Source organism: Ranitomeya variabilis, chromosome 1, assembly GCF_051348905.1.
Source record: "Ranitomeya variabilis isolate aRanVar5 chromosome 1, aRanVar5.hap1, whole genome shotgun sequence".
Classification (NCBI taxonomy): Eukaryota; Metazoa; Chordata; class Amphibia; order Anura; family Dendrobatidae; genus Ranitomeya; species Ranitomeya variabilis.
Window position 1 is genome coordinate 672,049,398 of NC_135232.1, and position 121,896 is coordinate 672,171,293.

At 44.9% G+C, this 121,896-nt stretch overlaps 1 protein-coding gene across 1 annotated transcript; it reads right to left on the reverse strand.

Moving 5' to 3' along the window:
• Positions 1-21,002: 21,002 nt before the first annotated feature.
• On the reverse strand, positions 21,003-120,445 carry LOC143775707 (transmembrane protein 151B). Its single transcript, XM_077264169.1, has 2 exons — positions 119,858-120,445; positions 21,003-31,040 (listed from the first exon to the last, which is right to left on the reverse strand). The coding sequence occupies exons 1-2, from the start codon at positions 119,954-119,956 to the stop codon at positions 29,607-29,609; spliced, it is 1,533 nt and encodes a 510-aa protein (XP_077120284.1). The 5' UTR covers positions 119,957-120,445; the 3' UTR covers positions 21,003-29,606.
• Between the last annotated feature and the right edge of the window lie 1,451 nt (positions 120,446-121,896).

Here is a 121,896-nt window from a genome sequence, read left to right on the forward strand (position 1 = left end):
TCCTGAAGCCGAGATGCGAAACTCTGCTTCAGGAAGATGGCCGCCCCCACCGATCACCAGGGGAATAGCTCAGATCGCGCTCTTTTCCCTCCCCTGTGCAGTGGATTCTGGACTTGGGCATGCGCAAACCACTACGCCACCAACGGAAAAATAAGCAAGATCTGGGGGAAGACACCACGCCCATCTGACCAGACCAGCCTGATTGACAGGCGAAAACGGCTACTTTGGTAACGTATTTCGGCAGCATAGGTGGGGAATCGGGGTCCACAAAATACACTATTGTAATGCACAGCTCAGGCCCTATTTAACAGTATTTTTTATCTCATACGGAAAAAACGGGGTGACAGGTTCCCTTTAAACCACATCGTGGTGGAGACCTCAAGAGGCGCCTCCTTACTAGGGAGGCTTTCTGGATATACAATCTGGAGACTAGATATCTGAAAGGATTAAATAAGAGAAATGAGATTTTGTATCATTATTGCTAATCATTTTAATTTTTACAATATATGTGTGTTTTTTTGTATTATGTGTAAAGAAATGTTTTGCATGATGTTTAATATGAACTAGGACCTGTGTCAGGATCATGTGATCATTCAAATTGATGTGATAGGATGACGGATACTAGATTAGGTCTTTTGGTATGAGACGGAGTTAAGCTGTGACAAAGATCTGTATAGATCGAAACGCGTTGCTTAGTTCTCTTTTCTGATTTGCTTGCATTTCATTTACAAGGATTTTTCACCAATACTACTAAGTTTTAATAGATCAATAAAACCTGTATATTTTAAGGAGCTGGAACAACCTCTTTTTTTTCATTTTCTCAACACTGCACGTCTAGTCAAGACGGAGTTCCGCGCACCTGTGGTGGTCGGTGAGCTGGCTGAGGCTGTTGCCTCTTATTTTATTTCTTTGTGATTATTTATATGGTATTACCTATATTGAAGCCACCTTTTCTTGTGGTTTTTGGGTCAGTAGATGTGTACATCTTGGTGTTTGGGCATGGATACTTTCAGTGTTTAGTATGCGTAGTGCAACGCCCCAGAGTCCTGGTCGTTGCAGTACTGTGGCTCCGCCACTATGGGGAGCTATGGTGCGTCCGATGGCACTGAGGGAGTTCATCTGATCAGGTATCACGGACACCAATACATTTCACAGCCGGGCCTCCGGGGGGAGCTAAGGGTGCTATTCATTAGGCCACTCCCCACCATAGTGGGTAAACTGGGGGTCAGGCAGGAAGTTAGATCAGAAAGCTGACTGGGTTGGAACCAGGCAACACCTTGTGGCAGAGGGTGTTGTAGGGGAAGATACAGTAGGGTCTCTGTCAGGGGTGGGATCCTGACAGAGGCTTGGCAACGAGAACGAACGTAACGGGACCGTGCCTGCTCTGGGTAGCGGCGGTGCCCAAGAAAGGATTAGAAGAGAGATAGATTGTGCTGAGTGAGAAACGGGATCACGCAAAGGAGAAATACCAGTAGGAGTCGTGCTGTAAGACCGAAGCAACATCCTACTGAGGCGCACTACCGGTGGCCGGAACGCCGAGGGAGTAGAATAACATTCAGCTTCAAGCAATACTCCAAACAGCGGCAGGACAGTCAGTCTAAGGCGGGCTGTCTAACTCAAATCACCTATGAAGTCTTGGGAGGCAATTGTGGGAGAGGGGCGTCTCTAGGGTCCCGGAAGAACTCCAGGCCTACCCGTCAAACGGGTGCCGTTCCTACCCGAACCTCAGGGAGGGACGGAGGATTAGCAGAACATCATCTAGTCGAGTTGTGAGGGAACATCAGAAACAGACACAACAGTTGTGGGGTACTTTCCGTAAGCACAGCAGGGAAGGACTACAACACATAGCGCTAGGGGGAAGGCACAGATTTCCTCCTGTGAAGAGAACTCTGGAAGTGTCATTGGACCGGCCGGACTTGCGCAGCCTGGTGAGCCGTATTCTGGATTGAGGACCCAGAGATCTTCAGTAAAGAGGTAAAGAGACTGCAACCTGGTGTCCTCATTATTTACCGCGACCTGCACCCCACAACTGCACCGTTACAACACCACTTATTCCACCGGACGTCCCCCACTGACAGACAGGGCCACGGACCGGGTCTAGCCACCGTGACAACCCCAGAAATGAGACTCAGAGGCCCGGCTCCGGGTACCCCTCGGCCCTGCGGCGGTGTGGGGGCGCTCCACGTATTACTGTGCAAGCTTCAAAAATAACAAACACGTCACTCCTGATATCTTCTAATTAGGTGACCAAGTAGGATTCTGTCCCTTAATATGCAATGCAAAAAATTAGTACTCAAGCAAATTATGCAATTTATATGTTTTTGTGTGCAAGCAATCCAAAGTAAATATAAAACATTTTGCTCTCATCTGTCCTTCATCAATATTATAGATTGCATTAGAGTAAGGATTAAAAAAGAAACATCGCTTTGGTGCCAAAATGCAGTGTGAAAGCAACCTTAGTCTGGCCATACACCTTAGATGGCTGTCGGCCAAACGTTGCTTTTACTGATTGTGCGGCTAGCAGCAATCTCAGCTGACTCTCCTATACACAGGAGCACTCGCTTAGCCGAGCGCTTCTGTGATCTCTATTAGAAAAACACTGACAGACGCGTTGGCTGGGTGGCTTATCTCCAGGAGCACAATGCTATTGGCAGTCCAAAATCGACATTTCTCCCATCAGTTGGCCAGCAACCCCATACACATTAGACCGTTGGCCAAACCCGTAGACATTGGCAGGTTCAGCAGACATTAACCCCTTATTAAAACCCCATGTAATTATTTATTTCATTAAAATATTTTATTCAAAATGTGTGTGTGTGTTTATTTAACCCTTTATTACTATTGGATTAATAATGGATAGGTGTCTTATTGACATCTCTCCATTATTAACCTGACTTAATGTCACCTTACATTAGCAAGGTGACATTAACCCTTTATTACACCATATCCCATCGCTACAAGGGAGTTGGAAGAGTGAGGCTAAGTGCCGGAATAGGTGCATCTTCCAGATGTGCCTTTTCTGGGGTGGCTGGGAGCAGATGTTTTTAGCCGGGGGGGGGGGGGGGGCAGTAACCATGGTCCCTGTCTAGGCTATTAATATCTGCCCTCAGTCACTGGCTTTCCCACTCTGGCGGAGAAAATTTGCGCGGGAGCCCAAGCCAGTTTTTTCCGTGATTTAACCCTTTATTTTAACACTTAGAGCTCCCAAATTTTGCACACAGACGCTTCTAACATTATTAGTGAGGAATATGTAAAACATATAAGGGATATGAAATGGTTTACTGTATGTGATCCATGTCTCATATCCTGTCGGGTTTGATAAGGAGATAGCAAAAGCTGGCAATTGAATTACCGGCTTTTCTGCTATCTAGCGCTGTATTAAATATAAATATACATATATATATATATGTGTCTCCCTGACCTATATATACAGTATATACCGTATTTTACGCTTTGTAAGACGCACTTTATTTCCCCCAAATTTGGGGGGGGAAATGTGGGTGCGTCTAACAAAGTGGATATACCGCTTACCATTACAGGCTGGGATGAGGGGGTGTCCGCCGCCGCTACCGCCCGCCGCCGCTGTCGTCCGCCGCCGCTGCCGGGATTGTCCGCTGCTGCCCCGGGTGATGCTGGAGGCTCCAGTGCTGCGGGGGGCTCTGGCGACATTTTGTGAAAGACCAGAGCCCCCCGGCAGTTCGTCCATGCGTTCCAGTATGACTAATTCCAGGAAAATGGCCGCCGGAATCTCGGGAGATGAGATTTCAGCGCTGAGATCTCATCTCTCGAGATTCCGGCAGCCATTTTCCCGGAGTTAGTTCCAGTATGACTGACTCCGGGAAAATGGCCGCCGGAATCTCGGGAGATGAGATTTCAGCGCTGAGATCTCATCTCTCGAGATTCCGGCGGCCATTTTCCCGGAGTCAGTCATACAGGAACGCATGGACGAACTGCCGGGGGCTCTGGCCTTTCACAAAATGTCGCCAGAGCCCCCCGCAGCACCGGAGACAGCCCTGCAGCATCGGAGACAGCCCTGCAGCACAGGAGCCCCCTGCAGACCCCTCATCCCAGCTTGCAGCACAGGAGCCCCCTTGCAGACCCCTCATCCCAGCCTGCATCACAGGAGCCCCCCTGCAGCACAGGAGCCCCCTGCAGACCCCCTCATCCCAGCCTGCAGCAATGCTCCACTCCTGCCTCCAGCAACGACCCTGGGACCCTGATCCACCACAGCCACAACCCCTGGTAAGTAATAAGACGCATGGATTATAAGACGCCCCACCAATTTATTAAAAAAAGTTTTTTCCAATTTTTCTCCTCAAAATTTGGGGTGCGTCTTATAATCCGGAGCGTCTTACAAAGCGAAAAATACGGTATATATATATAGACTGTATATATGTTTTCACGAATATTTGAGCCCATGGATCCATTCTTTGTCCATTTTGCAAGCCAGCAAGATAATCTTGCTGTACGGATGCCATACGGAGGTTTACATGCGCAAAATACGCAGCCACACCTTGCCAATGGATGACATACGGTTCACTGTTCAGGGAATATTTCCATAAAAAAACGGACCGTATTTTTATACATTGTGTGTGACTCCAGCCTAACTCTGCTGCTGCATTATAGTGAATGGATCCCTCTGGGATTTCATCTGAATCACGTCACTCTGAGATTTAGGGCTCATACCCACTTGCGAGAAAAACGTATGAGTGCAATCCGATAAAAAATCGGATTGCACTCGGACCAATGGTATTCAATAGGTGACATCTCATTTGCGATTTTTTTTCTCAATTGAAATCGAACTGAGAAAAAAATCGCAGCATGCTGCGATTTGCTGCGAGTCTTGGACGAGACTCGCCAATGCAAGTCAATGGGTGCGGAAAAAAAACCGCACGGAATACGGACCATCCGTATTCCGTCCGTTTTTTACAGATACCTTACCATTCTGTGGCATAGATCACTGTAAATAGTCCTGTAAATGATTGTATAAAAATAGTTGCAGAGGAAAAAAACGCATTGCATACGGATGTCATATGGATGGTGCGATTAAAATTCGCATTGAACTCGCATGACAATCACATGACAATCGCATAGTTTGCATCCAATTTTTTCGGTCCAGATTACGGACCGTTTTTTTCCTTGCAAATGGGTATGAGCCCTTAGATGGAAACTCCAAAGTAACAGCAGAGTAGAGTGCCAGATAAATGTAATCCCAAATGTTATGTAAAATGTTCCCAATAAAATCTTCAACTCAATCCACAGAAAAGGCAAGTGCCCACACAGGTCTTTCATCTGTTATCGGAAATATAGGGGACTTCCACATTACTGGTAGTTCAAAGGCTCTGGAAAAGCTAAATTTCTCCTCGGCCCAGTGGCGTATCTAGGGGGGCAGCCAGGGCATGTGCCCCGGGCGCAGCCGGCAGGGGGGCGCAGTCGGGCCGCCTAATTCGGCGGTCCGCAGTGTCTCCCCCGGCGGCTGCATTCTGCCGCCCCCGGTCTGGGAGTCAGCTGTTCTCTGTGCCGACTGTCAAACTGACAGCTGGCACAGAGAAGCTGCAGAGTGCCGGCTCCCAATGTGTGCAGAGGTGGAGGGGAGCCCCTGCAGAGTGGCTGCGGCGGGCAGAGAGAAATCCCTGCAGCTCCGCTGCCCAGCCATCTGTCTTCCTGCTTCCTCTTGCTTCCTCTCACACAGACGCGCCGCTGGATAACGTCTTCATTCAACGGCCGGCTGTGTCAGAGGAAGGCGATGGAGCTGCTGCGGCAGAGCGCGAGGAGAGGTGAGAGGTGTGTGTGTGTGTGTGTGTGTGTGTGAGAATGTGTGTGAGTGAGTGTGTGTGTGTGAATATGTGTGTGTGTGTGTGTGAATGTGTGTGTATGTATGTGTGTGTGTGTGTATGTGTGTGTGTGTGTGTGTGAATGTGTGTATGTGAGTGTGTGTATGTGTGTGTATGTGTGTGTGTGAATGTGTGTGTGTGGCTCAGTATTGGGTGTGTGTATCGCGCTGCAGGGGAATGTGCAGAGAAGTGAATGGTGTGTGTGTGGGGGGAGGAGAGGGCAATGATGGGGCTGACTGGGAGAGAGCAATGATGGGGTGGTGGAGGAGGTGAGGACAATGATGGGGCTGACGGGGGGCATATGTCCTTGGGGGGGGGGGGCGCCGCCAAAATGAATTCTTGCCCCGGGTGCCAGAAACGCTAGATACACCTCTGCCTCGGCCCCCAAAAGAAATTCAGCAAATTCTGCGCTCCCGAATCCAAATGCCTTAATCTAATGTGTAAGGTGGAGACTTCATTCATATTTCTGACACGCAGTCAAATGCCACAGTCAACAAAACCCTACCAAGTCCAGGTATTTGATTTGTATCTTCTCCAGCCCACCTGACAAAACTAATGAAGTTGCAAATGTGCCCTGATTACATTCTATTCAGGATATAGAATAATTTGGAGACTGCAAAAGTCATTAAAGGTGTCATTTTGTGTTGAGTTACCTAATTTGTTCTTTTTTTATTGGTTTATTGCAAACAGAAGAAAGTTTGTAAATTTTGCTAAGAAACATAGTTTGCAATGGTGGTTGAATAATTTGGATTCCAGCTCCCATTTATCAATCACCTCCTTCTGCCCTTGGATAGGATGCATGTACATGGTTACAGGTTATCTTTAAACATTTTTTGTATTTTGTTGTAAATATTTTAACTGAATCATCTGTAACATTATGTGAGTGTTGGGTGATACTTTGTATAAACGCAGGGGCTATCAGCAAAAGGGCAGCGCCTGTAGAGAGAGATGGAGTTGATATAAAGCCCTACATTCAGTTACATGAAGTATAAATACAAGGATCCAGGAAGGGATCGATGTCAAAGGGAAGAACTGGAAACAATTATTGTAACATGAGTTACAGAAGGTAATGGAAGTAAAGCAATTATCTTCTCTTCTTGCAGGCACACAGAAATAGTACACTATCATGGTCAGAAAAAAAAGGCATCACATCCTCCTACTACTAGAACAGGATCCAATAAACAGGTTTTTTTTCTCCCAATTCTCATCTTCCCATTTCATGCACTGATATTTCACCTTACCTCACTGTGCCACTAAAAACTAGTGCCCTTTTTCCGGCAGGTTATAGAGCGGAACTGCCTGAAACAGATGTGATGTGCACATACCTTAAGAACAGGCTGTTTTTTTTTCCACATTGTTTTCATGCAGTTTTTTTTTTTACATTTTTAATTATAATAAAGTGTGTAGCAAAGGGGTTTGTTTTTGTTGTGTTTCCAGAAAAAAAAAAATTAAAACTGTGATAAAAAATATAAAAATTGACATTTGTGCTGTTATTTGTGCCCTGAAAACAGTGTGCTCACGTGGCGCATCAGTGTGGTGCCGCCTGAGGACCACACAGACCGCTGCAGGAGAGACAGTGCTACAGTAAGCGCTGTCCCCTGCATGTGGTGCTGAAGCCGGCATTCATCTCTTCTCCCCTGCTCGGCTGAAAGCAGTGCTAGCAGGAGAGAAGGGATGAAAATCAAGGTTTTTCTTGTTTTTTTTGTTTAAATTAAAGTTCGGAGTCACCTCCCGCCTCCCACCCCTCCCCACCCCCTGCGCGCCCCCGCCCGCCCGCTTGAAGAGAAATACTCACCCAACTCCCGTGATGCCTGCTCTCAGCACCGGCAGCTCGTCCTGTGTGAGCGGTCAGGTGGTACCGCTCATTAAGGTGATGAATATGCGATGACTGTGACTGAAGGTGGATGGCATCTGAGGACAAGTTCTACTCTCTGCATTATTAGTCATTTGATAGCTGTATTCACAAGGCATTAGGGAAGCTGCGTTATTTGCCTTATTATTAGAATTGACATAGGGGCTTCTGCTGTGTCAGCCTATGAAAGCAATAAAACATCATTCATTTTTCTTAGTGCCAACTATCACATGTATGAACTTTTTAATTTCCACAGAAACAAACTCCATGTTTTCAGCCCATGACACCTCTGGTAGTTTGTCTTGCTTCCAGTAGGTGGCAGTGCACTGCAGGTCAGCAGTTCTGTGATATAAAGGCGGTGGCATTACGAAAAAAAAGCAAATACTTCTGTTTCATTTGGTCGCTTGGTGCAAGTTTCCACAAACCAATAACGGCTGTAAGAAGCACTATGTAAAATAAGGTGACAATTTTGTTCAAAGGGAATCTGTCACCAGGTTTTTGCTCCCCCATCTGAGAGCAGCATGACGCAGGGGCAGAGACCCTGAATCCAGTGATGTGTCACTTACTGGGCTTTTGTCTCTGCTGCAGATCTACCAGTTGTCTGAATGCTGACCTTTGTGTAAATACTCAATATGGAAAGAGTTTTTAGGCACCAATTGTAACAATATTGTGTCTATGCTTAGAAACAGTTTACATGGCAATCAAGAATAAAAAGAATAGCAGCACTCACCTGATCCTTATAGATGCATAATTTTTAATCCATTACAAAACGTGACATCATTGTATGTGGAGGTGCGGGTGTTTAGGAGAGGTTTAAAGATGGTGCAAGAGACCTGACAGATCCCGAGGGATCCATTCACTATAATGAGGCAGCAGAGTTACTAGGGACTCCGTCTGGCCTCTGTTCAGCAGTGTTCTTCTTTTCAGAAGTGCACAAAACTGTGGCCGACGGCACTTTTTTGCAATCCTAAAAAGACGAACACTGCTGGATCACAGGTTACATGGCATCCACGGTGCCTATATCTGCCTCATTATAGGGAATTTTCCGCCAGAGGTTATGTCTGAATCACATATTTCAGAGATTTACATGGAAACCCCTGAATAAGCACTCAGTGCAGAGCACAGGATAAATGTGCACCGAGCCTTACTGCGATCTTTGGGAGGCAGAATTAAAAATTCAACAGCAGGTGAAGAATTGGTTTTATTTATTTTTTTATAACTGATTTGGCAATTTTATTCTTCAAGTCGGTGCGATTTCAGATACCAGATTTATACCGGGTTTTTATGTTTGGCAGCTGTCACACACTAAAAGACACTTTTTTTGGAAAAAATAGTTTTTGTTTTTGTATCACCACATTTTGAGAGCTATAATTTTTACATATTTCGGCCGACAGAGTCATGTGAGGGCTTGTTTTTTGCGAGACAAGTTGTTATTGGTACCATATTCGTGCGCATGATATTTTTTGATCGCTTTCTACTACAATTTTTGGGAGGCAGAATGAACAATAACCAGCAATTCATAATTTTTTTTTGTTGGGGGGGGAGTTTATGTTGTTCCGTGTGTGGTAAAATTGATAAGGCAGTTTTATTCTTCGGGACAGTATGAATACAGCAATACTTCATTTTTTTATGCTTTGGTGCTTTTACACAATAAAAACTATTTAACAGAAAAAGTAATTATTTTATCATCGCTTTATTCTGAGAGCTATAACTTTTTTTTTTCTGCTGATGGAGCTGTATGGTGGCTAGATTGTTGTGGGACAAGATGACGTTTTCAGCGGTACCATGTTTATTTATATTCCTCTTTTTTATCATGTTTTATTCCACTTTTTATTCAGCGGTATGATGATAAAGCATTGTTTTTGTCTTGTTTTTATTTATTTTTTATGGTGTTAACTGAAGGGGTTAACTAGTGGGTCAGTTTTATAGGTTGGGTCGTTATGGACGCAGTGATACCAAATATGTGGATCTTTATTGTTTTAATTTTTTTTCATACAAATATTTATTTATAGATGCAATATCTTTTTATCACTATTATTTTATATATATATATATATATATATATATATATATATATATATATATTGTAACAAAACACTCCGAGATCGCCTTTGCTGGGGTCAAAGGTCACGTGGTTTGTGCATTAAACTCTGAGGCGACAGCAGGTTTCCAAGTAGACTGACCTCAGGTCAGGTTTATTAAAGTGAAAGCAAATACAGAAAACAAAACATAAAAATAAATCCTTGCCTGTTCGGCGCTAACTATACAAATACGTTCCTATCTAACAACTGGGGGGCTTCTCCCACCCAGCTAACATTACACAGTGCATGAGCACAGCTCCCACTCACGTTTGTCTCACACAGACAGGCATTCTGTGTGCCCCAGGCTGACACCTGAAACCTCCAGCTGGTCAGCCTTTATTCCTGCACTTATTAACCCCTCGGTATCCTGAAGATACTGAGCGGCTTAATTCACATAGGACAAATACCTGGGCGAGATATACCTGCCCCCGACTACCAGACCGACATGACTCTTACAATATATATATATATATATATATATATATATATATATATATATATATATATATATATATATATATATATGTATATATATATATATTTTACAATTATTTTTTAAAAATTGTCTTACTTTTTTTTACTTTGTCCCACTATGTGACAATCATTTTTTCCAGGCTGATCGATTGTACACCGTGTTCCATATTATTATGCAAATTGGATTTAAGTGTCATAAAGATTGAATTGCTTTGTTTTTCAAATAAACTCGTGGATGGCATTGTGTCTCAGGGCTCAATGGAACAATGAAATCAATCTTAAACACATGTGATAATTAGTTTTCCAGGTGATTCTAATTAAAGGAAAACTACTTAAAAATGATGTTCCACATTATTAAGCAGGCTAAGCATGAGAAAGAAAAAAGATCTCTCTGCTGCCGAAAAGCATCAAATAGTGCAATGCCTTGGTCAAGTGATAAAAACATTAGATATTTCCCGAAAACGTAAGCGTGATCATCGTACTGTTAAGAGATTTGTGGCTGATTCTGAGCACAGACGTGTTCGCGCTGATAAAGGCATAATGAGTAAGATTTCTGCCAGGCAAGGTCATCAGATTAAGAGAGCAGCTGCTAAAAAGCCATTACAAAGCAGCAAACAGATATTTGAAGCTGCTGGTACCTCTGGAGTCCCTCGAACCTCAAGGTGTAGGATCCTTCAAAGGCTTGCTTTGGTTCATAAACCTACTATTCGGCCACCCCTAAACAGTGTTCACAAGCAGAAACGGTTGCAGTGGGCCCAAACATACATGAAGACTAATTTTCAAACAGTCCTGTTTACTGATGCGTGTCAAGCAACCCTGGATGGTCCAGATGGATGGAGTAGTGGATGGTTGGTGGATGGTCACCATGTTCCAACAAGGCTGCAACAACAGCAAGGAGGTGGAGGAGTCATGTTTTGGGCCAGAATCGTAGGGAAACAGCTGGTAGGGCCCTTTAAGGTTCCTGAAGGTGTGAAAATGACCTCTGCAAGGTATATAGAGTTTCTGACTGCCAACTTTCTTCCATGGTATAAAAAGCAGAAACGTGCCTTCAGGAGCAAAATCAACTTCATGCATGACAATGCACCATCTCATGCTGCAAAGAATACCTTTGAGTCATTGGCTGCTATGGGCATAAAAGGAGATAAACTCATGGTGTGGCCATTATCTTCCCCTGACCTCAACCCTATAGAGAACCATTGGAGCAGGGCCAGACTGACCATCGGGCATTTCTGGCAAATACCAGAAGGGCCGGTGGCAGTCGTGGGCCGCTCGCCAGCGCTGACTCCCCCCCCGCCAGCGCCGCCGCATTCAACTATACCGGCGTCTATGACGCCAGTACAGTTGAATGCAATGATGGAGGAGAAAGCGTCTGCTGTCGCTCCCTCTCCCATCGTTCCCCGCTCTGCCTCTGACACTGCGGGTGCGCGATGACGTCATATCATCGCGCACCTGCTGTGTGGCCGGGCAGACTGCAGCTGCTGAGACTGGAGCTGAGAGCAGCGTGGGCACGAGGAGAGGTGAGGAGAGTGCTTTTTTTTTAATATATCAATGAGTGATAACTGGATTGTGGGGCTATTGGGGGGGCTGTATTACATTCTATGGGGGCTGTGCTGTATTACATTCTATGGGGGGGATTTATTACATTCTATGGGGGCTGGCTGCACTACATTCAATGGGGGCTGGGCTGCATTACATTCTATGGGGGCTGTGCTGCATTACATTCTATGGGGGCTGTGCTGCATTACATTCTATGGGGGATGGCTGCATTACATTCTGTGGGATCTGGCTGCATTACATTCTATGTGGGCTGGCTGCATTATATTCTATGTGGGCTGGCTGCATTACATTCTATGGGGGCTGGCTGCATTACATTCTATGGAGAGCTGTATTACATTCTATGGGGGAGGGTGGTATTACATTCTATGGGGGCTGTATTACATTCTATGGGGCTACATTATATTCTATGGAGCCTGGATTGTATTCTATGGGGAGGTGGGCTGTATTATTCTATGGGGGGCTGTATTACATTCTATGGGGTGCTGTATTATATTCTATAGAGGGGCTACATTATATTCTATGGGGGGCTGCATTATGCTCTATGAGGGGGCTACCATATATTATATATGCAGGGGCTGCATTCAGGGCCGGCTCCAGGTTTTTGAGGGCCCAGGGCGAAAAAGTCTCAGTGGGCCCCCCTCTTTAACACATACCATGATTCATGATGCATAGATACAGCAGAGAAATATAGCACAGCCAAGCAGCATATAACACAGCCCACGTAGTATATAACAGCCCACGTAGTATATATCACAGACCACATAGTATATAGCAAAGCCACGTAGTATATAACACAGCCACATAGTCTATAGCACAGGCCACATAGTATATAGCACAGCCCACGTAGTATATAACACAGCCCATGCAGTAGATAACACAGCCACCCACGTATATAACACAGCCACCCACGTAGTATATAGCACAGACCCGGGCCGTGACGTAGTATATAACACAGCCCACGTACGTAGTATATAATTCAGCCAGCCATTTAGTATATACAGTCTAGGACTACAAGTCCCAGCATTGCTAACATACCATATTGTTGCACAAGTCCCAGACAGAGAGTGAGACAGTACTGTCTGTCTTGCAACTTGCACAGAGCAGAGAGCAGGCATGATGATCCACTCCCAGGCTCACAGCAGGCTGCATCCCCCCGCTCCTGCAATGCGTTGGGACCACCAGGAAATTGGAAGGAAGACTCACTCACTCTTCATCACTCACTGCTTCACTTCGCTGTTGCTTCCGTTGTGGACACAGGCAGGGACAGGGACCGGGTGCACCATCCGTGCACCTGACTGCAGTGCTGCTCCTGCCTCCTGCTGATCTGTCTGCTTGGCGCTGCGCCTGCGCTGCCCCTGGACGCCTGGCCCTGGACGGTGGAGGATGTGGATGACAGCAGCAGCCGGATCTCTTCTCTGAGCTCTTAGGATGATGAGCTCTCACCCGACCGGAAGTGACAGGACAGACGGCCCGGAAGTGACTCTGTGTATCCATGGTGACGGTCCTGGAGCTGGAGGGGAGTATTCCTGCAGCTGCGCAGCAGGGCGGTGATGATGGATGTGCTCCGGTCCTGGCTGGGAGACTGTCTGTCATGCTGTGTCACGCAACAGCACAGCGTCAGCGGGGCCCCCCCAGGAGCGCATAGCGGCATAAGTGTGTCTGTGTGGAGTGTGTGAGTGTACAGTACTACTTGTTGTGAACCAACGCTACTACCGTAAATGGGCCCCCCCGTCTCGCCAGGGCCCCGGCACTTGCCCGGGTACGCCGGGTGCTGACACCGGCCCTGGCTGCATTATACTATATGAGGGGGCTGCATTATAATCTCTGGGAGTTACATTATACTCTGGGGGCTACAATATATTCTGTGGGGTGGCTGCATTATACTCTGGGGTGGCATCATTATACTATATGTGGGCTGCATTATACTGTATCGAGGACTATGGGGAATACATTATACTATATGAAGAACTATGGGGTGCATTATACTATGGGAAGTTAATTGTACTACATGGATGACAATGGCGGTGCAATACACTATATGGAGCACTATGAGGAATGTATTATACTATTTGGAGGACTGAGAAGTGTATTATACTATATGGAGGACTATGGCAGTACATTATACTATATGGAGGACTGAGGAGTGTATTTTAATATATGGAGGACTATGAGGTGTATATTATACTATATGGAGGACTGAGGAGTGTATTATACTATATGGAGGACGGAGGAGTGTATTATACTATATGGAGGACTGAGGAGTGTATTATACTATATGGAGGGCTGAGCAGTGTATTTTAATATATGGAGGACTATGAGGCGTGTATTATACTATATGGAGGACTGAGGAGTGTATTATACTATATGGACGACTGAGGAGTGTATTATACTATATGGACGACTGAGGAGTGTATTATACTATATGGAGGACTGAGGTGCACATTATAATATATGGAGGACTATGGGGTGTATTATACTAAACAAGCAATATGCTGCCTATTCATCGAGTGATTGGATTGTTTATTTGGGAACAGAAATCCTTGTTCTCAGCAGCACATCGCCGGTGTAAACTGTAGATGTGCTGCTGATAACATGATACTGTATGGGGACAGATTGATCTGATTGTGATTGTTCTGTTCTCTTCATTCTTTCTCAGTTTGTGTAAAGAGGCCGGGAAACAAGCGAACAACTTAACTATTGTCGATCACACTCGTTTAGTGGCCTGAGATCAGCGCATGTACAGCAGAAATGCTTCGTAGAGAGACCAGGCAAGGATGATGACAGTTGTAGTTAGCACCCAGCGCCTGGGAATAGCGCTAACTACTGCTTTTCCCAGCCGCCAAAGCATTTAATTCTGGTATGTGTAATGATTTTTAGGGTTGATGTCAGCTGTGTAATGTCAGCTGCCATCAATCCCTGGTGTAAGTAATGGAGAGGTGTCTATCAGACACCCTCACTACTAGCCCAGACCTGGTGAGATCCAGCGACTCTGAAGAGCGGTGACGGTAGTCACAATACCGCTCTTCAGTCACCGAACTCAGCGCAAGACCTGGAATATCTAAAGAGCTGATGTCACCGCTTTTCAGTGTCACCGGGTCTCGTTCTGCGCAGCGGAACCAAAAGTGGCTAAAGGCAAAGTTTATGGAGCATCAGAATGAGGTTCCATAGCCTTTGGTCGTCTCAATCCCTTCATTATCTACGAGATCCAGTTATGTAGGTAAAGTAGCGGCTTTTCTTGGTACTGCAACTAAAAGCAATAAATAGGACCGAGCTGTAATGCTGGATACCGCTGTGATTATATGTTATATAGTCGTGTTACACTCCCCTCACTTCTTGTAACCTACAAGTGTACAAAGATATTATACAGTCACCATGTGACAAGTGGGCCTGTGTGACTTCAAATGCCAGGGCTGAATTTTAGTCCCAGTCCGGCCCTGCTTTGGAGTATCATCAAGCAAAAGATCTATGAGGGTGTGAGGCAGTTCACATCAAAACAGCATCTCTGGGAGGCTATTCTGACTTCATGCAAAGAAATACAAGCAGAAACTCTCCAAAAACTCACAAGTTCAATGGATGCAAGAATTGTGAAGGTGACATCAAAGAAGGGTCCTATGTTAACATGTAACTTGGCCTGTTAGGAGGTTTTGGAGTTAAATAGCTTATTTTGTTCAGTGAATGTGAACTCCTAATGCTGCAAATTCCACAAATGAGCATTTTCAGTTCTTTAAAACATATCAAATGTTTAGAAATTCTACTGTGCCTAATAATTTGTAACAGTGCATTTTGAGTTTTTATTCATTTTGGAGATTATACTGTTATTATTGGGAGGTTTCTTCAATAAAATTCGATGTATACTCTAACAGGTGATGACTTTTATTGGACTGACCGTCATTTGCACCGACCATTTAGGAAAATCCGAGAAAAATATAATTTGCATAATAATTTGGAACATGGTGTATAGTATGGGGGTGCTGTAGCATCTCCATGCTGTACAAACTGTCAGCTCTTTCAGCTCTGCACTGACAGACAAGCTTGTTCATCATGCACTGCACATGATCAAGCAACTTTCCTTAGCTCTGGTGACCTGGATATCGTCATGACAATATTGGGTCACCATGGCAACGATCGGGACCCCGCATCACTCAACGGGGTCTCCGATCCAAAGGCAGAGGGGCTGTCAGACCTCTGCCGGCTCCCGGAATGCTGCGATCGCATTCGATCACAGCATTCAGGGGATTAAAGTGGCGGGAGCGGTGCGTGACCTCTTCTGGCACTTAGTGCCGAGTGCCAGCTGTCAGAATCAGCTGACACCCGGCAGTGATCGCTCACGCACCACCCGTGTGAGCAAGCGATCGTGATGACGTAATAATCCGTCCCTTGTCAAGTAGGCCCAGGGCACATGGACAGAATATTACATTAGATGTCACAAAGGGGTTAATAACCTCAGAGATAGCAGCCCAGGCTATAAGTGCTGGAATTTCTGAAAGTGGCGCTCATCAAGATGTTTGGAAATTTTTTCCATTTTTCATCATTTGTAAATCAGTAACAAGTCTGTCTATCCTGTGATTTCCAACACGACTTTTCCTTCTTTGTGTAGCAATTTCAATGTTGAGGAGTGTGCACATACAGCTGGTCAAATAAGTATTGAACACCTCACCAATTATCTAAGGATCGTATTTTTTGGACTATAAGACGCACTTTCCCCCAAAATTTGTTAAGAAAATGGGGGTGCATCGTATTGTCCGAATGTAGCTTATTAGCAAAGGCAGCAGTGGTGGAGCGGGGTCACAGGAGGCAGGGTCACTGCTGGAGGAAGCCGGCGAAGGCAGGACTGGGGCAATGCTGTGGGCCCTGAGTTATGAGGAGGGGGCATCCTGGCAGTGCGGGGCAGCGGTCCCTGGACTTCAAGAAAATATCTGCGTTGAGGCAGTGGCAGTGTCCCTGCTCTGTGCATTGATTTCCTGGTGGTGGTCTTCAGGAAAATGGCCACCGGGCGAAGGCAGCACATGCACAGATTTAGATCTCAGCTCATCATTGAGATCAGCAATGGAGTCTTGTGTGGTGAACGTGCATACAGGCCATGGAGGTTGAGTGCATACTTATAGTTTTCTCTGAAACATTTATACCTGCTGATTCCAGATCTTTCTGTAGTTCTCCACAGGTGCTCCTTGGCTCTTGGACAACTCTTCTGATAAACTTTTTCACTCCTCTGTCTGAAATCTTGCAGGGAGCACCTGGTTATGGCCAGTTTATGGTGAAATTATGTTTTTCCCACTTCCAGATTATGGCCCCAACAGTGCTCACAATAAGCTTCAGTAGTTTAGAAATTCTTCTGTAATCAATGCCATCAGAATGTTTTGCAACAATAAAGTTGCAAAGGTCTTGAGACAGCTCACTGGCTTTATCCATCATGAGATGTTTCTTGTGTGTCCCCTTAGTAATGAGACAACTTTTTATAGGCCATCAGTGGAAAAAGCTGATGTTATTTGTCACTAAGTACCAGGATTGCTAATTACTGATAGATTTCAGCTGGTGTCATTACTTTCCATGTCTTTTTGCACTCCTCTTTCTTCATATGTTCAATACTTTCTCCCTGTGTCATTTCTCATTATTACACGTAACTTAATTTATAGACATCTATGACTTGATTTCTTTGCTTGTGTTGATTGGATGGGTTGTTCCATACATCTGGTGAGAACTTCATGTCAATAGCACCTAATAAATTTACTTAGGAAACTGGTGATGTGTTCAATACTTATTTCACCCAGTGTATGTGTATATGTATATACAGTGCCTTGCGAAAGTATTCGGCCCCCTGGAACTTTTCAGCCTTTTCCCACATATCATGCTTCAAACATAAAGACACCAACTGTAAATTTTTGGTGAAGAATCAACAACAAATGGAACACAATTGTGAAGTTGAATGAAATTTATTGGTTATTTTAAATTTCATTTTTGAATTTCTATAAAAATTTAAAATAGCCAATAAATTTCGTTCAACTTCACAATCGTGTTCCACTTGTTGTTGATTCTTCACCAAAAATTTATATTTGGTTTCTTTATGTTTGAAGCATGATATGTGGGAAAAGATTGAAAAGTTCCTGGGAGCCGAATACTTTTGCAAGGCACTGTATATATACACTTTTACATATTACATAAAAATAATTCACATATTTGTTTATTTTGAAAGCAGTCATAAAGAATAAGACATATCGACCACTTGGCGTATAGCAAATCGCTGCAATTAACACACTGGCATTCCCACTAACTGCAAAATAAGAATATGTCTATGGAAGCAATACCTTGATTTAGACTTCCAGGACTGTGGGATAGTAAGAAAGAAAGTCAATTGATTGAAATTAGTATCACATGGGCTTTTAAATTAAGAACATTGATTGAAAATATTGATGAATTGTTATCAGTTGGTACAGTGGGGAAAAAAGTATTTAGTCAGCCACCAATTGTGCAAGTTCTCCTATTTAAAAATATGAGAGAGGCCTGTAATTGACATCATAGGTAGACCACAACTATGAGAGTCAAAATGAGAAAACAAATCCAGAAAATCACCTTGTCTGATTTGGCAAGATTTATTTTGCAAATTATGGTGGAAAATAAGTATTAGGTCATTAACAAAAGTTCATCTCAATATTTTGTTATATATCCTTTGTTGGCAATGACAGATGCCAAACGTTTTCACAAGGTTGGCACACACGGTTGGTGGTATGTTGGCCCATTCCTCCATGCAGATCTCCTCTATAGAAGTGATGTTTTGGGCCTGTCGCTGGGCAACACAGACTTTCAACTCCCTCCAAAGGTTTTCTATGTGGTTGAGATGTGGAGACCGGCTAGGCCACTCCAGGACCTTCATATGCTTCTTACGAAGCCACTCCGTCGTTGCCCTGGAGGTGTGCTTTAGATCATTATCATGCTGAAAGACCCATCCATGTTTCATTTTCAATGCCCTTGCTGATGGAAGGGGGTTTGCACTCAAAATCTCACGAAACATGACCCCATTCATTCTTTCATGTACACGGATCAGTCGTCCTGGTCCCTTTGCAGAGAAACAGCCCCAAAGCATGATGTTGCCACCCCCATGCTTCACAGTAGGTATGGTGTTCTTTGGATGCAACTCAGCATTCTGTCTCCTCCAAACATGACAAGTTTTGTTTCTACCAGTTCTACTTTGGTTTCATTAGACCATATGACATTCTCCCAATACTCTTCTGGATAATACAAATGCTCTCTACCAAACCAGGGGGACACGATTAGCACTGCAGGATCTGAGTCTCTGGCAGGCATAGTGTGTTACTGATGGTAGCCTTTGTTACGGTGGTCCCAGCTCTATACAGGTCATTCACTAGGTCCCCCCGTGTTATTCTGGGATTTTTGCTCACTGTTCTTGTGATCATTTTGTCCCCACGGGGTGAGATCTTGCGTGGAGCCCTAGATCGAGGGAGATTATCAATGGTCTTGTATGTCTTCCAATTTCTTATAATTGCTCCCACAGTTGATTTCATCATACCAAGCTGCTTGCCTACTGCAGATTCAGTCTTCCCAGCCTGGTGCAGGGCTACAATTTTGTTTCTGGTGTCCTTCAACAGCTCTTTGGTCTTCACCATAGTGGAGTTTGGAGTGTGACTGTTTGCGGTTGTGGACAGGAGTCTTTTATACCGATAACAGGTTCAAACAGATGCCATGACTACAGGAAATGAGTGGAGGACAGAGGAGCCGCTTAAAGAAGAAGTTACAGGTCTGTGAGAGCCAGAAATCTTGAATGTTTTTAGGTGACCAAATACTTATTTTCTACCATAATTTGCAAAATAAATCTTGCAAAATCAGACAAGGTGATTTTCTGGATTTGTTTTCTCATTTTGACTCACATAGTTGTGGTCTACCTATGATGTCAATTACAGGACTCTCTCATCTTTTTAAGTGGGAGAACTTGCACAATTGGTGGCTGACTAAATACTTTTTCCCCACTGTATATGGGGCTCAAGTTCAATACTCACTTTCCCCAAAAAAAATAGTTAAGTATTTTCCATCCATCAGATCATAGTGTGGGAAGATTGTTTTGTATCTGTGAACATACTTTACCTTTGATGTTCCTGGCAGCTCATAGCAGCTCATAGCAGGGAGCTCATGGTACAAGCTGAAATCCAAGGGTGTATATATTATAAAGGTGGCACATGCAGTTGCTTTTGGACTCATTATATGAGGGTCATGCTGTAATAGGGTTGTAACTTGGAGGGACATTTCTCTTTACTTTAATACATGTATTTGGGGTTAGAAATAATTTTTGCCATTAGGTTTCATAAAAATTGTTGTAGCGTTTTACCCTTAATGACTCCTTTTTTTCCCTGCACATACAACTTTGATGTGGTGTATGGTCATAAATCACATAAAAGGTTCCATAAAACTGTCCCTTAAGACTGTCAGATTGACCTCGCCGATGGATTTGCTGTTAACTCATCCTGTAGCCAGCAACAGACAGTACAACTTAGGGGCTATAGGAGGCTAATGGTGCATCATTTTTAAAGGGGTTGGCCAGGATTTTTTTTTTAATAGGGTCATACAAACTAACAGGCAGATAGTTGCTAATCTGATCTCTGCTGGCACAGGTCGGTCACACATCGCTCCTGTGGCTTCAGGTGACATCACTTCGGCAGAGCAGCGGCTTTTCTTCCGCTCTGCTCTGTTGACAGATCGTGACGGTCGACATCATTCTGATTGACAGCTGGTCCTCCGTTGCCTCACTGTGGGGACCCAGCTGCCAATCAGAATGATAATGCCAGTCACGTACTATCAACAGAGCAGAGCAGAAGAAGAAGAGCTGCTCTGTTGATGTGAAGCAGCTGAACTGCCAGCAGGAGCGGTCGGTCGGTGACAGCTCTGTTCCGAAGTCTGGTAGAATAGACAGGTAATTGCCAGTGTTAGCAGTTACCTGTCTGTTAGTTTTTAAGCCCATAGTAAAAAAAAAATAGTCTTGGATAAACCATTTAAGGAAACCCAAATACAAAAAATATTTTAGCCCAAATACATGCATTCAATAAAAAAAATAGTGTCCCCAAAAGTTGACAATTCCTTTAACTAGCCTTTTCCTATGGATTGTATGAATTTTGAATTGTATAGGTTCTCCTTTTTCCCACTTATAAGTCTGTTTTTCTTACCATCCAGCTCCTGTTACTGAGTGGAACCACCATGATATTGCTTTAAGGATTGAAACATTTGTATACATGATTTTTAATAAAAACAAAAAAACAAAATTCACAAGACAAATAATTAAAAAATGTACTTTATGGTGCAACAGTCAAAGCCATAAGAAACTATTCTGTAACATACAACATAACATACAATCACAGACATGCTAACTCCACATGGAATAGACACAGGACCAGATTTACTGATAGGCGCTGACCAGTAAGTAAACCCAGTTCTGTTTGCCCGTCATAGTTTCCTTGTTGATGGATACAGCTATAGTCCATTTTTCTTGACCGTGCAGCTGAGCATATTATTCCATGCTTCTACTACTCAAGATCATCATTCATTATGGCATTCAGCAGATTTCTCTTCTTTCTTTGAAGCCCCCATGTACATGTTTGGAAATCTCAAAAATCGTACGAGAGCATTTAGAAAGCCATAGGCAACGGCATGCAATTGTGTGGCATTATCTTGCCAGAAATAGCAATATATCAGTATATTCTAACATATAACAACAGCACCATATAATCTAACATTGCTATAGAAAAATAAAGTCTGATTGTTCACAATCTATCTGGATACAGTAAGAAGAAGCTACCACTGGACCAGATGACAAAATATTTCCGACATACGAGTCCATGCCGTGACCATCCTCTGCATAGCTATAGTGTACGTTATATACAAGTCTTCACCATCAATCTATAGATTACTTCCTTGCAGCCTTCATAGTTCTCTGTGTCAAAATGAACCAATCTGCATTTATTGAGTGCACATACTCTGAATACCATATATTGTATAAAAACATATCTCGGCAGATTCTCACAATAATTCGTCACTGAATTGGGCATGTAAAGCAATCTGTAAATTTACATCCCTCCCTAGAGGAGCTGCCAACAGCATTTACGGGTGTAAGTAAAAGTCTACATCTCCTTCTGCCCAAAATGGGCTTTGACTCTACACCTCTGTTCTCCAGGAGGCTATTGTGCCAAATCTCTGGATATTAGGCACTGGACACCATGGGCAGGGTATTTTCGGTCCAAGTTTGATCCAACAAAACTTCGGATTGCACCCAGACCAATGTTATTCTATGGGGCCGTGCACATGCACATGTCTGATTTCTTCAGAGACTGTCCAAAGAAGAAGTCACTGCATGCCTGAGTTTGATCTGATATTTGGATCAGCCAAGCAAGTCAATGAGTGCCTGGAAAATATTGGACTGGACTCGGAAGACATGTTGCAGATTTGAAACTTGCATCGCAGATCAGTTTATTTCTGGAAATCCCACACATTTTACTGGAACTGTTAGGGTATGTGTCCACGTTCAGGAAACGCTGCGTGTTTGACGCTGCTTAGAGCCGCAGCGTCAAACACGCAGCGTCCAGATGTTACAGCATAGTGGAGGGGATTTTATGAAATCCTGTCTCCACTATGCGTGATAACACGCACCCGGCGGCCCTGCGATTCCAGACATGCGGCGCGTCTTTTTAGAACGCAGCATGTCTGTTTACCTTGCGGCGACGCACACAGGGCCCTATGTGTGGGGTGCGATGATTCCGGATGTGTGCAATGAACACATCCTGCATCATCGCGTCTACAGAAGGGGGCAGAGCTTTGGGCGGAGCGGGTTTTCCGCTCCGTCCAAAGCGCTAGCCATCCTCAACGTGGACTCGTACCCTAAGATGCTGCGTTTTTGTGCAGTAAAAAAAAAAACGCAGAGTCAAAAAATGATTTTGGATACTTAACCTAAAGCATTGGACTATAAGGCTATGTGCACACGTCCGGAAAGTATGCAGAAATTTCCTGAAAAAATTCTGAGGTTTTCCGCAGGAATTCTGCATGCGTTTTTGTTGCGTTTTTATCGCGTATTTTGGGCGTATTTTGAGCGTTTTTTGTGCGGATTTTTCACATTTTTTTCCGAGGTTCCCAATGCAATAATACAGTGGAAAATCCGCTTAAAATCCGCAAAATTAATGAACATGCTGCGTATTTTTCCGCATGCATTTTTTTTGCAGAAAAAAACACAACATGTGCACAAAAATTGCGGAAACCATTAAAAATGATGGGATGCTTAATGTATGCATTTTTTATGTGCAAAAAATGCCAAAAATCCGTGAATAATCCGGAACGTGTGCACATACCCTAAATCAGTGGAAAAAAACAACCCTAGAGACTGTTGAGTGAAGTGGTATTTTCAACTTGGACATTAATAGCATAGATGCAGGTCCCAACTTTGGGAAAAACGCTTCTGTGGACAATGACTGTTTGTTCGGCTGTTTTCATAACTTTTTTTTTATATATCTTTTACTATATTATATAAAAACAGGCAAAGCTGACAATACAGTCATAGCCGTCCTCTAATCAAAAAAGATCCACAGAACTAGAATATCACCAAACCACTTACAAAAGTGCGGAGATATGCCACGTACGAGAAATTTGAATATATATTTTGATATATTTGCATCTCTTATTGAGTCTTATTGAGTATTGACTTCAAATTCAGAGGTCTGTAATGAACAGTAAGATGCACCATCACCTTTTCTACATTATATGGCAAATTATATATGAAAATGAGGTTATTATAGTTGTGAAATGGAGTTCACATAAAATTTGCATAAACTAATTCATATTTTAACTTAGCACCTATTCATATGCATTGGTGATTACTCATATAACAGAGGCATGATATTGTCCCTACAAAGCTTTGACCAAAGCCGGAAACAACTTGCATTGAGGCAATTTCTTTTAAGACACCTTATGTGAGAGGTCTTGTATGTACGTCTGCTATATCTGTTTTCAAGATGATTCATCTCTAGCCCTCCTAAAATCTCTGGTCACCAGAATTCTGGAGTAAAACTGTTTGAAATATTCAATTTTTCTTGCACCATTTGTAGTTGAGAAGACATTTTGCAACTTTTTGCATTTTTATGCTAGTCTTCACCAGCTCCACCAATTTGTGGGGGATGTGGGAGTTTAGCCGGGATGGACGCAGTCTGACTAATTCATCATAACTTAAATCACAAAAGTGGTAGCAGGAAGCTGTTGATCTGTGCTGCTGGTGCTGTCATTCCAATAAAAATCTAGAAGACGGTCTAGAGGATGGTCAATGTGATTTTTAATCTCAACACATTTCGAAGATAGCGAACGTCTTCCTCTATGACTGTGGTTCTACTGGAAAAGAAGCTTGCTAACTTCAAAACGCGTTGAGATTAAAAACCAGACAGACCATCCTCCACAGTCTTCTGGATTTTTACTGGAATTACAGCACCAGCAGCGCCGATCACAAGCTTCGTCCTACCACTTGATAACCACATTGGAGCCTCCAACCTGTTTGTGTTGCAGCAGCTGGAATTATTGATCTTTAAACCCTTAAGGTACCGTCACATTAAGCGACGCTGCTGCGATATCGACAACGATGCCGATCGCTGCAGCGTCGTTGTGTGGTCGCTGGAGAGCTGTCACACAGACAGCTCTCCAGCGACCAACGATGCCGAAGTCCCCGGGTAACCAGGGTAAACATCGGGTTACTAAGCGCAGGGCCGCACTTAGTAACCCGATGTTTACCCTGGTTACCATTGTAAATGTAAAAAAAAAACAGTACATACTCACCTTCTGATGTCCGTCAGGTCCCTGGCCATCTGCTTCCCGCACTGACTGTGAGCGCCGGCCATAAAGTAAAAGCAGAGCACAGCGGTGACGTCACCGCTGTGCTGTGCTTTACGGCCGGTTCAAATGGGTATTATCAGATAATTTACTCTGGGAGGTGTACTTCTCCCTGTATGATGCTGACCAATCAAAAGTAGGCAGCAATATGCAAAGGAAAGAAGGACACCCCTCTCCACCATAACTTATGGCAGATTTCTCAGTGTGAGATTTAAGGATACAGCGATGATTTCCTGGTCTAACATGCTGCATGAGTCAGTGAGGGGGGAGAAAGAAGCACAGCGGGTTTTAGTTGTGTCACTTTACGGTTGTGAATTCTGCTCTTGGGCTCCCTCCGGTGGTTGTTGGTGGTAGTGCAGTTGTCTTGGGGTTGTAATCTGGGCAGGTGTTTCTGCTGATTGCAGCTCTATTAGGTATTTAGGTGTGCAGGATCCATGAGTCTGTGCCAGTTGTCCATTGTACTTGGAGGGATTGCATCTCTCTCTGGCTCCTCATGCCCTGCTGCTAATTCATCTAAGATAAGTGTCTGGTTTTTTGTCTCTGTGCACACATGCAGTGTGCTTTGCAATTCAGTGCAATTTATTGTGTTTTTGTCCAGCTTAGACTTTGTTTGGATTTTTCAGTCATGCTGGATTCTCAGGAGATGCAGATATACTTTCTATGTCTTTAGTTAGATGTGGAATATTTGTACTATCTGCTGTGGATATTTTTAGGATTTTAATACTGACCGCTTAGAATTCTGTCCTATCCTTTTCTATTTAGCTAGAAGTGCCTCTTTTGCTAAATCCTGTTTTTCCGCCTGCGTGTGTCTTTGCTCTTATACTCACAGTCAATATTTGTGGGGGGCTGCCTATTCTTTGGGGTTCTGCTCTGAGGCAAGATAGAATTCCCAATTCCATCTATAGGGGTATTTAGTCCTCCGGCTGTGTCGAGATGTCTAGGACGTGTTAGGTACATCCCACGGCTACTTCTAGTTGCGGTGTTAGTTTAGGGTTTGTGGTCAGTACAGGTACCACCTACTCCTGAGAAAGTCTCTCATGTGGCTCCAAGGTTACCAGATCATAACACTTTACAAAACCTTCTATCAGTTCTCATGATCACTGAGTATGTCAGTCATTACACTTACGTCTGCTGTACTCAAACAACATGTAATCGGTTTGCAGTGAGAACAGATCTGTCATTACAGGAGAAGCCTGCCTATTATGGATTGCTCCTGTCTGAGATGTCATAACCACCCTGATCTCACTACTGATTACAAATTAAGCACAACAGAGAAAAGGCAGGCAGGCTGTGTAGAGGGAGGCGCAGTACAGCAAAGGCGACCGTGCTATGAGAGGAAGAGAGTTGATAGACAGGTTTATAATGTGACACAACTAAACTCACCTGCACTTCCACTCCCCCCCTCCTTGCAATGAGTCATGCAAAAGGCCACAGCTGTATCCTTAAATCTCACACATTGAGAAACTTGCCCTAAGCTATAGTGGGGGCATGTTCTTTCCATTGGATGTCACTCTGCTCATGATAGATCAGCATCATACAGGGAGAAGAAGTACATGACAAAAGTGAAAACTGTCTGATAACACCTGCTTGGACTTAAAAAAAAAATGTTAACTCAACAGAAAAGCAACAGTAAAAAAGGAAAAAAAACGTAAGTCTGCTCTGCAGCCACCATTACATCCTGTGTCCAGTTCAACATGAAAAATTTGGCACATCGTGCTCTACCACATCTTTCCACAAGATGGGCATGCAAAACGTCAATCTTGATAAATTGGGGCCAATATGTATAGAGTATTATAGTTATATTTTCTCATTCTATACATATGGAAGCCAATGGTTTTGGAACAAAAGTAAATATACAATCAGAAGGCAATATTTTAAAATCTAACAAGGAACCTAATAAGTAATTTCATGATACAAAGGGTAGCATAAACTAGAGCCTGGTAGCACAATTGCAACCAGGTATGTTTTTCTCTCAAACATTTCGGAATTTCAGAGTTTAAAGATTCAAACAGAGATGATAGGGAGAGAAGAGACTAGTCCAGGGCTTTTCCCCACTCTAGAGGATTGACAGGTATTTTACATGTGTATATATAGGGAAAGACCCATCAATTACCTAGAGTGGTGCTGGGAAAAGCTGGCCAGATCTATACTGTATACACAGTATATTTTTTTCTGAAACTTTGTAAGGCAAGCAACTTTATAGCTATTAGTAGCTAATGATCAAGTAGTCAACATTCACTTCTCTTCTGTGTATTTTTTCACGTCCTTCAGAAATCTTTCATTTTTTACAAGTAAAGACACAAGTTTCCTTATCTACTCAGGTATTTAGGTCTTGTTGTGTGCCATAAATTTGGGAAATCCAATTTTATACAATACGTAATTTTGAATAATCTATTCCAGTAAAATTAGTAGCCAAAATGTTTATCAAGACACATCTTGTGCTCTTCTATCTGGATTCTTTCGGAACTTTCAAAACACATTATGAAACTATATCCCAGATCGCTCTTCCTCTCAGATATTCCTTGGTAATATTTGCGGTTTGCTAATTCTCTAACATCAACTCATAATTATTGCATTTTGTGTATTTTAGAGGTTAAAAAAGTATGAAAATAATGCGATACAATGTAATATGTTCTTCCTAAAGATATATAATGACAATCATCCAAGATAATCCAAGACAATCATCTGCCCACGTTCAAGAACTTTGGTGAAGTGCATATCCTTCTTAGTTTGGGCCCTCCTTTACTTAATGCTTTCCGTGTACTTTTTGTATAATGTTGCACATTCTACAAATAATTGTGAACATATTTTCACCATATATTTAAAGGTCCATTTATTGGAGTGGAATTTAACCAGTAAAGTTGGCCAGAAACATGAGATATTTACGTGCAGACGACCGGCAGACACGGCTTATTTTCATACCATCTGCTGTTGTGCCTGCCACTACGGACATGAGATTATCAAATGATCTAACCACATTAAAGCCGGCCATACACTGGTGATGACTGTTGGCTGAATGATGTTTCGGCTGAATGATCTAAGCTGACTGTCCCGTACACAGAAGCGCTTGTTTGGCTGGTATTCCTGGAGATAAGACACTGATTGGCACATCGGCTGGCGGGTTATCTCAGGGAGAACAATGTAATCTGCAGTCCAAAACTGGACATGTGTGATCAACATCTCTCCTGACCATCAGTCATCCGGTGCCACCATACACATTAGACAGTCCGCCAAACATATTGATATCAACAGGTTCAACCAACATTAGCCTAATATCTATGCGGCCCTTTAAAAGGATCTACAGAAAACTTAATGTCTACCTTTGGGGATCTTTTATTATTTTTTTAACTTAAATGCATGTATTTTTGGCTAAAACTAATTTTTACATTGTTTGCCTTGTATAGCCTCAGTATTGCACTGTATTGCAGGCTGCAGAATGGGTTAATGGAGTATCCATCAGTGGAGATCCTTCTAAGGATTCAATGGGAGAGTTTCTAACATCCTTATATGTCTTTTATGAGCTCCTCCCAGGTGATTTACAGCCACAGACTACATGAACTTGAATGTGCGGGACAACAAAGCACCTAAAGGAGCCAAATGGTGCAAAATTTATGAAGAAATGAATTACCCAAATTAATTTTGGTCCCAAAGACATGAATGTAATTAAACAAAATAAAAAAAATGTATGCTCACTATACACTTAAATTGGTTAAACACTTTAGACTTATGTTTGCCTGACGGGCTAATGTCGACCGGTTCGGCCAATGGACTTATATGTATTTGAGATGGGGATCCGGCCGACTGATGGTTGGGAGAGATATCGATCAGACATGTCCGATTTCGGACTGACGATTGCATTGTTCTCCATGAGATAAGCCACCGGCCGATGCCATTTGGCGTGTTTCTCATAGGTAACACAGGAGCACCCGGCTGAACGAGCGTTTATGTGTTTGGTGGAGTCAGTTGAGATGGCTGTCCGCCAAACGATCTATCGGCTGACAGCCATCTAGTAGCCATCTATTGTGTGTGACCATAGCTTTCGACTGAACAAGCGATCAAGATGCCAGACACCTCTCCTATCATGGTCAGGACTCCCCCCCACCACCACCCATACCCATTAAATAGCCAACAATCTCATGTCTAGGGCACCCTTAAAAGTGCACAAACACATTCAGTAGCTGTCAGCTGATCAAGCTATTCTTTCAGACCTCGCCATACACCTTAATGCTTTATTTGTCCATGCAGGCATAAAAAAGGATAGGGCATGTTAAATTTCAACATGCCCAATCCATTTTTTTCCTGTATAGTCTGAACAACGTCAACCATACATGAAATGCTCAATCGTCTGATGATCTAGGGCAGTGATCCCAAACCTTTCTAACATTAAGTGCCACATTCAGCTCTGAGAGATGGTTGCGAGCCACATCTAGAGCCCTCTAAGCAGTGACATCCTGCCCGCCTCACCTACAGTAGTGATACTGAGTGCCCGCCATTACTAGTATAATGACAATTACAGATTACCAGTAGAAATCACTCAGAGACAATATGCTCTCCTCCCTTACAGGCAGAATTCTCATATCTAGGGGTTCCCACCTTGCCCTGCTCAGTGCGGAGGGAGTGCTTGATGCAAGAATACCGTCACATCTAGCTTTGAACAACTCTCTAACTGGCATAATCCTTTCAACACCTTAAAATGTTATACTTGGCGTGGGGGTAATAGGCTATGTGCATCCAGATTTTTTCTTCTATGCAGGACCACTCAGAAATGTCACCATCTGGAGACCTTGTCTTTATAGCTGTTTGCTAGACCTGGTGCTAATGTACCAAGCTGGCAGATAGCTGTGAGCCACATTGGCTCCCGAGCCACAGGTTGGGGACCCTTATTTAAAGAACATCATTAGGTCTGACAGTCTAATGTGTATGACTACTCTAAAACCCTTGCAGATACTTTCACAAGGAGGTTTCCATGCAAGAAGAGCGATGTATACAGAGGTTTCTGGTTCTACATCCTTCCTGACGATGTACAATGAGCACAGGGAAAAACCGGGCATCGTGGTAAGTGGGTGGATTTTCGTTAACTGCCAGTTGGCTAGAATAAGAGTAGCAACGATCATCTTGACAAACACGCTCTGCTAAACTACTGCTACGGCTCCTCCAAAGTCCTGTCCTGTGAGATCCATGTAGCTGGCACAGAGAGAAGCGGCTGGTGCTGAGAGATAGGTGAGATCGACCTCCACTGCAACTGTGCATAGCATGGCGAGAGAAGATTGATGAACTGCTGGATGCCCTATTGCAGTCTTCACACCCACGCAAAACACCACTGTAACCGCAAGCAGAGAAGCCATTGCATAGTGACGCATCTGTGAGGTCCATCAGCACCGCCTCGGAGTAGCTTGGAATCAGTTGACGGTTGGTGCAAATGTGCCATTCCAGTTCTGTACTGTCCAGGGTACTGACCCGTGGCATTCTGAATCTGTATATAGGCTCCTCCGGCACGGCTTGTGGTGTGTACTCCATCCCTAAGAGTTTCTCAATGTGATAATGAACATGAGCAGTCCTATATTCAATAAAAACCCTTAATGGCCATGATAACATGAGCAAGGCAGCTGCCCAGAAAGCATAGTGCGAGATGTACCATGGTAGTTGTTCTAGGTTGACGTAGGCAATGACCAACTCTTTAAAATCCACATTTTTTAATTGCATTCCTTCCCTTGCTTCCATATAGTCATCTAGGCCTTCAATCTCGGTGAAGAACCTGGCACGTTGCGTGAGATATGAGTTTTCTGACTCCAGGTTGGCAAAGCTGAAGCACTTGGTGAACTTTAATTTGGTGGCCGGATGGCGATCCAGATCTAACAACTCTTTGGAAATGTCTTTTATCCCACAGTGTGTGTATTCAAACTCTGCTTCGGCCACATGAGTGTTAACACGCTCGTGGTAGACCTGAGTAGTTGTATAGGCATCACCATGGCGGTAGCGTGTAACTTGTCTGGTGCGTCTAACAAAGTGGTAGCTAATGGCTTTCCACCAGATGCATGGTGTGGCTTGGCGCATACGCTGTATCTGATCATGCACACTACTAACATCAGCTTTATGTTGAAGTTCACTTCTGGCGTGACAGTGCCAACATTCCACCAGGTAGACCACATAGAGCATTGCTAGGAAGGCCAAGGGAATATAAACATATCCATCTGAGCAAGGACTACCATGGTAGATCATGGACCTTCCCTTTAGTGAGCTGTCGAAACTGAGTTTAGTAACACTTGTGACCTGGCACCAGGTGACAGCACAAAGGCAAACAAGCATAAGGATTGACAGAAGGAGACATTTCCAGTGGGAGTCCCGACACATGGAGGCACTCAATGACTGCTTCTCAGGACGTTGCTGTAAGTGGTAAAAAGAAAAAAAAAAGAGAGGAGAGGACAAATGAGAATAGATCATTAAAGTATAAATACAATAGTATACAGGTATAAAAATATATATATATAAGCGTAAACAGTCTAAACGTAGAGAAATGGTTCCTACCATCCATTACTTAAAATAGGTATTATAATTTTACACTGTATGTGGGTGCCAGTCCTGCTGATAATCATGACTTGACATGGAAGTGCCGCAACTCCTTTTCCTTACCACCTGTTACTATTCGTTGACTTCCGATATCTATCAATAGGCCATTCTAGCAGAAAGGGCATTATGCGCGTAAATTAAAAGGGAATGTGTCGGTGGGATCAACCATTCTAAGCTGTCTATATAGACATGTAGGTAATAGAAAGTTGAATAAAATGATACCTTGATATCTGCGATCCGATGTTTTATTCCAGAGAAATTTATGTTTTTCTTAATATGTAAATGAACTGTTAAGATCTACGGGCCGGACATGGATCTCCCTGAGAATCTGCCTTAGAGCATTTATCAAATGATTAGGTGTGAGATATGTAATCAAGAGAGCAGACTGTCAGTCATTACATGTCTCACACTGGTGATGCCCCTTTCATGTTAAATAAGCTCCGGAGGCAGATTCTCAGGGAGATCTATGCCCGGCCCATAGTTCTTGACAACTCATTTACATATAAGAAAAACTCTGATTTCTTTGGAATAAAACATCAGATAACGGATATCAAGGTATCATTTTATTCAGCTTTCTATGAACTACATGCTCATATAGACTGCTTAGGAGGATTGATCCTATTGACAGATTCCATTTACTTAAATTTAATTGCAATTAAAGCTACGCTCACACATACATTTTGTCATTCTGTTTGCTCCATTTTTAGGCACAAATTAATTTAATGTAAAAAAAACAGATTTATTGCATAGGTTATGCCAATGGAAACAGTGTGCTCCCAATTGATTAAATCCTCAATTCTGACACATAATGGAACCCAGGCTGACCCTAATCAGTGGGGTCTTCCTGCTTTCATTTGCATCTGTTGGATTTGTTTTTTACATTACTTCAGGAAAACAGACAAACTTAAAATGTACACTCACCGGCCACTTTATTAGGTACACCTGTCCAACTTCTTGTTAACACTTAATTTCTAATCAGCCAATCACATGGCGGCAACTCAGTGCATTTAGGCATGTAGACATGGTCAAGACAATCTCCTGCAGTTCAAACCGAGCATCAGTATGGGGAAGAAAGGTGATTTGAGTGCCTTTGAACGTGGCATGGTTGTTGGTGCCAGAAGGGCTGGTCTGAGTATTTCAGAAACTGCTGATCTACTGGGATTTTCACGCACAACCATCTCTAGGGTTTACAGAGAATGGTCCGAAAAAGAAAAAAAATCCAGTGAGCGGCAGTTCTGTGGGCGGAAATGCCTTCTTGATGCCAGAGGTCAGAGGAGAATGGGCAGACTGGTTCGAGCTGATAGAAAGGCAACAGTGACTCAAATCGCCACCCGTTACAACCAATGTAGGCCTAAGAGCATCTCTGAACGCACAGTGCGTCGAACTTTGAGGCAGATGGGCTACAGCAGCAGAAGACCACACCGGGTACCACTCCTTTCAGCTAAGAACGGGAAACTGAGGCTACAATTTGTACAAGCTCATCGAAATTGGACAGTAGAAGATTGGAAAAACGTTGCTTGGCCTGATGAGTCTCGATTTCTGCTGCAACATTCGGATGGTAGGGTCAGAATTTGGCGTAAACAACATGAAAGCATGGATCCATCCTGCCTTGTATGGAGCATCTTTGGGATGTGCAGCCGACAAATCTGCGGCAACTGTGTGATGCCATCATGTCAATATGGACCAAAATCTCTGAGGAATGCTTCCAGCACCTTGTTGAATCTATGCCATGAAGAATTGAGGCAGTTCTGAAGGCAAAAGGGGGTCCAACCCGTTACTAGCATGGTGTACCTAATAAAGTGGCCGGTGAGTGTAAGTGTGAACACAGCTTAAATTCTGCAAAGCAAGACCCTTCTCCTGTATTTACTGTGTTCACAGGCAGAATATGGCTGTGTAACAAAGCCGGCATCTGGGATGGGCTCAACTTTGGTCCAGGGGTTAAAGGGTTATTTTTGAAAAAATCAAGTTATTCCCTATCCATGGTCTCTGATAACATACTGATCCTGGGAACAGTGCTCTGCAGTCCAGTTGAGTGTAGTTTCACATGTTCATCCTCTGCTCCATTCATTTTGTATGGGACTACTGCAGAGCCCCATTATCGGACTACCAGAGCCCAGATCTCAGATCCAATGCAATGGATAGAGAATATCTTTGTTTTGGGTTTTTTGTGAATAACATTAAATTCTGCTAATTTATTTTTATATATTCCTCTGCATAAAACGTATGGTATTTCGTTATTACATTCATTATTGTAATGTTATATCTTTTTTTTTTCAATAAAAAGTCATTTTTGGATGCTTCCCTAAGATTTGTAAAATATCCTTTTGTGAAAATGAATGTTTTACATGATTGGTCTGCAAATAAATACTATCCTCCAGACCAGTGTCTGATAAAATGGAAAGTGCAGCTATTTTTCAGATCTCTCTGTTCAGAAAAAAAAATACAAACTTGCTCCCAAGTGGTCTATGGAGTCTACCCATCCTATAATGTTATGACATTTCATTCTAGGACTATGTGGTCATGTAGAAGGGGGAAGTCTTCATGAGACATCTCACAATATTTTGTGGACCTGTCTGGTCCACAAGAAGCAAGTAGCTGATAACTAGTGATGAAAGAGCGGGCTGGGATAAGGTGTTATCTGAGCATGCTTAGGTGCTAGCAGAGTGACTTCGGCGTGCTCGAATAATGTGTTTGAGTCCCCGTGGCTGCATGGCTCGTGGCTGATAGATATCTGCAACACATGCAGGGATTACAGAGGCATGTTTGCTGATCACTGCTGATAATAGTATAAAGCAGGGAGTTAATTCTTAATAAACATCACTTTATTATTGTGTAAGGGTACCGTCACACATTGAAATTTTCATCGCTGCGACGGCACGATCCGTGACGTCGCAGCGATCGTATGAATATCGCTCCAGCGTCATAGACTGCGGTCACACGTTGCAATCACGGCGCTGGAGCGATGCCGAAGTCCCCGGGTAACCAGGGTAAACATCGGGTAACTAAGCGCAGGGCCGCGCTTAGTAACCCGATGTTTACCCTGGTTACCAGCGTAAACGTAAAAAAACAAACAGTACATACTCACCCGTCGGTGTCCTTCAGGTCCCTTGCCGTCTGCTTCCTGCTCTGAGTGAGCCGTACAGTGAGAGCAGATCGCAGCACTGCTGTGATCTGCTCTCACTTTCCGGCCGGCACTCAGAGCAGGAAGCAGACGGCAAGGGACCTGAAGGACACCGACGGGTGAGTATGTACTGTTTGTTTTTTTACGTTTACGCTTGTAACCAGGGTAAACATCGGGTTACTAAGCGCGGCCCTGCGCTTAGTTACCCGATGTTTACCCTGGTTACAAGCGAAGACATCGCTGGATCGCTGTCACACACAACGATCCAGCGATGTCAGCGGGTGATCAAGCGACGAAAGAAAGTTCCATACGATCTGCTACGACGTACGATTCTCAGCAGGATCCCTGATCGCTGCTGCGTGTCAGACACTGCGATATCGTAACGATATCGCTAGAACGTCACGAATCGTAACGTCGTAGCGATGGAAATTTCAATGTGTGACGGTACCCTAAGACCTGCTGATATAAACTCTCCCCTTTGTGGCTGAAACCTGTGAATATATTTGTGAAACTGTTACGTGTCCCGATCACCAGCAGAGCCAGAACTTGTGATGCCAACCCTCAACACATATCAGAATCACACAGAGAAGGGATCTATGACAGCTTATGTCACGGTCACTTAATAACGAGAAACTGGATCTACAGAGAACATAAAATAGAAACACATAGAACGAAAAAGAAACATATTTATACATTGTCAGACTGAGCAACATTGGTACCACCAGAGGACTTGATTCTGAGGGCCTAACTTACATCTATGAAAAAAACCAATGCATTATTATTAAAGGGATTTTTCAAACCTGGGCTAATTTTCATCAGGCACTGTATCAAATGCTATAGCCATAAGACACACAAAGTTAGGATTTGATTGGTTGTCACATGATTGCTCACATACAATCCAGATGGTGGAGCCAGATTCTCCCCCACTCAGGAGCTCCATAGCAGCTGCAAGGTCCGCGCTATAGGCTCCCCTGAATGACAAGCCAGGGAGCACTGCAGTGAATATATTGCACAAATAAATGTATACCAGAAGTGAATATACTGCACAAATATATTCAAGCAGTGACTGTACTGTACACACAAATATATACCATCAGTGACTATACCACACACACAAATGTATATCAGCAGTGATAATACTGCACACATATTTTCACGGTTTTACCGCAACAGTGTGGAGCCAGAAGACTGCAGAGTCTGATTGCTCCTACTCCGGCGCTGAGAAGAAGCACTTCTTAATTTTAAATGGGTTTATTTCTTCTGGCAGAACAGGGGTTAATCAGCCATATTAGGAATCCCATTGTTCACAGCTCTGCTCGGTTAGCCACTCCCATCCCCTTTATAATCTGGGCTCTGTTGCTCATCCTTGTCAGAGCTAGCTTTATTGCTGCTTTATTGCTAACGGAGGGAGAGGAATTGTAATGAGGAGAGTTGAAGGAGTTATTAGTGACTGTTGTTTGGTTTGTAACTGTGGTAATTCCCTGTCTTTCTCTTGTTTTAATTTATTCCCCTACCTTCACACCCTGGTTCATTCCTCTGTTACATGTAAATGAATATTTAGTATGCCTGGATTTTTGTTAACCCTTGTCTGTGTAACCTTGCTTGCTGGGTTGTTGTAATACGGTGCACAGATAGTGCCCCCTCTTCCCTGGGTGGGGGAAGAGAACAGACGAAGGTCTAACTTAGGAGATAAAGCAAGGGCGGAGGCACCGGCATCTTCGCCAACTGAAGTATCCCGGGGAGTAGAGCGAGCTAGGGTGCCTCCTAGTGTTAGGGACAGGGAAGGAGCCCCTGGTCCCAGGTCACCCAACAGCTGTGTCATGATACATACAGCTCTGGCAAAAATTAAGAGACCACCACATCAAAACCCTGTCATTGGCAGCCCAATCTCCAGACCTGAACCCCATTGAAAACCTCTGGAATGTAATCAAGAGGATGATGGATAGTCACAAGCCATCAAACCTAAGATCTAAGGAATTATGTAAATAGAGTTTTTCATCACGTCAGAGAGTTTCAGAGTATTTGGTTTCTTCCAGAAAGCTATAGAGTTTTTAACTACCTATAAGGTGTGTATAAAAACATGTCTCATAGATGGGTCTATATCCTCCAATCCGATGGAAAGTAGTGTAATTTGTGGAGTAAGCACACAGTTTTTATTGAGGAGCTTACTTAAGATCTGTGAGACCCTTCTCCAAAGAGGGTTGATATTTGGGCAGCTCCAGAAGATGTGTAGCAAGTTCCCCGGGAGTCTGCAATCCCTCCAACATAACAGTGAGAGTCCATGATTGAAGTGTGAGAGTCTTGAAGGGGTATAGTACCACCTAACAAGTATTTTATAATAGGATTCATGAAGACTCATGGAAATATGAGTTATATGAATTTTTAGTCGCCCTCTCTCATTGTTCCATATCTATTGAAACATGTAAATCTGACTCCAATCTAGGCATATGATCAAAAGTCCTTAAGTTGTTGTCCTTATTAAAAGTGACTATCGATGTATTTCGTACTCCAAAGAGTCTTATGATCTACATTGTTAAGAAGTAAGATATTTCTGATTTAAATGTGTTATTAATAATGAATTTTTGGGAGTGATCCTTTAGAATTAGAAAGAACATGAAATCTGAAGAAAGCAAATTGAATTTGTTCTTGAGCTCTCTAAAGTTTATAAAGTTATTGTTAATATATATGTCTCTAATTTTCCTAATACCTGAATGGGTCCATTTCCCTGGAATGGCAAATTTGTAGTAAGATGCTATTAAAGATAAAGGAAAATTACCCAGCAAGTGGGATCTATTACAGCCCCTACATGGTTTCGATAGTTTTTTCCATGTGGAAATCAGTGCAGAGAAGATGGAGTGTGATGGGATACGAGTGTGGATTTCAAAGAGGTGTCTATACAGTAAATCCTTTAGAGAACTGTTGTTATTTTGAGCCATTTCCAATGCTAACCAGGCCGGAGGAGAATTTTCCCTAAGCCAGAAAATGCTCTGTTTTAGCAGCTTCGTTAAATAATAAGCTGAGGAATATTTGTAACAAATTTTACAACTTTTTGAAAAGTCGGCAAATGATGAATCAGGCGAAAATATCTGGAAATCCTGAACCTCACTCGCTTTGGCAAACTAAAAAACGAATGCTTTTTTTTAAATAGGCTTCAAAAAAGGCACAAAAAGGAAAGATGAATTTGGGTCAAACAAAAAAGGCTCCAAACACCAAAAACTCAATGAAAGGCAGGTGCAAATGCAATAATGAACCGGACCCTATGTATTTAGAAGCATAGAACTGGAGCAGGGGAAGCCCTGTGTCCTCAGCAGGTGTAGAACAGAAACATTTGTAAGAAAGAATCTGAATAATGTGCATTCTCTCCTGCCCTGTACTGATCAGACAGATCAGTGTCAGGAAGGGATAATCCCATGAGCTATGTATTGCTGCACAGTCCTCTCAATGATCTGGCAAAAGGTTTTAACAGTGCTTCGACAGCTCACTGAGAAAGATGCCAGGAAAACTGTACTAAGGAGTAGGCGTGTGAGGAGCTGGAGATTATTTTTAGGTCCACCTGACCTCATGGCAGAAGGGCTTTGGGGAGTCAGTCTGTTACTGAAGTGTGTTTGGAGCAGGAGGACACTGTACATTGCAGCCAGGAGTTCAGATTGCTGCCTCACGGCAGATACGACCACGGGAGGAGCAAAAGACCGAAACTGTCCATCAGCCTCCTCCAATTGTAAAACACCTCCCTTAGGAAAGCTGCTTTTCTATTGGAGGATGTTGATGGACAGATCTGGTCACCTGCTCCTCCACCATCATAGACAGAAGTGTTTTGTCAGTTTTTGAAGAAAGCAAGAAAAATGGTCAGCCCCTTTTAAATAACTAGTTAAATATTTCTTTGTTGGGTTACACAAAACAGAATAATTTTTTTAAAAGTCTGGTATCTAGATATTCCTATTTATAACTTTTTATGGTGCCTTCTGGCGTTCTTATGATTTCCCCTAATGTTGTGGGATAAACTAAGGATTGTCTGTATCCGTCAGCGCTGGACACACAATGGTAACGTTATAGATAATTCCAAATAGTAAGAAAAATGCAGAAGAGTCACACATACAAGGGTCAGAAATCAAAGGGTCAGAAATCAAAGGGTCAGCAATCAAAGGGTCAGCGGAGGCTGATGACTCGTGTCAATGGTAACAACACAACTCCACATTTTTTTGCCAGTTTTTTTTCCCTGGACAACTAGAAAGAAAAATCAGTGATAGCCAACTTTTTATGGCCACATTGGAAACTCATAATGAGTCATTAAGATTATTCATGATATATGTTTACAGCCCGGATGTCATGCCTCTGTTGTCGGGTGTCCCAGGACCAGGGGCTCCTTCCCTGTCCCTGAGATTTCAGCTTGTCATTGAGCCGAAAACTAAATGTGCGCATGCCCGGACACCTGGGCCATTTTCCAGAAGCCCACCATGAGGTCAATGTGCACACTGGGGACTTCACTCCGGCCTCGCATTGCTGTGACACCCCTTCCTTCCACCCAAGGCTTGCAGCATTGCCACACTCCTCCGCCGCGGCATCCTGCAACGGCAACTCTGCTCCTGCCTCCTGTGACCCCGCTCCACCGCCACTGCCCCACTTGCCGCTACATTCTGACTATAAGGCCCCCCCCATTTTCCTCCCAAATTTGGGGAAAAATAGTGCATCTTATAGTCCAAAAAATACGGTAAATCCCTGAACATATAAACAGCGAGTCGCTTTTACATAGAAATGCACATGTTCATCCTTTTTCAGATGGGTTTCGGAGCAGACCAGCCTATTAGTAACGTCAAATCCTAAGGCTAACATTCCCAAGATTAGCTTTTGGTGAGTTTTCGATGTTGCAGATTTTCTGCACCATTTCTGCAACCTTTAAGTAAAATAGGTTACTTGCATTTTAAATATATCATGCAGCATAAAAACCTCACCAAAAACTCATCGTGGGCATGCAGCCTAAATTCTGATATATCGGAATCATGGCTATAAAGGTGAGCATTCACCAGACTTCTTCTTTATCTGTAATGCAAGAGTTGCAGAAGAATTGATATTCCTTTTAGAAGCTTTATATGTGAAAATATTGGACACCACAATATGATTATATGAGATCTGTTCATAAACTAAAGTGACACAGTGTACATCTAACAGCTAGCAGACAGCATTAATTTTGTCACAGTGGCATAGCTAATGCTGACAGGGCTGCAGCTATTGCTGACAGAACAAGCACAGCCGACAGTGCTTGCAGGTGTTGAGCAGCTGGCGCACTGGCTATTGCTGACTTATCAATCTCCTTGGGAAAAATCCGGAATTCACTATACCACTTACATAATACCTGGCATGTCAATGTACGCTATGTTAGATGAGACAATATCACAAAGGTCCTCTCCACCCAACGCAGGGTTCATCTGCAGAAATCTGGGTTTAAGTCTGGAGCGATTTTGGATCTTGATGACACAGATTTATTTTGCTTTTTTTATTACCATGTTCTATTTTTCTGTCGACGTTGCTATATGAAGACTTGATTTCTGCTTGACAAGTTGTGTTTTTAATTGCACCATTTTGGGGTATATACACTGCTCAAAAAAATAAAGGGAACACTAAAATCCTACATCCTAGATATCATTGAATGAAATATTCCAGTTGTAAATCTTTATTCATTACATAGTGGAATGTGTTGAGAACAATAAAACCTAAAAATTATCAACGTAAATCACAGCTAATATCCCACAGAGGTCTGGAGTTGGAATGATGCTCAAAATCAAAATGGAAATCGAAGTTACAGGCTGATCCAACTTCAGTGGAAATGCCTCAAGACAAGGAAATGATGCTCAGCAGTGTGTGTGGCCTCCACGTGCCTGTATGACCTCCCTATAATGCCTGGGCATGCTCCTGATGAGGCGGCAGATGGTCTCATGAGAGATCTACTCCCAGACCAGGACTAAAGCATTCGCCAACTCCTGGACAGTCTATGGTGCAACGTGATGTTGGTGGATGGTGCAAGACATGATGTCCCAGATGTGTTAAATCTGATTCAGGTCTGGGGAACGGACGGGCCAGTCCATAGGTTCAATGCCTTCATCTTAAAGGAACTGCTGACACACTCCAGCCACATGAGGTCTGGCATTGTCCTGCATTAGAAGGAACCCAGGACCAACCGCACCAGCATATGGTCTCAAAAGGAGTCTGAGAATCTCATCTCGGTACCTAATGGCTGACAGGCTACCTCTGGCGAGCACATAGAGGGCTGTGTGGCCCTCCAAAGAAATGCCACCCCACACCATTACTGACCCACTGCCAAACCAGTCATGCTGAAGGATGTCGCAGGCAGCAGATTGCTCTCCACGGCATCTCCAGACTCACACGTCTGTCACATGTGCTCAGTGTGAACCTGCTTTCATCTGTGAAGAGCACAGGGTACCAGTGGCGAATTTGCCCATCCTGTGTTCTGCGGCAAATGCCAAGCTGTTATGATGACCTGGTGGTTAGGAGCACTAGGAATGACCTGATGAGCAAACTAGTAATACAGGACAAGCTCTGGGAAGTGGGAGCTTTGCTGACCGCAACCCCTAAACCTATCACAACAACTAGAAATAGCCGTGGAGCGTACCTGACTCTGCCTAGACGCCTCTTCACAGCCTAAGAGCTAACTACCCCTAAAGATAGAAAATAAGGCCTAACTTGCCTCAGAGAAATTTCCCAAAGAAATAGGCAGCCCCCCACACGTATTGACTGTGAGTTAAGATGGAAGTCACAAACACAGGAATGAAATAGGTTTCAGCAAAGGAGGCCAGACTTAACTAAACAGACTTGAGGATAGAAAAAGTATCTTTGCGGTCAGCATAAAAAACTACCAAAAAACCACGCAGAGTGTGCAAAAGAGACCCCACACCGACTCACGGCGTGGAGGTGCCACTCTGCATCCCAGAGCTTCCAGCTAGCCAGGCAGAATCATGATAGCAAGCTGGACAGAAAACAGTGGTAAACAAAATAAGCTAGCAGGGACTTAGCTTTTGCTGGAGTAGACAGGTCATCTGAAAGATCCAAGAGCAAACTGAACCAGTACTAGGACATTGACAGCTGGCATCAAGTAACGATCTAAGTGGAGTTAAATAGAGCAGCCAGCCTAGGACTAAACGAGGTCAGCTGAGGAAAGAACCTCAGAACCAGCAGCTCCACTCACAGCCACCAGAGGGAGTCCATGGACAGAACTCGCCGAAGTACCATTCATAACCACCGGAGGGAGTTCGAGAACAGAATTCACAACACGAAGCGTCCTGCATGATATTGGGCTGTGAGAACAACCCCTATCTGTGGATGTCGGGGACTCAGAAACTGACTCCATGAGGATGGTCTAACTGTTTGTGCAGACACATGCACATTTGTGGCCTGCTGGAGGTCATTTTGCAGGGCTCTGGCAGTGCTCCTCCTGTTCCTCCTTGCACAAAGGCTGAGGTGGCGGTCCTGCTGCTAGGTTGTTGCCCTCCTACGGCCCCCTCCACGTCTCCTGGTGTAGTGGCCTGTCTTCTGGTAGCGCATCCAGCCTCTGGACACTACCCTGACAGACACAGCAAACCTTCTTGCCACAGCTCGCATTGATGTGCCATCCTGGATGAGCTGCACTAGCTGAGCCACTTGTGTAGGTTGTAGAGTCCGTCTCATGCTACCACGAGTGTGAAAGCACAACCAACATTCAAAAGTGACCAAAACATCAGCCAGAAAGCATTGGTACTGAGATGTGGTGTGTGGCACCTGCAGAACCACTCCTTTATTGTGTCTTGAAAATTGCCAATAATTTCCATCTGTTGTCTATTCCATTTGCACAACAGCATGTGAAATTGATTGTCAAACAGTGTTGCTTCCTAAGTGGACAGTTTGATTTCACAGAAGTTTGATTTACTTGGAGTTATATTCTGTTCTTTAAGTGTTCACTTTATTTTTTTGAGCAGTGTATAAAGGGTTGAAAAATGCTTTTTTTAAGTGATTTTAACTTTCAATTTAATTTGAACTTTCGAGAGCTTGTGGAGCGCCCCCAGACGCAGGGCCGCGGGGGTACTCAGTACCGGGCCTCTCTGTCTCGGTCCTGGGGTTGTCATGGTGGCTAGGCTCGGTCCGTGACCCTGCTAAGGGGCGTCCAATGAAAGATGTGATGGTGGTGCGTGGTGCAAGTCGCGATGAATAATGAGGACACAGGGTTGCAGTCTCTTTACCCCTTTACTGAAGGCTTCAGGATCCGCAATCCAGAGCACTGCTAACAGGGCTGGCTGAGACTGGCCGGTCCGATGGCACCTCCAGAGTTCCCTTTGCAGGTGGAAATCAGTGCCTACCTTCTAGCGCCTGTGTGTTGTAGTACCTCCCTGCTGAGCACCATGGGATAGTCCTCACAACTGTTGTGTCTATTCTGATGTTATTTCTCACAACTCGTATCTGTTCTGATGTTCTTCTCCGTCCCCCAGATGATATGGCTAGGACGCACCCGTATGACGGGTAGGCCTGGAGTTCTTCCGGGACCCTAGTGTCACCCCTCTCCCACAATTGCCTCCTATGTCTGCTTAGGTGATTTAGGTGAGACAGCCAACCTATAATTAACTGTCCTGCCGCTGTTTGAAGTATTGCTTGGAGCCTAATACTTCCTCGACGTTCCGGCCACCGGCTACGCGCCTCAGTAGGATGTTGCCTCGATCTTACGGCACGACTCCTACTGGCTTTATCTCCTTTGTGCTGCGATCTCGTTTCTCACTTCTCCACAATAAACCTTGCTTCTTGTCCTCTCTTAAGATACCGCCGCAATGATGTGCAGGCGCGGTTCCGTAACGTTCTGTTCTGTTCGCTAGGCCTCTGTCAGGATCCCACCCCTGACAGGGACCCCCCTGAATCTTCCCCTGCAACACCCTCTGCCACAGGATGTTGCCTGGATCCAACCCAGTCAGCTTCTGACTAACTTCCTATCCAGCCCCCAGTTTTACCAGATTGTGAGGAGTGGCCTAATCATAGAACCCTTTGCTCCCCCTGGTGGCCAGAGTGTGACATGTAATGTGTGACTGTGATACCTGGTCAGGTGAACTCCTTAGGTGCCATCAGACGTACCATCACTCCCCTTAGCGGCGGAGCGTCAGTACTGCAACAACCAGGACTCTGGGGCGCTGCACTTGTTCACCCATATAATGCAATATAACGTATATATTTGTGTAAATCTGACATGGTGCCTCAATGAAGTAATGTTGCTGGAGGTCATGGGTGCTCTTCCATGGGTGATCATGTCATGGATCCTCTCTTTGGTAGGACACATGGAGTGAAATGATACCATGATACTAAAGCTTACGGTTAGTACATAGGGGATGATTTTTGTATCTATATAAAGGGGGAGTATTTTGGCATAGTTTAGGATTTGACCTGGCTTGTTTTGACTATTCTGCTGCCACCTGTGGTAGCCGCACTGCTGCACTGCAGGCCAGCTCTGTATAGGTGCAGTCCTGCTTCCACTCTACTTCCATCTAGTGGAGCCTGCACCTACCTGCATTGCAGCAGCATGACAGAAACACATAGCCTAGTAGGGGATACATCACTGGAATCAGTGTCTCTGCGCCTACATCATACTGCTTTCAGATTACATGGTAAAAACCTGCAACTAGATTCCCTTTAAGAACACCTTGAAGAGAGGACCCAGTTTAAAAAATAAAGCTTGCACTATAATTTAGAAAATTCTGTATTTGTTTAAGATTGTCATCCTTATTATTTGATAAATGTATTACAATCTAAACCTTAGGGAAGTCTGCTGTAATTTATACGTGGCTGATAGTGATGAGCGAGTATACTCATTACTCTGTTACTCTGCCTGTTTGTTAGGCAATCCCCACATGTATTCAAGCTGTCTAGCAGCTGCAAATCATGCAGGTGCGTCGACAAAAACTAAATCTCCGAGCACGTCAAAATACTCGGAGAGCACCCGAGCGTGATCGAGAAATCTTGAGTAACGAGTATACTCGCTCATCACTAGTGGCTGACAATAGCAGGGGAATCCATTATTTGCACGTTGACCTTTCCCCTTCACTTATCTGTAACATCACATGGTTTTATGTGAGCGGCGCACTAAACGGTACGATATCGTGTAATTCTTACAGCAATCACATCAGCTATGAGCAGAATTTCTAGCATTTTACACCATTTTATTCTGCTCTAATGTCATATATAATCAGCAGTAAGCAATACCTTGTAGAATAATGTTCCATTTCATCAAAATAACCCACATTGAAGAATAATGAAAGCTAATTTAAGGATCCTCTTATTTCCCTAAATAGACAGTAAAACAGATGCATTCAATTCATAAGTGCATTTATAAATCAGAGCGTGGGCAGCCATGTTGTCAGATGGAAAAAAAATCTCTATAAATAGCAGAGGCAATAATATATCCTATACGGACATATGATTTAAAGTGAAAGGGATGTGTCATAAAGACTTCATGTAGACATGATAAATTGGGAAGCTCCAGGTCAGGACCTCTATGAGCCAAAATGGGGAATCATTAAAGAGGAGGTCCTGCCCTTGCATACTGACATGCTTCCTCTTGTGATGACAACTGGGAATTCCAGAAGTGGGACCTCCATTGGTCAGATTATCAGTGGGTTACCTGTGGATAAGGGTTTGTGTTATTAACGGGGTTGTTTGACATTAAACAAGATTTGGGCTTAGGTAGTTAATAATGTAAGATAAAAAAACATTAGTTACCTGTTGAAGCCTTGTTACTCCAGTGGAATCTCACCACTGCTACTGCAGAGGCAACATGTAACCTCTGCAGGCAATCACTGGTCTCAGTGGTGATACAAAGGTTGATAGCACTAGATCAATATTGTCTGATCTTGCCCCAACCCTTGAAGCAAAGTCTTTGCAGCTGCTTAGGAATTACTTAACTTATTTTAACTGGGCAAGACAGGTTATCAATTACCTCCGGGACTTACAGATAAGTGTGTGTCCAACCATTGTGACCCGTGGTAAACGGCAGATAAGATAATTTTCATCCCAGACTGGGAACTTTAATCCTTGTTAGAAAATAGAGTGGCAGGTAGGATACCCAATTGTCATGCTATTCGTCCTCTATGGGACTGTATTATGATAGTGTAGCAACTCATGTGGGAAAATAGGTAACAGACTAAAAACTGCAACTGATCCTGCCGGTGCCTGTACAAACTAAAAATCCTGACCCCACAGTTCCTAGTGGTTCCTGCGTGAGCTGAGATTGCCCTAAACAAACACTAGACTATGGCAACTTGGACCTATGCTGCTTAAAAGGCCGTCGAGAGATTCATGTTCCTCCTAAAGAACTAGAGGGCAAAGAAGAGTGCAATCACCTACGGAAAGGAAAATGTGCTGAAATAGAAAAAGATCATAGAGTGAGAAAAAAAACCTTGAAATAAGGAATAAAGGATTAAGCATGTAGTGTTCTAGAATATGCTGCCTACTTCCTAAAAAGAAAGAGGAGATAGGTGCAGGGTAAAGAACATAAACAGCAGAGAGATAAACCCTAGGTTCTCTTTCACTGATTGACTAAACTACAGCATGGCTGGACATCCAAATGAGACTTTTACCAGCAGGGGAAAGAATGTAAAGCCGCACCCAAAAGGTGATAGGGCAGACAAATGAGTAAATGAAAACACCCCTTACCATAAAAACACTAAAGCAAGGATAACAGAAACTAAACACCCAGAGAAAAGGTGTACCTGCTGAGGACAGAGAAGCCAACCACCAAGCACAGGTTCAAGGATTCAAAACGAGGCGCATGGCAGATTGCCAGAAAAAGTTGAGCACAGTAATTGGCTGCCCCATTGGGAATGAATAGAGAAGTGGTAGTGGTCGAACGGGGTTAAAAGTGCCATGTTCTGTCAATCAGTTCCCAATAGTGAGACCACCACCAATCAATGAGTTATAGCCTATCCCATGTAAAGGTGATAAATGGCTTGTAAGGTGAAAACAATTTCACATAATAATATAGTACTTGATATGATTGATAAATCTGTCTTATGTAATTTCAACCAAATTTTTGCAAAAAAACAGGCTTATACTTCTCTGGAGGAATGACTGAAGCTCTGTTTGTATAATGCCCCAGTAATCTGTCTCAATGTTTTCATCAGTCATTTAGCAGTAGGTGTGCAGAATTTAGCTATTTCAAATTCTCTCAATTTGTGAGGAGACACTGATTGTTTCATGGTGGCTGATAGTTTGTGTCTTTTGACAGACCTAAAGATTTGAAAAAAATCCTTCAGAAGTTAATGGAATGTTTATGATAATTTGTAAATAAGGAATTGCCATTCGTACGGTCTTCATCATATATTTTAAGGGTATGTGCACACGTTGCAGATTTGCCTGCGGATTTTTCCGCACTGAATCCGCATCTCTTGGCAGAAAACGCAGGGGTTTTTTTGTGCATTTTTTATGCATTTTTTGTGAGGATTTGATGCATTTTTTATGCGTTTTTGAAAGCTAAATAAAGATCTATTATTGAACAAAAAAAAAGATTTGTGATGTCATTTCTTGTCCAACTTCCTCTTTTACATTTGTCCAACCCACACTCCATTACACACAGATAGACGGACAGATAGATAGATAGATAGAAGGAATGAGATGGATAGATAGATCTATACATAGATCAATAGATATTATCTATCTATAGATCTATCTATCTCTTTCCTTCTATCTATCTATCTATAGATCTATCATCTATCTATCTCATTCCTTCAATCTATCTGTCTCATATCTATCTATCTATCATTCCTTCTATCTATCTATCTATCTATCTATCTATCTATCTATCTATCTATCTATCTATCTATCTATCTATCTATCCCATATCTATCTATCTATCTATCTATCTATCTATCTATCTATCTCATATCTATCTATCTCATTCCTTCTATCTATCTATCTAAGGTGAAGAAAATTAGAGCCGCGCAAAGAAAGAGTCCGGGTGCAGAGCCCCCCAGGCAAATACCAAACCTCAATTATAAAAATCCAGAAAAATTGGAGGCAGCACACCGCTTGTAGTGAAAAGGAACTATTTAATCAGCCCAGAAGGCGACGTTTCGGTCCCAACAGCTTGAGAAAGGTTCCTATTAGGACTGAAACGTCGCCTTTTGGGCTGATTAAATAGCTCCTTCTCACTACAGTGTGCTGCCTCCAATTTTTCAGGATTTTTATCTATCTATCTATAGATAGATATGAGATAGATAGATAGAAGGAATGAAAGATAGATATGGGATAGATAGAAGGAATGAGATAGATAGATATATCTATTCATATATCTATAGATATATCTATGGATAGATACATAGATATATCTATCCATATATCTATCTAACTATCCATATATCTATCTACATCTATCCATAGATATAAAATAGCAAGGCCGATGTTTATTAATGAACAATATGTTTAATAAAAAAAAAAAAAAACGGGAAAAAAATGACGTGGGCTCCGGCGCAATTTTTTGCACCAGAGTGGGAAAGCCGACAGCCAGGGGCCAATATTTGTAGCCTGGGAATGGGGTAATACCCATGGCCCCTTCCCAGACTATGAATATCAGCCCGCAGCTGTCTGAATAGCTTTTACTGGCTATTAAAATAGGGGGACCTGTTATGGTTACCCCAATGACCATGGGAAAAAAATACAAAACGGACTAGCTCTCGGGTGATGGAAACTAAGGTCGACCGTGACCTGAACCTGACCCAACACTTACAGTAGCCGGGGGATGTACCTACGATGCCCTAGACACCACGCGCCAGCCGGAGATCTAACTACCCCTATAAGAGGAACATACAGGCCTGCCTTACCTCCAGTGAGGAACCCCAAAAGATGATAGTAGGCCCCCACAGATATTGACGGTGAGTTCAGAGGAAATGACATACGTAGGATGAACAGCAGATTTAGCACAGTGAGGTCCGCTTACTAGATAGCAGAAGGACAGGAAAGAGTTACTTCACGGTCGACCTAAAAATCACTATTCAAAAACACCATCCAGAAATTACTTTAAACTCCAGTGACAACTCATGCCACTGGAGTAGTAATTTTCTGTCCACAAGAGCTTCCAGCACTGAAGAGTCACATTGCAGATAGCTGGACAAAAATAGCAAAACAAGAAACAAAATTCAACTTAGCTGAACTGGAACTTGAGGCAGGTGAATGCAACAGAATGCTACCAGCACATTGTTGGCCGGCATGTGACTAACAGCCAAGCAGCCTTAAATAGGAAACTCCCCAAGAGGGTGGCGACAGGTAATCAGAGATGGAGGAAGGCACATAAGAGACACTACCATAACAGACCACCGGGGGAGCCCACAAACCGAATTCACAACAGTACCCCCCCCTTAAGGAGGGGGCACCGAACCCTCACCAGAACCACCAGGGCGACCTGGATGAGCACTATGAAATGCACGAACCAAATCGGGAGCATGAACATCGGATGCTGTCACCCAAGAATTATCCTCCTGGCCATAACCTTTCCACTTAACCAGATACTGAAGTTTCCGTCTGGAAACACGGGAGTCCAAGATCTTTTCCACCACATACTCCAATTCACCCTCAACCAACACAGGAGCAGGTGGATCAGCAGAAGGAACAACCGGTACCTCATACCTCCGCAATAATGACCGATGGAAAACATTATGGATATTAAAAGATGCTGGGAGGTCCAAACGAAAGGACACAGGATTAAGAACCTCCAGAATCCTATAAGGGCCGATAAACCGAGGCTTAAACTTAGGAGACGAGACCTTCATAGGAACAAATCGAGAAGACAGCCACACCAGGTCCCCAACACAAAGACGAGGACCAATACGCCGATGACGATTAGTGAACTGTTGAGTCTTCTCCTGGGACAACTTCAGATTGTCCACAACCTGTCCCCAAATCTGATGCATCCTATCAACCACAGCATCCACTCCAGGACAATCCGAAGACTCCAATTGACCGGACGAAAACCGAGGGTGAAACCCTGAATTACAAAAAAATGGAGAAACCAAAGTGGCAGAACTAGCCCGATTGTTAAGGGCAAACTCTGCCAATGGCAAAAAGTCAAGCCAATCATCCTGATCAGCGGACACAAAACACCTCAAGTAAGTCTCCAAGGTCTGATTAGTACGCTCAGTCTGGCCATTAGTCTGAGGATGGAATGCAGACGAAAAAGACAAATCGATACCCATCCTGGCACAGAACGTCCGCCAAAATCTAGACACAAACTGAGTACCCCTGTCAGACACTATATTCTCAGGAATACCATGCAAACGCACCACATTCTGAAAAAATAGAGGAACCAACTCAGAGGAGGAGGGCAATTTGGGTAAAGGTACCAAATGAACCATCTTGGAAAAACGGTCACAAATCACCCAGATGACAGACATCCTACGAGAAACCGGAAGGTCAGAAATAAAGTCCATAGAGATGTGCGTCCAAGGCCTCTTAGGAATAGGCAAGGGCAACAACAACCCACTGGCCCTAGAACAGCAGGGCTTGGCCCGAGCACAAACATCACAAGACTGCACAAACATGCGCACATCTCGAGACAAAGAAGGCCACCAGAAGGACCTAGACACCAAATCCCTGGTGCCAAAAATTCCAGGATGACCTGTCAACGCGGAAGAATGAACCTCCGAGATAACTCTACTGGTCCAATCATCAGGGACAAACAGTCTACCAGGCGGACAGCGATCAGGCCTATCCACCTGAAACTCCTGCAAAGAACGCCGCAGGTCTGGGGAGACAGCTGACAATATCACCCCATCCTTCAGGATGCCGGTAGGTTCGGAATCACCAGGCGAGTCAGGCTCAAAACTCCTAGAGAGGGCATCCGCCTTCACATTCTTGGACCCAGGCAGATATGACACCACAAAGTTAAATCGGGAGAAAAACAACGACCAGCGCGCCTGTCTAGGATTCAGACGCCTGGCCGACTCAAGATAAATTAGATTCTTGTGGTCAGTGAGGACCACCACCTGGTGTCTAGCACCCTCAAGCCAATGACGCCACTCCTCAAACGCCCACTTCATGGCCAGAAGTTCCCGATTTCCCACATCATAATTTCGCTCAGCGGGCGAAAATTTTCGGGAGAAAAACGCACATGGTCTCATTACTGAGCAGTCAGGATCTTTCTGCGACAAAACTGCACCTGCTCCGATCTCCGAAGCATCCACCTCAACCTGGAACGGAAGTAACACATCAGGTTGGCGCAACACAGGAGCGGAAGAAAAGCGGCGCTTAAGCTCTTGAAAGGCCTCCACAGCCGCAGAGGACCAATTAGCAACATCAGCACCCTTTTTGGTCAAATCAGTCAAAGGTTTAGCAATGGCAGAAAAACCCGCTATAAATCGGCGATAGAAATTAGCAAAACCCAAGAACTTTTGCAGACTCTTCAAAGAAGTAGGTTGCATCCAATCACAAATAGCCTGGACCTTGACAGGGTCCATCTCCATAGATGAAGGGGAAAAAATATATCCCAAAAAGGAAATTCTCTGAACTCCAAAACTACACTTTGAGCCCTTTACAAAAAGAGAATTAGCTTGCAAAACCTGAAAAACTCTCCTGACCTGTTGAACGTGAGATTCCCAGTCCTCCGAAAAAACAAGAATATCATCCAAATACACAATCATAAACTTATCCAGATATTCACGGAAAATATCGTGCATAAAGGACTGAAAAACGGAAGGGGCATTTGCGAGACCGAAAGGCATTACCAAATACTCAAAATGGCCTTCAGGCGTATTAAATGCGGTCTTCCACTCATCCCCCTGCTTAATCCGCACCAAATTATACGCACCACGTAGATCGATCTTAGTGAACCACTTAGCCCCCTTTATACGAGCAAACAGATCAGTCAGTAAAGGTAACGGGTACTGGTATTTAACTGTAATCTTATTCAAAAGTCGATAGTCGATACAAGGTCTCAATGAACCATCCTTTTTACCTACAAAGAAAAATCCTGCCCCTAGTGGAGACAACGAGGGGCGAATATGACCCTTTTCCAAGGATTCTCTGATATACTCCCGCATAGCAGTATGTTCAGGTACAGACAAATTAAACAAGCGACCCTTAGGAAACTTACTACCGGGGATCAATTCAATAGCGCAGTCACACTCTCTGTGGGGAGGGAGAGAATCAACTTTAGGCTCTTGAAAGACATCATAAAAATCTGACAGAAATGCTGGGATCTCAGAGGGAGTAGATGAAGAAATAGGAACCAAAGGTGCATCCCCATGAATACCCCGACATCCCCAGCTCAACACAGACATAGATTTCCAGTCCAAGACGGGATTATGAATCTGTAACCATGGTAATCCAAGCACTAAGACATCATGTAGGTTATATAATACAAGGAAACGAATAATCTCCTGATGGTCTGGGGTAAGACGCATAGTCACTTGTGTCCAATATTGTGGTTTATTGCTAGCCAAAGGTGTAGAATCAATACCCTTCAGGGGAATAGAAACTTCCAACGGCTCCAAATCAAACCCACAACGCTTGGCAAAGGACCAATCCATGAGACTCAGAGCGGCGCCAGAATCCACATAAGCATTCACAGTCACAGATGATAAGGTACAAATCAATGTCACGGACAAAAGAAATTTTGACTGCAAGGTACCTGTAGAAAAAGATTTATCAACCTTTTTATCAACCTTATTTATACGTTTAGAGCATGCTGATATAACATGAGCTGGATCTCCACAGTAGAAGCACAATCCATTTTTGCGCCTGTAATTTTGACGTTCGCCTCTAGACAAAACACGATCGCATTGCATATGCTCTAATGCCTTTTCAGAGGTCACCGCCAAATGGTGCACAGGTCTTTGCTCAGAAGACACCGCCATATGGTGCACAGGTTTTTGCTCAGAAGATACCGCCATATGGTGCACAGATTCTTCCTCAGAAGACCCCGCCATATGGTGCACAGATTTGCGCTCCCGCAAACGCCGATCAATCTGGATAGCCAATTTCATGGCATCATTCAGACCTGCAGGCACAGGGAACCCCACCATGACATCCTTCACGGCATCAGAGAGACCTTCTCTGAAATTAGCTGCTAAAGCGCACTCATTCCATTTAGTAAGCACCGACCATTTACGGAATTTCTGGCAGTATATCTCAGCTTCATCTTGCCCTTGGGAAAGAGCTATCAAGGCTTTCTCAGCCAAAATCTCCAAATTAGGTTCTTCATAAAGCAACCCCAAAGCCTGAAAAAACGCATCTACATTTAACAACGCAGGATCCCCTGGCGATAATGCAAATGCCCAACTTTGTGGGTCGCCGCGCAGTAGAGAGATAACAATTTTAACTTGTTGAGTCTGATCACCAGCAGAGTGAGATCTCAGAGACAAAAACAATTTGCAATTTTCTCTGAAACTCAAAAACCGGGATCTGTCTCCGGTAAAGTATTCAGGCAGAGGAATCTTAGGTTCAGACATTGGAGCACGTATAACAAAATCTTGTAGGTTCTGTACTTTTGTCGCAAGGTTATTCAAACCCGCAACTAAACTCTGTGGATCCATGTTTCAAATGGGTGTAACCCAAGCATTCAGAGGTTAAGAGGAGAGGAGAAAAAAAAAAGGCTGAAGACTGCAGTTTAAGCAAGGAATACAAATGATCAAACTAAGGTGCACTTTCAAACACAGAAAAAAAAAAACCTTTTCTTCTCCTTCCTACTTTAGTGCATATTTTAACACATAGATTTTTTACTGGCCGGCCAAACTGTTATGGTTACCCCAATGACCATGGGAAAAAAATACAAAACGGACTAGCTCTCGGGTGATGGAAACTAAGGTCGACCGTGACCTGAACCTGACCCAACACTTACAGTAGCCGGGGGATGTACCTACGATGCCCTAGACACCACGCGCCAGCCGGAGATCTAACTACCCCTATAAGAGGAACATACAGGCCTGCCTTACCTCCAGTGAGGAACCCCAAAAGATGATAGTAGGCCCCCACAGATATTGACGGTGAGTTCAGAGGAAATGACATACGTAGGATGAACAGCAGATTTAGCACAGTGAGGTCCGCTTACTAGATAGCAGAAGGACAGGAAAGAGTTACTTCACGGTCGACCTAAAAATCACTATTCAAAAACACCATCCAGAAATTACTTTAAACTCCAGTGACAACTCATGCCACTGGAGTAGTAATTTTCTGTCCACAAGAGCTTCCAGCACTGAAGAGTCACATTGCAGATAGCTGGACAAAAATAGCAAAACAAGAAACAAAATTCAACTTAGCTGAACTGGAACTTGAGGCAGGTGAATGCAACAGAATGCTACCAGCACATTGTTGGCCGGCATGTGACTAACAGCCAAGCAGCCTTAAATAGGAAACTCCCCAAGAGGGTGGCGACAGGTAATCAGAGATGGAGGAAGGCACATAAGAGACACTACCATAACAGACCACCGGGGGAGCCCACAAACCGAATTCACAACAGGGACCCCCCAAAAAATGACGTGTGGTCTCCCTATATTTTATAGCCAGAAAGGCTACGCAGGCAGCTGCAGGCTGATATTCATAGCCTAGAGAGGGGCCATGGATTTTGCCCCCCCCCCTCCCCCGGCTACAAATACCAGCACCCAGCCGTACCAGAAATGGTGCATCTGTAAGATGCGCCATTTCTGGCACTTAGCCCCTCTCTTCTCACTCCCGTGTAGCGGTGGGATATGGGGTAATAAGGGGTTAATGTCACCTTTGTATTGTAAGGTGACATTAAGCCCGGTTAATAATGGAGACGTGTCAATAAGAAACCTATCCATTGCTAATCCTATAGTAGTGAAAGAGTTAAAAAAACACAGATAAGAATAAAGTAATTTAATATTCTTAATTTCACCATACCTACAACAACACCTAATTCCTGCGACGCCCTCGATTGTCTGCAAAAATATAAAAGAATAAACCAACCGTATACTCCCTTTCCGCCGTAGTCCAATTAATAAGGAGTGTCCCTCGACAATCTCCCCTATAGAACAATGACATCGGGTGATGTCACCGCTCTGTAGGGCCTCCAGTGACACACTGACAGGAGACTGAAGAGGTTACATTAGTTCCTTGCTCTCACTTTATGGCAATGCTGTGTGGGAATATTCCCACGCAGCAGTGCCGCAAGTGAGAGTATGAACTATACTCACAGTGGCGGAGGGATACAGCCCAGAAGGATACCTTCTGCCATTGTATCGCCGGAGCCCCTGGAGAGCGGTCGCATCAGCTGATGTGGCAGCTCTCCACGGGAGATCGTCGTGGGACACTCGTATTAATTGGATTACTGCGGATCAGGGAGTATACTGTTGGTTTATTATTTTAATATTTTTTACAGGTGATCGAGGGCTTCGGGATCAAGGTGATTGGTGAGTATGTACTCTGTTGTATGTACTGTATGTTGTATGTACTGTATGTTGTATGTACTGTATGTTGTATGTACTGTATGTTCTGTATGTTGTATGTGCTGTATGTACTGTATGTAGTATGCACTGAATGTTGTATGTACTGTATGTACTGTATGTTGTATGTACTGTATGTTGTATGTACTGTATGTTGTATGTACTGTATGTTGAATGTACTGTATGTTGAATGTACTGTATGTTGAATGTACTCTGTTGAATGTACTCTATGTTGAATGTACTGTATGTACTATATGTTGTATGTACTGTATGTACTGTATGTTGTATGTACTGTATGTTGAATGTACTGTATGTTGAATGTACTGTATGTTGAATGTACTCTATGTTGAATGTACTCTGTTGAATGTACTCTATGTTGAATGTACTGTATGTACTATATGTTGTATGTACTGTATGTACTGTATGTTGTATGTACTGTATGTTGAATGTACTCTATGTTGAATGTACTCTATGTTGAATGTACTCTATGTTGAATGTACTCTATGTTGAATGTACTCTATGTTGTATGCACTGTATGTACTGTATATTGTATGTGCTGTATGTGTGTATGTGTAATGATAGGTGACTAACCACTCCCTGCACCACCCCGATGTCATTAAAGGAGGCTACATTGAGAATAAAACTTAGTTTTCTCCCTGAAGCCGAGCTTCTAGTTACTTCAGATGATTTAAACCCTATTAACCTGCAGATTACCACTATATCTGCAGATAAATAGCATTTCTAGAGGTAACAGTTTACATCTAAACTGCCAGGTGTATTGAAAAGCATTTATACCTCCTAATATAAGGTTCTCGGCACTACTGCATCACCTGCACCCTCTACAGATACATCAGTAGTCATAGACAGAGTAGGAGATAAATACATGATGTATAAGGCTACGTTCACATTTGCGCCTCAGGGAGCAGCGTTGTCGACGCAACGCATGACGCACTGAAAACGCACACAAAACGCATCATATTTTGACGCATGCGTTGAACGCATGCGTTGAAAAACGCGTTTTTTTTGCTTTTTTTTTTTTTAAAACGCGTTTCATGACGCATGCGTTGCCATACAATGATGTCATTCTTTTACCCAATTGCAGGCCAAAAAGCCCCATTAGTGTCTAGACAATAGATAAAGACCACCAATGGATAGAAGAGGATGGGTGTAATGGAATTAGTATATATATACCCCGGCATAGATGAATTCCTCCCATTTTGCTTGTTTACAGCATCAAGATGGAGCGTCCCATGGAGAGTATCTACATGAATATGGAGTTGGATTTTGCCTTGGCTAATGCTTATGCTATTGCCTTTTATGAACAAAGGAAAAGAGATAAACGGAGAAGGAGTCATCGGCGCTTTTGGCTACACCCTATAGTTGAAGTCCGGGAGAGCCGTGGAGCCTACCATTGTTTGTTTGGCGAGCTAAATGACAACCTGGGAAAATATTTTGAATATACCAGGGTGTCTCAAGACAGCTTCCGCTATCTGCTGCGTCTGGTGGAAGGAGCCATTACCAGGCAGGACACACAGCTCCGGAGATCAATTTCCGCAGAGGAACGGCTGCTGGTGACTCTACGGTACGTAATGTAGCTATTTGAACGACTGTGATATGTTCTGCCCTTTTTTTTTTTTTTTTAATTTTTTTTTGGGTGGGTATAGTAAATGTATGTTTTTTGATTACAATGTACTTTAATTAAATTTATTTATTTTTCTTCTTGGCAGTTTCCTGACTACTGGAGAGACCTTAAGATCCCTGCATTTCCAATTTCGGATTGGAGTCTCCACACTTTCTGGAATTATTGCCGACACATGCCGCGCTTTGTGGGACAATCTCCGTGATTAATTTTTACCCCTCCCTACAACTGAAATATGGGAGGCCAACGCCAATAAATTTGAACAACTGTGTTCTTTCCCTAACTGCATTGGAGCTGTGGATGGGAAGCACATTAGGATTACAAAGCCTGCAAGAAGTGGATCTCTGTTTTTTAATTATAAAAAATACTTTTCCACCATGCTCATGGCAATTGCAGGTGCGGACTGCAGGTTTCTCGCTGTGGACATTGGAGCGTTTGGCCGGACAAATGACTGGCGGACATTTAAAGAGTCTGATATGGGCCGAAGATTGTATGGGAACAATTTTAATTTCCCCCAGCCACGACCTCTTCCCAACACCGAAGGCCCGGCAATGCCATTTGTTGTGGTTGGGGATGAGGCATTTCAAATGTGTGCCAACCTACTGAAACCCTACTCCAGTCGGGGCTTGCACCACACCAAAAGTATTTTTAATTATAGACTGTCCAGGGCCAGAAGAACTGTGGAGTGCGCCTTTGGGATCCTGGTCTCCAAATGGCATATTTTAGGATCCGCCATTAATCTGAAAATTGAGACAGTGGATGAGGTGGTGAAGGCTTGTGTGGTTCTCCACAATTATATTATTGCTAAAGAGAGACTGAACGTGGAACTAGATGAACCCATACCAAACCCATTGCCCGATTACCAAGATCATCCTCTGAGGACAACTGTTGAAATTGGGCAGATGAGGGATCGATTTGCTTCCTATTTTGTTTCTGATGTTGGCCGTGTGTCATGGCAAGATCAAATGGTGTAGTGTTTATGTTTAAACAGTTCTACTTTATCCTGCTTTTAACTTACAATAAATTTATTGTGCTTAAAATCAAATATAATAATGACATTTAAAGATGTTAACACTATTGTGTCCATTACATGTAACCAGTTGGGTGGCTAATGTAATGTTCTTTCAATTTTGTAATGTACCTAGATTTTCTACTGTGTTGTGTTTTGAATAAATGTTCTTTATTGTGCCTTTCCTTTATAAAAACTGCTCCCCTTTTTTAAAAAATGTTGTGGTCAATAAAATTTTTTTTAAACTATTCCAATGTCCATTTACTACCAACTGTGTGTACAACAAAAAAATGTACTCAGGTGATCACCAGTTCCCAAATAGACTGTGCCAAACCACCCCACTTATGTTCACATAGCCGTGTGTTCCATAGTTGAGCGAACATGATCGGCTCCCTCCTTGTCAAGCTATAGCTTGCAGACTAGTTGCATATGGAACACGGCTTCATGTAGCGCGCTGGCTGAAGCAGTTTTCAGCTGCCGCAGCTGCATGTGCCGCGGCTATGTGACAGGCAGTACACATGCATGGCGAGGCCAAAAAATAGGCCTGGGTTGTGCATGTGTTCTGCCTGTCACACAGCCTTGGAACATGCGGCTGCGGTGGAGGAAAAATGCAGATCATAATCCGCACTCCAGGAAGCCGGGTTCCATATGCTAGTAGTCGGCAACTGTTAGCTTGCCAAGGAGGGAGCCGATCATGTTCGCTCAACTCTAGTGAGTTAACACTATTGAACTCAGGATGCTGGAAAACATCCTGAGTCAAATAGTGGCGACACTTGGCCACGTGACCATTGCTACCACCTCACCTGACCCATTACCTTCAAGTATGTTTACAAATTTTAATATTTTTTATTCCTCTTTGTGTTTAACAGTTTAACACCTCATAGTACAATGAGAGACACGAAAAAAAAGGAGATTAAAAAATTGATAAAATAGTGTCTGACTTTGCAGATATGAGGTGTGAAAAACCGAAGATTTGTGTACACGGCGCACGGTGTGAGTTTCCGGCAACTAATTTAACAATAAAAATAAATTGAGTTTGCAACATAACTTTTTTATTTGGGGATGTAGCTCCCCCACTGCCGCAGGGCCGAGGGGTACCCGGTACCCGGCCTCTGAGTCTCTGCTCTGGGGTTGTCACGGTGGCTAGGTCCGGTCCGTGACCCTGCCGAGGGGCGCACAGTGAACGATGTGACGGATGTAGATGGTGCGGTGCAGTATATAACGAGGACACCAAGTTTGCAGTCTCTTTACCTCTTTACTGAAGGTTTTAGAGTCCTCAGTCCAGAGCGCTGTCAACAGGGCTGTCTGAGACCGGCCGGTCTAAAGGCACATCAGGAGTTCTCTTTACAGGTGGGAATCAGTGTCTACCCTCTAGCGCTGTGTGTTGTAGTCCTTCCCTGCTGAGCTCCCAGGATAGTCCTCACAACTGCTTCTGTCTGTCTCTGATGTTTGTTCTCTCCGTCCCCCAGATGATATGGTAGGACGCACCCGTATGACGGGGTAGGCCTGGAGTTCTTCTGGGACCCTAGAGTCGCCCCTCTCCCACAGCTGCCTCCGTTGTCTGCTTAGGTGTTAAGTGAGACAGCCAACCTTTAATTGGCTGTCCTGCCGTGGTTTGCAGTAGTACTTAAAGTCTCTTACTTGCTCGGCGTTCCGGCCACCGACTGTTTGCGCCTCAGAAGGATGTTGCCTCGGTCTAACAGCACGACTCCTTCTGGTCCTAATTCCTCTTTACTGTATTCCCGTTGTGCACTGGTAAGTTCTGCTCTGAGGAGTCTGCCAGGATCCCATCCCTGACAGGTCCTCTCTCTAGCTCTTCCCAGCTACTTCTCCCTGTCTTCCTGTCCAACCCCCAGTTTTACCAGAGTGTGAGGAGTGGCCTACTAGATAGGACCACCCCCCCTGGTGGCCGGAGTGTGAAGTGTAGTGAGGTATTACCTGGTCAGAGAAACTCCTTTAGTGCAATCAGACGTACCATAGCTCCCCATAGTGGCGAAGCCACAATACTGCAACGACCAGGACTCTGGGGCGCTGCACTCCCCCCCGGTTAAATCCAGTACTCCCGGACTGGGAAAACAAGAACAACAATACATGTTAACAGGAAACACACAAAATTTTTGAAATAGCATAACAATTAAACATAACAGTGCTTCCCTTTATGGGAGGTGAGAACTCTTGAACGTTGCGAAAGTTAGGTCATGCACAGTTTATGACTCTCAGTTCAGTGGTTGAAACGGCGGGGACCCCGGGTAAGCAAAGGGGCCCCCTTGTGAAAGTTTTTGAGCAATTCACTGTCCATTACTCTATTGTCCATTTTACAACCTGTAACAAAAGATATGTACACAAACATTTTCAACTAGATAGCAGCCCTTATCAATACCTCCAAGTTTTGTAGCGGAGAGGAGTTTGATTTTGCGTGCTGCGTGTGGACCGTCGCAGCGCAGGGGTTGCTATTGGCCTAACAGGGCCCGCTATGTTTGCTACCGCTGGTGTAGTGTACTGTCTTCTAGCTACACTTCTAGTGAGTCTGGGTAGCACTGGCAGGATGGAGCTCTCAGGGCTGCTGCTATCAACAGTGGGTACAGCAGATTCACTGATAGCAGAGGGAGGATTGGCCGGTTCAACGGTTGGCATGGCATCTTCAGGTAAGGCTTGTTGAGGCTGCGGGGCCGGATGATCTGGTACCACCATTGTTTCTGGTGGGTCCGGCTGTGGAAACATTAGAACAGGTACCACGATGGCCTGATTTATCTGAGTCCAGGACTGGGGGAAGTCACCAAGGACGGTATGGATCATCTTCTCCTTTTCCACCGGCGGGGAGATTCCTGGGGCCGTGTCCCTCTCTCTCAACTTATCGGGGCAGGCCTTAAGGTGATCCCTGGATACCGCTGTCGAGGTCTCCCCTCTGTCCTTGCTGATGAGACAGACCTTCGTGTTGTCGAAGTCGGATGGCAGGATGGTATACGGTTCCGCTTCCCATTGGTCATCGAGCTTGTGTAGTCTCCTCTTTCGTTTAAGTACTTGCTCACCAGGTGACAGGGGAGTCGCAGGAGCGTGCTGGTTGTAGTCCCTTTCTTGTTTTTGCCTAGCCTGGGCGAGACTTCTTTACACGCACTCCTGTACTTTGCGGTACCTTCGCTGCCTTTCTGCATCCCAATCTGCATCCGGTGAGGTATCTTCGGGGACTAGGACCCCCATGTCCAGATCAACGGGTAACTGGCTAGGCCTTCCCCTCATTAGGTACGCTGGAGTACAGTTGGTGGAATTTACTGGGATGTGATTGTAGATATCCACCAAGTCAGGCAACTTTGTCGGCCACAGGTTCCGTTCCTCCACGGGCAAGGTCTTCAATAGGTCGATCACCACCTGGTTCATCTTTTCGCACATCCCATTGGTTTGAGGATGGTACGGCATGGTTCAGGTCTTCTTACACCCGTATAGCTGGCAGAACTCTTGGAACACTTCTGCTTCGAATGCTGGTCCCTGGTCGGTCAGTACCTTCTCCGGGTAGCCATGGGGCCTACAAAAGTACTGCTGGAAGGCCTTGGCGGCAGTCCTGGCCGTTAGATCCTTGACAGGTACAACCACCAAAAATCTGGAGTAGTGATCTACGATGGTAAGAGCGTAGATATAACCTGACTGGCTAGGTGTCAACTTCACATGATCCAGCGCGACCAGTTCGAGCGGCCGTTTGGTGATAATAGGCTGCAGGGGAGCCCGTTGGCTGCCACGGTCCTTCCTGCGTAGGCTACATGGACCGCACTCCCGACACCACTTCTCAATGGTTCTCTTCATGCCAATCCAATAGAACCTCCCTCGGAGTAGCCTCTCTAGCTTCCTCCATCCGAAGTGTCCGGCTCCATCGTGGTAGGCTCCCAGAACCATGGGCGCATCTCGCCTTGGCACCACTATCTGCCACACCAATTCATGAGTACGTGGGTCGATGCTCCTCCTGCATAGCTTGCCTTCATGGATAAACAGTTTGCTTCTCCCCTTCCACAGCTGTTGGGTTTCCTGTGGATCATCTGGGCCGGGATGCAACCCTGCCTGCGTCAAGAGCTCTTTCACCCGACGGACCGCGGGGTCGCCATCCTGAGTTTCTGCCCACCCGTGATGGGGCAGGGGATTCAGCGTGGCATCCGGTTGGTGCTTGTGCCTGTCCTTTACATGATGAGAGTTCTGAGTGGCTTTGGGGCGATGGAATGCAGGCAGCTCCACCTCTTCAAGTGCCTCTGGGTCTTCTCCCGTTTCTGGCAAATTGGGCATTCGGGACAAGGCATCGGCATTGGCATTCTGGTGTCCTGCCCGGTACTTGATGGTGAAATCGTAGTTGAACAGCCGGGCCATCCATCGCTGTTCCAAGGCTCCGAGTTTGGCAGTATCCAGATGCGTTAGTGGATTGTTATCCGTAAAGACGGTGAATTTCGCGGAGGCCAGGTAGTGTTTGAACCTCTCTGTCACTGCCCAGACGAGGGCAAGGAATTCCAGCTTAAAGGAACTGTAGTTGTCAGGGTTCCTTTCCGTGGGACGGAGTTTCCTGCTGGCGTAAGCGATCACCCTTTCTTTGCTCTTCTGGACCTGGGACAGCACGGCTCCTAATCCCACATTGCTGGCATCTGTGTACAGCACAAACGGTTGATCGTATTCGGGGTAAGCCAGTACCTCTTCTCCCGTCAGTGCCGACTTCAAACAGGTGAAGGATTCCTCCAGCTCCTCGTTCCAATCAAAGGGGGTGTTCCTCCCCTTGGTCTTCTTTAGTTGGCCCACCAACAGGTTTTGCAAGGGTGCGGCCTTCTTGGTGAAGTCCTTAATGAACCTCCGGTAATAGCCTACCAACCCGAGGAACTGCCGGACTTCGTGGAGGTCACTGGGCTTTGGCCAGTCCTTGATCACTGTGACCTTGTCGGGGTCTGGGGCCACCCCTTCAGCGCTCCCCACATGGCCCAGGTACTGTACTTTAGGTTTCAGCAGATGACACTTGGACGGTTTCACCTTTAAGCCGAAGTTGGACAGGGCTTCAAACACCTCGGCCAGGTGCTTCAGATGGTCTTCGTAGGTCTTGGAGAAGACAATGACATCATCCAAATACAGCAGCACGGTTTCAAAGTTCATGTGTCCCAGGCAGCACTCCATCATCCTCTGGAACGTCCCGGGAACATTGCACAATCCGAAGGGCATGTAGTTGAATTCGCAGAGACCCATTGGGGTCGTGAAGGCTGTCTTCTCTTTGTCCGCCTCTGCCACGGGAACCTGCCAGTACCCACTGGTGAGATCTAAGGTAGAGAAGTAGTTAGCAGATTTTAAGGCAGCCAGAGACTCCTCTATCCTGGGCAGTGGGTATGCGTCTTTATGTGTAATGCGATTCAACTGCCTATAATCAACACACATCCTCATTGTACCATCTTTCTTTTTGACAAGGACTAATGGAGCTGCCCAGGGGCTACAGCTGTCTCTCACCACCCCAGCCTCCTTCATCTCCCGCAACATGTCCTTGGCACACTGGTAATGTGCTGGGGGTACAGGGCGATATCTCTCTTTTATGGGCCGGTGATCTCCCGTGGGGATATGATGTTGGATCCCTTTCACCTGCCCAAAATCTAAGGGGTGTTTGCTGAATACCTGCTCGTACTCGTGTACCACCCTGTGGGCCCCCTGTTTTTGATGGGATGGGGTAGAGTCAGTGCCCACATGCAATTCCCGACACCAGTCTTTCGAGTGCTCTGCAGAACCTTTGTCCTCCGCCACGTTTGACGGGACCAAGGGTTCAGGTGTCTGTATCACACTATTATTGACAGTGAACAGTTTGGCTAGCGTGGTATACTTGGTGAGGTGAACCTCTTCCTCCCCACAATTGAGGACACGTACGGGCACTCTCCCCTGGCGGACGTCGACCACCCCCAGGGCTGTCAGAACAGTAGGCCTATTGTCTGAATATACAGGTTCTACCAAGGCCTGGTAGTCCTTACCCCTGAGGCCTATGGCTGCCCGACACCATATTAACATCTCACTCCTGGGGGGTATCGCGATGGGGTTTGAATCACTCACAGTGACACGACCAATCTCACCACCAGTCAGCTCTACCTGCTGTCTCTGCATCAGAACTCTGATTTCTTTCTGCAGGGCACGTTGTTCACTGAGGCCAGCAGTTTCTGCCACCTGTTGCAACAAAACAATAACTTCTGCAAGACAATTTTCTATAACATTAGTGCCAAGAGTCATCATGGGATTACATTCTCGACGATCAATATCAACAATCACAATCCCTTGGGCTTTCAATTCCACCCGCCCCACCTTGATGGTGACCTCCTTATACCCCACTTGTGGCAACGGCTGACCATTACTGGCTATTATGGTGAAATCATCGTCAGGGCCACGAGTAATATCAGCGTCCTCCCAATACCGTTTATAAAGCACGTAAGGTATAGTCGTCACCTGAGAACCGGTGTCCAGCAAAGCGTTCAAGGGGATTCCATCAATCACTATAGGGAGAACTGGTCGTCCTCCAATATACTTGGTTCTCCAATGCTGCGGGCCTGACCGTCCTACTCCTGGGGGTTGGCCCTTTGCCCCAGGGGTTGCTCGTTTAAAGGACAGTACCTTGCAAGGTGGCCCACCTGGTGACATCGGCGGCAGATGGGTCGTCCGTCCTGATGGAAGCGATCGCTGTCCCGGCCTCGGGTCGGTGGGGTCCTCTTCTGTCGCGTCCAGGGGACATCTTCTGGTCCGGAGGCTAGCTGGATCTTTTCTTTGGGGGCCTCCTGTAGGGACTGCACCGTCCGGGCTAGGGCAGCAACGCTCTTGGTTAGCTCTTGCATCTGGAGGCGAAGTCCTGCATGGGAGTCGTCCTCGAAGCTCTGGGCGTCGGCCTCGGCGGCGACTGGGGCATCCGACGCCACCTCCTGGTGGTATGTGAGAGCGGGGCGCCGGGGAGGTGCTGCACGGCTGGGCGGGCGCTCCTGCAATGCCTGGATAGCCTTATCTTTGAATTGCGCAAAAGTCAAGTCTGGATTTTTCATGGCCAGGAAGTGCAATTGGCCCCGCTGGTGACTGCACAGGAGCCCCTCAATGAACCGCTCCTTCAGGAGTTTATCCTCATCCTGCATACTGCCGGGGTCACTCTGCTTAATGGCCCGCATCGCCTCCTGGAGATTAAGGGCATAGTCCCGTAAGCTATCCTGCGGTCTCTATTTGCATCCATAGAAAGTCAGATTAATTTCTGTAGCAGTGCGGGTATCGAAGGTGGCTTTAAGCTTTGCAAAGATCTGCTGTGCAGTTTCCTTATCCTCGGCGGGCCAGGATTTCAATTCTCTCAGAGCCGCCCCAAAGAGTTGGCCGGTTATCATATGAACTTTCTGCGGCTCTGTCAGGGGATAGAACTCGAGCAGGCTGCAGATCCCTTCTTTAAAGTCAGTGAATGTATGCGACTCCCCAGAGTATCGTGGGAGCCAGGCCGCTCCGGGCAGGTACGGCATAGAGAAGGGCATTATGGCCTTTGTGTTAGCGGCAGCGTCCGACTGACTGAGGGGGGCAGCGGGTTCTGCGGCAACCAGTGATGGTATTAGGGCCGCGGCTTCGCCCGCCGCGGGGACTGGAGGTGCCCCTGCGTCCGCGGCTGCGACCGCCACCTCATCTCCTCCCGAATCGGACATGGTTGTCCCTTCCTCCCACTAACCTGCTGGAGGTCGGAGTTCCTCTTCCGGGATTGGCAGTGTGCCGCGCTTTCTCGTTCCGCGCTTCTTTTGGCCGGTTCCGCCCACTAAGCTGAGGCTCCTCCCTCCGCGCGCGGCGAATCGTGGCGGGAACTCTTGGCAGCAATTGGCAACACACAGTCTTTGCAGTAAAGCACAGTCCAAGCACAATAAATCACAGTTCCAAGGCACACATGACCTGGTTCTTCAGGCTTAAGTAGATCCTGTTCGTGACGCCAAGTTGTAGCGCCCCCACTGCCGCAGGGCCGAGGGGTACCCAGTACCGGGCCTCTGAGTCTCTGCTCTGGGGTTGTCACGGTGGCTAGGCCCGGTCCGTGACCCTGCCGAGGGGCGCACAGTGAACGATGTGACGGATGTAGATGGTGCGGTGCAGTAAATAAGGAGGACACCAAGTTTGCAGTCTCTTTACCTCTTTACTGAAGGTTTTAGAGTCCTCAGTCCAGAGCGCTGTCAACAGGGCTGTCTGAGACCGGCCAGTCTAAAGGCACATCAGGAGTTCTCTTTACAGGTGGGAATCAGTGTCTACCCTCTAGCGCTGTGTGTTGTAGTCCTTCCCTGCTGAGCTCCCGGGGTAGTCCTCACAACTGCTTCTGTCTGTCTCTGATGTTCGTTCTCTCCGTCCCCCAGATGATATGGTAGGACGCACCCGTATGACGGGGTAGGCCTGGAGTTCTTCCGGGACCCTAGAGTCGCCCCTCTCCCACAGCTGCCTCCGTTGTCTGCTTAGGTGTTAAGTGAGACAGCCAACCTTTAATTGGCTGTCCTGCCGTGGTTTGCAGTAGTACTTAACGTCTCTTACTTGCTCGGCGTTCCGGCCACCGACTGTTTGCGCCTCAGAAGGATGTTGCCTCGGTCTAACAGCATGACTCCTTCTGGTCCTAATTCCTCTTTACTGTATTCCCGTTGTGCACTGGTAAGTTCTGCTCTGAGGAGTCTGCCAGGATCCCATCCCTGACAGGTCCTCTCTCTAGCTCTTCCCAGCTACTTCTCCCTGTCTTCCTGTCCAACCCCCAGTTTTACCAGAGTGTGAGGAGTGGCCTACTAGATAGGACCACCCCCCCTGGTGGCCGGAGTGTGAAGTGTAGTGAGGTGTTACCTGGTCAGAGAAACTCCTTTAGTGCAATCAGACGTACCATAGCTCCCCATAGTGGCGAAGCCACAATACTGCAACGACCAGGACTCTGGGGCGCTGCAGGGACACAATAAAAAGGGGGGATAGATTAAGGGGTATCAACGTCGGCTATTAATGGCGACTGATATCCACCGGTTTGGGAGTCGGTAGAGGAGGAGGAGGAGGAACCATACGCAAGAATACTGGATGGTATCTCACACCACCCTGTGGCCGTCGGTGGTGAGATTGCCAACGCAGGCGGGGAGGGAGGAGGCACGACCAGTCTACGAGTGACTGTTGACTGGCTCTGGCTACTCCTGCTCCGGCTTGAACCCGGCCGAGAGCTTGGTGTGGGTATTGGAGCAGCCAGAGCCGCCGTAGCTGTCCGGGTTTTCCGTTTCTTGCTCTCTCCCTCTGGGTGTTCCTCTGCATGCCTTCTTCGGGAACTTGAGGGCCTGGCAGGAGCAGGACTCCGCGGCTCGGTGGAATGGTGTCGGTGGCGGCGTCCCTCGGCACCCGGACCTCGGTAGAGTTGCTCTGCAGCAGGACTAGGAGTCATGCTTGCCAGTGTAGGTACAACAGGCATTGTACTCGCTGACTGAATGATCCTAGCCTGCTGCAGAGCACTCACATAGGCGTTGTTGCAGGCCTGCATCACCGAAATCTGGAGTTCCGGTGTAAGGTGTTCCACCATGCCCTTAGCAATGGCACTAAAAAAATGTTTCGCCGGCTTCATGAGCTCGGATTCCATTGATTCAAGGCGCCGGACGATATTGGACAGAGCACTGTCCATCCTATCTCCCAGCACCTTGAAACAATTTTGGAAAACCGTGCCCAAATGAAAATATTCGGGCATTAGCGGCCTGTCCGAGGCCCGCTGACGCTGTCGGGAATACCCGAAAGACGGAGCGCCTGAGGCCTCAGCCAGGGGAACACCTGATGGACCGGCTGCCTGTTCTCCAGATGGTGGTGCAAGCCTGCTCTCGCTGTGGGATGGCTGTGACGGGTCAGATGGCGATTCATGAAGGACCGCTCCAGATGGCCGAACAGGCTCGAGGATGCTCCTGTGTGTTCTGTGAAAACATAAGGAAAACATTAGTATACAAAATATAACATTTTACATTCGCCACCTCCTGTGTAATATAAAGTTAACATTGCATCACACAACACTATAAAATAATTTTACATAATTGTAAAGGGTCAGTTCCGTCTGTCTGTCTGTCCTTCAGTAACGGTTTCATTCGCTGATTGTTCTGGCCAGCTGCCTGTCATGGCTGACTCGACCAATCAGCGAAGGGCACAGTCCTGAATAAAATGGCCGCTCCTTACTCCCCGCAGTGAATGCCTGTCGCCCGCATTCTCCCCTCTGTCATTGCTAAACACGGCGGTAACCAGTGCCGCCGTTAAACCTTAATGTCACCAACTTTTCACTATTGACGCTGCCTATGCCGCATCAATATTAAAAAATGTAACAATTTTGATTTAAAAAATTACCATGCTATACTCACCCTCCGTTGCCGTTAGTGACGGCCGCCATGGTTTACGCCAGAGGTGTCAAACTGCATTCCTCGAGGGCCGCCAACAGGTCATGTTTTCAGGATTTCCTTGTATTGCACAGGTGATAATTTAATCACCTGCACAGAATGATTCCAGCACCTTGTGGAATGCTAAGGAAATCCTGAAAACATGACCTGTTGGCGGCCCTCGAGGAATGCTGTTTGACACCTCTGGTTTACGCTTATCGTCAGACCTGCCATGACGTTACGGTCATGTGAGCAAGACGTCATCACAGGTCCTGCGATCAGACCAACCCTGGGAACGGAATCTGCCGTGGACTAGAAGGTCTACCGTTGAAATTTTTTATTTTTTATTTTTTAAACTGACAACCTGGAAGGGCAATATACTACGCCACTATGAAATATTGTACGTGGCTGGGCAATATACTATGTGTCTCTGTGCTGTATACTACGTCACTGGACAATATACTAAATGGCTGGGCAATATACTACGTGGCTGGACAATATACTACGTGAACATGCATGTTGGACAATACCCGATGTGTTTGAATAGGTACTAAATACTTACTCTCGGTGTCCAAGGATCGGTCTCAGGAACTGTATTAGTCGTGTGTACTTATACGTGGATGTCCTTGCCGCAGCAGCACCACTTCGAGCCTGTTCCTCCTCCTTCCTCAAGCCCCGATAGAAACGGTCCTTCATGGAACGCCATCTTGTCTTCAATTTTTTGACTGTGAAAAAGCCAAAAAAAAAAGTTAGAGAAACATTTCCAAATTATAACGCAAACGTGTGCGATGCAACAAACTTGCAGGAGTTGCTCACATCACAGCTGTGTTATCCTGGCCTGATGGGTCACAGTGGCATTTCAGCAATACTTACCAAAGTTTTCTTTGTCCGTGGATGAAGCTCTGCCAAAGCCATCCCACAGCGATTTGGCCACCTCAGCCCAGATACGCCTCAACACGACCTGGTCCGCGTGCCGGGGGTCACAGCTGTCCCACAACGGGCCTCGCTCCTGGATAGAGGCGACCATGATATCAACGTCAATCCCCTCATCTTGGTCCCGTTGTGAAACCTAGAATAATTGGAAAACATTAATGTTTGCAAGCTAAATAAAAATAGCTCCCCCAACCCCCCCCCCCAAAAAAAAAAATTGAAATAAAAAAAAAAAACATTACTAATGTTTGAAAAAATACTCGCCGTCTTGCCACCACAGCTTGGCCCTGAGGTCGCTGCTCCTGCTGGTTCACTTCCTCCTCACTTGAAGAAGCCTGGAAAATAGTTTAAAAATTTAGTGGCACGTGTACAAATACAACGAATAGTAAGCAACAGTAGATCATGTACTCACCGGACTTCCCTGCGGTGTTGTGTGGCTTGAGTCGCTGGCCATGGTTTAACAAGAAAAATTCTGCAAGGAAAAAAAAAAATTATTACATTAACAGAATGCACAATACACAGCCACATAGAGGAAAATATCAAAAAATCCATACATAAACATTACGACCACAACGAACAGTGCACTCATAGTACAATGCCAACTGAACAAGCGCTGAACAAACCACACTGCCATACATTGAAATAAAAATCAATGGCAGAGACGACACAATGCCAGAGTATAGCCAAAGCAGACTACAACAGTCCCAGAAAAGATAACAAAACAAACAACAGCCCCTATGTACAAATAAAAAAAAAGACACATATATCTTTTTTTTTTTAAATAAATAATTTTTTTCTCAGAAAGGCACAAGAAAAGGCAATCCATAACGCCATACTTTACAATTTTTAAAAAACAAAGCCAAGATAACGGTTTACATATCCCCAGAAATACATCAGAACCTGATAAAAAAAGAAAACATCTATAATATAACGCTGGGAGCGTCACTGTCCGAAGCCTTTATAGACTGCACAAGCGCCGGCGCAGTCTGGACCCCACAGAGTGACGCTCCCAGGAGGAGATCGCGGTATGCGTAAGCAGTGAACGCACACCGCAATCTCCAACGGAGAAGCAGGGACGAGCCAGGAGGGTGAGTATGTGATATTTACCTGTCCCCGTTCCAGTGATGCGCGCTGCTCCATCCTCCGCCTGCGACTGCTCAGTCAGAGGGCGGCGCGCATTAACGCGTCATCGCGCCCTCTGAACTGAACGGTTCAGAGGGCGCGATGACGCACTTAATGCGCGCCGCCCTCTGACTGAAGAGGCAGAGGACCCGGAAGATGGAGCGGCGCGTAGCAGTGGAACGTTGGACAGGTAAATATAGCAAGTGCCGGGGGCCTGAGCTAGCGGCAACTCCGCTGACCCCCCCAGCGCGCCGGTGTCCCCGCCTGCTCAGGCCCCCAGCACTCGGCGCCCAGCACAGCCACCCACACTCACCAGAGCCACGCGCAGCTGCCCACACTCACCAGAGCCACGCGCAGCCGCCCACACTCACCAGAGCCACGTGCAGCCGCCCGCACTCTGCACAGCCGCCCGCACTCTGCACAGCCGCCCGCACTCTGCACAGCCGCCCGCACTCTGCGCGCAGGATGGGAGCAGCACATGATAGGATGGGGGCGCAGGATGGAACAGCACATGACAGGATGGGGACAAAGGATGGAGCACCACATGACAGGATGGGGGCGCAGGATGGGAGCACATGACAGGATGGGGACGCAGGATGGAGCAGCACATGACAGGATGGGGACGAAGGATGGAGCACCACATGACAGGATGGGGGCGCAGGATGGGAGCACATGACAGGATGGGGACGCAGGATGGAGCAGCACATGACAGGATGGGGATGCAGGATGGAGCAGCACATGACAGGATGGGGACGCAGGATGGAGCAGCACATGACAGGATGGGAGAGCAAGATGGGAGCAGCACATACCAGGATGGAGACCATATACCAATATAAATGCTCGCCACCCGGGTGTAGAACGGGTTCAATAGCTAGTTTCTATTAAACAAAAAAACACAGTGGAACAACCGCATGCACAGAACAACCCAAAATAAATTTAAAGCACCATAAATTCTTAGAAAAAAAAAAAGAAAGAACACCAAACAAAAAAAAAAGGGAAAAGAAAAGTCAATCCTGGATAGACCACCATACTTTACAATAAAACCAACAAGGCCGGAGACAATGAAACGCCATCATATAAAGCCAGAAATACATCACAACCAGAATAAAAAAACACCAATTTCCATTAAACAATCACAGTATAGCCGGATTACAGTACAGAACAAACATTACATTAAACATCCACAACTTGCAATAAAAATTTTAAAAAATAAAACACAAAGAAAATGCGCAGATACATTCTATACTTACATCTCTTGAAAGCTGATGAGAGACCTTGTCTGGTGTGTGTCCTATGCTGCAGCCAATTGACAAACAATGCATCAACCTTTATTTTATATATATGGGATGTTTTGTCACTGTCTAGACACCGTCTAGACACTTATTTTGTTATTTTATTAATCAACGCATGCGTCGCACAACGCGCTACGACGCACGCACTTGCGTCCTCTGCGTTGTCAGTTGGTTTCAATGGCATTTTTAACGCACTGACGATGCAAGGGCGACGCATGCGTTTTTTAAAAAAATTTCGACGCTACAAAAATGCAACATGTAGCGTCGGCCGCGCCCCCCCAGGTGCGGCCAAACGACGCATGCGTCGGACAACGCATGAAAACGCATACAACACATGTCCATGCGCCCCCAATGTTAAAGATAGGGACGCATGCGTCGATATGCGTCGACGACGCTGTGCCCAAAGGCGCAAATGTGAACGAAGCCTTAGGCTGCCGTCACACTATCAGTATTTGGTCAGTATTTTACATCAGTATTTGTAAGCCAAAACCAGGAGTGGGTGATAAATACAGAAGTGGTGCATGTGTTTCTATTATACTTTTCCTTTATTTGTTCCACTCCTGGTTTTGGCTTACAAATACTGATGTAAAATACTGACCAAATACTGCTAGTGTGACCGCAGCCTTACTGTTACGACTGGAAAGTAGAAGTCAAATCCTATTTTTGAGAATCAAAATATGGAAAACTCAAAAGGGTATTGTAATTAAACAGTCAGATTTAAATTGTTCAGATGCTGAAAATATACAATGAAAAATTCTATTTACTGACTGCAAGCAAAATGAAATCAAAACAAAGTACTACAGGAAGCAAATCTTTACAATATACAGTGATTTCTAAAAAGACTTTTAGATCCTTCATATTAGTACAGTCATGTCTGAAAGTGTTGGCACCCATGACATTTTTCCAGAAAGTGAAGTATTTCTTCCAAAAAATAATTTCAATTTCACGTTTTGTTATACAATATACATGTTTATTTTCTTTGTATATATATAGGAACAACACAAAAATAAAACAGAAAAAAAAAAGCAAATTTGACAAAATTTCATACAAAACCCCCCAAAAGGCAGGACAAAATTGTTGGCATTGTTCCAAAATTGTGGCTTTTGGGTAATGCACATCATTCTACTGTTTACCAAAAATGAAATGAGGCCTGCAAAGAAAAGAACACAGTACCTACAGTCAAATATGGTTGAGGTTAAAATATGTTCTGGGGTTGTTTTGCAGCCTCTGGTGCTGGGTGCCTCGACTGTGTGCAAGGAATCATAAAATCTGAAGATTACCAAAAGATTTTGAGTAACAACATAGTGCCCAGAGTCAGAAAGCTTGGTTTGCATCCTAGGTCATGGGTCTTCCAGCAGAACAATGATGCCAAACATACTTCAAGAAGCACACAGAAATTGATGGAAACAAAGTCCTAGAGAGTTCTGAAGTGACTAGAAATGAGTCTGGATCTAAATCCCATTGAACACCTGTGGGGAGATCTTAAAATTGCTGTTAGGAGAAGGCACCCTTCAAATATGAGTGTCATGCTGATGCTGTGACTGTATGAGATTAGGAAAAGGGGCCCTGCACCATCCCTGGAGCTGGGGCCCTAACTATCCCTGCTCCCAAAGGACCTCTACAGGTGAAGTGGTTTGGGCCACCAGCCTTACTGTTCTCTTGTTATACTCTAAGCTGTCCCCTCCCCCTCCCCAGGAGGCCTTGGACAGAAATCATAGTGTATAAACATGTAAGACAAACAGGAATAACAAAAAGCAACTAACATATGTGGTGCAGCGATGTACTTGCTGTGCAGTGAGTTGGCAGTGACCCAGATAAAGATTCAAAATAAAGTCTTGTTTATTTCACAGCGTACTCACAAGCAGAAAAGTAAACGAGTCCTCCGTTACACAGCCGGGAAAATAAAGACAGCCCGCTGTCATGTCGGACGCTGTTCAGACCAGGTCGTTCGACAGACAGCGGTAATTCCGCTTTTGACCACTATTTGCTCATTGGCGTCGGCTAGATTTTATCTAGCTGTTCCAGGGTTAATTTACCTGATCCTCGGATTCGAAGCTGGGCCATGCCCATTGCCTTTAAATAGTTCTCCTGATCATTGGGTGTCGCCGATTATAGCTTCTGTCTTGTGCGTTGTTATCTCGGTCTGGAGTGGAGAGCTGGTTGTTGGAGATTCGTTGCTGGTGGTGTATTTTCCTTTGTCTTATTTACTCCTTCCTATATTTGTATTTATTTTGCCCTGCACATTTATAGTGTATTCCTGAGTGACTGCGGCGTGGTGTATATTTTCCTTTATCCTTGTCTGTGCTAACTGTGGGTATTGGTGTATTACCTCTTCACTGGGTGGTGGTCGGAGGTTTCAGCCTAGGGTTGAAACAGGAGACAGGGTGAGGTTCGAGGCCTGGACATGCACACCATCAGTGTAAACTCCAGGTAGAGGGTCAGTCAGGATTTCCCTAGTCTGAGGGAAATTGCAGGGGTTATTAGCTCTCGCTCACCTAGTCTCCCCGTGACACCCGCAATCAGTTGCCGTGAACGTACTACACCACCGTGTACGCTGGGGTGTCAGGCTTTTTAGACTCGGCCTGGTCCCGTGTTGCTCCACACAGAAATAACTCTGCATAAGTCTCCTGCTATGTCTGCTTCCAAGACCAACAATGACACACCCAAACCCTCCTAAAGGGTTTTTTTTTTACTCTCTGCCAGACACTGTGGCTATGGGCCACTTGTAAGATTCGGGCTGGAAGAAACGGACCGGTCTCACTACCTTCCTGCAGTCCGTTTAAAAAATAAAAGTCCAAACCGGTTTTCTTGAACAATTCCTTTGTCAAATAGCTTGACCAGGTTAAAACTTACGGTACTTTTATTCTGCCTTGTGACTCACAGGCAACGTGCTGTGAACACAAGGCACTCCAGTAGATCTAATACGATTCTGAACCAACAGCATACAACAATCTCCAGCAGCAACAACGACCTCCAACTTCAACATATCAACTCCAGCAAACCAGGAAGTAAGCTTTCACTGGCGAAGAAGAGAAGGTTTGGCCAGAATTTATAGAGAGAGGAAATGAGAAGATCAGGAGCTGCTGTGAGATGGAGCTGCATAACCCTAGCTAGCATAGAAAGGATCTGTAACACCTACAGCACCAAAGGAAAATAAATCCATTTAATATGGGGAACAAAACACACAGGCTAAATGGAAGACTTGTGATTCACAATACATAATGATTTTCTTACCCCAGCTCTCCCAGGAGAGCGTGACGCACTCGTGACAGTAATCCCCTTCTACGAGAGGCCACAAGAACAACAGGGCCAGGCTTATCCAGATCGGCAAAATTAAAGGACCATATCAACCTACCGACATTAACCTCGAATGCCGGCACCCACATCCTCTCCTTAGGGCCATTCCCCTTCCAAAGTACCAGACTGTACAGAGCGACGAACCATATGGGAATCAACAATTTTCGCTACCTGAAATTTTAAATTGCCATCAATAATAACAGTTAGCAGTAGTAAAGATGACGGTACCACAGGCGCAACAAATTTTTTGAGCAAAGACCAGTGGAAAACATTATGGATCTTGATAGTGGGAGGAAGCTTGAGATTAAAAGCTACAGGGCTCTTTACGGCGACCACCTTATAAGGACCATTGAACCTAGGACCTAATTTCCAAGAAGGAACTTTCAGTGTAATATTTTTGGTGGACAGCCATACTAAATTATTTACCCCAGGTCTGGACTTGACAATTGTTTCTTATCAGCCATACGTTTATATTTGTCCCCCATGATCTTTAAATTATTCTGAACCCGTTCCCACACAGATGAGAGCGAAGACGACCATTGTTCCTCCCCCCAAAACCAATGAAGACTTATTTTTACTTAAGGTACAGAATTGTGGATGGAAGCCATATGTACCAAAAAAATGGTGACTTAACAGTGGACTTTTTATGACAATTGGTTAACCCCTTAACCCCTAGAGCTTTTTTCGGTTTTGCGTTTTCGTTTTTCGCTCCTCTCCTTCCCAGAGCCATAAGCTTATTTTTCTGTCATGGCCATGTGAGGGCTTATTTTTTGGAGACTAGTTGTACTTTTGAACTACACCATTGGTTTTACCATGTCGTGTACTAGAAAACGGGAAAAAAATTCCAAGTGCGGTGAAATTGCAAAAAAAAGTGCAATCCCACACTTGCTTTTTGTTTGGCTTTTTTGCTAGGTTTACTAAACGCTAAAATTGACCTGCCATTATGATTCTCTAGGTCATTATGCGTTCATAGACACCAAACATGTCTAGGTTATTTTTTATCTATGTGGTAAAAAAAAATTCCAAACTTTGCTAAAAAAAAAAAAAATTGGCAATTTTCCGAGACCCATAGCGTCTCCATTTTTTGTGATCTCGGGTTGGTGAGGGCTTATTTTTTTGTGTGCCGAGCTGACGGTTTTATATATATATATATATATATATATATATATATATATATATATATATATATATATATATATATATATATATATATATATATATTGATTTCGGTGCAGATACGTTCTTTTGATCACCCGTTATTGCTTTTTAATGCAATGTCGCGGTGACGAAAAAACATAATTCTGGGGTTTTTAATTTTTTTCTAGCTACGCTGTTTAGCGATCAGGTTTTTTTTTTTTTTTATTGATAGATCGGGCTATTCTGAAAGCGGCGATACCAAATATGTGTAGGTTTGAGGTTTTTTAAATTGTTTTATTTTGAACTAGCTGAACAGCCCGGCGTTGCCTGGGCATAGTAAATATCTGTGGTTAGTTATAGCACCTCACTTCTCTTATTTTCCCATCACGCCTCTCATTTTCCCCAACACATCTTTCATTTTCCCCCTCACATCTCTCATTTTCTCCCTCACACCTCTCATTTTCCCCCTCACTCCTCTTATTTTCCCCCTCACTCCTCTCATTCCCCCCTAACACTTGTCATTTCGACCTCACGTCTGTCATTTTCCAATCACTCCACTAATTTCCCTCACTCCTCTCATTTTGCACTCACACCTTTTCATTTTCACCTCACACCTCTCATTTTCACCTCAGTATATACGTTTGTCATCTCCCTTATATATAGTATACACCTGTATGTCATCTCCTGTATATAGTATATACCTGTATGTCATCTCCCCTGTATATAGTATATATATACCTGCTGTGTGTCATCTCCCCTGTATATAGTATATACCTGTATGTCATCTCCTCCTATATATAGTATATACCTGTATGTAATCTCCTCCTGTATATAGTATATACCTGTGTGTCATCTCACCTATATATAGTATATATCTGTGTGTCATCTCCTCCTGTATATAGTATATACCTGTATGTCATCTCCTCCTATACATAGCATATACCTGTATGTCATCTCCTCCTGTATATAGTATATACCTGTATGTCATCTCCTCCTATACATAGCATATACCTGTATGTCATCTCCTCCTGTATATAGTATATACCTGTATGTCATCTCCTCCTATACATAGCATATACCTGTATGTCATCTCCTCCTGTATATACTATATACCTGTAGGTAATCTGCTCCTGTATATAGTATATACCTGTGTGTCATCTCCTCCTGTATATAGTATATACCTGTATGTCATCTCCTCCTGTATGTAGTATGTACCTGTATGTCATCTCCTCCTCTATATAGTATATACCTGTGTGTCATCTCCTCCTGTATATAGTATATACCTGTGTGTCATCTCCCCTGTAAATAGTATATACCTGTGTGTCATCTCCTCCTGTATATAGTATATATCTGTATGTCATCTCCTCCTGTATTAGACCTCGTTCACACGTTATTTGGTCAGTATTTTTACCTCAGTATTTGTAAGCTAAATTGGCAGCCTGATAAATCCCCAGCCAACAGTAAGCCCACCCCCTGGCAGTATATATTAGCTCACACATACACATAATAGACTGGTCATGTGACTGACAGCTGCCGGATTCCTATATGGTACATTTGTTGCTGTTGTAGTTTGTCTGCTTATTAATCAGATTTTTATTTTTGAAGGATAATACCAGACTTGTGTGTGTTTTAGGGCGAGTTTCGTGTGTCAAGTTGTGTGTGTTGAGTTGCGTGTGGCGACATGCATGTAGCGACTTTTGTGAGATGAGTTTTGTGTGGCGACATGCGTGTAGCAACTTTTTGTGTGTCGAGTTGCATGTGACAGGTTAGTGTAGCAAGTTGTGTGCAGCAAGTTTTGCGCATGGCGAGTTTTGCGCGTGGCGAGTTTTATGTGTGGTGCCTTTTGAGTATGTGCAAGTTTTGTGTGAGGCAACTTTTGCATGTGTTGCAACTTTTGTGCATGTGGCAATTTTTCCGCGTGTGCAAGTTTTGCGTGTGGCGAGTTTTCCATGAGGTGAGTTTTGCACGTGTGGCGAGTTTTGCGCGTGGCGAGTTTTGAGCGGCGACTTTTGTGTTTCGACTTTTATGTGGCGAGGTTGGTGTATGTGTGGTGAAATGTGCGCTGAGGGTGGTATATGTGTTCGAGCACGTGGTAGTGTGTGGCGCATTTTGTGTGTGTGTTCATATCCCCGTGGTGGTGTGGTGATTATCCCATGTCGGGGCCCCACCTTAGCAACTGTACAGTATATACTCTTTGGCGCCATCGCTGTCATTCTTTAAGTCCCCCTTGTTCACATCTGGCAGCTGTTAATTTGCCTCCAACACTTTTCCTTTCATTTTTTCCCCATTATGTAGATAGGGGAAAAATTGTTTGGTGAATTGGAAAGCGCGGGGTTAAAATTTCACCTCACAACATAGCTTTGATGCTCTCGGGGTCCAGACGTGTGACTGTGCAAAATTTTGTGCCTGTAGCTGCGACGCCTCCAACACTTTTCCTTTCACTTTTTCCCCATTATGTAGATAGGGGCAAAATTGTTTGGTTAATTGGAAAGCGCGGGGTTAAAATTTCACCTCACAACATAGCCTATGACGCTCTCGGGGTCCAGACGTGTGACTGTGCAAAATTTTGTGGCTGTGGCTGTAGCTGCGACGGTTCAGATGCCAATCCCGGACATACACACACACATACATACATACACATATTCAGCTTTATATATTAGATGGGGCGAAAGGGGGGTGATTTGAACTTTTATATCTTTTTTATTTTTCATATTTCTTAAAAACATTTTTTTTTTAACTTTTGCCATGCTTTAATAGCCTTCATGGGAGGCTAGAAGCTGGCATAGCCTGATCGACTCTGCTACGTAAGAGCGATGCTCAGATCGCCCTTATGTGGCTGAATTACAGCATTGCTATGAGCGCTAACAACAGGGTGGAGCTCACAGCAGTCTGGCATCAACAACCATAGAGGTCTACAGGAGACCTCTGGTTGTTATGCCGACGCACCGATGACCCCCGATCATGTGACGGGGGTTACCAGTGCATGCATTTCCGGTCTCATGGCCAGAAGCGCTTGCTAAATGCCACTATCAGAGTTTGACAGTTGCATTTAACTAGTTAATAGGTACGGACAGATCACGATTCCACCCGTGCCTATTGCGGGCACATGTCAGCTGTTCAAAACAGCTGACATGTCCTAGCTTTGATGTGGGAGCCCGCATCAAAGCGGGGGTTCTGCCATCGGACGTACTATTCCGTCCGATGGCAGAAAGGGGTTAAAGCAAGCTCAGCCAGTGGTAAAAAACAAAGACCAATCCTCCTGGTTACCTGACACAAATCATCTGAGGTATGTCTACAAACTTTGGTTTAGGCATTCAGTTTGACCATTAGTTTGAAGATGGAACGACGTGGAAAAGGATATCCCACCAAGGACAACATCTGCAATGAGTTTGTATGTTCTCCCCGTGTTTACGTGAGTTTCCTCCGGGTACTCCGGATTCCTCCCACATTCCAAAGACATAGTGATAGGGAATCTAGATTGTGAGCCCCATCGGGGACAGCGATGATAATGTGTGCAAACTGTAAAGCTCCTGCAGAATATGTTGGCGCTATATACAAATAAAGATTATTATTATTATGCATCCCTAAACGGGACAAACAGCTGAGCAAGTGTCTTGGCGTTAGGGAGAGCATGTAAAGCAATAAAGTGCGACATTTTACTAAACCTAACCACAACACAACTAAGATAACGGTTTTACCAGAGGATGAAGGAAGATCCATAATTAAATCCAGAAATAAATGAATCCACGGTCAGTCAGTAATGGATAATGATAAAAGAGCCCGTGACGGACGAGTATGAGGGGTCTTAGAACACTCACAGACACTACAAGAGACCCCCTGAACCTTCAATACCTCACTCTCAAGTTCAAAACACACTGCGGAGACTGCCATCCCTTTTTGTAAAATAGGGACAGCATCATCAGTACTCCTACCCCCAGGGAAACTCTGAGACAAAGTGTTGTGAATTCTGCTTTTGGGCTCCCTCCGGTGGTTGTAGGTGGTAATGCAGTTGCCCCTGAGTTGCAGTCCTGGTCAGGTGTATCTGCTGATTGCAGATCTGACTGGGGTATTTAGGCGTGCAGGATTCATTAGTCCTTGCCAGTTGTCAATTGTTGTTGGGAGGTGTAGGACCTCTGCCTGGTTCCTCCTGCCTTTCTGCCAAATCAGCAAAGATAAGTGTCTGGTTCTTTTTCCCTGTGGCACACATGTTGTGTGCTTCACAATTCAGTGCTATATTTTGTGTTTTCTTGTCCAGCTTAGATTGTGTCAGTATTTTCTCAGTCTTGCTGGATTCTCTGGAGTGGCAGATATACATTCCATGTCTTTAGTTAGATTGTGGAACTTTTTGTATTATCTGCTGTGGATATTTTTGGAAGGGTTTTAATACTGACTGCCTAGTTATCTGTCCTATCCTTTCCTATTTAGCTAGAGTGGCCTCTTTTGCTAAATCCTGTTTTCTACCTGTGTGTGTCTATTCTTCTCCTACTCACAGTCATTATTCGTGGGGGGCTGCCTATCCTTTGGGGGTCTGCTCTGAGGCAAGATAGCATTCCCATTTCCATCTATAGGGGTATTTAGTCCTTTGGCTGTGTCGAGGTGTCTAGGGAGTGTTAAGGTACCTTCACACGAAGCGACGCTGCAGCGATAGCGACAACGATGCCGATCGCTGCAGCGTCGCTGTTTGATCGCTGGGGAGCTGTCACACAGACCGCTCTCCAGCGACCAACGATGCCGAGGTCCCCGGGTAACCAGGGTAAACATCGGGTTGCTAAGCGCAGGGCCGCGCTTAGTAACCCGATGTTTACCCTGGTTACCAGCGTAAAAGTAAAAAAAACAAACAGTACATACTCACCTGCGCGTCCCCCAGCGTCTGCTTCCTGACACTGACTGAGCTCAGTCAAACCCCAAAAAGCGTTGTAATGCTTTCAGACTTTCTGGTAGGTCCCATTCCACAACGGTTCTGACCTTATCAGGATCCATGTGGCTGACACTAGGAAACCTAAGAACTAAACCTCTTGTACAGCGAATACACACTTCTCCAACTTGGCATATACAGGTCCTTCTCAAAAAATTAGCATATAGTGTTAAATTTCATTATTTACCATAATGTAATGATTACAATTAAACTTTCATATATTATAGATTCATTATCCACCAACTGAAATTTGTCAGGTCTTTTATTGTTTTAATACTGATGATTTTGGCCTACAACTCCCAAAAAAACCTGTCTCAATAAATTAGCATATCAAGAAAAGGTTCTCTAAACGACCTATTACCCTAATCTTCTGAATCAACTAATTAACTCTAAACACATGCAAAAGATACCTGAGGCTTTTAAAAACTCCCTGCCTGGTTCATTACTCAAAACCCCCATCATGGGTAAGACTAGCGACCTGACAGATGTCAAGAAGGCCATCATTGACACCCTCAAGCAAGAGGGTAAGACCCAGAAAGAAATTTCTCAACAAATAGGCTGTTCCCAGAGTGCTGTATCAAGGCACCTCAATGGTAAGTCTGTTGGAAGGAAACAATGTGGCAGAAAACGCTGTACAACGAGAAGAGGTGACTGGACCCTGAGGAAGATTGTGGAGAAGGACCGATTCCAGACCTTGGGGAACCTGAGGAAGCAGTGGACTGAGTCTGGTGTGGAAACATCCAGAGCCACCGTGCACAGGCGTGTGCAGGAAATGGGCTACAGGTGCCGCATTCCCCAGGTAAAGCCACTTTTGAACCATAAACAGCGGCAGAAGCGCCTGACCTGGTACTTTTTTCTGATGAAAGCAAATTTTGCATGTCATTCGGAAATCAAGGTGCCAGAGTCTGGAGGAAGACTGGGGAGAAGGAAATGCCAAAATGCCTGAAGTCCAGTGTCAAGTACCCACAGTCAGTGATGGTGTGGGGTGCCATGTCAGCTGCTGGTGTTGGTCCACTGTGTTTCATCAAGGGCAGGGTCAATGCAGCTAGCTATCAGGAGATTTTGGAGCACTTCATGCTTCCATCGGCTGAAATGCTTTATGGAGATGAAGATTTCATTTTTCAGCACGACCTGGCACCTGCTCACAGTGCCAAAACCACTGGTAAATGGTTTACTGACCATGGTATTACTGTGCTCAATTGGCCTGCCAACTCTCCTGACCTGAACCCCATAGAGAATCTGTGGGATATTGTGAAGAGAAAGTTGAGAGACGCAAGACCCAACACTCTGGATGAGCTTAAGGCCGCTATTGAAGCATCCTGGGCCTCCATAACATCTCAGCAGTGTCACAGGCTGATTGGCTCCATGCCACGCCGCATTGAAGCAGTCATTTCTGCCAAAGGTTTCCCAACCAAGTATTGAGTGCATAACTGAACATTATTATTTGATGGTTTTTTTGTTTGTTATTAAAAAACACTTTTATTTGATTGGACGGGTGAAATATGCTAATTTATTGAGACAGGTTTTTTGGGTTATCAGGAGTTGTAGGCCAAAATCATCAGTATTAAAACAATAAAAGACCTGACAAATTTCAGTTGGTGGATAATGAATCTATAATATATGAAAGTTTAATTGTAATCATTACATTATGGTAAATAATGAAATTTAACACTATATGCTAATTTTTTGAGAAGGACCTGTAGTTTATTATCCTGCAGAACCTGTAACACCTGCCTGACATGTCCCTGATGAGTCTTGAGATTGGGCAAGTAGATCAAAATATTATCAAGATACACTACTACAAATCTAGCCATGAGTTGACAGAAGATGCCATTAATGAAATGTTGGAACACAGCGGGAGCATTAGTCAAACCAAAAGGCATGACAAGATTATCATAATGCCTTTGTCACGAGTGGGTCACTTCCTCCTGGGAGAGCTGAGGTTAAAAAATTACTACATATTGTGAATCGCAGATTGTCCATTTAGCCAGTGTGTTTCATATTAAATGGATTTTGTTTCCTTTGGTGCTGAAGAGTTTAACGACCCTTTCTATGCTGAGTAGGCTTATGCAGTTCCATCTAACAGCTGCTCCTGACCTGCTCATTTCCTCTCTCTAAAAATCTGGCCAGACCTTCTCTTCCTTGCCAGTGAAAGTTTTAGTTCCTAACTCCTTGGAGTTGCTGTGGTGAGTTGGAGATTGTTGTTGCTGCTGAAGATTGTTGCATGCAGTTTTGGGGTGTAGTCTTTCCTTGTCCTATTCCCATTTGGTTTGTACTTTCCTACATTTCCCTATTTATCTCCCTACCTTTGGTGAATGTTTTGTATGTTAGTTGCTTTATGTTATTCCTGTTTGTCTTATGTATTTATACACTAGAATTTCTGTTCCAGGCCTCCTGGTGTAGGAGACATCTTCAGGTATAACAGGAGAACAGTAAGGCTGGTGGCCCAAACCTCCTCACCTTTAGAGGTACCTTTGGGAGCATGGAAAGTTATCTTACAAACCCTAGAAACAGTGCATGACCCCTTTCTCTATTTATGTACAGTCACAACGTAAGAGCTCTTTTGGGTGTTAAAGGCCATCTTCCAATAATCCCCCTCCTTATTCCTAATCAGGTTATAGGCTCCCCTGAGATCCAACTTGGAAAACCATTTTACCCCAATAATCTTAACAAATCAAGAATGAGTGGGAGGGGATATGGGTCCCAGGTAATAATCCGATTTAACTCATGAAAGTCTAAACAGTGACACAGGCCCCCATCTTTCTTCCTATTTAATAAGAACCCTGCTGCTACAGACAACGATTAGGGTCTAAAGGTACCGTCACACTAAACGATATCGCTAGCGATCCGTGACGTTGCAGCGTCATCGCTAGCGATATCGTTTAGTTTGACACGCAGCAGCGATCAGGATCCTGCTGTGATGTCGCTGGTCGCTGAATAAAGTCCAGAACTTTATTTGGTCGTCCGATCGCCGTGTATCGTTGTGTTTGACACCAAAAGCAACGATACCAGCGATGTTTTACACTGGTAACCAGGGTAAACATCGGGTTACTAAGCGCAGGGCCGCGCTTAGTAACCCGATGTTTACCCTGGTTACCAGCGTAAAAGTAAAAAAAACAAACAGTACATGCTCACCTGCGCGTCCTCCAGCGTCTGCTTCCTGCTCTGACTGAGATCCGGCTCTAAAGTGAAAGTGAAAGCACAGCGGTGACGTCACCGCTGTGCTGTTAGGGCCGGAGCTCAGTCAGTGTCAGGAAGCAGACGCTGGGAGACGCGCAGGTGAGTATGTACTGTTTGTTTTTTTTACTTTTACGCTGGTAACCAGGGTAAACATCGGGTTACTAAGCGCGGCCCTGCGCTTAGCAACCCGATGTGTACCCTGGTTACCCGGGGACCTCGGCATCGTTGGTCGCTGGAGAGCGGTCTGTGTGACAGCTCTCCAGCGATCAAACAGCGACGCTGCAGCGATCGGCATCGTTGTCGCTATCGCTGCAGCGTCGCTTAATGTGACGGTACCCTAAGATGTCCCTTGGCAAGACTCTCAGATATGTAATCTTTCATGGCCTGTCTCTCAGGACCTGACAGATTACATAATCTGGTCTTGGGTAAGTTTGCACCTGGAAACAAGATCACAGGACAGTCATACACACGATGGAGAGGCAGTTCTTTTCCAAACCCCCCCCCCCCCCTCCGTTTTCAGAGAACACCTTCACAAAATCAGACAGAAAAGACTAATTGTTTTTGGTGGAGACAGAGATAATAGTACGCAGGCAATTATTCCACTTAACTACCTCTCTGGCCTACCAGTCTATGACCAGATTATGCATAGTCAACCAGGGAAGACCCAACATAATAGTAGGGAGGCCTTCCAGAAAGTAACAATAAAGGAGCTCGCTGTGATGAGTATCTACACGAAGGTTCACCTTATGCGTTATTTGAGTAAAGCTTCCCTGACCAAGAGCTGCAAAGTCTATTCCAAATATGGGAATGGACTTCACCAGCTTACTACAGGATAGACCATTGATTTGATCGAACTGGGCATCCATCATATTAGCTCCTTCTCACTATCCAGTTCCACAGATATTGTCTCAGTCTCCATACCTATAACCACTTCTGCCGGGATTATACGCCCACATTGTAATCCTCCACACAACCTGGAGTCAGAAGTTTTCGGATGGTTTCTGGTGTTTAGTTATAGATGGACAAATCCTAATAAAATGACCCTTTTTGCCATAGTAAAAGCACACACCGTTTTTCAGAGAACCGCAAGAGACCCATAACGGGGTGTGACAAAAAAAAGCATTTCATCTTAATTAACCAGACGCCTATTTTTAGTAAGCCAAGAGGAATAGACTGTTATCTATATTTTGACTTTATGCATTTGTTCTTTGGTTGATCAAGAAAACACAGACTTGTTTGTATAAACCTGTAATATTTACTTTTTTAAGTTGACGCTTGTTGTAACATATTATAGTAACATAGTAACATAGTAACATAGTAAGGCAGAAAAAAGACATTTGTCCATCCAGTTCAGCCTATATTCCATCATAATAAATCCCCAGATCTACGTCCTTCTACAGAACCTAATAATTGTATGATATAATATTTTTCTGTCCAGGAAGACATCCAGGCCTCTCTTGAACCCCTCGACTGAGTTCACCATCACCACCTTCTCAGGCAAGCAATTCCAGATTCTCACTGCCCTAACAGTAAAGAATCCTCTTCTATGTTGGTGGAAAAACCTTCTCTCCTCCAGACGCAAAGAATGCCCCCTTGTGCCCGTCACCTTCCTTGGTATAAACAGATCCTCAGCGAGATATTTGTATTGTCCACTTATATACTTAAACATGGTTATTAGATCGCCCCTCAGTCGTCTTTTTTCTAGACTAAATAATCCTAATTTCGCTAATCTATCTGGGTATTGTAGTTCTCCCATCCCCTTTATTAATTTTGTTGCCCTCCTTTGTACTCTCTCTAGTTCCATTATATCCTTCCTGAGCACCGGTGCCCAAAACTGGACACAGTACTCCATGTGCGGTCTAACTAGGGATTTGTACAGAGGCAGTATAATGCTCTCATCATGTGTATCCAGACCTCTTTTAATGCACCCCATGATCCTGTTTGCCTTGGCAGCTGCTGCCTGGCACTGGCTGCTCCAGGTAAGTTTATCATTAACTAGGATCCCCAAGTCCTTCTCCCTGTCAGATTTACCCAGTGGTTTCCCGTTCAGTGTGTAATGGTGATATTGATTCCTTCTTCCCATGTGTATAACCTTACATTTATCATTGTTAAACCTCATCTGCCACCTTTCAGCCCAAGTTTCCAACTTATCCAGATCCATCTGTAGCAGAATACTATCTTCTCTTGTATTAACTGCTGTACATAGTTTTGTATCATCTGCAAATATCAATATTTTACTGTGTAAACCTTCTACCAGATCATTAATGAATATGTTGAAGAGAACAGGCCCCAATACCGACCCCTGCGGTACCCCACTGGTCACAGCGACCCAGTTAGAGACTATACCATTTATAACCACCCTCTGCTTTCTATCACTAAGCCAGTTACTAACCCATTTACACACATTTTCCCCCAGACCAAGCATTCTCATTTTGTGTACCAACCTCTTGTGCGGCACGGTATCAAACGCTTTGGAAAAATCGAGATATACCACGTCCAATGACTCACCGTGGTCCAGCCTATAGCTTACCTCTTCATAAAAACTGATGCTGTCATTCTGGATGACAGAGATGCAGGATAATTGAAAAATATTTGCTAATATGTTAATTACACATTGTCCAGGTCAGCTAGCTTGTTGACTTGCAAAACAGAGGATAAAAAACTATGCAAATTGATTAAATAGTGAAACGATACGAGTTAACCTCATCACATCTTCTTCTTGAACTTTAGACGTTGGTTTGAAGGACAACAGTTGTGAACTGTATAAGGGGGATATGCCTCTATACAAAAACATCCAAAGATCCAGAGAAACACAGATTCTGTATGCAACCACAGCCAGGAACACTCTGCAGGACAGCAGCCAAGATATCATGGCTCCATCACGAGGGACACAGATTTGACATTCTACAGGACACCAGCTTAGGGGACCACAGCCCTGACTGAAAGAATACAGATCTGCTCCACTGACCATCACTGAACCATGGATACCTTTGGGAAAGTCAGGATTTGGACCCACCAGTCACCTGGGCACCATGGATATATTTGGAAAAGCCATGATTGGGACTCACCGGTCACCTGGCTACATGGAGATGTTTGGAGAAGCCAGGATGTGACCCTCCGGTCACCTAGTCTTGTACCTCAATGAAGTGTCAGTTTCCTATGCTTGTCGTTACCTCATCTCTGTGCGTGCCACAGGATGGAGTAGTCAGCCCTGGAAGCTCTGAAGTCACACTTGTTTTTATCCCGGCGAGTCAGCGGAAGGGTGAGACTCTGTAATTTTGCACCATCTTCAGTATTGTGTTGGGACTGTTCTTTGTGTTATTTGCCCGTTTTGTGGTTTAATAAAGTATTGCCACACTGTTTTACCCTCACCCTGTGTTGTCTGAGTAGTAGTATGCCCACAATAAAAGGAGAGCGGGCATTCGGTAGGATATGCCCTGGTCTATGCAGTTTCGACTAGCGGACTAGAGCACCCGCTGACCCCAATGCCTTGACATGAGGGGGAAGCCCCCTATCTGCTTAGGTTCTTCAGAACACACGGAGAGAGCTTCAGTTCTAGGAAATAACACCAGGGAGTGAAGTCACTACAGGTCTATCCCAGAGGCATCTGTCTTTATGTATGGCAAGAGCCATGGCGGCCTCAAATAACGCTAGAGTTTCGTATTGTGCTAATGCATCTTGGCAAGGGCCATGGTGGCCTCAAACAATGCTGTAGTTCGTATTGCATTAATGCATCTTTTAACTGTTCATACAGGCCCTGACAAAACAGACTCCTAAGAGCAGGGTCATTCCACTGGGTGACAGTGGCCCATCTACAGAAATCTGAACAAAATTCCTCTGGTCTCCCTGCTGGATCTTACATAGTTTAGATTTTGCAAGGGTGACCTGGTCTGGGTCATCTTGAAGCCAAGAGCTGATAAAAATCCATCCACTGAATGGAGCGATAATGAGTTAGATAGGGGTGAGAAGGCCCAGGATTAAGGTTCCCCTTGAAGGAGGGAGACAATAATTTCCACCCTCTATACCTCACTCCCAGATGTAGCCTGAAATAGAGCTTACAGGTTTCCCGGAATGCATCAAATCTATCCTGACCCCCCAAAACCTATCCGAGAGCGCCACTCAAAGATAAGCCCTGCAGCTGTCTCACAAGGTTAATGACGGGATACATGTCAAGGTCCAAAAATGTGGGGCCAATGAAAATGTCAAGCTGTGACTATGAGATTTGGGAAAGGGGCCCTGCACCGTCCCTGGAGCTGGGTTCCTAACTATCCCTGCTCCCACAGGTACCTCTAAAGGTGAGGAGGTTTGGTCCACCAGCCGTACGGTTTTCCTGTTATACCCTAAGCTATCTCCTCCACCCGACCAGGAGGCCTGGGACAGAAATGTTAGTGTATAAAGTGTATAAACATGTAAGGCAAACAGGGATAACAAAAAGTAACTAACATACAAAACACTCAACAAAGGTAGAGAGGAATATAGGGAGAGATAGGAATGTACAAACCAAATGGGAATAGGACAATGAGGAAAGCATACACCCCAAAACAACAACAACAATCTCCAACTTCAGCACAGCAACTCAAGCACACAGGGAAGTAAACTTTCACTGGAGAGGAAGAGAGAAGGACTGGACAGATTTTATAGAGAGAGGAAATGAGCAGGTCAGGAGCAGCTGTTAGATGGAACTGCATAAGCCTACTCAGTATAGAAAGGGTCGTTAAACTCTTCAGTACCAAAGGAAACTAAATCCATTTAATATGGGGAACAAAACACACAGGCTAAATGAAAGACTTGTGATTCACAATACGTAATGATTTACTAACCCCAGATCTTCAAGGAGGATGTGACACACTCGTAACGAGAGACCTTAAACAGTTTGCAAAAGAAGAGTAGTCCAAAATTCCATTTGAGAGATGTAAGAAGCTTGCTGATGGTTATAGTAAGCGATTGATCGCAGTTATTTATCCCAAATAGTGTACAACCAAATATTAAGTTGATGGTGCCAACAATTCTCTCCAGACCATTTGGGGGGTTTTGTGTGAAATTCTGTCCAATTTGCAATTTTTTCTAAAAATTTTTTGTGCTCCAATACACACAAATAAAATAAAAATGTGTATAACTAAACGTGTAATTGAGAAATACTTACTTTTCTGGAACAATTTCATAGGCGCCAAGACTTTTGGCCATGACTGTATAAATTCTTCACCTAATCTAAAATTTTAAAAATGTTTGAAGCTGGAAGTATGACATACTAGCTAATTTGATATTTATTAAAGTTATGAATAAAAATATAAAATGAGATACTTTTGACAAATTTTGCACCCTGTATCGATAATTGAAGGGAATCTGTCAGTAGGACCTACCCTCCTAAGAAGTCTGTATAGGCTGTAGGGATTTGCTCTGGTAGCCTGATGGATACAACGTGACAAGGTAGGGCTTAGAGATGAGGGCCCCTGGACTATGGGATCATGGGCTAATCGTGACCCATCAGAGGGAAGGTGCACTGAAAAAATGGAGGAGTATACAGACAGGAGCCTGAAGGTGCTTCCTGTCTGACTCTACCCTGGTAATGAGAACTGTATATATAAAGGCATAATGGCAACAGGTGGTGATGACACCTACAACCAGGAGCCATATCTGATCCTGATGTCAGAGAGACACAGACATTCCCATAAGCCTCCTGAAGAACTCTATCATGGGAGGGAAACGCGTCGAGGCGAAGCCTGAGTACAGATAAGTTAGACTGACATGAATTGGCATTTTCATTGTGTCGGCTATTGATTTTTCTGGGGCCAGTGCAATAGGTGTTTTTTCTTGTATATACATCTGTTAAAAACCTGAAGGTGAAACCTGCATATAGATAAGGTGGACCAACAATGATTGGCATAAATTGTCTTGCTGGTTTTTGAGTAACTGTTTGGGGCACAGTGCAATAGGTGCGGACTTTGTGTCCAGGGCACGATGCAATAGGTGCTTGTACTGCATAAACATATATTAAACCCTGAACCGCTAATGGGAATGGGTATGGTATAATTGTTGGGGCATTGAAGACGCTTTATGACATCCGAAATACAACTTTTTGTATACAAAAACTAATAACAGAAGAGTTATGATGCCTTTGAAGAAGGAATATAGAGGATAAATGGTATTATTACTGAATATATTAAAGTACCCCATACTTATTATACTGAAATGGAATACAAAAAGCATGCTTAGATAACACTGGAAATAAGCATGCTGTTTTCAATTGGTTTCAGGGTAGGGCTACAAATGGTTTAAACGCAGTGTTAGGCCGGGGTCACACTAGACCGTAATACGGATGAGTGCTATGCGATAAAAAAATCGCATAGCACTCGGCCCAATGTTAATCTATGGTCCAGCTCCCATCATCCGATATTTTCTCCACCGTATTTCGGATCCGAGGGAACTCGCAGCAGGCTATGGGTGCGCGAAAAAATCGGATTACACGCGGAGCATGCGTGTGCATTGCGAGAAATGGTGTTCTATAGAAAGGTCGGTAATTCAATTGCCTGCTTCTCATTTCTCCTTCACAAACCCGACAGGATATGAGACATGGTTTACATACAGTAAACCATCTCATATCCCCCTTTTTTTTTGCATATTCCACACTACTAATGTTAGTAGTGTGTATGTGCAAAATTTGGCCGCTGTAGCTGCTCAAATAAGGGTTAAATGGCGGAAAAAATTGGCGTGGGCTCCCGCGCAATTTTCTCCGCCAGAGTAGTAAAGCCAGTGACTGAGGGCAGATATTAATAGCCAGGAGAGGGTCCATGGTTATTGGCCCCCCCGTGGCTACAAACATCTGCCCCCAGCCACCCCAGAAAAGGCACATCTGGAAGATGCGCCTATTCTGGCACTTGGCCACTCTCTTCCCACTCCCTGTAGCGGTGGGATATGGGGTAATGAAGGGTTAATGCCACCTTGCTATTGTAAGGTGACATTAAGGGCTTGTTTCACACTATCCTTTTTTTGCTGCGGATTTTTCAGCTGCGGATTTGGAAAAACCGCAGTGCAAAACCGCGGTGGTTTTCACTGCGGTTTTTTGTGCGGTTTCTACTGCGGATTCCACTGCGGGTTTCCAACTGCACTTTCCTATTGGTGCAGGTGGAAAACTGCTGCGGAATCCGCAGAAAGAATTGACATGCTACTTTTTTTTCCGCAGAAAATCCGCACTGATTTTCACGCGGAAAAACGCAAAGTGGGCACAGCGGTTTTTGTTTTCCATAGGGTAACATTGTACTGTACCCTGCGTGGAAAACGGCTGTGGATCCGCAGCTGCAAATCCGCTGCGGATCCGCAGCAAAAACCGCAAAGTTTGAACATAGCCTAAGCCAGATTAATAATGGAGAGGCGTCAATTCTGACACCTATCCATTATTAATCCAATTGTCTGAAAGGGTTAAAAAAGACACACACACACACACATTATTAAAAATGATTTTAAGGAAATAAACACACAGGTTGTTTTAGTATTTTATTGTTCTCTCAATCCATCAGAACACCCTCGCTTGGCAAAATAATAAACTCACAAGATACATACTTTCAGATGATCTTTCCAACGAGGTAATCCATCTGAAGGGGTTAATTATTTTACAGCCATGAGCTGCGCTAATGCACTCACTCGTGGTTGTAATCCCCGGGTAATGAAAGGAAATCTGAGTGATTTGTACTTACATTGAGTTGCGGTGATGCGCCCTCTGGTGGATGTCCTCATGAACTGCAGCCTGGGAACTTTTTCCCACGCTCGAGCTCATATGAGGACAACCTGCAGGGGGCGCATCACCACGACTGAAGGTAACTATAGGTCATTGACCTACATTTCCTTCATTCGCCGGGGCTTACAAGCACGAGCACAGCAGGGCTCCTGCTTGTAAAATATTTTAACCCCTTCAGATGGATTACCTCGTGGGACGTGACGGTTCATCTGAGGGTATGTATTTTGTGGGTTTATTATTTTGCCAAGTGAGGGTCTTAAAATGGATTGAGAGAGCAATAAAATACTAAAACAACCTGTTTGTTTATTTCATTAAAATACTTTTTAATAACGTGTGTGTGTGTTTTTTAACCCTTTCATACAATTGGATTAATAATGGATAGGTGACATAATTGACGCCTCTCCATTATTAATCTGGCTTAATGTCACCTTACAATAGCAAGGTGTCATTAACCCTTCATTACCCCATATCCCACCGCTACACGGGAGTGGGAAGAGAGTGGCCAAGTGCCAGAATAGGCGCATCTTCCAGATGTGCCTTTTCTGGGGTGGCTGGGGGCAGATGTTTGTAGCCAGGGGGGGCCAATAACCATGGACCCTCTCTAGGCTATTAATATCTGCCCTCAGTCACTGGCTTTACCACTCTGGCGGAGAAAATTGCGCGGGAGCCCACGCCAATTTTTTCCGCGATTTAACCCTTTATTTTACAAGCTACAGCGCCCAAATTTTGCACATACACACTACTAACATTAGTAGTGTGGAATATGCAAAAAAAAAAAGGGGATATGAGATAGTTTACTGTATGTAAACCATGTCTCATATCCTGTCGGGTTTGTGCAGGAGAAATGAAAAGCCGGCAATTGAATTACCGACTTTTCACTCACACCGCTGCGTATTTCTCGCAAGTCACACTGCTGGTCCGTGTGGAATCCGTATTTTTCTCGCCCCCATAGACTTACATTGGCGTATTTTTTGCGCAATACGCTGACAAACGCAGCATGCTGCGATTTTGTACGGCCGTAGAACGGCGTATATTACGGATGCGTTATATACGGCTGATAGGACCTGACCCATTGGGAATAATTGGGCCGTTTGTTAGGCGTGTTTTACGGACGTATTTTATGCGCTCTTACGTCCGTAAAACTCGCTAGTGTGACGGCAGCCTTAGAGTCCAAACTTCAGTGGTTTATTAACATTTTAAACAGTAGGCAGCAGAAAGTAAGAAAAAAAACAAACATACTCCAGCTTGGAGAACCACTGGTCTCAGACTCACCCTTGCACGGGACGGGCGTAACTAAGTGGCGTCTGCCAGGTGCCATTCCCAGGGTTGCTATGAGTCTTGATACAAAACTTTACAGCATGTGTAATCCAACAAAAACCAAATCAGGCTAACTCCAGCCTAGCTCCTCACACCCTGCACATAGACCATGTGCCAAACAAAAACTCTATTACATAGCCCATAACCACACCCACAGGTGAGGTACCTATCACATGGGCTGATCACATGATCGTGACATCACTGCAGGTCCTCAACGTTAAAAGGACTCTGTCACCTGAATTTGGCGGGCCCTGTTTTTGGTCCAATGGGCGGTGTTTTCTGGTCTTTCATTCACCCCTTTCCCGCTGGCCACAATATTGTATTGAATTTGATTAGGTTTCCTCTGTAGAACACGCGTGCGCAATGCAATCTTGCCTTGCACATGCGCAGTATGCTTTGCCCAGCTGCGGGCAAAGCTGAAAAGCATTAGTGCGCATGCGCTGGCGCAGTATGTCTCGGAACACAGCGAAATACTTCCGGGACATAGTGCGCTGGCGCATGTGCACTAATGCTTTTCGGCTTTGCCCGCAGTTGGGCAAAGCATACTGCGCGTGCGCACTCTTTCTCCACAATACTGTACCTGGTTTCAGCTGGGGTAAGCTTCCGGCTCAGGAAACTAACGGGATGCTCTTCCTCGTTAATCTCTTGAGACAACACGGCACCAAGACCTATCTCAGAGGCATCGGTCTGCACGATGAACTCTCTTTTGAAATCGGGTGTAATCAGAACCGGTGTACCACGCAGCACCGATTTTAACTTTACAAAGGCCTCTTCTATCTGATCACTCCAGTGGACCATCACAGACTTCCTTTCAAGCAGTCTGTTAAAGGCGCGGATAAAGTTGCAAAGTTGGGAATAAATCGCCTGTAATATCCCACTAAGCCCAAAAAGGCTTTTACCTGCTTTGTTGTGAGGGGACGTGGCCACTTCTGAATTGCCTCCACTTTGTTTACTTGGGGTTTAAGGACTCCTCTCCCAATGACAAGTACCGAGCTTCCTCAAACCCTATGGAACACTTCTTTGGGTTGGCGGTTAGCCCTGCTTGTCAGAGAGAATCTATCACCACCAGTACCTTTAGTATGTGACTTTCCCAGTCTGCACTGTACACAACAATATCATCCAGATAGGCTGATGCATAATGGCGATGGGGACGGAGAACAATATCCATTAACTGCTGGACCGTCGCCGGTGTGCCATGCAAACCGAAGGGTAATACTTTATACTGGAACAGCCCTTTGGGTGTTACAAAGGACTTTTTTCCTTAGCTGCCTCTGTTAGGGGCACTGCCAGTATCCTTTTGTGAGGTCAAGGGTTGAAAAATACCGTGCCTGCCCAAACCGCTCTATCAATTCATCCACCCTGGGCATGGGGTAAGTGTCAAATTTAGAAACTTCATGTCACGCCGTTAACGGCGATAAAGGGGCAGGACGGCATACTGGGACCCACACCTGTCCCTGCCACTATAAAGGGGCCCTGGCTTACCCTTATCTCAGGGTACCTATAATGGTTAGGAGGCCTGAGCCGCCAGCATATCCCTGTCTCCTGTGCAGGCCCTATCAGTGGCCCCCTCTCCCCCCAGGGAGGAGGACTGCACCAGTGTATTAATATGACAAGTAAACAGGGTATGCAGACAAGGTAACTAAAATCTCAAACTCACCAAATGCTCACACAGCCACAGAAGAAACACAGAGAAGGGAAGAGGGGGGAAAAAACTAGGAAGGAAAACAGGTTTAACATGCAACCAAAACAGCAGACAACAATCTCTGTAGATAAACCTCCAAGCTCCTAACACCACGCTCCTTCCCACTTCAAGCCAGGCAGCAGAACTGATCACTGACAACAGTTGTAGTCAAAGCTGAGTCTATATAGGAGAGATTACAAAAACCAATTTAGCTGAGAGACCAAGCTCTCAGCAACTTCAGCAACAAGGTTTAACTCCTGCCCTGCTGGCACAAGACAGCCAGGTCAGAATTCAGGAGAAGAGCTTCTGTTCACCGTGTGTGAACGAGGCCCAGAGCGCTGCGGTTCTCTGGAACCTCTCTGTCGTGGTAGCTCCGTGACAGTACCCCCCCTTCTACGAGGGACCTCCGCAACCTCAGGACCAGGTTTCTCAGGATGAGCTGTATGAAATGCCCGGACTAACCTAACCGCATGGACATCGGCTGCAGGTACCCACATCCTCTCCTCAGGACTGTACCCTTTCCAATGTACTAGATACTGTAGAGACCGGCGAACAAATCGAGAATCCTCTATCCTGGCTTTCTGGAACTCGAGATTTCCATCAACAAGGACCGGAGAGGGAGGTGAAGGTGATGGATTAGGTGACGCCACAAACCTCTTGAGTAAGGAGCAATGAAAAACATTATGGATCCTAAACGACTGAGGTAAAGCCAGCCGAAATGCAACAGAATTGACGACGGCCACAATCCTATAAGGGCCAATAAACCTAGGGCCCAATTTCCACGAGGGAACTCTCAGTTTAATATTCTTTGAGGACAACCAAACCCAATCACCCACACATAGGTCCGGACCCTCCATACGTCTCCGATCAGCCGCATTCTTATATCTGGAACTCATCCTCTAATTTATCAAAAACCCCTTGCCATACGGATGTGATGGACGAAGAAAACCTCTCCTCTTCAGGCACCCCTGAGGAATCCTTCCTATTAAATGAACTGAATTGAGGATGAAAACCATATGCCCCGAAAAATGGGTACTTACCAGTAGACTCATGAGTATGGTTGTTTATTGCAAACTCTGCCAACGTAAGTACTTAACCGAGTCCTCCTGATTTTCTGAAATGAAACACCTGAGATAAGTTTCAAGATTTTGATTTACACGTTCTGTCTGACCATTGGATTGAGGATGAAAAGCTGAAGAAAACGACAAATGAATCCCCAGCCGGCTGCAAAAAGCCCTCCAAAACTTAGAAATAAACTGCACCCCACGGTCTGACACAATATCTGAAGGAACACTATGCAATCTCACAACCTCCTTGATAAAGATCTGTGCCAGAGTCTTGGCATTAGGTAACGCGGGAAGGGCAATAAAATGTGACATCTTGCTAAATCTGTCAACTACAGCTAAAATAACTGTATTACCCTCAGAAACTGGTAAGTCGGTGATAAAGTCTATTGACAAATGAGTCCAAGGTCTATTGGGAATCTCCAGAGGTTGGAGAGACCCAGACGGGCGAGTACGAGGGGTCTTGGAACGCGCACACACACTGCAGGCAGCGACATATTCCTGTACATCATGATTTACCCCAGATCACCAAAAACGCCGAGTGGGAAGGTCCGTTGTAACTTTACATCCAGGGTGTCCGGCCAAAACCGAATCATGGTGTTCATTGATGACCCTAAGACGAAGATTAGCAGGAACATAAAGTTTACCTAAAGGACAGGCTGCTGGGGCGTCCCCCTGCTCCTCTACCACCTCTCTCTCAAGATCCGAATTAATTGCGGCGACAATTACACCCTTCTGCAGGATAGGACCTGGCTCACAATTATCCCCACCCCCTGGAAAAGAACGGGATAACGCATCAGCCTTGACATTCTTGCTTCCTAGCCTATACGTAATGTAGAAATTGAACCTGGCGAAGAACAGAGACCACCTAGCTTGCCTAGGTATAAGACGCTTCACAAATTCTACATACAACAGATTTTTGTGATCTGTGATCACCATGACTGGGTGAAGTGCTCCCTCCAAAAAATGGCGCCATTCTTCAAATGCCCATTTAATTGCCAACAGCTCCCTGTTACCAATATCATAATTCCTCTCAGTAGGAGATAATTTTTTCGAGAAAAATGCACATGGATGCCACTTACTCGGAGAAATCCCCTGTGACAATACAGCTCCCACCCCCACCTCAGAGGCATCCACCTCTACCACAAATGGCTGCGTGATGTCAGGCTGTATTAGTATGGGTGCAGTGGAAAAACACTTTTTCAAAGTTTCAAAAGCCTGGCAGTGTAATAATGATAGGGGATAACTCAGGAGACTCTTTGCGTGGAACAAGACAACTACAGGACACAGTTTTATAAGTGGTAAAGTCTATATTATCACACAGTGATACAAACAGGTGCATCGAGAAACTCAGGGGGATATCCCTGCCATCTTATCAGATACTGGGGTCGATTCCTGCGAATCCTGGAATCAATAATTTCCTCCACCACAAATTGTTCTTGCCCATCAATCACCACAGGCTGCGGAGGTGGTACAACACGTCCCTGGAAGGTATTAGGAGATACAGGCTTTAGTAAAGATACATGAAAAACTGGGTGTACCTTCATAGACCTAGGCAGCTTCAGCCGGCAGGCCACAGAGCTCACAATACCGTTGATCTTGAAAGGGCCAATGAATTTCTGTCCAAGTTTTTGTGAAGGAACGTTTAACTTCAGATTCTTAGTTGCTAACCACACGGAATCTCCTACCTTGAACATGGGTGCAGGTTTACGGAATCTATCAGCCGATCTCTTATAACGTTCTTGAGCTGTGGTCAGGGATTCCTTCAGAACCTCCAGATTCTGTCTCATCGCAGTCAGCCTTTCCTCCACTGCCGGAACCGGAGAATTAATTGGAGACCTAGGTAAGATACACGGATGAAAACCCAGATTGGCAAAGAAAGGTGTAAATTTAGTGGAGGCGCTCTGAGAATTGTTATATGAAAATTCGGCTAACAGCAGCAACTCCAACCAATCATCCTGGAGATGGCTGACATAGCATCTTAGATATTGTTCCAGCATCTGGTTGGTCCGCTCAGTCTGACCATTTGTCTGGGGATGGTAAGCGGAAGAGAGACAGACATTAATATTGAGTGCAGAGCAAAACCCCTTCCATAATCTTGAAGTGAACTGTACTCCACGGTCAGAGATGATCTCATCCGGGACCCCATGCAACCTAAAGACATTCTGTATAACCAAGTTCACTGTATCTTTAGCTGAGGGGAGGCCGGTGCACGGAACAAAATGAGCAGCTTTAGTCAGGCGATCAACTACCACCATGATTGTATTCATGCCCCCCGATGTAGGCAGCTCCACAATAAAGTCCATTGATATAGACCCCCAAGGGCGGGACGGAACAGGTAATGGTTGTAGAAGACCCGTAGGTGCCACATGAGGAGTCTTGTAACGAGCACATACCTCGCAAGAGAGAACATAGTCCTTGGTATCCTTCAGGCAAGTTGGCCACCAGAAGAATCGGCTCAGAAACTCTTGTGTCTTCTGTACCCTCCTGTGACCAGCCAACTTGGAGTCATGTACCCACTTGAGGATCTGCAGACGGACGACCTCAGGGACGTAGATACGTTGATCTCTGAACCACATGCCACCCTTAAAGAGAAGATTAATATCCACAGGTGGGTTGGCCAGAAATACATCACCGTCATAAGCCTCCCTGCACTACTTCCACAAGTCCTGATCGTGGATAACTCCGATGAAATTGGCATCAGATAGAATGGTCTTGGATGGGACTCCAGGTACGGAATCCGCAGCATGGATTCGGGATAAAGCATCAGCCTTCCCATTACGAGAACCTGGACGGTACGAGATAACAAAGTTAGATTGATTTAAAAATAAGTTCCAACGAGCCTGACAAGGAGAAAGACATCTAGCGGATCTAAGGAACTCTAAATTGCGATGGTCAGTTAGCACTATGATCTGTTGTGCAGCTCCTTCCAGATGATGCCTCCATTCTTTGAAAGCCGTAATAATAGCCAGCAATTCCTTGTCTCCCACGTCGTAATTCTTCTCTGCTGAGGTTAGTCTACGGGAAAAGAAAGCACAAGGATGTAGCAGACCCTTCTCTCCAGTTCTTTGGGAGAGAATAGCCCCCAAAGCATTATCAGAAGCGTCCACCTCCACAATGAAAGAAAGTGTTGGATCTGGGTATATCAACAGCGGTGCTGAGGTGAAACAGATCTTCAGCCAATCAAAAGCTTCTTGAGCCTGTGATGACCACTTAAAGGGCTTTTCCTTCTTTGTCAAGGAAGTAATGGGACGGACAATATCAGAAAAATTTTGAATGAAGCGTCTGTAGAAATTTGCAAAACCAATAAAAGGTTGGACCTCCTTAACGTTCTTGGGTACCGGCCAGTCAAGGATAGCCTGAATCTTACCAGATTCCATGTTCAGCCCCTGGGGAGAGATGATATAACCTAAAAACTGAATCTCAGAACGATGGAACTCACATTTCTCCGGCTTAATATACAGATGGTTCTCTTTGAGACGTCTTAAAACAGTTTTGACATGTTCTTCATGTTCCTGTAGAGTCAGAAAAGATTAGTATATCATCCAAATAGATCACCACAAACTGGTCCAACAAATCTCTGAAGATGTCATTAACAAGGTGTTGAAATGCTGCAGGGGCGTTACAAAGCCCGAAGGGCATCACAAGAGATTCAAAGTGTCCATACCGGCATCTGAATGCTGTCTTCCACTCATCCCCTGGACGAATACGCACCAAATTATAAGCCCCACGAAGATCCAGTTTAGAGAACACCTTAGCATGGCGGACTCTTTCCAGTAATTCGGGAATCAGAGGCAAAGGGTAACGGTTTCGTACGGTTACCTTATTGAGTTCCCGATAGTCAACACAGGGTCTCAGGGTCCCATCCTTCTTCTTTACAAAAAAGATAGGTGCCCCTGCTGGTGAGGAAGAAGGATGTATGAAGCCTTTGGCCAGATTTTCATCAATATACTCCTTTAAGGCTTGAAGCTCAGGTGCCGCCAAAGGGTATACGTTACCAAAAGGAATAGCTGCCCCAGGAAGCAACTCAATGGGACAGACATAATGCCTGTGTGGAGGAAGCTGATCTGCATTCTTCTTGTCACAGATGTCAGAGAACTCTTTATATGCTGGAGGTAAAGAAAATACCTGTACATGTGGTTCCGTCGCCGTGGACTCAGGGACAGCTTCTGTTAACGCTGAGTTGCTCCTTGTTGGAAAGATAATCTCCTTGGTCTCCCAGTTGATAATTGGGTTCTGAGAACGCAACCATGAAATGCCTAAAATCACAGGAAAATGAGGAGAAGAAATTAGCAAGAAAGAAAGTTGCTCCTGATGATTAGGATCCAACAAAATTTCAAGGGGTACGGTCTCCTGATCCTCAGGCCCAGAGATTAAAGGTGACCCATCCACTGTTTCCATGGTAATTGGAGAGGCTCTTTGCTGAATTTCAATACCATGTTTCTTGGCAAATGCGATATCCATGAAATTGCCACCTGCACCAGAGTCAATCATAGCTGCACTGGAAATCCACTGTCCTGAACACAGGATCTTAATAGGGAGAGAACAGTGAGAGTTCTTTTCCTTAAGCTCCTTGGGGGGTGAAGTCATAGAAAGTGAATGGAATACAGTGTTTAAAGGCAGGCTACATTCAGAGATGTCAGATTCATCATCACAGTTGTCATACTCCCCTACTGCTGCTAGCACCTTGTTAGGCCGTCTAGGACACTTAGGACAATTGATCAAGAAGTGGTCAGACTGTCCGCAGTAGAAACATAGACTTTCACGAAGGCGATGCTCCCGGCGCTCATTGATCTCGCGCCTCTGAACAGAATCAATTTGCATGGGCACCTCCTCCACCTCCCGAGATGTTTTACCTGCAGGCTCTTTGGAAGGAAGGGAAAAGTTAGAAATACGGTTATATGCAGCAAACTTCTCCTGCCTATGCTCAGTAAGGCGAATGTCAATGCGCACACAATGCTGTATAAATGTCTCTAGCTCTTGTGGTGACTCAGAGCGAGCTAGTTCATCTTTTACAATACTAGACAGACCCTTTTTAAAAATAGGCAATTGTGCATAACTGTCCCAATTGGTATCTACCGCTAATCTCCTGAATTCAGTAGCATACTCAATAACAGAACGTTTTGCCTGGCGTAAAGACAATAAAGCAGATTCAGCGGTTGCACGGCGATTAGGATCATCAAACATTAATGCCATAGCGGCCGAGAAATCATCCAAGTTATTTAACCGTGTGTCACGAGACTCAATCATCGGATTCGCCCAGGCATGCGCTCGTGCGGTCAGCAGCAATATTACACACAATACTTTGGATCTATCATTAGGAAAACGGTCAGCATGCACATCAAAATATAGCATACATTGATTCACAAAGCCACGAAATTTGTCACGATCACCATTAAGTCTGAATGAGGGCAACTTAGGTGGGCTAGCTGGTGGCGGTTGCCCAGAGGGAAAAGTCGCTTGTACAGCTATTTGCGTGCTTATGTCCTGAAAAGCCCATCCATACTGGGACTCTATGCCAGCAAGTTTGTTTTCCTGGGCTGCCATGCGGTTGCTCAAGTCCTGCAAAGTTTGTCCAAACACTTGTTGATTGTGTTCAAAGCTTCCAAACTTCTTTTGCAGACCTTCCACATCTTTCTGCAGTGATCTAATTATGGAAAACACCTGCTCTAATTTGCTTTCTGCAGTCATTGTTCCAGCAGTCTCCTTTTTTTTTAGGCTAGAGTATCCTGTAATAATTATAGGGGATAACTCAGGAGACTCTTTGCGTGGAACAAGACAACTACAGGACACAGTTTTATAAGTGGTAAAGTCTATATTATCACACGGTGATTCAAACAGGTGCAGAGAGAAACTAAAGTCCACAACACTTGGTGCAAATATAAAATGCAGCTCAGCAGTCAATAGGAAACTTCAGAGGAAAATGCAATCATGCAAAAAGTCTATGAAGCACAATTATTCTTGAGGATACTTGACACGAATAAGTCCTTGCTTAGTCCAAAACACAGATAGATATGTTTATAAGGCAGTTCAAATAATATCTTAGCTCAACCAGGGAGGTCTGGGTAATAGTCTCAGGTTCTTGCAAAGCAGAAACAGCTTACATGTCCATCAAATGCAGATGGAAGTAAACACGAACAGCAGATGAAGGAGGATTACTGGAACTGGTGTATGCAGCAGGAACAGAGCAGAGTAGCAGGATCACCACACAGGTTCACAGGAGCAGGTATATAGCCAGGGAGTCACCAGAGGTCAGGAGCTGGATGCAAGGCAGAATACTCTAGCATAGACTGAAGGCTGGGGTGGAGTTTTATAGCAGGAAGACACAGTGCACATGAGACCAAAGACACCATCTTGGAAAAGGGCAGTAATGCACAAAAAGGTACTAAAAAATGTTCAGAGTCCTGACAGTAGCAGGATAACCACACAGGTTCACAGGAGCAGGTATATAGATATAGCCAGGGAGTCACCAGAGTCAGTAGCAGGATGCAAGGCAGAATACTCTAGCACAGACTGAAGGCTGGGGTGGAGTTTTATAGCAGGAAGACACAGTGCACATGAGACCAAAAAAGCCATCTTGGAAAAGGGCAGTAATGCACAAAAGGTAATAAAAATGTTCAGAGTCCTGACAGGCAGGCCACACTGGACCAGACAGAGAAGTCCGTGCCTCTTTTGATCATGTCTGTTAAAGGTTTGGCTATTACTGAAAAGTCTTTAATAAATTTGTGATAGTAGTTTGCAAAACCTAAAAACCTCTGTAAGGAAATAAGGTCCTCAGGACACTCCCACTCCAAGACCGCCTTGACCTTAGACGGATCCATATGAAATCCTGTGGAGGATAAGAAATAACCCAAGAACGGAATCTCTTTGACCGCGAACATGCATTTCTCAAGTTTGGCAAATAGTTTATTGTCCCTGAGTACCTGAAGGACCTGCCTTACATGAACCTGATGGGACTCAAGGTCAGGGGAATAAATTAAGATATCATAGAGATATACCACCACAAACCTACCTATCAGGTGACTAAGTATATCATTGACAAAGTGTTGAAACACAGCAGGAGCATTACATAACCCAAAAGGCATAACCATGTTCTCGTAATGTTCCTCTGGAATATTAAATGCCGTTTTCCATTCATCCCCCTCCTTTATCCGAATGAGATTATATGCCCCCCTGAGGTCTAATTTGGAGAACCACTTAGCCCCCACAATTTGATTAAAGAGGTCCAGAATAAGAGGGAGCGGGAAAGAATCCCGGACCGTAATTTGATTTAATTCACGGAAGTCTAAGCATGGGCGTAAACCCCCATCCTTCTTCTTTACAAAGAAGAACCCAGCAGCAATGGGTGATGACGAGGGTCTGATATGACCCTTGGCCAGACTCTCCGTGATATAGTCCTTCATGGCCTGTCTCTCTGGGGCAGAGATGTTGTATAGCCTACTCTTAGGCAGTTTAGCACCAGGAATGAGACGTATGGCGCAATCATAAGAGTGGTGTGGAGGTAGCTCCTGACTCCCCTCCTCAGAGAATACATCCTCAAAATCTGAGATGAGCCAGCCGAGTGCCCAGGCAATGTTCCTGACAAAACTCACTCCATCTAGTAACCTCCCGAGTCTGCCAGTCTAACACCGGGTTGTGTAACGTGAGCCATGGTAAACCGACGGTGACTGCAATCCCCCCAACACGTAACAATCTATTGACTCGGAGTGCAACGCCCCTATTTGTAGGCTCACCCCACGGATGATCTGAGTGAAAGTCCCCTGGCTCAAAGGTGCAGAATCAATAGCAGTTAAAGGTATGGGTCTAGACAACTCTTGAGGTTTAAGCCCCTGTGCCTGAACAAATCCAGCATCAATTAAATTAAACCCTGCCCCAGAGTCCAGGAAGGCAGAGATTATGAGCCTACTTTCACCAAGACGAATCTCGGCTGGTAAGAAAAATTGTGGCTTACCTATGGAGGAAACAAGTACACCCGAGTTGCCAACCTCCCCGCAACCCGGGCTCAATAGTTTTCCGGTGGTTGTCTTCTAGAAGGACACACATTCGCATAATGACCCCTTCTGCCACAAAAAAAACCTTGCACCTCCCTTACGCCGTACTACTGCAGCCCCCTTAGAATGAGAAACGCCACCTAACTGCATAAGTTCCCCTAGAGACTCAGGTTCTGGTAAGTCCAAATCTGAGTTACCCTTGAGTAGCGGCGATTCATTAAGTCTCTGGCGCAGGCGGCGGTCCACACGGATCGCTAGAGACATAGCTGCCTCCAGTGTGGTTGGTGTCTCCTGTAGGATGAAGGCATCTTTTATCTTATCAGATAGTCCCTGATAAAATTGACTGCGGAGTGCAAGGTCATTCCACTTTGTGTCAGTAGCCCATCTCCGAAACTCAGAGCAGTACTCCTCTACTGGCCGGTCTCCCTGCCGAAGGTGGCGTATTGTGGACTCAGCGAGGGAGACGCGGTCAGGATCATCATACACTTGACCTAAGGCTCGAAAAAACTCCTCCACAGTCCGTAACGGCAAAGCGTCAGCGGGAAGTGAAAAAGCCCAGGCCTGGGGATCACCCTGTAGGAGCGATACTACAATTCCAACCCTCTGCTCCTCTGAACCTGAAGTGTGAGGACGCAACCTAAAATATAATTTACAGGCCTCCCTGAATGTAACAAATTTGTCGCGCCCACCAGAGAACCTGTCAGGTAATGCAATTTTAGGCTCCAGCGAAGCTTGTGGAGGTGTAGCAACCCCTGCAGTGGCCACTGGAGTGCACTGTACAACCGCCGAGCGGAGGTCAGCCACCTCTAGACTGAGTTGCTGCAATTGTCCAGCTAAAGCAGCAATGGGGTCCATATTGGACCAAGAAAATTTTATGGGTCAGTGATGGTCATGCTGTTAACGGCGATAAAGGGGCAGGACGGCGTACTGGGACCCACACCTGTCCCTGCCACTATAAAGGGGCCCTGGCTTACCCTTATCTCAGGGGTACCTATAATGGTTAGGAGTAGGGTTGAGCGACCTTTAGTTTTTTAGGGTCGAGTCGGGTTTTGTGAAACCCGACTGTCTTAAAAGTCGAGTCGAGTGTAATCGGTCGACCACCGTGAAAAGTCGGGTTTCGGCCGAAACACGAAACCCAATGAAGAAATTTTTTTAATATTTTTTAAATCTCTCCCCCTCTCCCCCTCTCTCCTCATTTTACACTTTGCACATCGCTGTAATGCACGCAAAAAAAAAAGCCTGTTGTTGTGTACGCCCCCTAACACCTACGTCAGCACTCTACCGCTCCTTCATTGGCTGCAAAAATGGCGCTAAACGCGTCATACGAAACGCGACTTTCGCGCCTAGATCGCGTACCGCATGGTCGACCCCACACAGGGATCGGGTCAGGTTTCATGAGACGCCGACTTTGCCAAAAGTCGGCGACTTATGAAAATGAACGACCCGTTTCGCTCAACCCTAGTTAGGAGTCCTGAGCCGCCAGCGTATCCCTGTCTCCTGTGCAGGCCCTATCAGTGGCCCCCTCTCCCCTCCAGGGAGGAAGACTGCACCAGTGTATTAATATGACAAGTAAACAGGGTATGCAGACAAGGTAACTAAAATCTCAAACTCACCAAATGCTCACACAGCCACAGAGGAAACACAGAAGGGAAGAGGGGGGGGAAAAACTAGGAAGGAAAACAGGTTTAAAGGGAACCTACCACCCCGTTTTTTAAAAATTAGATAAAAATAGTGTGAAATAGGGGCAGAGCTGGGCTTTACATTAGGGCCTTTTTGGTGCCTTTACACCCCCGTTAGGCTGCCCAAATACCTTTGTGAAGTGGCCGTTTTCTGCTGTCACTCAAGTGGGTCAGGTCGGATGGGCGTGGTCACAGCGCTGTTTGTCCCCCAGGATCCTGCTCATCATTACGTTGGTGGCGTAGTGGTGTGCGCATGTCCAAAGAAGATCCACTGCCCAGGAGATGAATAACGGCGCGGTCTTCGCTATTCAGCCGTTTACCGGTGGGCGCGGCCATCTTTCCTGTGGCCGCGCCTGCGCAGATGGAGCGCTCTGCTGCCCGGGACTTCAGGAAAATGGCCGCCGCGATCTCCATCTGCGCACGCGCGGAATCCCGCGGCCATTTTCCTGAAGTCCCGGGCAGCAGAGCGCTCCATCTGCGCAGGCGCGGCCACAGGAAAGATGGCCGCGCCCACCGGTAAACGGCTGAATAGCGAAGACCGCGCCGTTATTCATCTCCTGGGCAGTGGATCTTCTTTGGACATGCGCACACCACTACGCCACCAACGTAATGATGAGCAGGATCCTGGGGGACAAACAGCGCTGTGACCACGCCCATCCGACCTGACCAACTTGAGTGACAGCAGAAAACGGCCACTTCACAAAGGTACTTGGGCAGCCTAACGGGGGTGTAAAGGCACCGAAAAGGCCCTAATGTAAAGCCCAGCTCTGCCCCTATTTCACACTATTTTTATCTAATTTTTTAAAAACGGGGTGGTAGGTTCCCTTTAACATGCAACCAAAACAGCAGACAACAATCTCTGTAGATAAACCTCCAAGCTCCTAACACCACGCTCCTTCCCACTTCAAGCCAGGCAGCAGAACTGATCACTGACAACAGTTGTAGTCAAAGCTGAGTCTATATAGGAGAGATTACAAAAACCAATTTAGCTGAGAGACCAAGCTCTCAGCAACTTCAGCAACAAGGTTTAACTCCTGCCCTGCTGGCACAAGACAGCCAGGTCAGAATTCAGGAGAAGAGCTTCTGTTCACCGTGTGTGAACGAGGCCCAGAGCGCTGCGGTTTTCTGGAACCTCTCTGTCGCGGTAGCCCCGTGACACTTCATTAAGTTTTCTGAAGTCATTACAGAACCTTAGTGTCCCATCAGGCTTAGGCATTATGACCATTGGACTGGCCCACTCACTATGGGACTCCTCAATGACCTCTAACTGTAGCATAGTTTTCACCTCCTCTGATATGGCTTGTCACTGGGCCTCAGGCACCCAATACGGTTTTAGTCGGATTTTGGCTTGTGGCTCCGTGACTGTCAGATCTTTTGGAACTCCTAAAGTGAACCCGCAGAACCACAACAACGAACCTCCCAAGGGTGAGCTGGCCTGGTGGACCACCCCCAATACAGGGAGTGTTAGGGGCAGGCCCGAGGGAGACTATTGCTGCAGAAGCTGATACCCGGGGACAGGAAGTAGGAACGGAAAAGACGCAGAACTGGCTATGACAGAGACACAGGACAGACTGGCAATGACTGAGACTAAAAATAGGCAGGATATGGCGGATGCCCAGGACAGACTGGATATGGCGGACGCCCAAGACAGACTGGATATGGCGGAAACACAGGACAGGCAGGGTATGGCGGAAACAGGACAGGCGGGGTATGGCGGAAACACAGGACAGGCGGGGTATGGCGGAAACACAGGACAGGCAGGGTATGGCGGAAACACAGGACAGGCAGGGTATGGCGGACGCACAGGACAGAGCAAGGTATGAAGGGACCTGGGTCAAATGAGGACAAATGACAATCAATCAAGGAGGCAGAGGAAGAGTTACCTTAAATAGAGGAGACGCAGAAGGACTTCCGGGTCAGGGTCCTCCAGGGTCAAAGAGAGGAGAAGCGGTGTGCCAGTATATCAAAAGAGGAAGTGCGCGTGCGCAGAGGGAGCTGGAGTGCGAGGTGAGTCATGAAGAGGAGAAGGAAGAACGCGCGCCTGCAGGGGGAGCGCGCCGAAGCAGGTAATTATGCCAGCGAGCAAAGAAGGGAGTGAGGGGCAGAGCGGCAGGCAGGGCAGCAGGAGCGGTGGCGCAGAGCGGCGCTGTCACAGTGACAATGTCATGTTGGATTATGGAAGTACGTACACGGAGCTCAGAGAAAACATCTGTATTTCAGCTAACAAACTCTCGGACCTCCTGAACCTGTTTAGGAGACAAAATATCTGCTATTTTGACTATGGAGAAGGGTTCTCCTGACACACCCAGAGGTAATGGGGCCTTCTCCTCAGGAAATGCAGGCAGCGGACTATCCCCGCCAAGGTGGTCTCTATCTTTCCATGGTTTAAACAAATTAATATGGTAAACCTGCTCTGGCTTCCTCTGTCCTGGTTGGTGTACCTTGTAGTCTACTGGTCCTACCTTCTCTATAATCTCATAGGGCCCCTGCCACCTTGCAAGAAATTTGCTATCCACTGTGGGCACAACTACCAACACCCGATCCCAAGGACTAAAGGTTCTTACCCAAGCCTCCTGGTTATAGACCCGACTCTGAGACTGTTGTGCTGCCTCCATATGTTCCCAGGCCAACAGTAGGACTCCTAGGGGCACCTCCAGCACTGCAAACAAATATGGTAGTAGGAGATCCCAATCCTTCCCATCTTTAGAGACTGCTTTTTCTTAGCATACTCTTTAGCGTCTTATTGAATCTTTCTACTAGATCATCTGTTTGGGGATGATAAACTGATTTGCGCAACTGTTTAACATTTAACAAGCGGCAGAGTTCTTTCAAATTTTTTTACATAAAGGGGATTCCTTGGTCTGTTAAAATCTCTTGAGGAATCCTCACCCGGGAAAACATACCCATGAGTTCTTTTGCTATATGAGTTTAGCTGACGTGTGGTGCAGCGGAACGGTCTCAGAATACTGGGTGGCATAATCTAGATCTACCAGGATGAGTTGGTGTCTCTTTGCTGACTTATTGACAGGACTGACCAGATCCATTGCCACTCTTTCGAAAGGTACCTCTATAATTGGTAGAGGCACTAAAGGACTCCGAAAGTGTGGCTGGGGACTGGTTACCTGGCACACTAGACAGGAATTACAATGCCATTTAACTTCTTCATGGACCCCTAGCCAGTAAAACTGCTGCAAAATTCGGTCTAGGGTTTTCTTTTGGCCCAAATGCCCCTCCCCCGAGTACATGAGCATGCGCTAGGTCCATTACCAGCCTTTGATATGCCAGATATACCAGTAATTGCGCTACCATTTCTCCACGTATTTTCTTGACTTTATACAACAGGTCTCGGTTTAGTTCAAAGCATGGCAACACTGTGGCTGCCCCAGGTTTTTGGGGTTCCCCGTTAATAAATAGTACATTTCCCCTTGCTCGAGCCAAAGTAGGGTCTCGGAGTTGCGCCGTACCAAAATTGTCGCCTGATGCATTTAAGTCTGACAATTCAGGTCCTGGAGGCAAGTCTTCCACATCCACGGCCAATACGTCTATGGGAGAATTTTCCCCCTCCTCCACCGAAGGGAAGGTTACCCCTACTGCCAGCACTTCTTCCTCTGGGCCACCAGGTTCATGCTCCACTTCTGGAGAAAGTAACCTGGCTGCCACCGGTGCCAGCAGTTATCCACTGGGTGGGACAACTGTTGGCCAAAATGCAGAAAATAAAGGAAAGTCTCTTCCAAGTATCAATTCATAATGTAAATTAATCACAACCCCCACATCGTGGCACCTCCTCCCCGCTGGCATGTTTATCACCACTAGTGCGGTAGGATAGTCTTTTAAGTCCCCATGTATAAGCAACACCCCAATTTTCTGACCAGTGTACTCGCTGGTTTGTACCAGGCTGGCTCCTACCAGGGTCACGAGACTCCCTGAGTCCAGTAGGGCCACAGCCGGGTTATCCTCCACATCAACCTTACACAAATGTCCCATATTGGGTATCTCCGGGGTGCCCGTTGCGCAAATCAGTTTGGCATAATGGGATTGCCGATACCCAAAATTTGTGTCCATGGGCTTAGCCAGGTGGGGGCAATCAGCTCTCATATGGCCTGGCTCCTGGCACCGCCAGCAGACTATGGGGCCCCTTTCTCCCCCAGACAAGTCTTGGGTGGTCTTCCTGGGCTCTGCTTGCCAAGCCAGGGGTGGAGACTTAGGGAACCTTCCTGTCACCTTCCGGGGAGTCCCTCCCTGGAGCTCTTTGGTAGCCCCATTTCATTCTATCAGGTCCATCATCTGGAGCGCATTAGTAGGGGATGCATGCCCGACCCACTATTGGAGGGAGTGGGGCAAAGCCCTCCAAAATTTATCAGTCACCATGCGGTCCAGCGTGGCCGTGGAATACAGTACCTCAGGCTGCAACCACGTTTGGAATAAGTGCAACAGGTCATAATTGTTGTGAAATTGGATTCTGGGCTCCCCCTGTGGCCACTTGTGGAATTTAACTTGTGTGCATCATCCCCTCTGTTCACCTGCTCCTATCAGGATGTGGGAGTCGCTATATAACCTTGCTCCTCTGTCAGTTTCATGCCGGTCAACAATGTAATCAGTAGCCTTTCTGTGCATGTTCCTGCTACTAGACAACTCCCAGCTAAGTTGGACTTTTGTCCTTGTGTGTTTTTGCATTTTGTTCCTGTTCACAGCTGCTGTTTCGTTACTGTGTCTGGAAAGCTCTTGTGAGCGGAAATTGCCACTCTGGTGTTATGAGTTAATGCTAGAGTCTTAAAGTAATTTCTGGATGGTGTTTTGATAGGGTTTTCTGCTGACCATGAAAGTGCCCTTTCTGTCTTCATGCTATCTAGTAAGCGGACCTCGATTTTGCTAAACCTATTTTCATACTACGTTTGTCATTTCATCTTAAATCACCGCCAATATATGTGGGGGCCTCTGTCTGCCTTTTGGGAAAATTTCTCTAGAGGTGAGCCAGGACTGTCTTTTCCTCTGCTAGGATTAGGTAGTTCTCCGGCTGGCGCTGGGCATCTAGGGATAAAAAAACGTAGGCATGCTACCCGGCCACTTCTAGTTGTGCGGCAGGTTTAGTTCATGGTCAGTATAGTTTCCATCTTCCAAGAGCTAGTTCTCATATATGCTGGGCTATGTTCTCTCGCCATTGAGAAACATGACACATAATACTGGGACTGAGCCGGCTTGGAGGTGTTAAACGCCCACTGGTGTACCCGCTGGGCCCGGACTAACACATTTACCCCAAGACGTGCCAGTATCTCACTCTTGATGATTATGTAGTCCTCCCTCTGCTCAGGGGGTAGGTCTTGATAGGCTTTCATAGGTCCTGGGGCCAGAAACAGAGCAATGACTTCTGCCCATTGGTCCTGGGGTAGTCTCTTCCTCTCAGCCACTCCCTTGAACATCTCCAGGTACGTCTCGACGTCGTCAGATTTCTCCATTTTGGGGATTGCTGTAAGAACCGCTTTCAGGACATTATGGATTCCCCGTGAAGCTCCTGTTGTCGTGATGTGCTGTATCAACAGCTGGTTGGTTTCCTGCTGCTGTTGAGTAAATATCTGCTGCTGCGTAGCCTCTTGCTGCTGCGTAGCCTGCTGCTGCTGTCACATGGCCTCCACAGGCATTTTCATTGTGGCTTCCATTTCTGCAAAGTTCCCCGACTGGGTCTGCGCCATTCTTTTCACGCAGGACATAAGCTGGAGTCCAGAGCAAAAATAAGCAAAAACAGCCTGGCCTCACTGCGTTTGCCCGCATTCTCCACCAATAAGTAGGGATTTGCTCTGGTAGGCAGTAGCGCAGGGCCACAGTGATGAGGCAACCCACAGGCTTAGAGTCCAAACTTCAGTGGTTTATTAACACTTTAAACAGTAGGCAGCAGAAAGTAAGAAAAAAAACATAAACATACTCCAGCTTGGAGAACCACTGGTCTCAGATTCACCCTTGCACGGGATGGGCATAACTAAGCGGCTGCCTGGTCAGTGGTGTCCGCCAGGTGCCATTCCCAGAGTTGCTATGATTCTTGTCACAAAACTTTGCAGCATGTGTAATCCAATAAAAAACAATTCAGGCTAACTCCAGTCTAGCTCCTCACACCCTGCATACAGACCGTGTACCAAACAAAAGACTCCATTACATAGACCATAACCACACCCACAGGTTAGGTACCTATCACATGGGCTGATCACGTGATCATGAAATCACTGCAGGTCATCAACCTTAGGGAAAATCCAGACCAAATGTTATCCTGCTGGACGAAATATATTTTCCGTCCAGCACTACACCTTCCACTGCACCACAAGGCATATACACCATGTTCCAAATTATTATGCAAATTACATTTTTCTCAGATTTTCCTAAATGGTTGGTGCAAATGACAGTCAGTCTAATAAAAGTCATCACCCATGTTAACATAGGACCCCTTCTTTGATATCACCGTCACAATTCTTGCATCCATTGAACTTGTGAGTTTTTGGAGAGTTTCTGCTTGTATTTCTTTGCATGAAGTCAGAATAGCCTCCCAGAGATGCTGTTTTGATGTGAACTGCCTCCCACCCTCATAGATCTTTTGCTTGATGATACTCCAAAGGTTCTCTATAGGGTTGAGGTCAGGGGAAGATGGTGGCCACACCATGAGTTTATCTCCCTTTATGCCCATAGCAGCCTATGACTCAGAGGTATTCTTTGCAGCATGAGATGGTGCATTGTCATGCATGAAGTTCATTTTGCTCCTAAAGGCACGTTTCTGCTTTTCATACCATGGAAGAAAGTTGTCAGTCAGAAACTCTATATATTATTATTATTATTATTATTTATTGTTATAGCGCCATTTATTTCATGGCGCTTTACATGTGAGGAGGGGTATACATAATAAAAACAAGTACAATATACTTTGCAAAGGTCATTTTCACACCTTCAGGAACCTTAAAGGGCCCTACCAGCTGTTTCCCCATGATTCTGGCCCAAAACATGACTCCTCCACCTTCTTGCTGACGTCACAGCCTTGTTGGGACATGGTGGCCATCCACTACTCCATCCATCTGGACCATCCAGGGTTGCTCGACACTCGTCATCAGTAAACAAGAATGTTTGAAAATTAGTCTGCATGTATGTCTGGGCCCACTGCAACCGTTTCTGCTTGTGAACACTGTTTAGGGGTGGCCGAATAGTAGGTTTATGCACCACAGCAAGCGTTTGAACCTTGAGGTTCGAGGGACTCCAGAGGCACCAGCAGCTTCAAATAACTGTTTGCTGCTTTGTAATGGTATTTTGGCAGCTGCTCTCTTAAGGTACCTTCACACGAAGCGACACTGCAGCAATAGCGACAACGATGCCGATCGCTGCAGCGTCGCTGTTTGATCGCTGGAGAGCTGTCACACAGACCGCTCTCCAGCGACCAACGATGCCGAGGCCCCCGGGTAACCAGGGTAAACATCGGGTTGCTAAGCGCAGGGCCGCGCTTAGTAACCCGATGTTTACCCTGGTTACCAGCGTAAAAGTAAAAAAACCAAACAGTACATGCTCACCTGCGCGTCCCCCAGCGTCTGCTTCCTGACACTGACTGAGCTCCGGCCCTAACAGCACAGCGGTGACGTCACCGCTGTGCTTTCACTTTCACTTTAGGGCCGGCGCTCAGTCAGTGTCAGGAAGCAGAGGCTGGGGGACGCGCAGGTGAGCATGTACTGTTTGTTTTTTTTAATTTTACGCTGGTAACCAGGGTAAACATCGGGTTACTAAGCGCGGCCCTGCGCTTGGTAACCCGATGTTTACCCTGGTTACCAGTGTAAAACATCGCTGGTATCGTTGCTTTTGCTTTCAAACACAACGATACACAGCGATCAGACGACCAAATAAAGTTCTGGACTTTATTCAGCGACCAGCGACATCACAGCAGGATCCTGATCGCTGCTGCGTGTCAAACGAAACGATATCGCTAGCGAGGACGTTGCAACGTCACGGATCGCTAGCGATGTCGTTTCGTGTGAAGGTACCTTGAGTCCAATGAATTTGTCTGGCAGAAACCTTCCTCATTATGCCTTTATCTGCATGAACTCTGTGCTCTGTTTCAGTCACAAATCTCTTCACAGTATGATGATCACTCTTAAGTTTTCGTGAAATATCTAATGTTTTCATACCTTGTCCAAGGCATTGCACTATTTAACACTTTTCAGCAGCAGAGAGATCCTTTTTATTTCCCATATTGCTTGAAACCTGTGGCCTGCTTAATAATGTGGAACATCATTTTTAAGTAGTTTTTCTTTAATTAGAATCACCTGGAAAACTAATTTATCACGTGTTTAAGATTGATTTCAGTGATCCATTGAGCCCTGAGACACAATGCTATCCACGAGTTAATTTGAAAAACAAAACAATTGAATCTTTATGACACTTAAATCAAATTTGCATAATAATTTGGAACACCGTGTAGGTCATAGGAAGCTGAATAAAATGATACCTTGATATATGGGATCTGATGTCTTATTGAGTCGCCCGCCAGGGCCGTGGGGGGATGTCACGGTGGCTGTGACCCGGTCTGTGGCCCTGGGCGCCCAAATAAAATGAAAGGTTTTTTAAGGGGATTTGAAATAAAGTTTGTGTTTGTGACGCCACCTGTGGTATTCGGTCAGTGGGGACTGACACTGCTTAAAGGGGTCCTCTGGGGTGATGTTATGGCAGCTAAGATGGTATAACTTCCCACAGGTGAAGTCGGTCCCCAGGGCTCCCAGAGTATAGATGAGGATGGTGAGTGGTGCAGTAAAGAACGGAGGACACACAGGTACAGGCAGGGTCCGGCCGGATTGGAAGCAAGTTCAGAATCCCCTTTACCAGGTGGAGTTAGAAGCCTTCCTATTAGCGCGGTGACGTTGTAGCCCCTTACTAACTATGGCTTCTGGCAAGGTCCTCACAGTTCTCTCTGTCCTCCATAAAGGTGGGACATAAACCCGTATGACAGGTGGTTCGAGACTTTTTATAGTGTCTCTATCACGACCCGGGCTCTATGTGCCACTGTGCCTCCTGGGTATTAGGGTAGACAGGTTACTTGTAATAATCCAGCTGTCCTACTGGTTTCTGCTGTAAGTCTTAAAGTCCCTCACAACCTTGGTCTTCCGGCTACCGGTATCTGCGCTTCGCAGGGAGATAGCTCAATTGCAGCTGTCCTCCCCTGGTGTCACTCGCCTGTGCTTCGCTCTCCTGCACACTCACTTTATGCTGTTCTTCCTTCTCTGTTTCCCTGTCCAGGAGCTGCAGCTCTTTCTCGTGGCTGTATGGCCCCTCGCACTTCTCTCTTCTTTCCTCTATCCTCCAGGAGCTGCAGACCCCCACATCTGCTCAGCTATTCTCCTATCGTACCTGCTCCACCTAGCTGAAGTTCCATGACAAGCTCCTCTCTAGCTTCCTCTGATTCACTTACGGACTTTTCCTCCCAACTAGAATCTATAAATAGGGAAGTTCCCCTGAAAACCAGGTTCAGAGCTCCCCCTTCTGGCCTAGAGTGTGAACATGTTGTATGCATTGTGATTACCTGATAGCAGAGATCTTCCCTTGCTTCCAAGCGTGACATCACTCTCCTCGTGAGGAAAGCAATGACACTGACAACCAGGACCCTGGGGTGTCACATTATTAAAGAACAATGTGGATGCCTCTGGAATATGTAAATGAGCTGTTAAGATCTATGGGCCGGACATAGATGTCCATGAGAATCTGACTCCAGAGCTTATTTTTACTAATGGGGATGTTACCAGTGTGAGTCAAGTAATGACTGACAGTCTGTTCTCCTGATCTACAAGTCTTACACGGGCAACGTCTCCTTTCATTTAAAATAAGCTCTGGAGGCAGATTCTCAAAGATCTACGTCCAGCCCACAGATCTAAACAGCTTATTTACATATTAAGAAAAACATGAATTTCTCTGGAATAAGACATCGGATTGCAGATATCAAGGTATCATTTTCTTCTACTTGCTTTGCCCATTTAGACAGCTTGGAGGGTTGACCCTACTGACAGTTTCCCTTTAAATGTTTGAATTATGGAAGCACTTCTAAGACTCCCGTTAATTTATAACTCAAAGAGAAAAGAACAAAAAAAGCTAATAGCATTATCAGAGTATGAATGTGGGCATTGTTATAATTAAATCTATGAATACATCACAGGTCTCACTTGGATTTTCACATTTCAGAAATATTTCTAACATTTTATAAGCAGTGAAACATTGTCAGGATTAGGCAAAATTGTCACGTAATACTAGAAATAGAAAAATGAGCCTAAAACAATTGGCAGTTCAGCACCAAGGACAGATGTTTACTTGCAGACATGTTGATATTTCTGCTTTGTCATAGGAGCAGAATAATAAAAACAACAACAGTGCAGGAGAGCCAATGGCACCAGATGGCCCACATTGATGGGTCAGTTGATTTTTCATTAGTGTATCCATCATTTTACCTAATTAAATAGTGCTTCTGCCTTGGAAGATCCTAACAAAGCTTTTAACGCATGTGAACACAGCCTAAATGTTGAATAGACAGCTGGCTGTAAAAGGATATACATGGAAATGCTGTGTGCTTCATGTTTTTATTATTGCACCATTTTGCTGTTTTTGCATTCCTAAAGCTGGCCATACACCCCTTCACAGCATGTTTAAAGAGAATCGGTCAGCAGTTTTTTTCTATGTAATCTGAGAGCTGCATGATGTAGGGGCAGAGTCCCTGATTCCAGCCATGTGTCAATTATTGGTATGCTTGTTGCAGTTCTGTTAGAATCCCTCTTCTCGCTGCTGTAGATGTAGCAGTGGACACAATGCTGTGCCCTGTATAACACCACCCCTGCTACTGATTGGCAGCTTCCTGTGTCCACTGTCAGCAACCTGCCAATCAGAGGTGAGAGCGAGGTTACACAGATTAGCCTGAATTCACATGAGACCTAGTCAGGCAGTGATAATCTCCTGCTGATAAAACACTGAACGTATTGAAACTACAGCACACAACCTAATGAATGACACATCCCGGAAATCAAGCACTTGCTCTATATTATGTTGCTCTCATATTAAATATCAAAAACCTGCTAACAGATTCCTTTTAAGAGACCACTTGAACTTCAAGGTTCTTAACAAACTGTTTTGCCCAATATACATTTTCTTTAAGGGAACCTGTCACCAAGTAACGGCCACCACCTTTCAGCCCTGATATACAGTATTGGACCAGCGACACCCCACAGACCGGACAACCACGCAGGTGAGTATAATAAAAGTTATTTTTCTTCTCTTACAGGTCGGGTTGGCGGCAAATATACAGCATTATAGAATAGAGTATATCAGCCCTGAAACGTGGTGGCCGCATCTCATGTTGGCCAAACCTGGTGACAGGTTCCCTTTAAAGGGACTCTGTCACCTGAATTTGGAGGGAACAATTTTCAGCCATAGAGGCGGGGTTTTCGGCTGTTTGATTCACCCTTTCCTTACCCGCTGGCAGCATGCTGGCTGCAATATGGGATTGAAGTTCATTCTGTCCTCCATAGTACATGCCTGCACAAGGCAATCTTGCCTTACGCAGGCGTGTACTATGGAGGACAGAGAATGAACTTCAATCCAATATTGCAGCCAGCATGCAGCTAGCGGGTAAGGAAAGGGTGAATCAAACACCCGAAAACCCCGCCCATATGGCTGAAAATTGTTCCCTCCAAATTCAGGTGACAGAGTCCCTTTAAATGGTAAGTTCAGGCAGCATCAAATATCCCAACTCAACAAAGGATAGGGGATGCTAATATCCAACATGCTTGATTCTTCTACACCTAATATTGAAACATACACATAAGGTTGTGGTCTAATTCCACAAAAAATCTTTTGAGATTAAAAAGAATGATCTATTGTATATAGCCAGTTTAAAGGACTTGTCCCATAAACAATATATATCAGCTAGCCTCAGAATAAGGGATAAATGTATAATTGCAAGGGGAGAGCAACCACTACAACACCACTTGGTCATGATAATAGGGGGTTTCAAACTCCCGAACACAGTGAAGCCATAGTGAGCATGTGCAACCACTAAATCATTCCAGGTGTTACATATTATTTATTTATTTATGTGACAATCCCTTTAAGAGATGAAGATTAGAGACAAAGCACTTATAATAAGAACTGCATACTTGTTCATGGTATGATTTCAATATAATATTCTGCTTCAACAGGAGGGAACATCCAGCCTAAATTTTATCTTGCATGTAAGTGGAGCAATTAAATAGAATCTGTCAGCAGTTTTTTGCTATTTAATCTGAGAGCAGCATTATGTAGGGGAAAAGACCCCGATACCAGGGATGTCATTTTTTGGCCTACATGTTATTTTGATACAATCACAGTTTTCTCTGCAGCAGAACTAGCAGAGCTCGGAATGCTAAGCTGTGTATAACCCCGCTCACACCACTGATTGGCAGCTTCCTGTGTACATAGTATATTGACAGAAAGCTTCTAATAAGTGGTGGGGACGGGTATGGATCAGGAAACACAAGACACCTAGTCCTGTAGTGATAATCTCCTGCTGATAAAACACTGAGTTTATTGAAACAGCAAAACACAGCCTAGTAAGTGACACATCCCTAGAACCAGGGTTTCTGTCCCTACACCATGCTGCTCTCAGATTACATAGTAAAAAAAAACTGCTGACGGATTCCCTCTAAAATCAACTATAACTGACAGCAGAGATTTTAGTGTTCTTCAAATATCTGTGACTGTGTTCACTATTTTGTATCACAATCTCAGAATCTCCGATAAAACCTTGACCTAAGAATGTAAAAGGTGTAAGCTTCATGCAAACTGTGTGAGACCCCCCAGTTTCCATGTATGATTTATAATATTGGTGTCTTCCTATGACACTGCTACATCTACCCCCGCCTGTAGCTATGCCCGGGTGTGTGTGTATGTGAATGATGTCTGCAGCTCTTCAAGTTTACAGCTCGTTTGAAAAACGTTCTTTTGCTTAACAGTTGAGACAATGAAATAGAAATGTAATAGTTGCTTTGACTTTTACATTCAGTTTGCCTTACAGTCTCTATTGTTGATGCCCTAACATGTCATAATAATTATTTGGTAAATTAAGTGGAAAATATGAATCATTGCTGGATTAAATGCCATCCAGGTGCTTTGTTTTTTCACTTCCAGATCCTAGCTGCTTATTATGCCATTGTGTTTACCGTGGAAAACATTTCTGACATATATCAATTTGATATGTCATAAACTACCAAAATGAGTGGGGTTTTGACAGCTTGTCTTAGTGGCAGAAAAGCGTTGGCACAGTTACTCTTTACCATGGTAAAAGTGCTTGCCTGTTCCAGCATATACCCAAAATCCATATTGTCCTCTGGAAAAGGCTTCCCAATGGAGAAACCGCCATCCAGCAGATGGATTTCCACTGGTGACGTCACGTACATATGCCAGACTTGTCTGATAGGAAATCCTCTACCAAGGTTCTCATTGTCCCCACCATGAGTAAAAAGCTTTTTTTTCTTTAAAGGGCTGCTCTATCTCCATATGACCCTTTTGGGGCATCCTTATATAACTGTAGGACCCCCTATTGGGTAAACCCCTGATCTATGTTGCTAGTAATAGACTGCAGATATTTAACTCCATGATATGCTTTGCATTAGTTTTACTGGTTCCAATATTTTTTTTCCCTGTATTAATGCAAGAAACAATGTATCATCTACTATTTATGACGCAATCTAGGTGACCTGACAAAGTCTCCAACTAGTGATACTGCCTTTAAACCTTGCGTATTTGCTGCATGCATCATGCAAATGGATGAGACTGGCATCATCATCTGTATCTGGTTCACAGCCAAAAAACCCTTTGCATCATGTAACCCAGACTAACTTTTTACTTTACAAAATTTATATGACTGCAGAACAGTAAAATATTCGCTCACGTCTGATTTTTTTTATATACAAATCGAAGTCTCCAGTCCTTACAATTTTCACCTTACGCATTCTAGACCGGTATTACCTATAAATATTTATAAGGTAAAGAGAATTTTCTGCATTTTTTTTTTGTTTCACATATTATCTCGCTGACACAAAAAACACAACTGAAGGGGAGAAGAACTGCAGTGTTTTTTTTTTTTTTTTAAATTCTCATGCCTGCAAAGCGTTCAATGCAGCATTGACAAAAAGATAAGTATTGCTGTCATTGAACTTAGCATAAGCTTCCCCCCCAGTGCATTGTGTTTGGCACATAGGGGTGGGAAGCCTGCAGGAAAAATACTAGGACCTGCAAGGTTCTGCATTGAACATGTCCTTCGGATTGTGTGCTGGTAGCCTCTGTGGTTTATGTGCTGTCTGTAGTATTCCCTGGCTGTCTGCCTTATCTCACAGCAGCACATTGGAGCTTCCCATCTCTCATCAGTGGGGCAGTGTGTGCACAGCAGTAACAAGAAGGATGCTTAGCACTGCAGCCTGAGTGCCTTACTACCAATAGTGTAACCCCTAGACTGCTGGAGACTCAAACATTAATGTCATTGACAGGTTGTTTTTTTTTTGTTAAATTTTGGCCAGTTTTACAAATAACTGAATTAAATCAATAGCTAAAATGCAAGTGTAATATACATTCTATTCTGACAACAGTTATATAGTATTACCTGTAAGATGAATGCACTATATAGATCACTAATAATAATAATACATTGGGTATTTGTAAACACATAAATACATAGTATCAATGAATTGTTTTTATGTTTTGCAGTTGTAAGGTATGACATTGTATCATAGGTATAAATGACCTTCATTGCTCACCTCCTCTCTAACATCCACCTCTGGTGTAGTTATAGTATTTTCACCTGGGGTATCTGCTGGGGTTTCAGCAGCTGCTTCACTTTCTACTTCAGTAGACATCCTTTGCCATTCTATTTCTCCAGGTCACCCTGATGCAGTGTAAAGAAATCCTGTTGCCCAGGAGGAGAAGAAGAAGAAGCAGCAGCCAGCATCACTTGGAGTAGTGAGCACTCAGCCAATGCTGCAGACTGCACCCCATCATTTCTATCACAGTTCTCCAGTCCCATGCATAAAGCAGGATTCATACATTCTCCCCCCCTCCCTTATTCACCCATGTAGACAAGAGGAGGGCTACATACTAGACCCCCCACATTGCAGCTCCTCCATAAAGGGTCACCAGAAATGGCACTTTGGATAAAGTAGCTGGCACCCTGCTGTGCACTGCAGGAAAAAAAGAAGGTAACTTCAAGTAAATGCAGCAGACCATTGGAGATGTGACAGAACAGAGTCAAGCTTTCTTTTTCTGCCTCTGATGTCTCACTTGTGTGCACACCCCCCTTTCCTTCCCAGCAAGAACCCAAAGCAGGAGGTATCAGCAGCACACATGCAGAGCCCCACTCCATCCACTGCCTGCCATAGGCATTTGGTGTTTTCCTGCTTAAGAAAAAAACACCCTACACCCTCAGTGACTTTATACACTTGCACATCCCCTTTTTGCTGCACTGTGAGGTCTATGGACTCCTGCCAAGCACATTAATAGGAGCCCAGTTCTGTTGGTTCTTCCAAATCACCCATCATTATTCTTTCAGAGGATTCTCTTTTTTTCTCCATTCTCTATGGTGATGGAAGCTGAAACTTTCCTAGTCCTGACCAATTATTCCTATATTATGTAGACAGTTCTATTTCTGGCTCTGATGATATACCAGCAATGAGAAAATCCTGTTGGGATTTGCAGGTGGGAATTAAAGGCTGGCGCTGATGGGTTGTGCTTCCTAGCAGCAGGTCATAGCCTAGGAGATAGGTTTCATGTAAAATCAGTGGAGATAATGGGGAAGGAGGGTGGATAGGAAAACCTCTCTATAGAGTTAAAAATCAAGCAAGGGCATAAGTGGAGATCACAAAGTGATATCAAGAGAGGTGGCAGTGTTTGAAGGTGAGGCGAAGAACACACCTTGGTACAGATCTACTGGGAACAGAAAATCAGTACATATAATTACATTCTCCAGGAGATGCTCTCAACAGGGGAGAGTTTTATAATTTGGTCCATTTACAAGTTTAACGAAACCTATCTGTAACGTTTGCACTATGGGGATTTATTAAAGGCGATAAGTGGCACTTCAGCGATTGTATAACTGTTCTATGTTACCCTGGGATACATTTACAGGTGTAGGTTCACCTAGGCGAATATTGTTCATATAGCGTAATAAATGGTAGTTATATAATGGTAATTATCTGCAAAGATAAGCTGGATAACTGGTGTATCATTAGCTGCTGAAGAGAGTTATTTAAAAATAACATTAGCCTATATATATTTTCTATTGATGCAGTTGCCTACTATATTTACAGTGTAGGGAAATAGCTTATGTTCAGGTTTATTGATGATACTATAATTCAGTTTTGTATTATTGCAAACATGATTAAAAAGGAATCTGTTAGCAGGTTTTTGCTGTATAATCAGAGGGCAGCCTAATGTACAGGCTGACATACAGATTTCAGGGATATGTCACTTACTAGGATGTGTGCTGTTGTTTAAAAACAATGAATTTTTTTTTATCACCAGGAGATTATCACTGCCTAGACTACAATTCATGTGAGTCCTGGTCTGACAACGCCCCCTCCTCTGATAAGCAGCTCACTGTCAATAATTTACAAATTGAGCTGTGGTGTGGGTGGGGGGCAGCGTTCTTCGATCTCCTTCATCTAAGAACTCTGATTGTGTCACAACTGCTGCACCCAGTAACCTAAGTGATACATCGCTGGAATCAGGGTCTCTTTTCCTACAATATGCTGCTCTCAGATGAGGTAGAAAAAAACCTGGTGACAGATTCCCTTTAAAAGCA

Excerpts from the sequence above, each read along its gene's own strand:
- LOC143775707 (XM_077264169.1), bottom strand. The coding sequence starts at position 119,956 with ATGTCTACTGAAGTAGAAAGTGAAGCAGCTGCTGAAACCCCAGCAGAT. Across the intron at positions 31,041-119,857 it reads AGGTGGATGTTAGAGAGGAG|CAACGTCCTGAGAAGCAGTC; the intron begins GTGAGCAATGAA and ends TACCACTTACAG.